At 42.7% G+C, this 101,552-nt stretch overlaps 2 protein-coding genes across 2 annotated transcripts; one reads left to right on the top strand and one right to left on the bottom strand.

Annotated features, from left to right (window-relative positions):
- Nucleotides 1–4,203: 4,203 nt before the first annotated feature.
- GNS (glucosamine (N-acetyl)-6-sulfatase) lies at nucleotides 4,204–25,362 on the bottom strand. The gene is made up of 14 exons (XM_056847205.1): nucleotides 25,222–25,362; nucleotides 22,862–22,921; nucleotides 18,012–18,218; nucleotides 17,166–17,231; nucleotides 16,526–16,624; nucleotides 14,581–14,748; nucleotides 12,827–12,909; nucleotides 11,684–11,802; nucleotides 11,020–11,123; nucleotides 9,325–9,426; nucleotides 7,932–8,039; nucleotides 7,579–7,689; nucleotides 5,069–5,229; nucleotides 4,204–4,343 (listed from the first exon to the last, which is right to left on the bottom strand). The coding sequence occupies exons 1-14, from the start codon at nucleotides 25,360–25,362 to the stop codon at nucleotides 4,268–4,270; spliced, it is 1,605 nt and encodes a 534-aa protein (XP_056703183.1). The 3' UTR covers nucleotides 4,204–4,267.
- Nucleotides 25,363–30,871: 5,509 nt separating this feature from the next.
- TBC1D30 (TBC1 domain family member 30) lies at nucleotides 30,872–74,512 on the top strand. The gene is made up of 14 exons (XM_056847210.1): nucleotides 30,872–31,235; nucleotides 36,663–36,827; nucleotides 48,744–48,805; nucleotides 49,633–49,698; nucleotides 50,796–50,921; nucleotides 54,339–54,524; nucleotides 54,838–55,006; nucleotides 57,565–57,733; nucleotides 61,082–61,187; nucleotides 70,709–70,815; nucleotides 70,979–71,118; nucleotides 71,762–71,956; nucleotides 72,135–72,191; nucleotides 73,618–74,512. The coding sequence occupies exons 1-14, from the start codon at nucleotides 30,872–30,874 to the stop codon at nucleotides 74,397–74,399; spliced, it is 2,694 nt and encodes an 897-aa protein (XP_056703188.1). The 3' UTR covers nucleotides 74,400–74,512.
- The last annotated feature ends 27,040 nt before the right edge of the window (nucleotides 74,513–101,552 follow it).

The raw sequence follows: 101,552 nt of genomic DNA on the forward strand, positions 1-101,552 counted from the left end.
TTGAAAACCTTTTCTTTTTATGGGGAAGATATGATTCCCTTCAAAGATGTTATTAAAACAGTAAGTTGTGATTCCATCATTAAAGCAGAAGTTGATGTTTCTTGGCGTGCTGAATTATTGAATAAATTTATCTAATCATGATTATAGTATCAATACAGAAATTGTTTCACACGGAAGCAGGCTGTGTGTATACACTCTGTATGATCAGTATTTTCATCTCCAGCAGCACATAACAGGGTTCCTGGATTCATCTCACCATTATGTTGCAGATTAGTTCTTAGTAAATGCATGCGGCAAGGGTTTGGCCTTGGAAGACCCAGAGCGCTGAATATGCACTCCTCCACTTCTTTGCAGGTATAAGTCCTGATCCAGAAGTGTAAATGGCACCTGGAAGTTCATTTTAGCATAAGGATTGGGCAGTTTGCTTTCATTGTTCAAGCAAGGTTTTACTCACACCATTGTTTTCCTCCTCCCAAAGACTAATTTTGAAGCACACTACAAACAAGCACAACACAACTTTCATCTTCATGTACCCCATAAACTTTTTCAAGTGAGGGATGTAGTGTAAACTATTTGTCTCCTAATTCCATGTATGTGAAAAGAGTTACATAGACAGAAGCCAGAATACTCCCCCCCCCCACCTCTGCAGTCATTCACCAGCTGGAAGTTTTGAAACAGATGAACAATCTACATTTTCAAAGAATATTTACAAGGTTAATTAAAGAAAATGAATAAAATCGGTGTATATGAAATGTTTTCAAGCTTGTACACCACCTTAAACTACATAGAGATCCCATAAAACTGATTATAGGTACATAAAATTACTTTAAAGAAATTCACCACCTCTGCAATGTAATACATAGTTTTCACAGTGGTTATAGAATGAGTTTGAGCATGATGCCACTTTACAGTGCTAGCAGGTACTCAACATGCTGTAATAGTATATTACTACTCTTTCCTAAAACAGTATATTTCATGCATGAAAGAACTGCATTAGCCAGAATAAATGCCCACTCGGTAACGGACATAAATTGCTAAACAATTTAATTTTAATTCACATTGTTGTATAGACACTTAATTACTGAAAAGTGCAGCAAGATACAGGGTCCATCAAAGGGCACTTTCTAAACAATTCTAAGGTTCATGAATGAGAGTTGTTTACAGTGTTGTTCTTTAAGAGAACACTTGAGGAAGAGAGGCCTTGAAACAGAACATCGATTTCATGACTTCAAGCAGCATTAAAAACTTGCACTACCCTTTTGTCCTGAAGGGGGAACGTGCTAAAAGAGGATGCTGCAAGCACAGGAAGATCAGAAATCAAAGATGTACAGAGGTTGTTTCTTCTATGGTACATGAATTTAAAGCAGATTTCCAAAATAATTTCTTTTGACAGTTTGGTTGCTGTGTGTGGAAAAACATTACTCGGGCAGTTAAGTCAAGAACATACTTTCTAGTTAATGCTTATTTGCTATCTAAGATGATTTGCTTCTGCTCTATAAGTTTTGTGTAAGATATACAGCATAAATTAGAACTGAGTTACTGCTCATGATATAGCACAACTATTTCTCATGGGTAAAGTAGTATCTGTTTCTGTCTGTCACACCAGTTTACTACTTGAGTGACAAAAAGCAACATTTTATGTAAGACAAATGTTAAATCTAGAGAATGTTATCACCATCCCAGAGAAGTTTAGAACAGTGGGTGGTACATGCACAACAGAAAAAGTAGCTTCCAGTTGTTATAGACCTTTTAGAATATACTCAATGGAGCCAGATTAAGTATGGAAACAAATGTGTACACCACATTTTGGGAGTTTTATATTGACTTTTTGCAGTTAGCACCCCTTACAGATGTAAAGTCTTGACTTGGCATTTCATTACATCGTATGTGTAATGTATGTGTCACTTACCGACAAGGCTGCTGAAATGCACTGCAGTTACTTTGGGCTACTGTATAACTAAACACAGGAGAACTGTTAGTGGCAATATATGCTTGATTTCTTGTTTCGAGAACAAGATCACTAAACTGTAGGAAGGAAAAGGAACACATGGAAAATCAAGGATATAGATCTTTTTCTGGTACAACCAAGAGTGAAGAAACATCAGCATGCACAAGTTTATAATGCCAGTTTAAAGCTGTAGTTCAAAGTGTCCAGTAGTGTGTCTTGAGGCTATCCACTATCAGTTGCCTTTTTCAAAGATGGTTATTAAGGATATCTAGTGTGCTCTGATAAGCTAGATCGAAGTTGTGGCTTGGAACAGTATTACATGCTTCCTTCCAAAAATTAGAGCAGAGACTACCAAACTTTAAACATTTAATAAGTTAATCTTTATTAGCAACTGTTTCATATGAGAAACATGCCATTTGCTGTTACTCATCTTGATTAGCTTCCATGTTACCTACGAGTAAATTCCAAAATCTTCATTTCTACCAGATGAACTCCATAGAATCAATGGTGAGACTATTTCGATGCTGAAGGATAATTTCTGAATGCAGACTAAGATCTGCTGCAAGTGGCATACAAGGGTTCCAAAGAAGGCATTTTACTTTCAATATTTACCAGCCATTTCTTCCAAATCTTTTTTTCCCAAAAGGCAGTTTCTTGACACATTAACACTCTCTGCACCTGATGCAATGCACACACAGCTTGCATTTAGCTACTTTTACCTAATTGTAAGATACAATTCAAAGGTTCAGAGAGAGACATAGCTCATGGGGTTCAACTACCATAGACAGCAAGAAAGAAATGACCAGTTGATCTCATTGACAAGCTTTCATCCTAAAAGCAAGGCTGGAAAAATACATTCCAAGCAGAAATGCGCCATGTGTATTCTGAGACAGGAGTGTATTATATGCCTCAGCGTGAACTGGCTTTAAGCTACAGCTTAAATCTTTCATATAACTCCCCTCTTTCAAAACTAAAGCTTATTCTTCGTTCTCAGTGCATTGACCCACTCCACAACTGATTCAGCCTGCCTTATACATGATCAGGCACAGCATATACAAAAGAGGCCACTTCTATAAGGAATCAGTTCAGCATTACTGTCCTGGCTAATGAGCACAATTGATAATACATGTCCCAGGTTAAAGGCATTCCACTGTTTCCTACTAATTAAGGGAATAGCATTTGGCCCTAAACCTCTCTGCAGTCAATTTAGCAAAAATTTACCACATCAAAAGGAGTTTCTACCGCTACGTTGCTTCATTCAGGATGGTATACAAATTCTTCATTGTAGAAGTTGTACCCAGTAGCTACACATACGCTTCACCATTAATCCATTACTGTATGAAGTTTTAGGATAATTAAAGGCTAGTGCATTAAAATATTAGTAGCTTCTAAATTCTGAAAAAGTGGTGAAACTATTTCACATCAATAGAGATGAACTAATCAAGAATGACAAGCAAATACTGCTTTCCCAAGCATCAAGCTTGGCCACTAAAACAATACATCTTGCAATCCTTTAGCATGAAGGGCTCTTGGTGCAGACGTGACATAATTAACTTTTGATCCCAAAACAACTTTCTGGAAAGAGAGGAGTCAAGCCTCATCTTCTGTGTTACGTTGCTAAATTAAGAAGTATTTGCAACTCTTGAGAATGACATTTTCTAATTAGTTTTGCATTCATATCATCCTTTTTTGTTACTGTACAAAACAGAAAATGCTGGCTGTTGAGGTGCCTTTGGGAACAGTGTTCGTCCATTCACTAGTTTACGAAGTTCAGAATTGAACACTCAACTGATGATAATATGAAGACAGTGCAAGGCAAACAAGTTCTTATCAGCATCTCCAGCTCAGACTGGACAGCCGAAGAGACAATGGATGGCAACCTTCTTGGTAAATGTGATTATATTGGACTCAAAAGCCCAAACACCACCAAGAACCACACTAACTTAAAAAGCTTATTAGGTAGTGGTTCTTAAATTGTTTGTTACCTCTGGCTGTGGAACAGATGCAGCATAACTTTTCTATCCCTGCCCCAATCCAGCTCCCTCATGACTGCCTGCCCACACAGTAAGTTTTTAAGCAGTTAACAACCTCATTTACACGAAACAATAAATCAGATTCATGTCAAGTTAACACTGTACTTCAGTAACAGCCCAAATTAACCATGTCTGTAATATACACATTGCACATGGTGACCAGCTGGAAGTTGATTTCTGCAAACAAAGGCAGCTGATCGAGTCTTTTAAAGTGTGGGGCAGATTGAGTTAGGCAGGTCTACTGCAGTGGCTTTGAAGAAACAAACAAACAGGCTAGTGGATGCAGCTACAAGGAACGTGTGAAAAGTCTGCGAGGAGGAGCTCCATGATTGCTGAACATCAGATGTGGATTGAACCTGTACCTGGGGAGGTGGAGAGTGGAAAAGAACAGTGAGCGTAGGTATAAGAGCTGTTACAGCAGGCTGTTCAAACACCAGCTCTCATCATACATCACAAAATCTGCTTTCTCTCTATAAAGCCAGAGTCTGCCACTACATTCAAACAAAAATAGCATGGTAGTAATTTTATTTACCAAATTTGAATCCCACCCTTCTGCCCCATCAGTATCACCAAGGCAGCGCTAAAGCAAGCATTATAAAAAACATCACAAAATCAATACACATTTAAAAGCAGACATTTACATTTGTATATGTACATAGGGTAATTTATAGGTGTAAATAATGTACATTTGTTTTAGCAAGTCCTCACTAAAATGGAGGAGATATGAACAGTTTCTATAGTAATGGTCCCAGCTCAGTGTTAAAAGTAGTTGGTCACTATCTGATCTATCTGTTGCGAGGGTTTAAACTGTATGACACTTGTAAAGCCTTCCAGTGATGTTTAGCTGCCAAAGAAGACCTAAAGAGGGATGTTCATGGCTTTTAAAAATGCATATTTATAATGTTTTCTCCTAAGGAAATACTTTCTGGTTTCTCCCCCACTTAGAGGGATTTTAATTTAAAACATTCACAGCTATATTTGACTTTAAGAGGAAAAGGTTTTGAGGGACATACAGAATAAGATAAATATTCTTGCCTGATTATTTAATAAGCGGTTACAAAATTAATAATCGAAGAGTGAAGTTTACCCTGGGTCAAAGACTCCTGGTGTGCGGCAAGTTGATCCAGAACAGGACTGCAACATCATTAGTCGATAGTTCATTTTTTCTAAGATTTCTTGATCTATTGTTTTTGCAATATTGTTTAGCTGATGTGGATCAGCAGTCAAGTTGTAAACTTCAACAAATACCTGCAGTTAAGCAAAGCAGGGCTGTAAGACATATTACGGGCTTAAAGTATTTTTCATTGAGCATCATTTTCCAGCACCAGAACTAATTTAAAACAAAGCATGAAGCTCTATCAATACAGTTAACTTTTTACCTGGAACAAGCCTAATGAAATCTGGTCACTAACAACAGCTATAGCCAGGCCTGGTTTTACACTTTACCCAAGTGTGGAAACATTGGGACTGATCTTCGATCAAGTTTTCACCAATTTAACAATATTCAGCTCAGATTAGGACAAATTCAGACCCATGTGAGGTCTATCGCTGGCCTGGTTTCAACTACATGGTGAAGCATTATCTTTAATTCTACAGAAATACTAATCTGAATATCCTTGTTATATAGGACAAGGAACAGTTAATTCATGTAGACACAAGATTGGTCAAGGAGCAGGCCCAGAACAAGAACTACTAGGCTTTTTTAGCTTTGATGTCACCATACTGATAGCAGATTGGTCTTTTAAGAGCTAGAAGTGTTCATGAAGCCAGGAGCCTATTTGGAGTTAAACTTTGCTTCTAAAAGGGAGAAGAGCAAGTCAGTAAAAACCTCTTAAAGCCAACTGTCTTGGATCTTTCTGGAAACCCATCTCCTCTGACACTCAGGTAGTTGCACAGATCCAATGTACAATGCCACCAACCCATCAGTTAGTCTTTACTACTATTTCAGCTGTACCCGCTAGATCAGGAACCACATTCTGTATCCTAGCTTTGTATTTAGCATTCATCGAGTGGCCTGGAAAAACAGTGATGCTTCCTCAGTTGACCACTGCTTGATGTAATATCCATTAGCTGCAACAGAGCACTGGCAGTACAGCCTGCTGCTGGTTATGGAAACTGAACATGGTCCTTATTCTCCCTTCTAGCCTTAAAGCTACTGGCTCTAAGCTGGGGCAGCCATGAACAATTCAATAACCAACACCCACTACTAGACAAAATACAGTTACCTGGCTCATGTTTACTCCACCGTTCTTTTTTAAAATTGTACCCTTATTATGTTAAGGCTATCTATGCTGAAACCATCTAAAATGCAGTTTTCAGAATGCATGCATTATGGATTTTAGTAGAGAGCACCAGTATGGTCACAAAAGATTCATTAAATGAGAGTAGGTAGGTCTGGCAGAGTGATGAGAGAATACTATGTTTTTTTACCTGCATTAGGTAACTACATGAATTTACATGATTAATTATCATGATGTACATGATTAATCTAATTCCAAAAGTGATTTATGCAAATCCAGGAACAAATATTTCCTCTTACAGAAACTCTCATACCCGTTATATTTTCTATGTATGTTGTACTGTGAGCAATGAAGGAATTAGGGGGCAACAGGAGGAGGAGGAGAGAAAGGTCTCTCAACAAATGGAGGCGCAACCAACACAGGAGGAGGGTGCATGGAAGAATGTGACCCACAGGAGCTGGAAAATCAGGAGCCATTCTGATCCGCTGTTGCTCAGAAATTGGTTCCAGGACCTCCCCATAGATTCTGATTCTGGAGCAGTGGAACAAGAGCTACCTTCCCAACGCTTGAAAGAAATTTCTCAGGCTCCTGTGCATGAGAGGACTTGAGTTTCCGCTCCCCAATTTAGGAAGAGGCGTGTTCTGGTAATTGGGGATTCCCTGCTAAGACGGGAAGAGTCTAAAGTGTGCCAACCGAACTTGTCCTCTCAAGAGGTCTTCTGTCTACCAGGTGCATGCATCCAGCATGTGACAGAAAGGGTAGGAAGACTCATCAAACCCATAGATTATTACCCCTTCTTGCTCATTCATGTGGGAACAACTTATATTGCCCAACACAGCCCAGAACGTATTAAAAGCTGGATATTTTTAGCCTGAGGAGAAGACAGAAGTGATATGATAACCATCTTCAAGTACTTGAAGGGCTGTCATAAAGAAGATGGTGCAGAGTTGCTTTCTGTTGCCCCAGAAGGTCGGACCAGGACCAACAGGTTGAAATTAAATCAAAAGAGTTTCCATCTATACATTAGAAAGAATTTTCTAACAGAGCAGTTCCTCAGTGGAACAGGCTTCCTCGGGAGGTGGTAAGCTCTCCTTCCCTGGAGGTTTTTAAGCAGAGGCTAGATGGCCATCTGTCAACAATGCTGATTCTATGACCTTAGGCAGATCATGACAGGGAGGGCATCTAGGCATCTTTTGGGCATGGAGTATGGGTCATTGGGAGTGTGGAAGGAAGGTAGTTGTGAATTTCCTGCATTGTGCAGGGGGTTGGACTAGATGACCATGGTGGTCTCTTCCAGCTCTATGATTCTAATTAGCATTAACACTATGTAGCAAAGAAGACACAGGAGAAGAATTACCTCCCGATCATCAAATTCACAGTACTGCAGATCCCACAAAGTTGAGAGTGTCCTTACACATGCATAAGTGTTGTTGTAAGCATCTTCACAAACACAATCTGGAAAACAATGCTGTAAAAACAAGTTGTTAGACTGAGCAGCACTTCACATAAACGAAAAGGGTATAGGGTGTGCATCTCTAACCCCACCAACTGACTCCTGAAATTATTTTCAAATTTACCTTAAACACAATGTGAGATATAAGAAGTATTAAGTCCTATGTCTAAGATAAAGCTCCTAATATTTCCAAACCCTCACAAGTTACATTCACTCTTATACTAAAAATGTAAAAAACAGTTTTCAGAAATACATACAGTGACACCAGGCCCAAGGGCCGGACAGGTAGGATCACTGCTGTTATGCCCTTCTCCTTGGTATTCAACCAAAACATCTGATCTCCAGGTCACATTTGCATCTCCTCTCTACAAGAAAGCAAACATTAATAGGCAGGTGATTTCCCCCCGCCCCCGTGAGCTCATGGAATGAATAGAATGTAAGCTTCTTATATAAAAGTGCTTCTAGCCATCATAATTGTAGAGATTAAGTTTTAACATGTGATAGCAGCAGAAAAAAGTAAATGTAAAGAAACCCAGAGCCATTACATCTTATAGTTTTGTGATGGAACATTGACACAACTTTAAACAACTCAAGTTAACCCAAGCCATACCTACTGAGGAACATTTTTATTACCTGAATCTCTTTGCTCTGGTTAGAACTCACCTAGAGTACTGTGTTCAGTTTTGGGCACCACAATTTAAGAAAGATGTAGACAAGCTGGAACGTGTCCAGAGGAGGGCAACAAAGATGGTGAGGGGTCTGGAGACCAAGTCCTATGAGGAAAGGTTGAAGGAGCTGGGTATGTTTAGCCTGAAGAGGAGAAGACTGAGAGGGGATATAACCATCCTCAAGTACTTGAAGGGCTGTCATATAGAGGATGGTGCCGAATTGTTTTCTGTTGCCCCAGAAAGGTCGGACCAGAACCAACGCGTTATAATTAAATCAGAAGAGTTTCCGTCTAGACATTAGGAAGAATTTTCTAACAGTTAGAGCGGTTCCTCAGTGGAACAGGCTTCCTCGGGAGGTGGTAAGTGCTCCTTCCCTGGAGGTTTTTAAGCAGAGGCTAGATGGCCATCTGTCAGCAATGCTGATTCTATGACCGTAGGCAGTTCGTGACAGGGAGGGCATCTTGGCCATCTTCTGGGCATGGAGTAGGGGTCGCTGGTGTGTGTGGGGGAGGTAGTTGTGAAATTCCTGCATTGTTTAGGGGGTTGGATTAGATGACCCTGGCGGTCCCTTTCAACTATGATTCTCCTAAAGGTGCTGTCTCTGCAAAAGTCACAAGTCAAATGTATACTCCATTGTGCATATGTTATGCCATTTTTGCACATCATAATATGAACTCTTCCTATGGTTTGACTTCTCTGAAATTTGTCCTGAACAGCATTTCTCTTCACTTCTCATTTTATGACAAGTTAGAGGGCCAAGCTGTATCAAGATTCCATCCCCTTTTAATTTAAAAGTAGTTTCTTGTAAAGAAATGTACCAATAATTCTTGTTAAAACAGAGTGAAAATATGAGCAAAGGAGAGGGGACACAGATGATAATCTACTTTATAAACTTACACTTAAAAAACCTCTGCATAAAAAACCCTGCAACATCAGAAGCAATTACAAGAATGCTCATTAATAGTCCAATATGTTTACTTACCAGTAGTGGTAACAGTGAGACCCCATCCATCTGTGTTTTATTTAGATCATAGCCTGCAATATCTAAAATAGTAGGTCCCAAGTCAATGTTTGCCACAAGCACCTAGAAGGCATGAGGAGAAAAAGTATTACAGATTTTCTAATTAAGACTCAAATGAAGAAGAGAACGGTACAAAAAACAAACAAACCAGCATTGGCTATCACATTAACTTCTGTCACTTGTACAACTTTCTACTGTATTCCAAAGAATTACAGGTATGTATTGCCAGAGGTCAGGAGAGCAGCTGAATGGCTAATTGTTCTTACCATTCCGTCTCCATAATAAATAATAATAATAATAATAATAATATATTTATTTGATTTTTTAAGCCACTCTATCCCAACAAGTCGGGCTCAGAGCAGCTTACAGCAACATTACACGATTAAAACCCAATATATAATTTAAACTAAAAAATCAGTTAAAATTGGCAGTGCCCTTTATTCATGACAGTAACATCAGTCCGCACACAGTATTTATAAATATTTTCAACAATAGAAGAAAAGGAGGCCAGCAGAATAGAAACGGTTGCTGTCCTCAACCATATGCCTGGTGGAACAGATCCGTTTTACACTTTCACTAACTATAGCTACCTCAGCGGGTATCTCTCTAAAAGTTAAGCTTTTATGGACTACTTTGCGCGCAAGAAACAACAGCTGTTCAGCAGATTTGGCAAGACGTGCTAGTAATTCCATGTTATATTACTGCAGGCTCTTACAGTGAAATTAAAATATAGTAAGAATTGAGTAACATTTTAGTCCCTTTTTGAAACCTCTGGTATGTAACACCTGTAATGGCACCTCTCTATAATGACCTGAAATGACTTGTATTATGTTGCCTCCTGAACTTCCTTAGTGTTCCCTAATGATTCTCACTGCCACCAAAGGCTCTCACCTTAGACTTCTTAGTTTAACCTGAAAAACAGGATGGCTTAGAATGACAGAACAGGCAGCGAGTGGGGGTGGCTGTGAGGCAAAAGGGGATCCTTTATTCTAAATAAAACTGCTGTTTTTAGTTAAACAGAAATAGTTTATTTAGAAGTACAACTTTGTAATGGTTTCAGTGTGTTTCAAAAGCATAATGGTTTCCTTGAGAATACAAGTTTCCTGGTTTCATCAGAGGTGTAGGTAATCTCTTTCCCCCCCCCTTAAATTTCCCTAACTTTGTAACCTAGTTACAAAGACTTATGTTCACCATTTGCCACTTAGGCTAATGCCTTCCACACAAGGAACACAGACTTCTCTCAATCCACAGCACCTCAATCTCTCTAACCCTGTGAAACAAACCCTGTGAACAAATCCAGTCAACCCCGCTCCCTAGGGTACAGCTACCATCCAAACATAACACACTTCACTCACTCATCCACCCCCCTTTTCTTACCTTAGAGGCCTACATTTTAAATCCCAGCAAACTCACATATAAAGCCCCAAATTAAAGCACAGAAATAAAACAGGCACAAAATATTTACACAGCAAAACATTACATGCACATTATCAACTCCACTAACAAATTCCTGAACATCTATTCTATGTTATGACTAGCACTTTTATGAAACCATACCCTAAAATGCATTGCACTGCTCACAAGAGCAGATTTATTTATTTATTTCTCCCCTGTGGGAACTCTACAGCAGCTTACAAAATACAAACAGCCATGTACCTTATTCGTCTGGTTGGGTTTGATTCCTGGTCCTCGAACCAACAATGGAACTTTAATGTCAAACTCATAGAGCTGACGTTTGTCAATAGGCAAAGAAAACTGGCCTAAGGAACGAAAGAGAGCAGAAATTTGGCATACATAATTTATAATAAAATCCTACGGTTAGCATGTTTTCATTCTTAAGGGAGAAATGGAGAATGACCTCTAGAGAAAAACATTTGAGTCATATCAGCCTGCCAGTGATTTTCAAGACCACAATCCATCCCACTTTCTTGATCAGATGGCTGTAATCCTTTCTGAAGGGATTCCAAATGCAAATGTGGAAGTACTTCGCAAAATGTAGTGTGTATATTATCATGACTAAAAAAGCTAAAAAAAAAAACCATCCCAAGATCATGATCACTTTGACTTCCAATATTAGGACAGGAGGAATATTAGAACCAGGAAGAAACATCCAGATTTACAGATAAATGAACAACACAGGACACTAATTTGGAGAAAAACTGATTAATTTCTCTAACTCCTCTTGCTTTTACATCTCTCCTGATAATTTCATTGTCAGTTTCCAGACACCTTAGCTTCCAGGGCTTCATGAAGGAAGTGGAAGCCAAAGCATTTAACTGAAGACATTTAAACCACTCAGTTTTGCCAACGACTTCTTTACCTGTATGAAAACCATTGTCAGATGTGAAAAAGATGTATGTATTATCCAGTTCTCCGCGGAATTGCAGCATCTTCACAAGTTTTTCTATCATATCATCCACTGATAGTAGAGTCTGCCACCTATATATGAACAGGATTATTCCTGTTGAAGCTTTATACAATTAATGGCAGGTACAGTCACTGAGACCCATTTCAGTTTGAAACAAAACACTGTTTTCAGAACTGAACTATTTTCCATCTCTGAAATGCAGAACACTGAAGAAATCATTGTGCTCTCATTCATCTGACCTAAGGTTAAACAAAGTCTACATTCTCACCTATAGGTCAGGCTAAGAACCCTTAAACTAGCTCAAAGTGTAACAGAGTGAAATCTTAACCAAACACCAAAAGGGATTATAGACACTACCTAGCTGTAAGGATATCTGCAGATTGTGCTAATCTGTCCACCACTAGGACTGTGAATATATCTTATGCCTTCTAAGTAACATACAGAGCAATCCAGAGTGGGGGAGGGCGGTGACATGCCAGCGGCCATAGACAATGCAGCCACCCCTGTGATGTTTTCCAGCTGGAAAAAAGGGAGGAAAATCCATTTAAAACTAAAAATCTGGAAAAAAAAACCATTCACTTTAGCGAGGCTACGCTAGCAAAATAGCTGAAGTACAAAACTGCAGTGTGAGGGGGCGTTCTCAGGCCGAAAGGAAGCTGCCCAAAGGCAGCTCCGCCCCAAGGAACACTGTGGGAATGCCTCCCAAGATGCCAGCGTGGGGAGAGACGGCAGGACAACACTGGCAGGGAGGCTGCGTCACTCTATGGGGCCGGTGTAAAAGTGCCCCTTATCATGGTGCAAAGGGGCACGCTGAAGTGGAGTTACGCCAGCTCCTAAGTGCATTCCCCCTCTTTAGGATAGATAGAATCTGTATTACTCAACAAACTTGGCCATTTGGATGACACTTTGGTAAGGACAAAGGAAGGGAGCGAGTTATACATCATGTTATACATATACATCATGACTGTACAAACTAAAAATCTGTTACCCAAAGGAGCCACCAAAAACATTTTTCAAAGCTTGTGTTTGACAGTGTTTGACATTACTTGGTCTCAGCTTTGCAAGAAAACCCAAACACATAGTAAACTTTCCTACCTTTTCCTAAAAGCGTCATCTAGGAATTGTATTGATGAATTAGTCATTGGAGTTTTTGCTTGCCTGATGAGCCAATGCTTATCCTGTGAGACACACATTAATTTTATTTTAGATTTGTACCCTGCCCTATGCTCAAGACTCCAAGTCAATAATTAATAATCATTACATATTAAATAATTAATAATTAGTACATATTAAACCACCAAAAAATCCTATGCAAACTCTTTTTATTTCTAGCCTTTAGATAGAATAGTATAAGAAGGGTTGTAGCCTCTGCACTTGTGGATTTTCCTCAATACTGAGCCCTTGGGAGAGGATCAGATATAAATCAAATGTTACCAAGTTGTAAGAAATGCAGAACTCTTCCAGTTAATAGCTACAGGCAAAAACACACACACAAAGCACAAATGCATCCAGGAGATTCAAGTTTCCTGTAATACAATAATCTAAATGGCATCTCTTTTTACGTTAAGTAATTGCTACTGCCTAGTTTATCAGTTTATTACTTGCTCCTTCCTCCTGATGTTGTATTCCTCTGAAGCAGTTTACTGCAAGAAGTCAAAATATGAGTTTTTATATTACGTAAACTAGTTTCGTCTACAAAAGGAATTTGGTCTAAAGAAACGTAATGGAAGCCCTAAAAGCTATGCTTTATTTTCCTTTAAATGAAAGCATATTGTCTCCACATGAGTTTATCACTGACTCAGACAAGGATTTCTTGGGTGGGTGGGGAAGGAGCCACCAGAGCCTGAGGAAGACCTTTAACACTACAAAACCAGCACAACAGCAGAAGCCGAAAAACAGAATACACTGGGCACTTGAGACAGATCTTATTCATCTCATCATATGAGCGGGAGTGTTACGTGGCCTTCATTTTCATCTAGAGATTGCATGAGCTGTACCAATCTAATCTGGAGTTAAGAACATTCATGTGTGTCTGTTTTTCAGAGAGAACTGTGTGCAACTCCTTGTCTCATAGTAGACTATCCATCAGTAACGGAAGGACAAATAACTTTCAAGACACTTCAGTTAGCAACACAAGAAGAAGGTGGAATGCCATTTTAGTGCAACACTGGCTACGTGATGATCACTATGAAGAAGATACTCGGGAGCATTGTTTTCTTGTAACCAAACATGATAAGGAATCTTCAAACTAATACCTTTACAGTGAAACACTATGCAGAGTTACTTGAGTCTGATATTGGAATGTGGAAGCTCCTTGATGCTATAGAATAACATGCTATATGGGGCATACATTAAGCCCCCCCTCACTCATGTAAGGCTTTCTTGTCCTTTGCCAGGATGCTGACCACTTCTACTTTTAGCTTCAGATTACTCAGATCCACTTCAAACTGTTATCTCCTATATTCTACATACCCAATTGCATTATAAAATCAAACATACATTTGGAACCTAAGAGCTCAAAATACAGAATAAAAACCACCATGCTTATCCCATTTACAAATCACATTTCTAAGTCATTACTGAAACATGGAAAACTCCACAGGCTCACCAATGAAGGACTTGCATTTTACACCCAGTATTGTATTTATTTATTTAATATCTCACCTTTCACCCTGCTGGGGACCCAAAGCAGCTTACATCATTCTCCTCTCCTGTTTTAACCTCACAACAACCCTGTGAGGGAGGCTAGGGTGAGAGTATGTGACTGACCCACGGTCATAACTTTTTCTCAACTCCATTACTTGCTTCCAACAATGTCAATTTATTTGAGAGGGATTAAAAATCCATACCTTTCCATGAATATTGAAATTACTGTTTCTTGGAGCACTGACATTCTGGAAGCTCTTCTTATACTGAGGAGCAGCTACCCAAGGTGAATGTGGTGCTGGAGTTGCTATCATCATGAAGAAAGGCTCAAAGTTGGATTTATATTCCAGAAAATCCAAGGACATGTTGGCCTGAACACAAAGATCAAAGTTCTAAATTCAAGTAGTATTATTAAAATTGTGGTCCAAACAGTCCAATGATTCTACTGTCTTTATACTTATCTCACAATATAAGTAAACACTTTCTTAAAGCATGGCATGCTAGTATCCACCTGTGGGAGAAAGGAGTCTTCACTCCTTCAAACATTTATGCTTACTGCACTCTACTTTAAGCAGCCACTATTTGTCCAAAAATAAACTGCCCTTTATGTTTGAAGCAAGTTAAATGTAAAAATGCTTCTGAGTATTATAGCACTATGAAAACTGAATTTCTTGTTTAGATTTTACCTTTTGGCACCTTACTGTTTTCAATAACAATTTAAAAGAGATTTAGTTATAATTCTAAAATTTAAAAAACCTTTTAGTTTATGAGAATCATGCTGCAAAGAACAATAAATCCAAAATATTGTCGAAGGCTTTCACGGTCAGAGTTCATTGGTTCTTGTAGGTTATCCGGGCTGTGTGACCGTGACAGAGACACTGTCCTTCAGTGTTACTCCTCTGAAGATGCCCACCACAGCTGCTGGCGAAACATCAGGAAAGAAAATACCAAGTCCACGGTCACACAGCCCGGATAACCTACAAGAACCAATAAATCCAAAGTTTATTGTGCAAAAGTCCAAATGGTCCTTTACATTATAGAGAACTCTGAAAATTCGATTTCATTACAGCAAATTCAAACAAGAACAGCGGTCTTACAGAATCCCCCAAAGCAAGATAGACTATAGATTTTGGCTGATATTCCAGGTACAGCAACTCTCAAATCTAATTTGTTACCATATATTCAGTTTAGACTTCATAGATATTCTTGTGATGGTTAACACTGTGTTAATTTTTCACAAATATTTTGGTATAACATAGTTAAAATATTAATGTATTTTACATGCATTCTGACATGGTATCTGGTGTATACTCAGGAAGCATAAGTTGCTCCTGTTATGAATATGCTGCTGATCATTATCTGAAATAAAGGCAGTGTCTATGGATGAAAGATGACTTTACAACTACAGCAGTTAGTTTACATGACATTTGCTTCTGTAGAAAAAGTAAACGTAGCATATAAGCAAGTCCCAGTGTCTAAAACTTCAAAAGTATCAAGAACTTATTTGTTATGGATTGGTACCAAGTACTTGTCTAATGGTTTATAACTATTACTTCAAAACATCCTCTTGAATTCTAAACCAGCCTCCCCCATATCTTTTATAAGGGGCAACCACTGCAACTGTAAATTTGCAAATGTATGAAACTTCATTTTCAAGCCCTTCTGCTTGCCCCCAACATTTCAGTTTTAACAAGAACTAGGAGCCCTCACATAGGCTCAATTCATACATCGCAGCAACCATGATTTGTACATATCATAGTTTAGAACCCAAGGCATGAGCTTCCAAACATACATACAGATCAGGATTTAGAGCTGCTTATCTGCAATGGCCCTAACTGTGGTCTAGCAATTCAAACATCCTTTACTAAGGTTTGGAGTCATCTGAATAGAGCCTCAACATGAAGAACTGAGAGAAAGGAAGAAAACAGGGTAAGGCTTGTGTTAACACTATACAAATGAATCTGAATAAAGCAGAGTAAGCCAGGATTGCACCACAAGGCTGGCTCACAAAGTTTGTTTACACTCAAGAACTTGATTCACTGGATTTCCTGTTAAATAGGTTGAACTACTTGCATAATGCTAAAGCTAAGACAGTCAGGGAACCAAGCAGAAATGTGCTTTACAGAGCAACAACTGAAAAATTCTCACCAGTACATCTGTCAGGTAATCGACACTGTAGTTCTCACCATGCTTCCGTGCTTTCCCGTTTACTGAAAGTGTGTAATTGTAGTACTTTGAATTTTTTTCCTGAGGAAGACAACCAAAGCTACTTTACATGCATTAAAAATAGCCAATAGGATCACTGCAGTCCTCTACAAATTGTACTGCACTGCATATTCAGTTATAAATAAGGTGGCGTGATTGTAATGTATCAAAGTCTGATGAAAACATTTAAGTTTCCAGAAATAAATATTAAAGTATTATATTAAATTTTAAATCTCATTTCTCCATGTTTGTTACCATCATTCTAGAAGTATGTTGTGTGTGTGTGTGTGTAAACTGCCGTCAAGTCGCAGCCGACTTATGGCGACCCCTTTTTTGGGGTTTTCATGGCAAGAGACTAACAGAGGTGGTTTGCCAGTGCCTTCCTCTGCACAGCAACCCTGGACTTCCTTGGTGGTCTCCCATCCAAATACTAACCAGGGCTGACCCTGCTTAAATTCTGAGATCTGACGAGATCAGGCTAGCCTGGGCCATCCAGGTCAGGGCAGAAGTATGTTAACATTCCATAAAATTAAGATTTTTAAAATACATGTAAGTAAGCAAGCCAGAACTATTTGACACTTACTAATGCATACCAGAAACTCCATCCAGGAGGAACATGGCCAATTCCCCCAGCATCTTCTGCTCCATACTGAAAGAATCAAACATTAAATGAGCCACTAGCATGATTCTTCCAACTAAGTGTAACTCACGGATGGCAAGTTTAGTGCCTCACACGTTAATTTATCATTTAAAACAGAAGGAAATAGAAGGATTGTGTTCTTTATTGTGGGGTTTTTATAACCATCTGTGTTAAAGAACAGAACTGCACAGTTTGCAGACATATTAAACCAGATCCATACGCAAACACATTTGCTTTTGAGTTTTCAGCAAGCTAAAATGCTGCCGCTATGCTGCTTGCCAGACTATAACCAGCTACATCCCATACATATGGGCTTACAAAGCTATCAAAATGATGTGTGGTGATTTCTGTTTGGCTGCTAGCTCTCACACACATGTAGAACGACTGTAGCCTTCAATATATAAGACAGATGTAGATAAGGCAATAATTGGTTCCTGCCCTCCCCTTCCCTCAGTAGCTACTTCTGACCCCCCAGATACTCAAAGCCTCCAGAATTTTGTAGATCTAAAAAGCTACAGAGCCTAGGAATCTGCAGCCAGGAGGAGAATCTCAGGTTTCTGTGCTGGTACTTTGTTATTAATCTATTTTAGCCATTCTGGACAATTGTAATAAATCATACCATCCTTTTCATGAAAACTGAATTCTTATTCTATGTGTTTTGTAAGGAATCCCTTAAAATACACAGAAGCAATCTTAAAATGAATTAAATTTCTCTACGAGCTATACACAAGTAAAACTTTTTTTAAAAGATCACTCAGGTAACATCTTGCATAGTACATAAAACGATACCTCATTCAAGTATTTCCCAGCAAAGAAGGTCTGATAGCCACACATAGACTTGAGAATAGCTGGGAAGGTATTCGGTTCCTGCATCTTCTGCCAAGATTTGCTGCTGCAATTTCCCTCCAAAGTGTTATTGACAACATGGTGATTATGTGGATATTTTCCTGTTAAAATGCTGGCTCTGCTGGGACAGCACAATGCACTGGGTACATACTAGAAAACAAAATTAAAGAACATGGGAATAAGCTAAGTGATAGTCAGAAATGCCACTAACAACAACAGAGGGCCAAATAACCCATCAGTAAGGCAGAAAAGGGGGGCACCCCTCAAATAAGGGAGATTCTGCATAATTAGAAGCCTCCCCAGATAAGTAGGAAAATATTCATTTGTAAATTTAAAAAGAAAAAATCCAACACATAGCCTGATGCTAAAGGTGGCACAGAATGCTAGGAGCAGGTGAGTATTAAAGGTAGAAGAACAAGTACTACAGCAATGAATCAATAAACCAGCCTGCTCAACCTTCTAATAATTTATAGAAACTTGAGTCAGGGAGAAATTTCCTAATGCTTTATTCCTACCTGATTCCTTGTTGGCCTCCAACTTGTCTTCCATATAATAGTCTAGCCTTTTCTGATACTAGATTATGTGCAAAGGAACATACAATCCATACTGTATTCAGTGTACAACCCCCCAGGACTCGCAAGCAGGTCCAGCAATTCTTGGGGTTCGTGAATTTTTATAGAGGTTTTATCCAGGATTTTGCCAAAATAGCCTTGCCAATCACCCATCTGCTTAAAACCAAGGGGAAGGGGCAGGAGGCTACCTTTGCACAATACCAAGTACCTTGGACTGATCGGTGTCAGGCGGCATTTGAAACTCTGAAGGAGAGCTTTACTTCCGAGCCCAGATTGTTCTAAGCCTTTCACCCTTCAAGTAGAAGCCTCGGAGAAGGCAATGGGAGGTGCGCTCCTTCAGAGGGATGACCAGGGGGTGCTTAAACCCTGTGCCTATTTTTCTAGGAAATTCTCCGGCCCTGAGCTAAACTGGCCGACTGGGGTAAAGGAAGCCATGGCTATTAAGCATGCCCTTACGGTCTGGCGGCAGTTCCTGGAGGGGGCGGCTGAACCTTTTGAGGTCTGGACGGATCACCGGAATCTTGAGGCTATATTAGGTCAGCGAAAGCAATCGGCTAAACAGCTGCAATGGGCAGATTTTTTCTCCAAGTTCCGTTTCACCATTAAACACATGCCCAGGAAGGAAAACTGCCTGGCCGATGGGCTGTCCCGGATGCCGCAATATGAATGTAGAGACGAATGGCCAGTGGGGTGCCTCTTTACACGAGAACAACTGGGTTTAACTCCGGAGGGGAGTAGCGCAGGAGTTCTAACCAGAGCCCAAACCCGCACAGCGGCAACAGAGTCAGTTCCGGATTCCTCTCGGTGAGGGCTGTCCCTGCTCCCCCATTCCTGACGGTCCCAGGGGATCCTCCGGACACAGGGGAGGGGAGGGGGTCCTCTCAGCGAGAGCAGGGAGACAGGGCGGAGGAGCCAGTCCCAATCTCCCCTCAGGAGTCGGCTGCCTCTACCTTCCGCTCCGTGGCAGTCCCGGAGGACCTTCCAGAAGACGTCACACGACGGTGGGGGGAGGCTCTTCAGCGGGAGCGGGGAGATAAGTCTCTTCCATCCCAAGTTCTGGACGGGAATGGTGCCCACAAGGATAAACACTATGTCCCACTGGAGCTGCGGCGAGAGGTGTTGGAATGGAGCCACAGTTCCAAAATGGGGGGACATTTCGGGTTCGTGAAGACCTTGCACCAAGCAAGAAGGCAGTTCTGGTGGCCGGGAATGCGCCAGGACATCGATGTGTTCATTAAATCCTGTCCCGTGTGTGCAACGAGCAAGCGCTTAATGGGAAGTCTCCTGGATTGTTAAAACCTCTAGAGACCCCTGAAGCACCCTGACGGGTATTCGGGATGGATTTCATAACTGACCTCCCATCTAGCCAGGGGAAGACGGTTCTGTGGGTGATCATGGATCTCTTCTCGAAACAAGTTCATCTCGTTCCGTGCGATGGAATGCCCTCTGCACACAAACTGGCTCGCTTGTTTGTGCACCAGGTCTTCAGATTACATGGCTTCCCACGGAAGGTCGTGAGTGACAGGAGGTCCGTTTTCATGTCTAAGTTTTGGAAAGCGTTTTTGGGACTTGTGGGTGTGCAGCAGGGCTTGTCTTCGGCCTATCACCCGCAGACAGATGGGCAGACCGAAAGGGTTAACGCTGTAGTCGAATGCTACATGCGCTGTTTTGTGAATTACCACCAGGACAATTGGGTTGACCTGCTGCCTTTGGCAGAATACGCCTATAATAACCCGGTACACTCTGCTACTGGTATAAGCCCGTTCAAAGCGGTCTACGGGTTGGAATTCGGGCCTTTGGGGGCTGTACCTTCCCCCGCCGGGCGGCGACCCCCCCAAGGTGTCAGTGTGGGCCAATACAGTGAGGAACACTTGGCCCTGGCTTGTAAAGAATTTGGAGCAGGCAAAGGAGAGATACAAGGCGCAGGCAGACAAACACAGGGCACCCCAAAGGGAATTAAAGGTCGGAGGGAAGGTTTACCTCTCCACCAAAAATCTCAGGTCTTTATGTCGGTGCAAGAAACTGAGTCAAAAATTTGTGGGGCCGTTCTCCATCTCCCGGGTTATCAATGAGGTTACTGTGGAGTTGGAACTGCCAAAAACCTTACAGGGGGTGCACCCAGTATTCCATGTGAGTCTGTTAAAACCTTTTATATCAGCACCGGAATGGCACCCTGAACCCGTAGCTGCGACCCCAATTATGGTGCAAGGGGAACAGCACTTTGAGATCTCCAAGGTGTTAGATTCTCGGGTGCGAAGGGGCCAGCTGGAGTATCTCGTGCATTGGAAATACCTGAACTCCAGCCATGATGAATGGGTGTCCGCTATGCACGTAAAGGCCCCCACCCTGGTGGTGGAATTTCATCTGCACTACCCCGCCAAACTGAGAAAATCTGGGGAGGGGTCTTTGGGGAGGCGGAGTGTCAGCGAGGGCACCCAGTCGGACCCGGGATGAGCAAGCTCCGTGCTCTTCCCACCTCCTCCCGGTCTTGTTAGAAAGTTCCCTTCAGTTTGGGAGGAGGGGACGAAAGCCGGAGACAGTAACACTTCCACTTCAAAGCCTTCCTATTGTAAATCAACTATCTGTTCTCAAGGTGTCAATTCTGCCAGAACCCTGGCACCTCTAGAAGCTTGAAAGAAACCTGATGTTTTGCATTTCAAAGATTACGTGTAATCAATTCTACTGTGTGTTCTCTATATAGTTAGCCTGTATCCTTCCCATTGGCATTCTAACCTTAAGTTTGTATAGAGCTACTGACCCGTTTGCTTTCTTAATAAAACTTTTTAAAACTCTCTGCAACGTGGAGTTTACTATTGCTGTAATGCAACGTGGTACTAAACTCTGACAACATAGCTCTATTGCCTGGGGAACTGGTGCAAAGCAACTGCTGTCCATAAAAAGCAACTATAAGATTATGGCCGAGCAAGGATTTGAGACCCAGTGTCCACAGCTTAAGATCACAATGCCCATTGTACATGGAGGAATATCCTCTAGCAAATATAATGACCATCAATTCAAAACAAGATTATCAGCTGACAAATTATGTAAATACACGACACAGTGAAGAGTTTCAAAAAAATTGGAAATTACATAGTGCATATATTCCCTAAAAAATGAAATGAAAAAAAGTTTAGTTACAAGGCTATATCAAATAAATTAAGTAAAAAGTATATATTGAAATTCAGTTATTAATTAATAAGAGATTATAAATGAGATAGTAAACTTAAGTTTAATTATTATGTCAGTATACGGTATATAATCATCTCAATGATCTTATATCAAGTAGTACATATCTAATGTGACTAAGCAAGTAGTCAAATATAGGGAAGATTATAATATGGGAACAAAATTGGTTATGTCCACCGAGGAAAAGCTTATATTATTAATTTGTTGTAGATTTCAAGTCTATAGAGTTTATGTATTGTGAAATTTGAAAATAAAAACACTTTAAAAAAACCAAGATTATCAAGTAAACAAATGTGTAAGGAAATCAGAGAGCCAGGTATAAAGATGGGACACAGCAGGACCCAATCCCAGCTCCTAGAATATTTTATGGCACTTCTCAACTATGAACCAGAACAGAATGCCGAGTGCCTTTTCTGCTTCTCTGTCCCATTGGATGAGACACAGAGAACATGGAGATTAGCAACACAGCACTAAGGTGCCGGCACCAGCATCTCTCTATGCCTTGCGGCACAACTGAATTTCCACCATGACACATTTGAGAAGTAGCATTTTTTTAAAAGGGTTTTTTCTCCCTCCCATAAAAAAAGGTGATCTAATCCCTGACTGGTTCAAAAAGTTCATACTATCATACCTAGGAAAGAACATAATTTCCACCTGATGTTGTGTGATGTGTGTGTAAAGTGCCTTCAAGTCGCAGCCGACTTATGGCGACCCCTTTTGGGGTTTTCATGGCAAGAGATTAACAGGTGGTTTGCCAGTGCCTTCCTCTGCACAGCAACCCTGGCCTTCCTTGGTGGTCTCCCATCCAAATACTAACCAGGGCTGACCCTGCTTAGCTTCTGAGATCTGACGAGATCAGGCTAGCCTGGGTTATCCAGGTCAGGGCATGTTGTATGATAGCTCTGTCCATACTTTCATAAATTATGCTCAGATCACCTCCTTTCCTAATCCTTTAGGTTTTCTTATTGGATCTATTTAAAAAAATTACATTTGCTTGTATTGTTCACAAATGCATGTCTTGATTTCAGTACTTACAGCATTGGAGAAGCTTATCCCCATCTCTGCAATAAGGGTATTGGTCTTTTTCAGTGGTGTCTGCAATACAGAATGTATGTATAAATAACTACAGATGTGGAAGACTTTGGAAGACTAATGCAGTTCAGATTTCTTCCCCCTGTGCCTGCATTGAATACCACAACTATTCTAGTTAGTTACATTTGTTGTTCTTTAATTAAACATCAAAACATTTTATATACTGAGTTAAAGGTTTAGTCATTTAGAACATTTGTACTCCACTTATGCAACTTATGCAACACTAACAGTGTAACCCTATGTAGAGTTAATTCAGTCCAAGCCCATTTATTGAACTTGGTTCGGAGTAACTCTGCACAGGGTTGCTCTGAAAATTGCTTTGGGTTTGCTTTATGCCAGCTAGAAAAGGCTCCTTCAAGGACTGGTACTCCTTACCCTAAAAACAGATTTTCCAAGTCTGCCTTCCATTTTAATTCAGAAAAAAAAGAACAGCTCTACATAAGTTAAAAAGCAACATTTCAGTCACTGAAATTCTTCTTGCATGAATTGGTAATCTAATCTCTGTAATTTGAGCTCACCTTGTGTAACCACTAAACAGCTAGCATTAATAGTTTGCTACAGTTCCCAAGTGTTACGGTTGCTATGCTTTTAATAAAAGTAACCAATAAAGAGCAACCTTTCCTCCTACTCAAGTCACCTAAAACCAAATACAAAAACCTCTTATAAAACTAAGTATACAGTATATCATAACATTTAGTAAACTTTGAAAAAAATTTTAAGTGCCATCTTCCATTGCTAAAGTGAGACCAGTCAAAAGAGTAAATGATCCAGAGTGTACTGATCACTCCCAACTCATGAATAAGAGATAAGAACTGTACGTAAACATATAAAGGAGGACAATTTAAACTAGTTCTTATTAAATCCCAATTTAACAGTTTAACAATTTAACCCTATGTACCAGACTAGCAGTTAAAGTTTTTGTGAAATGAGGCAACTTTCAAATCTATAGTTCAACTTCCAAAATGCTGGAAATGCTCCCCCCACTAGTCCATTCTGGGTTCTGTCAAGCAGACATGCATTGGGAGGTCTTGGTTAAAATACAGATTCTCAGACATGGCAGAGGGGGCTTAAATCAGTACTACAGTGTGTGCACTATACCTTTGCTGTTTTCCTGACTTGAAATGTCCCCAGGTATACAAGTGGCCCATCAGTACAGGGCAAAATAGCAGTTTCTCAGGGTAAGGAGAAAAGTGTTTGAACAGACCTAGGAAATGCTTACTGTATAGTTAGGTCCTAAACGTTTCTCTTTCATGTTCAAGTCATACTCTCACGCTATGACAATCCAGCATGACCAGTGTAGGCAATGGAAGGGCATTTCCAGCACATCATTAAAGATAGGTGATGTTAAGTATGTCACCATGCATTACCCAAAAACTTTCATTAACAAGGGAAACAGAAGCAAGAACAGTCAGGACTTTCAAAATATCACTGGTGATGTAACTTATTGTGTTACATTTATCGGGCTAGCACCGGGGCACCAGGAAGTTGTGGATAAAACCTGTGTGTACGCTCCCATATGCAGCATTCAGCTTCCAGCATTCCACTGCGTGCAAACACACCCCTCTTTTTGAGCGTTTGTGGCAACATACCAGAAGCTAAACCCTGTCATCAACCAATTCACACAATCCCATCTAAACACACACCCAGTTCCCTGAAGGCTAGAAGCCAACATTGGCAAGTGTTCCAAGTCCTTTCCCTAGAACTACCAGGCGCTTGAGCACGGACCTCAAGCACCTGCACAACAAATCCCTTTCTACACATTGGCCATTTATTCATGGAAGGTTTTGCCTCGGAGTTGCCACTCTTTAGATGCACTTTTTCCCCATCCGAATTCTCAAAACTCTGCACTGGGGGCTTATTGTTGAGTTTTGAGAATATGGATGGGGAAAAAGTGCATCTAAAGAGTGGCAACTCCGAGGCAAAACCTTCCATGAATAAATGACCTTAGTCTCGCAAAGGTTGGCTAAGAAAAGGAGAGGCCCTGTACCCCACGCATCCCGGTGCACCATCGCCGCCGGTTCCAATGTAATTCCAAAAAGCGTGATTACTCCGGAGGAGGACTGAAAGCTCAGAGAGGCCGGGACCTCTGACTACGCAGCCCAAAGGGCAGAGAAAGGATCCCCCCCCCCCAGCAAAGCGTTCATACCCCCGACCCGGGCCTCAGCCATGACGGGGCTACTTGACCTCCCACCTCGCCGAGTTTGCGAAAGCCTCCTCCGCCCCTCGCGGCGCTTCCCCGCCCCCCTCTCCCCACGGGCCCCTTCACGCGGACACCCAAACAAAACCCAAACAGGCGCAGTTACCATTCCGCCGAGGCAGGCGTCCTGGTCGTCTGTCACGATCAACACCACGTTGGGCTTTCGCGCCCTGTGGGCGCCGGCGCTGAAACCGAGCAGGGCCAAGAGCAGCGAGAGGGGCCCGGCGAAGGCTGCGGAGGGAGCCATCCTGCCCCCGGGGCTGGCGGCGGCGGCGGCGGGCGAGACAGTCACGAGAAAGGGAGAGAAATGCGCACGTCCAGCCCCCCCCCCTCCTTCTTAGGCTGTGTTAGGAGGGAGGGAACGCCGAAGGAGGCGGTGTCACGTGACCGGCACCCTTACCCCAGCAGCTCTATGTCCCGCCCACTGGCTCTTATTGCTCTCAATTTCCGCCGTCGCTCCAATGCCTGCCTCGAGTCACCTCCCACAGGCGAAGCTTCGTGCGCTGGGGGCGGCCCCTGGGCGATTCCGTAGTTTAGTAGCTGTGCTTAATTATCCCTAGCTTTTTTTTTGAGGGGGGGGGAACGGGGGGATTCAGCTCTGGAACACTGAAGTATTAAATCCTTGTCATAAGGTTTCGACAAGGGAACTCTAGTGTGTGTGTAAAGTGCCGTCAAGTCGCAGCCGACTTATGGCGACCCCTTTTGGGGGTTTTCATGGCAAGAGACTAACCAAGAAGGTTTGCCAGTGCCTTCCTCTGCACAGCAACCCTGGACTTCCTTGGTGGTCTCCCATCCAAATACTAACCAGGGCTGACCCTGCTTAGCTTCTGAGATCTGACAAGATCAGGCCAACCTGGGCCATCCAGGTCAGGGTGGAACTCTAGTAAGCAGAACAAAACCCGAGTCTAGGAGTACACCTTAAAGACCAACATTTCCCAAGGTATATGCTTTTGTGACTCAAAACTGGTATATCGAATGAAATGAGCTTTGATTTATGAAGGCTGACATCTCAGGGTTGTTGCTTATGGAAGTCGTAGGGTTGCCAACCTCCAGATACTAGCTGGAGATCTCCTGCTATTACAACTGATCTCCAGCAGATAGAGATCAGTTCACTGGGAGAAAATGGCTGCTTTGGCAATTTGGACTCTATGGCATTGAAGTCCCTCCCCTCTCCAAACCCTGCCCTCAGGCTCCACCCCGAAAACCTCCCGCTGGTGGCAAAGAGGGATCTTGCAACCCTAGGCAGTCACTCTTCCGTGTTAGAGGGGAAAGAAGGCAGTCTACAAGCACATGCCGTTGTAAAAGGGCACTTGAGCAAGAGAAAATAAGGGCTACTTTGCATAGAATTTGCAGTGCAATCCTATGCAGAGTTATTCCAGTCTGACTCCATTGATTATAATGGGCTCAGACCGGACTACACTGCATAGAACTGCATTGCAAGTTTTTGAGTTCTATAGTAAATTATTGACCTGTGTGAACAGACTCCATTAGAAATGCTAGGTGAAGTGACTTGAGCGCTGTATTTTTCATCTGTGATGGCTCATGTAACCATCAAAATAACTATGGGACTCTGCAGTCATCAAGAAATGACTATGCATGTTTGAAATAGTCTTGTCTCATTTGCTTCTGACCTAGTGTTGTAGTTTCATAATTTTCCAGAGCTCCAAAGGGAACCAGCCTGGGGGACCTCTTGCCACTCAGGGAGATTGGGTATGTTTTGCAATATTTAGGATCAGGCTGTAAGAAAAAGTTACGATCCATTGTTGAAAACTGCCCTTTCTGCTTGTAATTTTCTGCTGGGTAGAACATCAGTTTTGGCAAACCGAAGTGGCACAATCCGATAACCAGTGAGCCAGGATGTAATTTCCCATGCTCAAACCTGTCTAGAAATTCCAGATTCTGTTCCTGAAACCTTTCCCAGTCGTTATTTGACACATATGATGGCTGATTGCAGGTCCTCAAAGGTGCACTCTGCTGTTTGAGCACCTGGCACTGTGAAAGATGTATCTTAATGCTGGCTCTAAACATTCTAATCATGAAAGAGCTGATGCCCTCCACACACATTTTAAGCTCTACTTCCTCAAGCGCTGCATTGCGCGGTATAGTGGTTAAGAGCAGTGGTTTGGAGCAGTGGACTCTGATCTGGAGAACCAGGCTTGATTCCCCACTCCTCCACATGAGCAGTGGAGCCTAATCTGGTGAACTGGATTGGTTTCCCCACTCCTACACATGAAGCCAACCGGGGGACCTTGGGCTAGTCACAGCTCACTCAGCCCCACCTACCTCACAAGGTGTCTGTTGTGGGGAGGGGAAGGTGATTGTAAGCCAGTTTGATTCTTCCTTAAGTGGTCAAGGAAGTCGGCATATAAAAACCAACTCTTCTTCTATCCTTCCAATAAGAAAATAAAACAAGGAAATGAGATCTCAACAAGTATGTGCCTTTCAGCCAGAAAGAGGGAACAATCTTCTCATCATGGGGTAGAGTTCCAATGATGTGATATATAGGGTTACCAACTGCAAGGGGGGAAAAAGTCCTGTCACTTTAACAGAGGCTTAATGGGATGTTATTTAACTCCAAGCCATGAATAGCTTCAGCTGCTAATTTCCACAAATTTTGCCTCTAATAAAGGAAAATACATTTTTCTATAGGTCAGTTGGTAACCCTGTCTATAGCACAATTGTGTGCTTGTTTACTCTCAGGTATTTGGGGACGCATAGCAGTTAAAATTTCAGTTCTTTGTATTTCATAAAGGAATGGATTGGAGACATAGTGGTGAAGCAGACAGTACAGCACAAAAGTTGTCTAGCTGTATTACTCCAGATGAATGATGTCTATAGTCCAGCTACCAGATTCTAAAAGGTAGAAAGTTGATACCATACTTTGAGACAGACTTTGCTAACTTTGGTGAAAGAAGCAGACAGCAAAGAGGTTCTCACAAGTAGAATTTTCACTCCAATGCAGAGATGCCTGCGAATTTGAGAATGACTGTCCTAAGGTACCAAGTATTTACCAAGGCCTTTCTAGTGTTCTACCAGACAACTGCTAGTGTGCTGCATTAAACAAATTAACCAAGCAATGAAAGGCATTGAGTTTCTACATTATCCACATGATTCTCTGGCCCTGCTCAGCTTTTACGCTTCATCTCTAGCTTGAAAGTAATTCAATTATCCCCTGCAGAGATACAGCAGAATTACCAGCTCACAATTGAAGTTGTCCATTATATCTCTGCATGAATAACTTCTCTTTCCAATTAAGAATGCCCTGCTGACTTGAGTTCTGTTCCACTTCAGGAGACTGAAACATCCAACAGCTGTTTTGTGTCTCCACCCAGCAGTGCTACTCATCCAACCCCTCTGGGGCACCACACCTCTCTGGTATTTATACTGCCACCAGCTGGTCAATTAGAGTATTTCCCATTAAGAGGATCAGCACTCCTAGCAGTCAGTGTTGACGTTTACATGTTCTGACTAGTACCCACATCTGCTTTCTTTCTCACTTGCCTTCACAAGGACAGCCTCCTGCACTTGCACACTCCTGAGGATCCAGTGATCTATTAACCAACCACCTCCCTTCCCCTGGCACCCTTTTGTTAATATTTTCAAGTGAGGCTTATTGTGATTATAGAGAACAAACTTTTAGCATTCAAAATAATGAGAAATTTATTAAACAAAAAATGTCCACACACATAATCTGCATGCAACAGAACAAGCAAGCTTACAAAGTAAAGGTTCATACATGCAATCCTCTGTTCCTGGCTAAACATATCCTGACTGTTATTCTAGGGTGGGCTCTTTACTGGCTATAGCATTCTTTCAGATCCATTACCTTGATTCTTATAGGCTTCCAAAACAAAAGAAATAAATTGCCCTCCAGATTGATAAAAGAATCTCATAACTGCATATAAATGTACTTTAGTAGACTCAAGAAGACAAAAATAATGAAATTCCCACTCAATTGGAATAGGCAAAATGAAAGCCTAAGTAGTTGAAATTCACCTTGCTCAATCCTATGCCCATCCAGAATTTCTTCATGATGGATATTTCTGAAAACACATTATTTTGGACTTAGCATAATTAATAGCAAGCAAATTATCATGCCAGTACAAAACAAAAGCTTTGAGAAGATGTGTTAATCCTACCCTCGAGCAAGAAAGAAGGGCAGCATCATCTGCATAAATTAGAATTGGTATTGGGTAAGCAGTCAAACTAGGAAAGTGGGAACGGTTGGCTTGCAGTTTATTTGGTAAATCATGTAAGCAGAGATTAAATAGATGTGGGGCCAACAAAACCAACCCTGTCTAACTCCTTTTGTAACTGGGACCGGGTTTGAGAAACAACCAGTATTGTTTTTTATAGGCTAGATATTGCAGTAGAAATTCCTGAGCATTTGATCTTCACAACTTAGATGAATTCAATACTTTAGTATGCTTTAAGTTGTGGCAAACAACATTAAACCAAGGAGGGCCACATTTAGATTTTTTGATTTGTTATTGTGCAAAAAGGAACCAAAAGAGACACGAGTTGTTCATAGAACTGAATCACCTTTTCAGGAGGACTCTTTATAATAGTTTTCTCTTAAGTTTCTTTATAATAGTTTCTCTTAAGTCTCCATGGATTGGGGACTTCAAAGTGAAGTAAATATTCTGGGCCATCACTAAGGACCATTTCCTGGCTCTGTGGGTGATGTTGTTAGAATTCAGATTAGTATTTCTCATAGAGTTATCCACAGAGACTGAAATGAATTTTCTTAACATTAATTCTAAAAGCAAGGGAGCATGACTGCTGTCATAAAGGTAACCAAGAGGAAATGTAGAAATCAGGTCTGTAATATTGAAAGGTCCACTGAAAGAAGACTGTAGTCAAAAAGGGCAAGAGTCCAGTAGCACCTTAAAGACTAACAAAAATATTTTCTGGTAGGGTATGAGCTTTCGTGAGCCACAGCTCACTTCTTCAGATACTGAATATCTGAAGAAGTGAGCTGTGGCTCACAAAAGCTCATACCCTACCAGAAAATATTTTTGTTAGTCTTTAAGGTGCTACTGGACTCTTGCCCTTTTGGACTACTGCAAACAGACTAACACGGCTACCCACTGTGAAAGAAGACTGGTTAGAGAAAATAGGCCTAAAGAATTCAGATTTTCTACATCAATCAGTTGTTCTTCCCTTTGAGGGGACTTATTAATAGGAACATGAGGGGGTTTGTTGCTATCAATTAACTGATTTTTTTTAAAAAATCATTAGAAGTGGTTGATTTTTGTCTCTTTGGGAGCTCTGACACAGCAACATTTGGCCAGTGTAATTTTTAATCCCTGCAGTTTTTTGATTAAGAAGCTGTGCCTGCAGAGTTCGCCCCTCAAAGTACTTCAAGGGACTTTTGTAATACGTTCTTTCTATTCCTGCACTATGGATAGTTATCACCTATTCATGTTGTTCCCTCCCTTTTTCTCCTTCGTAGGCATTGTATGTTTAAGAGCTGCTTGGGCCGAGCTGATTGGCTGACCGCGACGGCAGGTGCCTCGCGCGGGCTTCCTTAGAAGCCACCCTTGGCGGCGGCGGAGCGGCGTGTCCGACTTGCAGGGGAAACGCGGGGGGAGCCGGGATACTTTGGCCGGCGCAGGGAGCAGAGTCTCTTCCTCCCCCCCCCTCTGTCGCGAGGACAATGGGCCAGACCCGGAACTCTGGCCCCGCGGCCGCTCTCGTGGGCATGGCCCGGGCGGCGAGCGGGCGCTGAGGCTGCGGAGGGGAAGGCGGCGGGGATGGAGCTCACCGAGGTGGACCTGGGCGGCGAGGGCCCCGCGGCTGGCGGCAGCGGCCGCTCTGAGCCCGCGCCTGCCCGGGGCAGGGGGAGCAGCAGCGCCGACAGCCCGGCCGAGGAGGACGAGGCTGATGCGGCGGCGAGCGGGCGGGCCAGCCGCGCTTCGTCCCTGGTGAGCGGCCTCCTGGTCGAGCTGTACAGAGCGGGGGGTCCCCGCCACCGCGACAGCGTGGACAGCTCGACCGAGGCGTCCGCCGGCTCCGACGCCTTCCCCGGGGGCAGAGGCAGCGCCGAGTCGCGCTTCCTGCAGGAGCTGCAGCGGAGGCCGAGCCAGCGGCACCAGAGGACTTACCTGGCCCAGAAAGGTAAAGGCGGGCGGGTGGGTGGCGCTCCCCACCCCCCTCGTCTGCTTTCGGCGCCTTTAACGCTTCTGGGGCAGGTAGGGAGCCCCCTTTCCCCACCCCGTGGCTCTCCCCTGGCGGGTTTCCTGCTTGCTCGTCCTGGAGCTGTTGAGGGTGCCGCGGCTCGGCCAAGAAAATAGAAGAGGCCCAGGCAGGAGAGTGCTGCTGCTGCAGGCGTCCTGTTTGGGGGCTTCCTGGAGGCACCTGGTTGGCCGCTGTGTGAACAGGCTGCTGGACTTGATGGGCCTTGGTCTGATCCAGCAGGGCTCTTCTGATGTTCTTAGGGTAAGGGAAACGGGCCAAAGCGGACGCCGGCATTCCGACGACGGCCAAGCGCTGTGCTTCGGCTGAAAGTTAAGAGGCGCCTCCTGCTCGTCTGCGGTGTCTCTGGGCGAAAACGCACGGCCGCTTGAGCCTCCTTTCTTCCCTGTTCCAGCCAGGATTCAGCCAGGATCGAACGCACGACCGTGCGTTCGATCCTGGCTGAATCCTGGCTGGAACAGGGAAGAACGTTCGTGCGTTCGATCCTGGCTGGAACAGGGAAGAATGGAGGCTCAAGCGGCCGTGCGTTCTGACTTTGGAGCCTGTGGACTGCTCAGCCCTGGTTGAAAGGCGAGACTGCGCCTGATGGGGGCGCTCGATGGAACACATCCCCGAGGTCAAGGCTCGGAGTGCTGGCACTGCGCCCCCCCGCTTTCTTCCACCCTTCCTTCCTGCCGGAGTCAGGAGTTTGCAGGAGTTAGCTCTGAGGAAGAGGGAGATCTCTTTCCCGCTCTCTCCCTTCCCTTCATTCTCGCTTGTTTTTCTGGCTTTGACAATGGCCTTGCTATTGAAGCCCTGTTGATCCAGCTTTTCCTGTGTTGCCCGTTGGTGATATTAGCTCTTCTCTAAACAAGCTGTTATGAAGAATGACCTGCCTAAAAGTCAAGGTGGTTCCCTGTGCAAGCACCGGATCGTTACTGACCCCCGGGGTGATGCACAAGCCCAGACGTTTACTAGGCAGACTGTGCTTATGGGGTGGTTTGCCATTGCCTTCCCCAGCTATCTACACAAGTTGGGTACTCATTTTACCGACCTTGGAAGGATGGAAGGCTGAGTCATCCTTGAGCTGGCTGCCTGAGGCCAACTTCGCGGGGGGGGGGGGGTCGAACTCAGTTCCTGAGCAGAGATTTGACTGCAGCTTACCACTCTGCACTACTGGGCTCCCTGCTTAACTCAACTCAAATATTTTATGCTGTCTTGTTATTACTCCTCTCGTTAAGTCCTCTGTCTAGAGTAATGCTGTTGTGACACATTCGACTGGCATTTGGATTTGGGTAGGAGTACTCAAGTGACTGTTTCAGCTAATTTGCATTTTAGTCAAGCTGACCACCTGTAGTAAAATGGACAGTAGAGTTAACTGGAACTCACCTGAGCAAAGAGCTTTACTTCATTACCACAGTGAGATCACAAAACCACCATTGATAGCAAATAAAGTGAGAGAATCATTATGTGAAGTCAAGCCAGGACTTCACTAATTTGGATTGTTTTCGTCAGTTCCTGCAACTTGCATTGCAAAACTTTTGATTTTCACCTTCTCTCTCGCTATCAAGTCACATTTGATTTATGATGATCCCCGGTGGGGTTTTCAAGGCAAGAGATGTTCCCAGGTGCGTTGCCATTGCCTGCCTCTGCATTATGACCCATTATGGAGGTCTCCGGTCCAAATACTTGCCAGGGTTGATCCTGCTTAGCTTCTGAGGTCTGATGAGATCAGGCTAGCTTGGGCTATCCAGGTCATGGCAATCTTTACCTACTGGTGCAAAAGAAGTATAATTATCTTGACTCATGGTCTGAGGGTCTACTCAGAAGTAAGTCCCATTTTAGTCAATTGGGGTACTCCAGGAAAGTGTTAGGATTACAGCCTAGACTATTTTTGTAAAGCTGTTACCATTCAGATTATTTATTTAAAATCTTTTCATGCCACCTTTCCACCTGACCAGGGTTTTCATTAGCCATTAAAACAATTAAAAATGTTAGAATTGTTGGGTTCATCCCAAATCATTCTCCATCACTGCACTAGCTGTCTCCCCTGTCCTTTCATCATCCATAGCCCCTCAGTAAACCAAAGGGCTGCCCAGGCTTGTAGACCTGAAAGAGGGTGCCTAGGTGCAATTGTGTCAATTGTCCAGGTCATTTCCCCATACCAGACGTCAACCAGAATATTGACAGGAGCACTGACAATATCAGCAGGAAAATCTAATGCTATTTGAAAACCAATCAGATCCATCATGCTACGCGGGTGGATCATCTTAATTGATCTCCCATTCCTTGTAGAGTCTTAATACCCTTGTAAGTCTAAACCCCAGTGAGTAGTGATCTGTCCGTGACAGATCTTCAATCCCCCCCTTCAGATCACCTTCTTCTGGCCCAGAGCAAAATACCAGATCAAGAGTGTGACCTGCACAGTGCATGGGTTTTCAATGAGTTTCTTATTTTTAATCTCTGACCCATATAAATGCATTGCTTCTGATTGATCCAGCTTATCATTGGTCAGTTAGCAGATGATTTGACTACTTTTATTGACTTCTAGCGTATAACCTATTTAGGTATTTACAAGTGGGGAACTGTGAGAAACTCACTGGGAAATTCCCTCATTGGACCCTGCTTTGTTCTCTGGCTTCTGATACCTCCACCTTTCTCTACCCTTTCCTCCCACTGCTACCCCCCACGTTCTTTCTTCTACATCCTGCTGCTTCTTCCCCCCTTCCTCTGTTCCCTATCTTCTCAGTCTGACTTCCCCATCACTTCCTCCCCTTCCTTGCTGCTCTGCCCGTTCACCCATCCTCACCCATCTTTTGGCAGGCCACTTGCCTTCCAGCCTGCTTGGTTGAAATGCTGCTGCCGCCTTCCTGCTGCTGCAGTTCCCCTCCCCCTGCCCACCTGAAGCAATGGGTGGAAGGAGTGGCTCCTCTCCCACCAGTCTGGCTCACACATTGTAGAGATGGCAGTGGTTCTTCCTCCTGCCCCTATACCTCCTCTCTGCCCTCTCATGCACCTGTCCCCCACCAATCTACCTTCCCACCCCCTTTCTCCTACTCATCTGTTGTACTGCTGCCTCTGTTATCAGGCAGCAGTTGCAATAGAAGTGCATTCACTGAGCATGTGCAGAGAACACTTCTCTGTTCTGGGCAATGTGACCCCTCACTGGCTGCTTGAAGCCCGGTTCGCATGTTGCAGTGAACACATGTATATCTGTTTGTAAGAAAGAGCCGACATGTGTTCACCTTATAAATGATACCAAGAATCAGGGCATTGATGTGCTGCTTGTATCACATGTTCAAGGGAACATGTTGAGAATTACTCAGTGTGTATATAAAGAAAAATCAGGTGTACACTGTACATTGATTGTACATGCATTCACTGTAACGTGTGAACAGGGTTTGAGTAACTCAGGGAAGGAAGAGAATGAATCCACTTGCACCCATATTATCATATCTCCCTGTACCTACATTGTAAGGGAGAATTTTAATTGCTTCTAAAACAAGAAAACTTTCTTTTTCTGTCTCTGCAATTGTGCTCAGAAGATCCCTTGGAAAATGGGCACAGTCCCTGAGAGTTTTATCCCAGTTGTGTAATAGAAGAAAATACTATATCTAGAAATGTTTCTCTTTTAAACCGGTGGAAAGAACTTTCAGATTTGTTATCCAATAGCTTTAATTCTCCTGACAAAACTGACTAAAGATCATAAAACTGCAAAGCATCATTCTCTGACTTGCCCTAGTGCAATAGAAAGTCACATGTCCTATTTTCATGAGGGGGGGGGGTCTAATGTTTTGTGCTATCTTCATGTACATGAGATCCACAAATAATTACTACTGTTGCCGTGTACAGTTAACGTGTGTGTGACGAACCATCAAGTCGCAGCTGACTTCTGGCGACCCTGGCCTCCATGTCATGCCCCTGGTTTCCCTTTGAGGTTTCCTATTCAAATACTTGCCAGGATCAAGGCTGAGTGTGTGTGACTGGCTCAAGGTCATCTAGCAAGTTTCCATGGCAGAGTGGGGATTTGAACCTGCATTTCCGAGATCCTACTCAGACAACTTAACCACTACACCATGCTGACTCTCCCTGTTGATTGTTGTTCCCATACACTTATTTTGCTTCATCTCCAGTAGAAGGGTCAAGGTTTTTGTCATAGCTGCTAGGGCTTGAATAATGTGCAGTAATCATTGTCAGTTGCGGAAGACAAATACAATGTTTTCTTTATTTGTTTTAGCTAATTTCATAAACAGTGGTCAGCTGTTAACATGAGCAGAGAGATCATGTTAGTCTCTGTTCTTGTCCACTAGAGGGGGCTTTTGGATACATGTTATGTAAAGAAAATAAATTCAGTTAACTTTTCTAGGGTATCTACTGCATCAATCTACTAGTAAGGCCTAATTCTGATAATCTCTTTTGTTAAACATAGTCTCTGGGTAGACGTTTAGTAACTTCTACAGCTTCTTATGAACTGAGATTTGCCTCAGACAATTCTGATTGCATTACTGCTTTAAGGCACACGTTTGCATGTCAATGGTTTTTGAAAATTTCAGTGCCACCTATATTAAAAATATAGTGAACTAAGTTACCAAGTACAGTGAACATTTAATAATATCTGTTTTCAATGGATGCAAAGCATGTGAAGTGTCATTATCCTTTTATCATGCCAATGCCAACTGACCTTGCAATAGGCAAGTAGTATGGGATTTTTACAGTTACTTTAGTTAACTCATGCAAGCATACCAGTTTTTCTACACTTGGCCTTTAAAGAGGGTATTTTCCACGTCTGAAAATCCATTATAGAATGTTTCAAACTGATGGATATGTCCAAAGCTACATAAAATATTCTGATGCATAATGATTCCTGGTTTCTCTTCAAACAAACAACACCCCCCTTTTCTGGCTTGGGTTTAATGCTTGAGAATCAAACTATTTTTCCAATGGATTATATTCTTTTAATGCTGTAGATTGCTGTTGTGGATACCGTTAGACACAAAAGCAACTTATAAATAACAATGCTGTTCTGCAGAACACTTAAGGTGTGACTTGCAATAAGCTCTTATATGAAAGTACTTCATAATTTCCTCAAAAGCATAATTTCATGTAATGTAATGACTATGATTACAAAATCAGAAAATGTGATCTTGGATACTATGATTCAGGTACTCAACAGTGGTTAGATAGTGAACTAGGAATGAAGAGACTCAGGTTCAAACCCCCATTCTTCCAAGAGGTTCGCTAGGTGTTCTTAGGCTAGTCATGGGCTTCTCAACCAAATCCATCTCCTAGGGTTGATGTAAGGACAAAATCTCCTCAGATGAAGTGCAGGACAACAGTGCAATAAATAAAAATTTTCTGTTTTATTTACAGATACTAGTGAGCTGATGACCATAATACGAGAGCTGAATTACAGAATATGTGTTCAGTCATCCAAACTGCTCCGTCTTCTGAAACAAAAGGACAGGCTTTTACATAAAGTGCAGAAGAACTGTGATGTTGTAACAGCCAGTTTGCAAGCAGTTTCCCAGAAACGACGTAAGTACTGTTGTGTCTCTATGTACAGCTAATTATAAAATGCCGTATTGCTCTTGTGACGTTTTCAAAGTGCTTTCTATCTGAAGATGGATAATTGATCTTTTACAAATATCTGGAGAGGAGGAAGAAAAGGTTGAGTGCCATTCTGAAATGGAGCTTTCCTCATTTAAAATGTGTGTTATATGCACACATTTTATTTTTCTAGGGTCTATAGTATATTTTTCAAGGATTATTTGTGCTAGTAGTTTCCTTACGATTAAATCGCTGGTTCTGGAATGTGCAGAATAGTCTTTGGTATGTTTTTTTTAAAATTGGCACCTGTACAGTCAAGGTTGCAGTATGGCTACATATAATGCTAGGCAGTAAATGCTGCTGACATCGGAATATAATGTTATGTACTGCTTTCAAGCACTGTCCAGCCACTTTTTACTCTAGCAACGTCCGGGGAGAAGAGTCAGCTATATAATTTGAAATCAAGTTTGGCTTAACTTTAGCCGGATTGTCCCCACATGTCAATCTTGCAGTGGCAGACGAATGTAACTTGTAATGTTTAAGAATATTACTCATCAAAAACTAGGATATCATTGAAGATAAGTATTCTTAGGTGTTTACACATACTAAGACCAATATTGGGAATAAAATGTAAAACAGGTTATTTCATACTCTTGAAAAAGCTAATATTTGTCTTGTATCTCTTTTGTTAACATGCAGCATGGCAGTGTTTTATACTCAGGTACTGTAAACAGAAAAAGCATGATCACAACAGTAAAATGACCTTTCAAGTGCATGCTCATTTTTAAATGCTTTCATAGTATATGCTACAGGGGGCTTGTTCAGTTTTGCTGTACAGGTATGAAGTCTTTTTCTGCAAGTGAACGAGAGTGCTACATCAGAGTTAAATGGCTGTTTAAAACTCTTAACTTCAGATTTCAGAAATATGTACCCCATTTTTTCTACAACAGAGTTATGTGTACATGCTCTTAAACATAGGTGTTCTCAATTTTTATCATGCTAGGGTTTCCCAAGCTGGAATATAGCTACTATTGAAGTATAACTGATGCTGACAGAGACAAACAGTTGCCTTATTTGTGTTCACCGAATGGTGGAGCTGGTTGACTGTTTGCACTAAGGGAAGAAGGCTGGGGAGAAAGGAATGGAAGGAGTCTCCTTCCATATGTCAGTGGTAGCAAGCATAATTAAATTAACCCTATTAGGGCTCAGAACCAATGCCAGCAATATTTTAATTGTTTTCCAAATCCACTTCAAAGTAACAGGGTATTTTAAAAAGTGGGAGTCTTCAGATTTGAGGGAAAGAGTCTGATGTTGCAGAACATGCACACCATGTGCTTTAGTTTATGCTGTGTTCGCTAATGATTAGCAAATGGCCTTCTGACTGATTTTCAGTGTCACTTCATGCTGAATAGGCCTGATGACCATGTTGTGCAAGATATTTCTGTGTTGGGAGGCTTTTACAGGAAAAGTACAGCCATGAGGCTTAAACCTTTGAAGCTGTAGTAAAGTCTGGTCTGAATCCAAAAACCCACTTAAGTCACACCCGCGGGCTTAGGCACATGTGGTACAGTGGGATTTTTTACATTTAAACATCAGGCTGTGCTGAGCAACTTGGGCTGAAAATAGTAGCTGCCTTGCTGCAAAATTCTATTATTTACTTATAAAAATGTATACCTCTTTTCTGCCCTTGTCTGGGCCACTAAGGCAGCTAACAAATTAAAAACATACATAATAAAAATGCATTGTAAAAACCATTAAAATCAAACTAAAATACAAATGTGCATCTGTAAAGTGCCATCAAGTCTCTGCTGACTTATGGCGACCCCAGCAAAGGGCTTTCAAGGCAAGGGAGAAGCAGAAGTGGTTTGGCGCTGCCTTCCTTTGCAGAGTCTTCTTTGGAGGTCTCCCTTCCAAGTACTGACCCTGCTTAGCTTCCAAGATCTGATGAGAGTCGGCTATACCATGCTGCTTCCCTCTCAAAATACACTTAAAAATCATTTTTAAAAAAAAAACCAGGGAAGGAAGAATCACTGTGGGTGTGCCAGACAAAGTGTTCACTTACTGATGAAAGAGGGTGACAGAAGGGGACAGAGTTCCACAGTTTTGGGGAGAGTTCCAGAGTATTGGTGCGTTACTCTTGAGGAGGGCTTCTTTCCACCCTTCCCTCCTTGCCAGCAGGCTCTGTTGGGGAATGGCGTCTTGCTGGTCCCCTCCCCAGCCAGGCAGCCCGTGTTCCTGCTGGGCTGCCTGCTGAGAGGGGGTGGGGTCAGCACCCATCCTTAGCAGTACGGCCAGGAGTGGAGGAGGTGGAGGGGCCTGTTTGTCTCCCTTGCCTGCTCATCCTGCAGGTAAGTGGCGCCCCAGTGGTCTTGTTTGCATTACCCCGTCTCGCCCCTCACCTTCCTGGGCCCTGGTCTCATTGGTAAGGGAGTCCCACCAGGCCGGGGCCAGGGCAGAAAAAGCCCTGGCCTTAGTTGAGGACAGCCGGACACTCTTTGGGCTAGGGACCACCAGTAGATTATTATTTGTGGAGCATAAAGCCCCCTAGGGGGTGTACCAGGAGAGATAGCCCACACCGTGTAAGGCTTTAAAGGTTAAAACCAGTACCTTGAGCCTGATCTGGTGTTCCACTTGGAAGTACAGCTGACATAGCATTGGCTGAACATGGGCCCTCAGCGGAAGACCCCAGTAAGGACCTTTGCTGCACGGCATTTTGTACCAGTTGGAGCTTCTGGATCAGTCTCGAGGGCAGCCCTACGTAGAGCACGTTACAGTAATCTAGTCTGGAGGTGACCGTCACTGGATCACTGTGGCTAGGTCAGGGCGGGAGAGGTAGGGCACCAACTGCCTGGCCCAGCAGAAATGGAAAAGGCCACTTTGGGCCACGGCTGTGACCTGAGCCTCCATTGTTAGGGAGGCATCAAGAATCACACCCAGGCTCCTGACGGTGGGCACAGATGTTAGCTGCATGACGTCAAGAGCCGGGAGTTGGCACCCCACCCCAAAGCTGCAGCGGCAGAGCCACAGGACCTCCTTTGATGGATTTAATTTCAGCCGGTTCTGTCTCAGCCATCCAGTCACAGCCTCCAAGCACCTGGCCAGTATGTCCGGGGCAAAGTCCAGATGGCCGTCCATCAACAGATAAAGCTGGGTGTCATCACGTTACTTTTAAAATGATAGTATGTTAAACGAGATCCGTACAAGAGCCATGAAAAATCCACATGCCTCACATATTTTTTCTGCACCATATTACTTTATTTGATTATTCTTCTTTACTGTGTACGATTGCTTGCTTAAAGAAGTTTTTGAATAGTAGGAAATATTTTCCTTTCATTATTGATTTAAGCAGAGATTCTGCATTATCCCTTTTTCCTGATTGCTGGAGAGTCAATACCCCAGCATGTAAACCTGGTAAGTCTTGAAAAGCTCCAAAAGCTGTTATTTATGGCCAAGTAGTTTCAAGGCTAGCTTCTACACTGTGTGTGTAAAGTGCTTTCAAGTCGCAGCCGACTTATGGTGACCCCTTTTTGGGGTTTTCATGGCAAGAGACTAACAGAGGTGGTTTGCCAGTGCCTTCCTCTGCACAGCAACCCTGGTATTCCCTGGTGGTCTCCCATCCAAATACTAACCAGGGCTGACCCTGCTTAGCTTCTGAGATCTGACGAGATCAGGCTAGCCTGGGCCATCCAGGTCAGGGCTCTACACTGTAGTGGTTATCTTTTAAAAGGTTTACATTTTGTTTTATGCATAGTGACCTGCTCATAGGTGGTAGCTTGTAGTATGATTTTTTCCCATTGTACCACCTCCAGGTTTTGCATGTTCATACTGCTGTGGCAATTACTGGTTCAGGTGGGTTTTGGCTGACCTACAGAGCAATGTATACATAAAAGCTAATTGGTTTGCTATTTGAACAGCTGAGCTCACTGCCATAATGGTGTGTTAGAGCCATTACCTGTCTCCTAAAATAACCTAGCATAATAAACATCCTACGCCAGGAAGCTTCCTTACCTGTTTATTTTACAAGCTGACTGAAAGTCTCGGATAAGTGCTATAGCTGTCATGGTATATCCCATTATCATATACAGTTACTTTTTATATTACATAAACAGTATTTGTCATCAAAGACTACCGTTAATAAAGATAATGACTCACCTTGTCAGTCTTACTAGACAGCTATTGTATTTTACTTTGTGTGACTGATTTTGAATGGTCTGTCTTGAAGGTTGCAGTGAATTGTGCGACTCTTTCCAGAACTTTAGCTTGATAAAGGCACCATCCTGTATTTTATAGCTATGATGTGCCTTGCCCTGCTTTTTCTTTCTGTACATCATTAACTGATTGCATAGCATGGAGGCTGCAGTCGATCTAAACGGTCAGCTGCGGTGATTAAAGGTTCCTTTAGATGTCTGCTCTTTTGAGTACCTTTGAAAGCCACACTATGTACATGGAAACACTGGCTTACATATCCTAGAAGTGTAAGAATAAAATGGAAGAGTGGGGAACACTGTAACCTGCTTTGGGTCCCCATTAGAGAGAAACATGGGATATAAGTGAAGTAAAATAAATAATGTTAGATACTGGATTTTGTGACTGCTAAAAAGTAAACAAATGTCAGGCTATGACATCAACCCATGGGTCAGTAATGACCTGGTACTTGCACAGGGGACTACCTTTACCTTTTAAAAAGTACATTGATGTGTATATGCATTCATTTTAAACCCCACATACTGTATAAAAAGATGCTGTAACAGTCATGATTAATTATATGAGGTGTAAACAAGAACGTGCATGCATATCAAATGTTACCCTTTTAGTGAGTAAGATTCTTAATACCATCCTGTTATGACTGGATATTATAAAAAGGGGCCTAAAGTGACTCCTTAAGCTTGTTTAAAGTTTGGAATACAAATTGGCCTCAAAAATCAATCTCTGGAACGCTTCTGGGTTTTCTTCCATATTCAGGTTTAGGGTATAACAAGTGGGAATCCTCAAGGACTTGCAGGAGGCATCTCATTTCCCCCTTCCTCACTATTTTCTTTCCCCCCCCTTTCCTGAAACCCCCATTCATATCTCCAGTCACTGGATTTAAGTATCCAAAGATTTGCCTGACTTTGCTAGTAGAATATAAGATGATGTGTGTGTAAGTGCCATCAAGTCGCTTCCAACTCATGGCGACCCTATGAATGAAAGTCCTCCAAAATGTCCTATCTTTGACAGCCTTGTTCAGATCTTGCAAATTGAAGGCTGTGGCTTCCTTTATTGAGTCAATCCATCTCTTGTTGGGTCTTCCTCTTTCCTATCATGATTGTCTTCTCCAGTGACTCTTGTCGTCTCATGACGTGACCCAAATACGACAGCCTCAGTTTAGTCATTTTAGCTTCTAGAGCAGTGATGGCGAACCTTTTAGAGACCGAGTGCCCAAACTTCAACCCAAAACCCACTTATTTATCGCCAAGTGCCAATATGGAAATTTAACCTGAATACTGAGGCTTTAGTTTAGAAAAAACAACTCATACATTCACATATTTTGCGTTAAAAGAAAAACACAATAACAGAGCTTTCAATGATGCAAACTTTATCCTTTCAATAAAAAGTTGTTTGTATTTGGAATGCATCTCTCTAGGACTCGTCCTCTGCTCAGCCACTGGACATTATTGCTAGGGTTGCCAGATCTCCAGCCACCACCTGGAGATTGGCAGCCCTAGTAGAGGAAGGGAAGGGGGAGGGAGAAAGGAAGGAACTGGGAAAGGAAAGAGAATGAAGGAACTGGGGAAGGAAGGAAGAAAGAAAGGGGGAGGGACAAAGAAAGAAAGAAAGGAAGGAAGGAAGGGACTGGGAAAGGAAAGAGAAGGAAGGAACTGGGGAAGAAAGGATGAAAGGGAGGAAGGGTGGAAGGAAGGAAGGGTCCTGGGTTGGGCCTCAAGACCCACCCAGGACTTGCTCCAGGGCACACACCCAAAGTTCTCCCCCCCTTACTGGCAGCTCTGGGGAGGCGGCGAGGCGTCGGCGCGGGACGGCGGAGATGTTGGGCCCCGGCGCGGCGGCATCGGGTGCCTCCCAGCTGGCCATCAGGCGCAGCAGCCCTGGCGCAGCGGCATCGGGCACCTCCCAGCTGGCTGTCGGGGGCAGGGGAGGAGGGGGCGGCGAGAGCGAGGGTGAGCGCGCCAACACTCGTGACCCCGCCAGCCTGCGGGCGACCTTAGGGGGCGGGGAGGGAGAAGGCAGAGGCCACGCAGCCATGCCCGAGCCGGAGGACTCAAGGGTGGCTCCGGCTACCCCACAAGCTTACCGCAGGAATCAGGGACGAACGCGAGCGGGGGAGAGGGGGAGGACAGCGGGAGACGGCAGGCCTTTCTCTGGCGGACGCACGGCTGTTGAGGGGCCGCCTGGCCCTCCGCGAGTGCCCTTAGAAGGAGGAGGAGGCGGGCGAAAACGGCAGGGGGAGATGCACCTGAGGAGGAGGACGATGGCGGCGGCAGCCTGGAGCTGGACTTTTGGGAGCCGCCTGAGGGGGACGAGGAGGAGGAAGGCGGCGAGGAGGAGCTGCTGCTGGAGCCTGGAGGAGGAGGCCCAGCCTCATTGCTGCTGGCCTCCCCGCCGCCTGTCAGCTGTTGCGGGGCAAGAGAGGGGAAGAGGAAGAAGCCAGCCGCGTGTGTGCGAGGCAGGAAACTGACGCGCCAACGCACGCATGGTGGGGGGGAGCTCAGCTGAAAGAGGGAGGGGCACAGATGACCCGGGAGGCCTTTTGGAGCTCACCCCCGCGTGCCGGCAAAGAGGGCTACGCGTGCCATAGGTTCGCCAACACGGTTCTAGAGTCAGTTCAGGCTTATTTGATCTATAACCCACTGATTTGTTTTTTTGGCAGTCCACGGAGTCCGTAACACTCTCCTCCAACACCACATTTCAAAGGAATCTATTTTCTTCTTATCAGCTTTCTTCAATGTCCAGCTTTCACACCCATACATAGTAACAGGGAATACGATGGCATGAATTACTCTAGTCTTGGTGGCCAGCGACACATCCTTACACTTCAAAATATTTTTTAGCTCCTTCATGGCTGCCCTTCCCAGTTTCAATCTCCTTCTGATGATGCTCTACCTTAATTATGGTTGAATGCTACCAATAGATGTTGGGAAATGCAAGCCTTTATGTTGTCTGTGAAGTAGCCTAGAGAGAGGCTCCTTGGAGCTTTTATTGTTTTTCTAGGTACTACCAGCGAAGCTTTGGATTGCAGCCTCTTCCTGTGGCATGCACAGCGGCCTGTGTGCAAAGAGCCTTGCTTTGTTACTCCGACGTTGCCGCCGAACAGGGAAAACACGCGACCCGCTTCGTGAGGCGTGTTGTTATGCTGCAAGGGCTTTTTGCCCCCCACCCCCGTCGCGCTGCCGTGGGCACGTGTGAATGCCCCTGGGCTTGGGGATGCCGGGGGCGGGGGTGTGGCGTCTCAAGATGGGAGCTCGACGCTGCGGCGGAGGAGGCGGACTGATTTGTCACGCGAGCTGCTGCTCGTGGCCGGGGGTGCCGGGGGAGGAAGCGCCGCTTGGCTTTGCTGCCGGTGATGCTGTTCTTGGGGGCGGGAGCAGCCGCCTTCCCTGCCGCTGAGCTCATCGGCGCCTGGGCTCTCGCCGGCTCTGCACTGCAGAGGAGCTCCCCCGCCGCCCCTCCCCCGCCGGCCGAGGCGGCGGCTTCCCCTGGCGGGCCAGGCGAGCGGCGGGGCCGGGCCTGCGGCGGCGGGGGGAGAGCTGGGGCGGCGCCCCTGCCGGCGCTGGCTGCGGAGAGGCGAGCGGCTGGCCGGGCCCAGGGCCGCCGTCGCCCATGAGGCAAGACAGGCTGACGGGCCCGCTCCGGCGCGGGGGCGGCGGCGGCGGCAGGGCCTTGAAGAGGCCCAGCTCTGGCGGCGGCGGGGGCGGCGGGGGCGTGGGCACCCTCCTGAGCAACGTCTTGAAGAAGAGGAGCTCCATCGCCCGCACCGCGCCTCGCCTCCTCTGCACGCTGGAGCCCGGTAAGGGGCTGCTGCTGCCGCCGCCGCCTAGGCCGCAGGCGCCCGGCGCTCCGCCGCTTTCCCGCCTTCCTTTGAAAGTGGCGCGGCCGGCCGGCCGGCCTGCCTGCCTACCGGTCGTGGCGCCTTGGCCTTCAACGCCCTCGGCCGGCCGCGACCCGGGCGGCTTAAGGGCTTAAGGCGAGGAGGGAGGGGAGCCTGTGGGCTCGCCGGGCATGGAGGAGCGAGGGAGATGGGGGCCCCCCGGTAGGAGATGGGGCCTGGGGGGGGGAGGAGGCTTATGGGCGCTTCCGAGGGGGGCGGGCGGCGGCGGCCCTCGCCTGGGCTTGGCTAGGGAGGAGCGAGGTGGTCGCGGCTCGGGCAGGGAGCCCCCCACCCCCCCCCCCTGTGCCAATGGCTGCTGCCTGGGGAGAGGCTGTGCAAGGCGGTGTCAGGATGCGAGCGAGCGAGCGAGCCGGGCCCTGGGCCGTCGCGGAAGAACCCCCTGTGCAAGCGGGACGGGGAGGCTTCCATTGACGCTCGGACATAGCGGAGGTGACCTTGTGTGTGGGAGGGGGGTGCGTGTTCCAAAGTACGAGAGGGGCAACCGTGCAAGGATGGTTAATCATCCCGGAAATAGACGTTTGGCCCAGGTACTTTCCTCTTTGATGTGCCAGGTAATTTGCAGGACTAGTAAGGTGGGAAATGGTGCAGGGATAAGTGGAAGGATCTCAATTAAATCCATTTTTTTTGTCCACACATGGCGTCTGTCTTGCCTCAGTATGGTGTCAGGAGGCAATTCTCGTGTTTACACACAGTTTCTCTAACGGGTGCCTAAAATTCAGTTTGAACTCTGAAAGCTCTTAAGGATAATGCACCATAATGACTGAATGGAAAGGAAAGTGAGATATGGTCTTCTGTTTTTAGATTATTTTAGATTAATTGGTTGTATTTATTGAAGTAGTAATGTCCTTTCTCCAAATCTAGAGTCATAAAAGTGCAATATGAAATTGATATTAAAAGGTAGAGTTGTTTTGTGATTATTCTAGCAAGCTACCTTTGTTTACCCTTCTGTTTGCTATAAAGACAACTTTAAAATGCCAAAAATTTCAATGTTTGGGGTTCTTTATCCATTTTTAGTCTTGGTGTTGGGATGTCTTTAGCAGAACTGCTAATTTTGTATCTTTTGCATTAATTTGTTTTGTTATTGGCATATGCAGCATTGGAAAGTATTTGATCTGAGGACATCAGCATTTTAATGAAAAGATTCCATGGATATGAATTTATAGCAAGGATCTCAAATGACTGCTGCAGTTTCCCCTGAAATAGACTGTATCAATTTATTGATCTTTTATACATCTAATGTAATATTTAATCTGCTTCAGTCTGTACAATGGGTTCATAAATGGATGATTTTCTAAAATTCTTGGTTGAGAACTTTGCATGCTACACAGGGTATTTCCAGCCCTAGAGAAAGTGTGCTGTCACACTAATGGGACTGGCACCTACGTAATCCTATCTTCAGAACATTCTAGAGCCAAAAGGGGGCAGTCCTATACATGTATTTAGAAGCAGAGGAAGCATAATTTCTTTTGTTAATATCAACTAATAGAACTGTTTTTATGCTGGACTTTTCCCTCCACAACTTTAGCATTACTTTTTTTTCTTTTAGTAGCATTTGCTTTGACTTAGTTCATTCTGTGTTTACAACAAATGTTTTTCAAACCAGGTTAGCACTAAGGGGTGTAAGTTTTTTATGACAGCAGAATCTAACCCTGTAAAACATGAGTCTATTCTGAAAGTTTGTTGGAGCACTGATGAGTTTCGAAAAGCTACTAAACTTGTAATACAGGACCACATTTTGTGAAGTAGTAACCAGTAAATACTGGCAGTGCTAATATTGGTTATTATCCAAGACACATAACAAAATAGCTCTTAAGTGTGGTCTATATATCATTGTGCCTAGAATGTCAGAGGATGACATTTCAGCACCTGTGGCTTGGACAGCGGCATTTTATTATTCTTTAAGAAATGTCCTTTACAATGCACTTAACATGGACTATAAGGTAACATTTTTCATCCAAAAATTCTGAAGACACTTCTCTTATTTAATTAAGCCTGTTATCCTAAATACAGTTTGTTGCCTGATACCTGGTTTCCCAATGTATTTACTAGTATTCCTTAGAAAAGGAGTTATTAAGCTATCTAGCTTCTTTTGTATACAGCATTATAAAAGGAAGACTAGATTTAGAAAAGTCAGAAGCTGTTTACATGACAATTTTATTTTTTAATTTATTACACATAATCATACATTAAGAGTCCACAACAGAGAAAAACCAAAAGCTCAAATGCAGAACAATAAAACTAAGAAAAAGGAAAGAGAAGAAAACAAAATGTTTACAGTTATTGCCATATGTCTGGCTTTACAACTTCAACAAGTAGAGCAACACCATATACCCATGTCATTTGTCAAATTACATCTTTCCACAGATTTCTAATATGAGTGTAGGATGAAGAGCTGAGTGTTGATTAGCAAAAGATATAAATTGATTTAGAAGGCACAAAAAACTTCCACTCTCACTTGATTGTTTTTGCTTATCAAGTGATGAGTTAAGTTTTCCAACACAGCTATATTCCACAGATGCTTGTACTACATACATGTCATAATTTTAAATGTAGAAATCTGGAGGCTCTTGTTATAGTAGAATGATGGGATCCTCCCCATGAACTATAAATGTTGATTAGGATGAAAATGACTATTTAAGTGACTGCTCTGATATGTGTGTTCAAACCTTTACTAAATTTAAAACTGTTTTCCAATTTGGAACTCAATAGTCTAGAGAAATAATATGAATTATGTGTGGTTCTAGTGAATCTTGCATTCTACAAGCATAGAACTTCCTGGCTGCCATTAGAAAGGTTCTCTTCCTGAATTACTTTGTAAATGGGTTATTATCACACCTCTCCACTCTGTTGTATATGTTTTGCCCTGTTTTCATCTTTCATATCATGAGGAATATTTACTATAATTAGTAAAATTATTGGTAGGGGTATGCATCAGAGAAGGGGCTGAGTATAACTGAGTAGAAGTTCTGGCTATTTATCTCATATTGAAAAAGCAACTGTACTTTTATCCCATATTTTCTTCTTTTTGTGGTTTATCTTTTAAAACTGCCACATTGAAAGCACTGTATCTATGAACAGCTTTTCAAAAGCTTTAATTTTTCACAAGTTTTATAACTTCATGTACTGTCCTACTGTGCATGAGAGTGAGGACAGGACTAATGATGTTCCTCTATATGAAAGTACTGTGCCTGCATGGGAATGTTGGAATATGCAAGGCTGTCATATTAGCTGTGGCAGGCAGAGTTAGATGTAGGGGATCTAACTGGCAACCTGGGCTGATGTCATGGCCTGGAAAGCCCCTAGGAGGCCTGATTACACTAGCCAGAACCAGTTGAGGCCAGAGGCTGAGGTGATGTGTTGCACCTGTAGGGTGACTCAGCCTCAACTACTAATTGATGCCTGGTGGTGGCATTATGTATATGAGTGTTAGACTCCATGAGTCTGTGTCGGGAGATATGGTGGATAGAGTGTGTATTTAGCACTGTAAATAAACAACTGCATTTCTATATGCTCTAGTGGTTCTGGTGGTCATTCCTGGACGTTGGCACAATCCACCAGCTCTCGCGTCAGGGAAATGATCATTCTTTGAATGTTTTGTTTGTAAGTCGTAAAAACTTATTATTTCTCCTCTAGAACCGTAAAACACAAAAGCCTCTAAAGAATTGTCTTTTTGAATGAGCTTCCCTTGCACATTAATTTTACTATTTTTAGAGCACTCGTGTTAATATTCAGTTCTTGTGATGTTGTTTTCATCTCCTAAATTAGAATTTTAGTAACGTATATTTATTTTTACTGCATAGGTGTGGATACAAAGCTGAAGTTTACTCTTGAGCCATCTTTAGGCCAGAATGGTTTTCAGCAGGTAATCAGTTACTACTTGTGAATTCTGAATGCATAAATTTTTCTGAATGCAACGATAATACTTATATTCTGGACTGATTTAGGATTGTATGCTGTTATCTTAGGACTATATTAATTGTCACTGCAAATGGCTTATTTCTAGTGGCATTTTGAAACATTAAAGTGTTTAATTCTGATCATTCTATATGGCAGAAACCTTAAAAGCATTACCTAATCTTTTTGCAATTTCTATTATACACACAGATGATTAACCGAGCAATCCTGAAGGGTGGGGGGAGCTGCTCAGGAGCCAACTTGACTCCTCCGCTGGTCTAAGTGCCAATTGCACTGGATATATGGGCATGGACGTCGGCACAGGGGCACTTACGCAGGCTCTGGGGTGATAGCATAGCAGTGTGAGCCTTGAGTGCCAGTGCTGCCTCACCAGGAGTGTTTTTCTGGCATAAGACCTCGTGCTAACACTGATGGGGCTGTTCCTGGGGCATTTCCAGGGGCAGAGCTGACAGTCGGCTACCTAAGCCCTTTTGGCCCAGGAACTCCCCTTTTGGCATGCTCTGAGTTATGCCTGCAAAAAGACAGGCTTAACAGGCTCATGGAACTTTATGGAGAGTTCCACAGTTTTTTCACCCTAAATTCTATTTTCGGCTTGCTGTGCTCGGTAGCAAGCCACTCTGGAGCCAACATGGCTGCACCTTCCCCAGGCGGAGCTTAACCACAAATAGCTTATAATACATCCAGTAAACCAATACTATATGTTGATAAAATTACATATCTACATTATGTTTTTGAACTGGCATAATCTAACCTTGTTTGCATGCTTGCTTGTAGTGGCATGATGCTCTCAAAGCAGTGGCTAGGCTGCCAACAGGGATACCAAAGGAGTGGAGGAGAAAGGTATGTAGAGTTGTACATTTCCCTAAGTGTATTATGCTACAATATGTCCTATGAACATAAACGAGAAGCTCATGCTGTCAGACTAATTTTGAAACATTTGGGTATAGAATGGTTCCTGCTGATTTTAAGGGTGAACATGAAAATGTTTGTGTGGTAGTAACTAGTTTTTCATTTGAAATACATAAAGATGAAAACTGATCTCATGCTGTGATAACTGAAAGATGGAGTGAAGCTATCCAAATCATTGGTGATTGATAGTTCTGAATTAAGCCCAGCACTCATGTGGAGAGTAGGCCCTCAACATATGTATATGGCAAAGGCTGGAAAAGAAACAGTGCTTGAAAAAGACAGAGTAGTTCCTAATGAAGGTCATTCAGTAGCATATTAGAGGAAATGGCCATTTATGTGTACTTAAAACAGAGCTAATGATGTAGAAAGAATTTGTTCTGGAAAATTATATGTTTTTAAACATAGTTCTCTGCTTTGATGTTTCTTTTAAAGAGTTATCCATTAGCTCTCTGTATATAATTATCCCATTCTTAGCCATACTGCTCAAAGATTTCTTTTTTTTGGCTTGGAAATACACGTGGTTTCATTTAATTGGGCAGATCAGTTTTTCCTACTGTATTTTCCCCTTGCAAGGTAGTATTTTTCCATATCGAAAGAAGGGAGAAGCAGATAAAGGGCAAAATGTGTGTGTGTGTGTCTTGAACAAAATGTCCAAGAGCCACTTAAATTGTGCAGAAAGCACTTCTGTGTAAGAAAAGTGTGGAAAGCTTCCTAGTGAATGTATGTGCTGCAAAATTGAAGTGGGAAGGCAAGAGCCAGTGAAGGCCTGCTTATATAATATATAGGTAAGATATAGGATAGCTTCTTTTTATTGTCTTGGTGAAAGCTTTACGAAGGGGGTCTATATATTTAAAATGCATGCTTTTATCATTAGATGTTGATCCATTAATTGTGTAATCAATTTATATAAACATAGGCAGAATGAATGTGAATGCTAAGCTTGTCAGTAATACATTCATATGTGCACAGATAACTTTCCGTTTAAAGGAAAGATCGGATAAAGAGTTGTATTTGACATCTCTTCTAAGGTTTGGCTCACCTTGGCAGATCACTACTTAAGGAGCATAGCGATTGACTGGGATAAAACAATGCGCTTCACTTTCAATGACAGAAGCAATCCTGATGATGACTCCATGGGTGTTCAGATTGTAAAGGTATGGGTATTTTGGTCCACCTGCTTATTAATTCTGTAATTTGGTATAGCCATGGATGATAAAATATTGATTTTAATTAGCTTAAAACTCACTATTATGATTTTTTACTAATCTGAAATGAAACACTTTGTTCATTGTAGCAGTTGAAGACTGACCTTAAAATATGTATTTAAGGTTTACTTTCCAACCAGTTTTTTTGAAAACTCATGATTCTGCTTTCCTAGACATGTATTCATCTTAATCTGCAATGTTAAGTATTCTTATTGGAAAATCCTAAATAGATTTATGCCTTCTAAGTCCACTGACTCAGGGCACCACTAGCATGCACAACAAGTCCTTGCAGGAATGATGTTCAAGAAGAAGGAGACAAGTTGTTTTTTATACCCTGATTTTCTCTACCTTTAATGACTTTCAAACTGGTGTACAATCACCTTCCTTTCCTCTCCCCACAACAGACACCTTGTGAGGTAGGTGGGGCTGAGACAGCTCTGCGAGAACTGTGACTGGGCCAAGGTCATCCAGCAGGCTTCATGTGTAGGAGTAGGGAATCAAACCCAGTTTACCAGATTAGAGTCCACCGCTCTTAATCAGGACACCATGCTGACTCAAAGATCTACATGATGAAATGTCAGTGACTGAAGTCTGTCTAAAGTTTTTAATTTGAGTATGCAAAATATTTTTATCTTGCTTATATCACTAATGGTGACCCAAAGCAGCTTACAAAATACACTTTTAAACACATGTAAATAAAACACATTATAAAAAACCAAATGCATCCTAGGCTGGTGTTCACCATATTAATCCCCCTGGCAAGGGCCAAGAACCCTTTTAGGTGCTTGTCCTTTAACTCACAGCCCTGGCCTGCACCCAGGTGTTAAGTACCTGTAGCAGGAGAGATCCTCCTGATGTTTCTTTTGATAAACTAAGTATAAGCTTTGCACACTTCCAGTTGATTTACAGAAGTGAAGGATCTATGTTCTCAAGGGTTAGGTGTTGGAGCCAAACTATGTATAATGTTGGGGATTCATGACTGTATGTCCCAGTGAGTAATTTAAAATTAAAGCATAGCCAACGAGAGTGGAGAGTAATTTGAATTGGGTCTGCGGTGGCCATAGGGAAGAAGGGTTTATCTAAAATGGATTCACGGGCCATGGAACTGTTCTTAAACCCAGTAGAGGAAAAATGATGGGTACCATAGGTATGCCTGTCGGAGCCTCTTTTTAGCAGCTCAGGGCTGGAGATTGCCTCTGAGGGAAATGGTTGCAGAGGATAGAATTAACACCCTACCACCACCTTGGTGCTGTGTCCATTCCAAATTGCGTCCCCAGCAGTTGCTTTTTTTTAAGTTTAAAGTATACATCAAGAGATGTGATTTCAGAAGTCCAACATCACAGATAGTTGGTACTTCAAGGAGGTCAACGTGTGTCTGGGTAGTATTGTGGGCCAAGCTCCAAAATAACTCCCACTAGGCTGTTCCAGCTTGGGATAACAGCATGGGGAGAATGCAAGAGCTCCTCCCATTTTTGGTATGAATCGGGACAGCTGTGTGGCTGTGGGAAATGTTAAAAAAAACTGATCTGTAGTTGAATCTTATTTCAAGCTGCAATTTGGTGCTTTTGTTCCCATTTTTTGGCTGCCCTTCCTCCAAGAAGCTGTGGGCAGCATTCATTACTCTTCTCAGTCTCAACCTCACAACAACCCTATGAGGTATGTTGTTAGGAGAGAGTGATAGACCCAAGGTCACTCAAGGAGCTTTCTGGCAGAATAAAGATTTGAACTTGGGTGTCCCAGATCCTAGTCCAGCACTCTGAACACTACATCATGCTGGAATGCTGATTGATTTTTTAAAAATCCATCCTCATAAAAACTAGTATGCCAGTGAATCTAAGTTTCTTTCCCAACATGTTTTTTTTTTAATGTGGAGGAAACTTTAATGTGTGGAGGAGCATTTCAACATGTTGAGATGCCACTTGCAGTTTCAAATGGTGTAGGCCAGGCATAGGTTTGCCCATCCAAAGAGAACTAGGTTTTAGTTTTGTAGAAGAAACAGTAAAACTGGGTTTCTTCCTGAATATCTGCCCAAAAAAATGGTCGTAATTGATACCTTTTGAATTATACATCCTATTTGTACAGTAATACCATGTTAAAAATTAATGAGGCATCTGTTTGCCTCTTGCACGCTAATGGTTCATAACTTCCAAAACAGCGTTACTCTTGGAAATGAAATAGAAATTGAACTGGAGCTTTTTGTTTTATACTCTCATGCAAATTTAGACACGCATATATGGCCTACATTTAATGCAGACAGGTTACCTGCTAACAATTCTGTAATACCAAATTACATTAATACCCAAACTAGGTAGAGCGACATAAGTAGAGAAAATCTAGTGTAAAAGCAAATTAAATATGGTAGGTAGAGGCATATAACAATGACTGCCTGGTTGGTTTAGTGTGGCTTTCCTTATTTTATGGCAATTACATCTGTGCTCTGAAACAGCAGGAGTGTGTAGCTTTGTTCACTGAAAACATCCTCTCAGAGCCTTGCCTTCCGGCTCCACAATGGTTCCAACGTTTGAATTTGTGATAAGTTAACAGTATTCACTGCCTTGTGTGGTTATCTAGAGATGTTCCTTGGGCATTGTGGAAAGGCAGGATATAAATATTTTAAATACATAAATAATGCAGGGTATAAATACCTGAAATAATTATTTCTTATTGTTCCACTAGTGAACTTTGAAAACTGCAGCGAACATTTTACAGTCACTCACTCAGTATTTCTTTCTCCTTTTTACAGATGGCTGGTTTGATATAAAGCTGTATTTTAAAGAGCCAGAATTAACTAGATGGTCATCTAAATTGCAAGCTTGAATATGTATACTTGATTTGTTCTCTTGGATTTTGTAATTTAGCCAGAACCATGTTACAAAATCTTATGTTTGCTGTAATTTACATATTGTTTGGTGCAAATGCTTTATGTAATGGTTATTCAGTTACAATAGTACTGTTGAACATACAGTAGTAAAATGGAACATAAATTTAATAAATACCTCATTAAAATCTGACATGTCAATGCCAGCGTGGTGTAGTGGTTAAGAGCAACGGATTCTAATCTGGAGGACCTGGTTTGATTCCCCACTCCTCCACATGAAGCCTGCTGGGTGACCTTGGGCTAGTCACAATTCTCTCAGAACTTTCTCAGCCTCACCTACCTCACAGGGTGTCTGTTGTGGGGGGGGGGAGGGATTGTAAACTGCTTTGAGACTCCTTAAAGATAGAGAAAAGCAGGGTATAAAAACCAAATCTTCTTCCTACAATTTTTTTTTTGTTTTTCAGTAAATAACAACCTGGCTTCAGTAATGCTGTGTGGAATGTAGAAGATGTTAAAGAAGCATGTGTTGGTGTCTTCCCTTTTCTTAGGATCTCCATCGAACTGGCTGCAGTTCTTACTGTGGTCAAGAAGCAGAGCAAGACAGAGTAGTATTAAAGCGAGTTTTACTGGCATATGCAAGGTGGAACAAATCAGTAGGATATTGCCAAGGTTTTAACATCCTAGCAGCCCTCATCTTGGAAGTAATGGAAGGCAATGAGGGAGATGCTTTAAAAGTAAGTAAAGCTACTTATCGTTTGTTAATCCACATCATGTTTTGCTCTCTGTCAGTTGAAAAGTGGTCCTCTGAAAACTGCATATCATAATTGTCAATAAGAATGCCAGCCTTTGTATTACAAAACATCTTTGTTTTGTCAGTGAGCAAAGAATCAGCCTGGCTGTGTTCCTAACTTACTGTTAAATACATATTTTTAAATGCATATGTTTAGAAAAATAAACAACTAACTGGTATACTTGCAAATTCTTTTGTCCTTGGCCCCATGAGGTTTGTGTGATGCTTATTGCTACCTTTTTCTGCTTTGTTTTCAGATAATGATTTACTTAATTGATAAAGTGCTGCCTGACAGCTATTTTGTCAATAACCTCCGAGCGTTGTCTGTTGACATGGCTGTATTCCGAGACTTATTAAGAATGAAACTACCTGAGCTTTCCCAGCATTTGGATACTCTTCAAAGAGCTGCCAACAGGGAGAGTGGAGGTAGATTTCCACAAAAACCCATACAGTTCGTTTCCCCGTTAGTTTCCTGTTTCTCCATGCCTATGATGCTTAAAAAAAAATTCTTTTTTTGCCTTGATGCCTGCCTTGGGAGCAATAACATTTTAAATGAATTATTCATGAGGCTAAAACTTCCTGTGCGATTTAAAACTAGCTCATGGTTGATGGGAAATGAACAAGCAGGAATCTGTCAACCAAACTGCTTATGACGTTTTAATGTCATAACTGTTCTTTTAATGGCTGTGCCTTGTGCTTATATTTATGTGTGTTACATATGTGTGTTATTTCCTGAGTAGACTGTGCCATTTTCCTTAATTTTTATCTCCCTCTCTTGTTTAAAGAAATGCAATCGTTTCTTTTTTATTTTTCCCTTTCCCTTACGTATTTAGCATATCTGGTCTTGGTGGCAAAGATTTGTTGTTTCTACGCCTGGGGATGACTCAAGGCAATTTTAATGTCAGAATACGAATGTCTTCTTGTTCTGTTTCTCTGAAGACTTCCTATGTTATGTGACAGTTTAACAGATTTTTGCTTTGTCTTCCTGTCAGTAAGATTAACATGCTAGCAGATAGACAAGCTTTAGTGTAGTTGGGCAGAAATGTTTTATGCAATATGGTTTTGTCCCTTCTAAAGTAAACTCTTTGTTTAAAAAAGTCTTACATTTTGATTTCCATAGCTGACAATGTTAATTTCATGATTTTTACTGTTGTGTGCTTTGAGGATTTTAACTATGTTAAACAGTGAGGAGATAACAGAGAGGGAAATAAGGAAGCATGAATGGATGAAAGTAGGTTCTGGGTCAGTTGAAGATGTCTGGTCTGCTGTACTGTTGCTCAGTTTATGCCATCTGTGCAAAAAAAGCAAGAAAATCCCTTCCAAGTTAGATGTTAGTAGACACTGAATAGTGCTGTTCTGTAGAGATAGGATGGGTAGACAGCAGATCGTAATCTGCTATTTTACCACTTGTCAATTTCTGGTGTATCATCAAGTGCCTTTTGATGAGATTACTGCATGCATGCTGGACTAGAAGAAGAATGTGCCATTAAGTTGCAACCAATTCATGGTGACCCTGCCCATGGGGTGTTCCAGGCAAGAGACAAGCAGAGGTGGTTTGCCATTGCCTTCCTCTGCATAGCAACCCCAGTCTTCCTTGCAGGTCTCCCATCCAAGTACTAACTGTGGCCATCCCTGCTTACCTTCCAAGCTCCAACAAGCTTGGACAAAGCTGGGTTATCCAGGTTGCTATGCTAATCTAAATGGACCTTTTAAAAAAATGGAAAATATCTAGGATTACTTGACAGATTAGGTATGCATTAATCGTTGTTCTTTAACTGTGAGTACCATGCTGAATGACATTATACTCACTGTGAAGATCCAGATGTATAGTACGTGGGTTCTGTTATATCTAGAAAGCTGTCGAATATCTAGGTGACAGCAGAATCCAGGAGTGCCTTTCATCAGTTTAATTTGTGAAACTTTGTCAGTTACTCCCTTTCAGCATCAGTGATAACTCTATTACATTGGTGTGTCATGCTCTGTGTTGAGCTGCTTTTGAAAAGTGTTCAGGAACTATAGCTTGTTTTTAAAAAGACCGCTAGTTGGACTGGATTAGGCCTCAGAGAACAGTTCCAGTTTTTGAACGTCTTCATTGGCTTCCTGTTGGTTTTCAGAAACAATTGAAAGTGCTGGTGTTAACCTTGAAAGTCCTAAGTGGTTTGAGCTAAGATCACATCTCTAGTACCCCGTTTTCCCGTATGAGCCTACTTTTCCTTTAAAAACGCTCTTAACAGCCCTGCTGCTGTCTCCCCCGTTTGAGGATACGGTAGATTTTAATGTGAGCTTTTTCAGCAGTGGCGAAAAGTTACAGAACTTCCCTTTTAGAGATATTTGGCATCTCCATTTTTTGTTGACTTTCAGGTGCTAGGCAAAGTCCCTTTTGTTTCAGAAAGTGCTTGGTGTGTGATCTGATGGTGTTTGCATGTTTAATGTTAATTTGGTTATGGTGTCAATTTAGTTGATTTATTCTGCTACTGTGCATTTTGTTTTTTATGCTGATTTTAATTCCTGTGTGTGTGTGTGTGTGTGTGTAAGAATTAAAATGTATATGTATAATTGTGAGCTGCCTTGGAGAAGCATTTTTTTTAATTCCAAGGGCTGGCTGACCACAAACACATAGATTAATGGTCCAGAAATGAATGGACCACACAACACTAAAATAAATGCATTCCTGCTGTACAGTGGTGTTATTTTTTATAATGTTGGGAAATGATAGCCTTGTTTGTGTGTGTATGTATATATTCGTGGTTAGGAATATTATTCTGGATTATTTCCTATTTGTTACATTAATAAAAACATCTTCGGTGAATAACTCTATATGACTGGCTTTTTATTTTTCTTAAGTGATTTAAGACTCGGACTGTAAACCTTTGTTGGTAAGACCATTTTAGTCCATGTATCTTGTTTTATCTGGCCAAGGGCCGCAAATAAACTATCTATTTATATGACTGGTGATGTGATGGTTCTGTGTTTCTCTGTTTCAGGTGGTTATGAACCTCCACTTACCAATGTCTTCACAATGCAGTGGTTCCTGACTCTGTTTGCTACGTGTCTTCCTAACCATACAGTTCTAAAAATTTGGGATTCTATATTCTTTGAAGGTTCAGAGATTATATTGAGAGTATCTCTGGCTATTTGGGCAAAACTAGGAGAGTGAGTATTTTATTTTATTTTATTTTTGTCTGTGCCTCAAGTTTAACATGTGCTTAAGGAAGCGCTTTGAACATTGCTACTTAAATTGCTTTAAATTATAACCATTCACTTTCTCAGGGTCAGCTCTATAATTATATAAGCTGTTGGTGGATTTTTTTTTGGGGGGGGGAGAAAATTTCCATCTTGTCCACTACAAGCTTCACATTGCCTGCTTGCCTCCCTGCTGCCTGATCAGGAGCCAGAGAAAGGTGAATTATTTTCTTGCTCTCACAGGCAATTTAAAATTAGGACAATAAACTGCACGTTGCAGTTCTGAAATGTATTCAAGATACCGTCTCCTTTCAAGGGTTCAACCACCATTTCTGGTTGCCTGTTACCAGGGCAACCAAAATGATAGCTGAACACTTATGAGAGGAAGTAATTCCACAAGAGTTCAGGGAGCCCTGTAAAATTTGCATAGCTTGCTGTGTTGTTTCTAAAGAGGGATGGGGCGGTGTACAGGTAAGGATGATGAGCTGTTTTGGGGACCAGGGCTAGCGGTGAGGCAGGGAGGTGAACAGGTGGCTATTGCTACCATTGCCTCAGGCAGTAAAAGATCTTGAGGTGCAACTTCCTTTATAGTACTCTGCCCCCAGAAGTACGAGGTCATTTCTTCTTCCTCATCCCATCAGACCAGTGCAATGGTCCTCCTTTGCTGCAGCTGTTTTAAGGGGAAGGAGAGAAGCTTGGGCTGTGTGCAAAATTAGTGCCAGAAGTAGAATTGGTATCTTTAGTGGCTCAAAGGACTAGATAACTGGAAGACCATTTATTACATACAAGGATACCATGGGCACTTATATGTTGTTAACAGTCTTTGCAAATGAAATCTTTCAGCACACCTTCTGACTGATAGAAAACCATAGTTTTTGCACCCTACAATGTGAACAAATCTTCATTGAAAACTTAACAATTTGCTAATTGAAAAAACCCTTTACATACAAAGGAAATAGAAATGAGTGTCATTTTGGTGCTAGCACTAACAAATATTGAGGTGGCTGTCAAACATTTGATTTTTAAAAGTTTGTAGCAGACTTACAGGTAATTTCCTTCTGTGAAGAACGTGAAAAAGCAACGCCACTGCACTGACCTTTATGTTTTTTAAAGAAGATACTTTGAACAATTTTATTTCTGTTGCCAGTTACTTATGTTCAAAACAAGGAACCCTGCTCTCACAGAATTAGCAATTGTTGTCATTGACTTCAAGGGTAATTGTAAGCAGAAGCCTGTTGCTTCACTTGGAAACACTTTGCTAGATTCTGTGACAGCTTCAGATCTTTTCTTCACACACCCACATTCTGTTGCCTTGCTGGAAAGAGAGGTTGATGCAACAATTGTCCCCAAATTAAAGGGACAGAGAGCTATTGAAGTCACTACTTTAGCATGCAAACAGAAGGTTCAGATTTGTATTTTGAACATTAAAAAGAGTTCTCAGCCATATCCCCAAATCTGGTCTTTGAAGTAGTTTAGGCCGATAGTGTTCCAGGCCTGCTCCCCATGAGCTTACCAGGCAGTGCATATCCAGAGGAATTGCCCAGAAATTTCAGTCAAAATATTTTTCTTTAATTTACAACTAATTACACAAGTCCATCCCCCCCCTTAAAGTACTTTTGAAATAAACAGGAGTCTGTTCCCACTGTAGCTTAGGCAAGTAATGTTTCTAGTGAACTGTATTAGTCTTCTATTTCTTTCCATTACACTAGGGAATAAGTTATTCCATTGTAATAACTTATTTTTGGATAAATCTCTGTGTGTTTTGATTACTTGCTTGCTGCCTAAGGATATATAAAATGTGAAGTTTTTAAAATATAATGCCTTGCATTTTTAATTCATTTTGTACCCTTCTCTGTCCCAAAGGTTCTGGTAAGCAGTGATGTACTTGCAGTGTAAAAATATTCTAAACCCATTGGCTTACTAGACTGAGAAGGGTGTAATTTGGTTTAGGATTGAACTGTAAGAGCATTAAATCAACAGTTGATGTTTGCATGGTTTCCTCTGTTCTTACTCCTGCATCATTTGGATACTGAAAGCGAGTTGAAAAGAGTCAGGCATTGTTTCTAGAAATTGTTCAGAGATAGGCTTCAGTCTCTAGGGGAAGAATATCTGGTTCAGGACCTCCATAAACCATTGAGATGTGCTAATTGCATATTATCTGTGTTACCAAAGTCAACTTGCCTGTTTATTTCACTTGCCACTGTCAGAGCAGTCAAGGATGTTTACCTTGAGGAATTTGTGGCAAAATGATAATTTGTAGAGTGCAGTGGCCAGCTGAAATAGATGATGCAGATTGAATGCTAAGTAATGTTTCATTTTTATTACTTTTAAGTATTATTGCTTTGAATTCCTGTTGTTGCTGCCCTTTTTTTTTGACCTCTTAAGAGCACTCTGAGGAGTTCAGCTGTCTGAAGATCAATCAAATGCTATCTAACAAAAGCAAGGTTGGAGAGGGAAAAAATAATAGTTCTTCTGCTGTGGAAGTCAATAGAGGAAGGCATTAAGGCTTCCAGACTGCTCTTCCATTGCATTGGATCTATGTTTATATTAAGCAGCATAGTCTCAAAATCATGCCATCCAAATTTAATCAATGTTTAGAGTATACAAATGTGAAGAAAGTGGCTCAGCTTTTCTTCTAAGATGTTAACAGGTCTCATCTTGAGACTTTTGGGGGGAGATTTGTGGGCCTGGTTCACTCACACGGTACTTAACAACAAGTGGAAAGATGAAACCAGATTTCATGCAGATCTGGTAGGTAACACAGGCACTGCAATTGGAAAACTACTGAGCAGGCACAAGACATGTCTTTTCCTTCATATAAGTTTTAAATGCTAGAAAATGTTTGATAAGAGATCCCTGCTCCCATTGCCTTTGTTCCATATGCTCAAGCACTTCCTTTTTTGCCAGCATAGATGGTTGGTTTGATCAGTTAATCACAGTTAACCATCTATTTGTTATATGTATATGCTTATGACTTCGTTAATAAGCAGTAAACGACCACAATCACAGTTAATAATCGCTGTGGTTAATACTGGCAGAGGTAAGAGTGGAAGATCCTAATAAGCTTTGTTTGACCTGTTCTCTTGAAAAACTGGCTTCTTTCAAGTTAGACATGTTCCTTTTTATATAGGGAGTAGTGCTGAAACACACAAATACAGATTGCTTTCTTGATCTTTGAAAACAGCTGTTTATGAATATCTGCCCCTTCCTAATGTTTAGCTGCTTTCTGTAGAACAGCTGTTCCATAACATAAGAGGCAATGCTATACATATACTGTGATTATAACATGATGCTGGAAATATTTGTGTTGTGATGCAGGCAGATAGATTGTTGTGAAACTGCAGATGAATTCTATAGCACCATGGGAAGGTTAACCCAGGAGATGCTGGAAGACAACCTCATTGACAGCAACGAACTCATGCAGGTTAGTAAGCACTGCCTAACAGTGTAATCAAAAACAGATTTACGTCCTTCTAAAACCAATTACTTCAATGGACTTGGAAGATGTGACTCTACTGAGGATTAGACTGTAAAGCTGAAACGGAATAATCTCATTCCAGTCGGTAGTGGTTAAAGTGTTCAACTAGGATCTGGGAGACCAAGTCTTGAAACCTTGGAAGTTCTCTGGGTGAGCTTGAAAACTCACTGGGTGGCCTCAGCCAGTTACTCTCTGTTAGCCTAACCTATGTCACGGGTTGGTTGCTGTTAAGAGTATAAAATAGAGGTGGGGAAAAGGATGTTGTAATATAGGCCACTTTGGGTCCTCACTGGTGTAAAAAGTGGGATCTAAATAATTTTTTAAAATTAAAACAAAAGCTTTCATTCATTCTTAAGCATTTTCCTAAATATTACTGAACCAGAGTGTTATATTATTAACATAATTCAGGTATGTACAGTTAACTTTCCACCCAACTTTGGTAAGAATGCTTAAGAGAAAGAAAGAAGCTTGCGAATGACGCAAGACTGCGGTGCTGTTAAAATGGGGGGACTACCCACATAGATATTGAAATAGTATCTTGCAATTCTTCATTTGTATACTGAGAAGGGTATGATTCAACCTTGCTGCATATTCTGTTTTGTATTTCATGCAACTAGATGGTTTGATGTGGGAAATCAAGATCTGTTTCAGTAAAGTTGAGACCAATTTAAGGTTTATAAAGATGTATTTTCATATGTAACAGAAGGCAAACTTTGGATAATAATTCAAGTTGTGCACCATGTCTATAATAATACAAGCCTGCACATCAAGTAAAACACAGCCCACTGGCCATGTGGGGTAGCCCAGTGGGAGCTTGAAGAATCTTCACAGAGAATTAAATTTTGTGTGGTTTATGTTCTTTGTCGTTTCATCTTGTTAGTTTCTTCATGTGAAAGGTCACTTGATGATGAGCTATTTTAAAATCAAATGCTAATCCTTTCATTATATTATATCGAGTATTTTGAAGGAGTTATGAAAAAGGTGGCTATGCTAGTCTGCTGGAACAACAACAGTTTTTTGTTCATAACCTGAGTCTTTGGAAATTGGCAACATGTGAAAGTAATGGTATTTTGATCTAGAGACTTCATATGGAACAGATTGCTGTTCGTGTAGAGGGTATAAATTATTTCCAGGGCTGTTATTGAGTCCTCGTCCCTGAAGAAAGCATTACAGAACATAGTAGTGAACATAGTAGTGAAAATAATCAAAATTAATTAAGGGGAGTAGGTGTTGGATTGGCTGTGGTATTGTCTTTATTTCTTAACACCCCAGTATCATTATTTATTCTCATAGTTGCAGGTGTTGAGCAGATATGTGAGACACAACATATACATTACAAGGGAGAACCCGCAAGAAGCTGCAGGAGGCATCTCATTTCCACCACTTCCACTATTTTGTCTTTCTTTCCTGAAAGCCCCCATAGCCACTCCCCTTTTCCTGCTTCCTTCTCCCCTTCCAACCCAACAGCCAAACTACATTGATCTGTCGGTTCTTGTAGGCTATCTGGGCTGTGTGACCGTGGTCTTGGTATTTTCTTTTCTGACGTTTCGCCAGCAGCTTTGGCAGTCATCTTCAGAGGAGTAACACTGAAGGAGAGACACTGTCCTTCAGTGTTACTCCTCTGAAGATGCCTACTACAAGAACCGATGAACTCTGACTGTGAAAGCCTTCGACAATACATGATCTCTCCTTCTGTCTTACGTTTTCCCTCTCCCCCAGCAACATCTACCTCGGAAAACTATGGCCCAGTTGTGTGGTACCAGCCACTGGACCAGGCCCACTTGAATGGCAGGAAACCCTCAAGGACTTGTACGGGGGCACCCCACTTTCATTGTCAGTCTTCAGTGCAGCCCCACATATGGGACTGTGCAGGCCAGCCTTTCGGTGGAACATTTTTCTAGCCTCCTAGAAACAGAGGGGGTGCCCCTCCCCTCCTGGGAGAGCGCGGCGGTTCCTTCCCACCCAAACCACCACGTGACCCAATGGGAGGGGCGTCCCTCCTCCCTCAGTTCCTTTTTTGCCGCCATTTGGTGTAGAAGTGTTCGAATTGACCTCCAGTTTGTGAGTCTCAGAGGGTCTCAGGCAGAGGTCTTTCACATCACCTACTTGCCTACTCCTTTTAACTGGAGATGCTGGGGATTGAACCTGGGACCTTCTGCATGCCAAGCAAATACTCTACCACTGAGCCACAGCCCCTCCCCCTCCTGAAGATGGGGAGCGGCTGCCTAAATATGTGTGTGTTAAGCTCTGTCAAGTCGCTTCCAACTCATGGCGACCCTATGAATCAGTGTCCTCCAAAATGTCCTACATATAAATATAATGCCTAAATATAAATAAATAGGTTGTATCCAGCCTAAATATTGTCCCAGTAACCCTTCCAACAACCCTGTAAGGTAGACCAGCATTGTTATAACCATGTTTCAGGGACAGAAAGCCGGCTTGCCTCAGGAAATCTGGTGAGCTGGGGACCCAGGCAGCACATCAGAACTTGGGGTTCCGAGGTCAAGCCTAGGCGTTTCAGGACCAGCTCTAACCATTGGATAAACTGCTTCTTGTCGCACAGAGCAACCTTGCATTTTCGGGGGGGGGGAGAAAACGGGGGGCAGGGGCAGCCACACCCCCTCCTGTTCCTGCCAAATCAGATGCCGTTCATTCTGTCTGCCTGCAGCGGCCGGTGAGAAAAACAAAATATGGGGGGGGGAGAGGGGACCAGGAGGCCAAGCGAGGCTGCAGAAGCGCTGCAGAGGGGAGCCCAGGGAGGAACCCCTGATCTCGAGAACTGCCCCAGCCACCCATCTCCCCCCCCCCCGCGCCCCAGACCGAAAGGTGGGCGGGGGGGGCCAGCTTTCATGCTGGCTTCAGCAAGACCGGGGAGGGCGGCAGGCTCGGGACAACAATAGGCGGAATCCTGCCTCTGCTGAGCCTGGGAAAAGTGGGAGACGCTCCCAGGCAGGGCGCCGCCCACACCGAACCAGGAGGGGGGACAGCCGGATCCAAAGACACCCCCCCCAGGCACGCACTGTTTTGGGCCAGACCGCACCGAGGCACTGTTCCCCAGCCCAGAACTCAAAGCCGGAGCTAGAAGAGTGAGTGGCACGGGGAGTCAGGTCCCCAGCAAGTCCCGGCTAAACGTGCACGGAGCCCAGAGTCGTCCCCGCTCCGGGTCGGCGCGGACAGCAAAGGTCAGGCGGGTTGGGCCAGGCATCCTTTCCCGCCCCCTCACTCACTCTTCTTCTTGAAGAGCGCCAGCAGGAAAGGCAGGTTCTTCCCGAGGAAGATCACCATCCCGCCCCCAGCAAGGTCCCAGCGAGCCCGCCCCACGGCCCGGCCCACCCCCCACCTCAGGACGCCACGCGCCTTCAGCGGCCCCTCGACAGCCAGCCGCGGCACTGCGACGTCCCTTTCTCCATTAGCATCCTGGCCTGCTGGGCGCTGCACGGATCAGTTCAAAGCCCCCGCCGCCCAGCTGGGCGGCGGGCACCTGTATTTTCCTGGACGTGTGTGTCTGAATATATTGTTGTTTCCTTTCTTTCACTGGAAATGAAATGTTCTCTGTGAATAAAAGCCAATCTGTTCTGCCATTCTTTCCCCCCGACCATCACAAGGAGGTGTTGCAGACCCTTGTCTGTTAGAGGTATTAATTGAACAAACAGGAGGCCTGACAATTTGTTTTAGTTTTCACATTTGCAAAATATGTACAGATCTTTCTTTCTCAGTTCTGTATTCACACTGTTCCATCTTTGGAAAAGCGATAACTTTGAATAAATGGACAGTTGCCCAGAAATCTCTGAACAAGTTGATCTAATAGTTCACAGTTGAGATACATATATTTCTATGCAAAATTTCTTCTAAGCTCAGAGAAGTGCTTACCTCATATGATCAGAAGTGACAAATTGGAAGGTTTTGGTATGATCATGTGGGTTTTATGTAATTTGGCCTATGTAAGATAGCCATACCCAAAACAATCTCTTAGATGCTGGCTGCATGATGCTAATATTTCTGAAAGCACTTTGGTGAGAAGCTCAGAAATTGTATTTTATCGTTTAAACTTAAAATAGATAGGGTAAGTACATAATATATTTTGTATCGTTGTGATTCTATCATTTATTTCAATAGTGATTAGATTGGTTTTAAATAAAAATCTTAAAAGATAATCATGAGTGATCTTTGGTTGGGATATAACTTTTTCACTTGACACCTGGAATAAATAAACTTCTGACCTCTTCAGTCAGTGGGCTATTAACCTATAGAGACTGAGTATCAAAGGGAATAACTGTCTCAGAATAGCCCTGTGATTTAGTGGTTAATACGTTGCTTGGAACAGTCAGAGTTCCTCCATTTCCACTTGTCTTTTTAATAAGGAATGCTTTCCTAACGAGAAGCCTGTTACAGGGGCTGCTAATTGGTAACAAAATTACAGGAGAGTCTCACTTCTAATTTGGCCCAAAGTGATGGTGATTCAGAAAAGAGGTTCTTTAACAATCTTTGTGTTAACCAAAGTTTTCTATTGGTATAGGATTATTCTTTAAAAGAAAGATCAGATTGTTCAGGAATTCTTAGACCCCCAAGAGTATTGATAAAGCATACATTCTTAGTATGGTCAAGGTGGTTTGAATACATCCTCTGCTCTGAAAACAAATTCTTTGGAATGCAGCAAATGATGTTCTCGCTCTGAGAGACAAGGCCATCTTCAGCTCGGGTTCTTGTGCTTGCTTATCTGGGAGGCAGGAAACAAAACTGCGGACCTTCCTGTGTCCGGGAGGAAGTTGCCCCTCCCTTCTCCTATTACTCCAGTTTTGTTTCCTGCCTTTGACGGGAGAGCAGAGTTTGTTTGCCGCTCTACTAAAAGATAAGAATTTAGACCTAAAAATTAGACCGATAAGTGTGAATTTGTCTAGTCCCTTGTGTGTCGGTGTCCTTATTGTCCCCATCTGTTTTCTGCCTTGTGCAGAACACTTTTGCCGCAAACTTCGGCTAGGCGTTAAGTTTCCCGCCTAAACAAAATGGCGGAGGCCTGAGGAGACGACTATATCTCGTCCCAACATCTAGTGCCGGGCTTACTCATGGCAGCCTGGACGAACCATCCTGCAGTCACGCTTCAGATTCCCCCTCAGGGACAAAGCGCAAGCCCTCAAGTAATGTAAACAAGGGCTCTAAAAAACATAAGGGCACCGCAAGTGCAGGTTCTACCTCAGCGCTGAAGAGAAAGAAGAAAAATCAAGGTGAGGCTGCTAGCCTGACGCACAAGAAGAGAAGTGGCGCGGCTTCTAGCCTTACTGTTACAGCGCTCCGGGCTACTCCCCGCCCCACTCCACCCAGAGTCTACCCGGAACACCACAACTTCGGCGGATGCAGATCTGCGCCACGGTGCATCTGCGGCGCACGGGACGCCTCAGGCAGCCACAACAGCCCATGGGAGTAAGCTCATGGCGGCCGCTCTCCCAGTGCAGCAAACGCCGGCTGCGTATGTGGCAGTTTGCGTGGGAGAAGCATCGACGGCCGGAGAGGCGGTGGCGGCGCTTGGTAATGTTCACAACTGCGCGATGGGTGGGGGAGAAGGGGGACTTCTAGCTTTTAAAGCAGAGCTCGTTCAGCTGGTACACAGTGTGTTTGTGGAAGGGCTGCAGGCTCTGCAAGTATCCCCGGCGCCGTCCTTACAAGGGGACGGGCTTACTCGAGAGGAAGGCGCCTCTGGCAACCTCCAACCCAACCTTCCAAAAGGGGGGGAGGGAACTCCCTGGCCAACCAAGGCGGCCAGAAAAGCTCCTCCGCCTTCCAAAACTAATGTGTCTATGTCTGCAGAATCTTCTGAAGATGAAATAGAGGAGGGCAAGTTCTCTTCAGGTGAAGAGACTCCCCCAATGGAGGAGAAACAGCTTAGGCTTTTCCCCCAAGATGAATTTCCATCTCTTCTCTCTAAATCCCTAGCAGCCCTTGATCTGGCAGAGGTCTCAGAGCCTCAGGATCCAGACAAACTTAGAGGGGCGAAAGAGTTTTTTCACAGACACAATGTTCCTTCTAAAACCATACCAGTTCTAGATTACTTCTCTACGCTTATTAAAGCTGAGTGGGATAAGCCTCTGGCTTCAAAGCAAGTCGCTGCGGTTTCAAAAAAGTTTTATACTCTATCAAAACCATCTGCGCAGATGTTCCAGATTCCCCTGGTGGAGGCTCCTGTCGTGGCGCTTCACTCATATGACGTGGTAGCCAGAGACAGCATGGGCCCCATAAAAGACTCCTTAGACAGGAAAGCAGAACTTGCAATTAAAAGAGCCAATGAGGCCTCTACACTGGCAGTTAGTGCATCAATTACCTCTGCCCTTATCTCAAGAGCTGCCATAGTCTGGACAAGAAAACTTAACCAGCTGATTCCTGAGGACAACAGGAAGGTGCTGGAAGGGGTGTCCCATGTCCTCAAGGCGGTCACATTCCTTGCTGACTCTACCTTGGACACCCTGTCCTTTTTGGCTAGGGCTATAGTCGCTAGGCAGAGCTCTTTGGCTCCGCCCTTGGCAGGCGGACACCCACTCCAAAGCAGAACTAATGGGTTTTCCCTACCAGGGAGACAAACTATTCGGAGACCAGCTTGATTCCATCCTCGTAGAAATGAGGGACAAAAAGAAGGCCCTGCCCAAGAGTTTCCGCAGGGATAACGGGCTCCTCTGGGTCATTTAGATCATCTCATACACTCCAGTGTTTTCGCAATGACCAGAGAAGGGGCCGGTGGTCGCAGCCCAGGAGCTCCTTTCGGAGGGGGGGCCGTTTCTCACGGCCCAGATTTTCACAGCCCAACTCCGACAGACAAAATTTTAACTCCTACCAGGGAGCCAAACAGTGACGCCAACTCTCTCCCAGTGGGAGGGCATCTCACGCACTTCGCTACCCTTTGGTCAGACGTCCAGTCGGACGCTTGGGTGACACAAGTCATCTTCCAGGGGTATCAAATAGAGTTTGCACGTCCTCCCCCAGACCGCATGATATCCTTTAATCGACCCCTATCCAAAACAAAGCGCCTACGCACTGTGGAGGTGGTAAACCACCTCTTAAACATTCGGGCCATCGAAACCGTAAAGCTGTTAGAATGCTCTTACGGAATTTACTCGATCTTCTTCACAATCCCCAAGAGGAATGGGGACTGGAGGGCCATCCTGGACCTCAAGTTCCTCAACAGGTATGTCATCAAGAGGCGGTTCAGGATGGAGACCTTGAAATCCATCAAAGAGGCTCTACGTCCCCACGCTTACCTTACCTCGATAGACCTCACCGAGGCCTATCTGCACATCCTTGTGCATCCCACGCATCGCAAATTCTTGAGGTTCTCCTTCCAGGACCTTCATTACCAATTTCGGGCCATGCCCTTCAGGCTTTCCTCAGCCCCGAGGATCTTTACCAAGGTCCTGGTGGCCTTGATAGCCCTAGTGCGAGCCCAGTGGGTCCAGGTACATGCTTACCTGGACGACATCCTTATATGTGCTCCATCCAAAGAACTTAGCATAGCACATACTACCCTGGCCCTGAAGACTCTGACAAACCACAGCTTTCTGATCAATCAGAAAAAGAGTCATCTGGAGCCTACTCAGACACTATTACACCTGGGGGTGTTGATAGACACCACTCAGAACGCTCTCTTTCTACCCTTGGACAAGGTGTTCAAGATTGCAGCCTTGACCAAGAAGGTCATCAGGTCGTCCTCGTCCAAACTGATGACCCTTGCCAAGCTGCAGGGGCACATGATCTCCTGCATCCCTGCAGTACCCTGGGCGCGCTTCCACGCCAAGCCGCTTCAGTGGTTCCTCTTGCAGTTCCAACAAGACATCATGAAGAAAAGAGACAGAAGCCTCATTCTTCCCAAGACAACACGCCTGACTCTGTCATGGTGGACGATCACAAACAACCTGTGCAAGGGTCTTCCATACATCCACGAACTTCCCGATTTCCGACTTGGAAGATACACACAGTCCTTACTGCCCTTACTAAGCCTCCGTTCGAGCCCCTCAGGACAGTAGACCTGAAGTGGCTCAGATTAAAAGTTCTCTTCTTAACAGCCATAACCTCGGCCAGACGGGTTTCCGAATTGGGGGCATTGTCTGTAGCTCCACATCTTTGCATATTCCATAAAAATATAGTGCTACGACCAGATCCTTCTTTCATACCGAAGGTGAACACGAGATTTCATAGAGAACAGGACATTGTCCTTCCAACATTTCACCCAGATCCGTCGTCTCCAGGAGAGAAATCTTGGCATTCCCTAGATCTCAGAAGAGCATTAAAAATTTACACAAAGCATACTCAACACATTAGGCTTTCTGACTCACTGTTCGTCACATTGATGGCTCCAAACAAAGGTATGGCGATGTCCAGAGCTGCCATCAGCTACAACATCAAAAGCTGTATCGTTCAGGCATATAAAGCCTCCGGCCTGCCAGTACCCACAAATATCACAGCAAATTCCGTCAGAAGTGCGGCTACCTCGGCTGCCTTCGCCTGACGGGTTTCAGTAGAGGAAATTTGCAGGGCGGCCACGTGGTCGTTGTCTTCTACATTTATTCGACACTACAAGCTAGACCTGCTGTCCTCTGCAGATGCTACCTTTGGGAAAAAGGTACTGCAGTGTGTGAAGGAGGTTTAATCGCCCCCCCCCCCAGATTCATAAGCTCTTGTACGTCCCGAGCTGAAGATGGCCTTGTCTCTCAAAGTGAGAACAAGCCTTGGTTACTTACCAGTGAAGGCTTCTTCTGCTCTGGGAGACGAAGGCCATCTTCCCCTCCCAATCAAGAGCATTAGTACCTCCTACACCTAAATTTGCATTACGCTATTACAGTACCTTCCTCAACAAATAGACACAACACAGAATTAATAGCTTTTGTTGTTTATTATGTTGTCAAGTTGGCATCTTGCCATTGTTTATTCGTGTTTCCTTTATCCGTTATTCCTTGTTTATAGTCCGGTCTTCCTGTACAAAAAAAAAAAAAAGAAATATTGCAGGGTTTAAAGTCAAAGCTCTAGAAATACTGGAGTAATAGGAGAGGGGAGGGGCTACTTCCTCCCGGACACAGGAAGGTCCGCAGTTTTGTTTCCTGCCTCCCAGATAAGCAAGCACAAGAACCCGAGCTGAAGATGGCCTTCGTCTCCCAGAGCAGAAGGAGCCTTCACTGGTAAGTAACCAAGGCTCGATCAAGCCACGTCCATCATACTTGAAATGTTTGCCGGTCTTCATCAGAATGCTCTTGTTACCTCTTCTGTCTGTTTTGGCAGTTGACTAGATATTTCTCATGGCTGGTTCTTTGTCTTTCCTGCAGGAAATACCTGTTGCGTCATTAAAACGATCAAACATGACCTGTCAACACGTGTGAAAATACACTGTCTAATCTTGCAAGCATGTGAAAACCATCTTCAGTTTGGGAAAGCTCTTTTAAAGGCACTGTTCTTAAGAGCCATAATAATCAGTCTTTCCTTTCCCCCCCTAGATTGTTTATTCTATGGCCCAGTTTCCTTTCCCACAACTAGCAGAATTAAGGGAGAAATATACCTACAACATCACTCCTTTCCCAGCTTCAGTTAAATCAACTGCAGGGTAAGTTTCTCTCCCCCTGTCTCCTTCTATGGTACAAACCCGGCATGTATAGGTAAAAGGGATGACAGATTCAACTACTTACCTGGGAATGATGAATAGTTTAGCTAATTATGGTGTGTTCATATATTCAAGGGATCATCATGTCTGTTTTCTCTTCTTTTAGTCGTCTGGGCAAAACTAGAGACAGTGATGAGGAGAATGACCTTGATGATGAAGATTCTATTGCCAATGCCATTGGTTGCCTTGGACCATTCAGTGGCTTTCTGAGTCCAGAACTACAGAAGTATCAAAAGCAGTTCAAAGGTAACTATTGCTCTCTTTGTAAGCACGGTGGTAGTGTTGAGAGAGCCAGTTTTCTTTGGATTCATCTCACAGCCTTGCTGTAGTGGTTAAAATTTTGCAGCCATGGGTGGGGCCAATCAGTCTGGTCCCCAAGGCAAAATTGTTGCCCCCTATCCCAGCAGAGCTAATGCAGTTCAGGCTTACCGTAATTAAATACCAGAAGGAAGAGTTCTAGTGGCCACGAGAGACTCTTGGCACTGATCACAGTAGTACTTTTATTCACAGATCAGGAAAATGCACACAAAACTGAGTATTGTGTGCAGGGAAGGTAGGAAGGTAGACATTAGCAGTTCATTATTTTGGCAGTTGTTTGTCTTTCTTCACACTTCCAAACCCCTTTCGCCCTGGGAATGCCCCTTGAGCTGCAGTGTGGCTGCGCTTTCTTTTTCGGTGGCACAGCCTCACTTTTTGCAATGGGGCATTTCCCCCCATTTTCCATTTTTGTTAAATTCTTTTATTTTCTCCATAGTGGCCAGGAAGCCTCCAAGGAGGCGGCGCGGCTGCACCGCTCCTGGCTGCCACGGATCTACCCCCTCTCCCGGAATGGGCTGTTAGTGTATTATCTCATAATAATTTTTCCTACTATGTATAGAGCACAATGAAGAACAAAGTCTGGGCTCTAGTAACATTGCAGAGTTAAGCCCTGGAGCGATAGATTCTTGTCGAAGCGAGTACCATGCTGCTTTTAACAGCATGATGATGGAACGAATGACCACAGACATTAATGCATTGAAGAAACAATACTCCCGGATAAAGAAGAAGCAGCAGCAACAGGTTCATCAGGTTTACATCAGAGCAGGTAAGGACTTAGGTCTAAGTTGGTGCAAGTTGGCTTCAATTCTGTGAAAGGTGAAGCCAATCATGTTTGTGCAGTCTCATACATGGAAGAAGTGGACGAAGAGAATAAATGAAGCCATATTTGGAAGAATATAATTGACGTAAAACATGATGATAGATTTTTGTTTTTCTTTTATCAGGGTCTGAAGATGACGACCCTGGGCTCATGTTAGATCCCAGGGACCAGCTGAATAATGGTATTTAAAGATATCTATGCTAACTTGGGTATACAGCATTGGTTTCACTTATTTCACTAACAGCTTACGGCATCCTTGGATTTGGAATACAAGCACCTAAATTTCCCAGTTAGATGATTGCTTCATTGTCCGATCTACAAATGCATTTCTGTATTGTGCTAATCCATTGTTTAAAGACCTTTAGTTAAATCCAACAGATACGTGTATGTGAAAGCAGGTGTGGATACAGTCAATGCTAATTTGGTATCCTTTAGGGCAGTATTATCTGTGGGCAGAAAAACAGACTGTCATTCTGCTTTGCTCTTTCCCCTTTGCTGGTGTGTGGCAAGGTCTGAAATCTTGTTCACATCCGTCTGTACTACTCCAAAAGAAAAGTTAGGGCAAGCCTGGACAGTCAGGGCACGGCATTTTTCCAATCAAATGCAATTTTTAATCTGGCAAATATAGAGCAATTGGTTTCCAGAACATTGAAAAAAGCATTCATTTCCCAGGATTGCCAGAACCCCTTTTCACTAATTACAACCTTTTATCCAGTTACATATCTTTTCCAATCTGTTGCTTTTTTCTCAGTCTGTCACTGGAAAATCAGATGGGAAATAGTCTGTCTTGGATACTGTGCTAGTTTGCTGAATGATAGCTTTATAAGATTGCATCCTTGCTTGCTGTCTACTTAGGAAAGGCTTTGTGTTGTTGGCACGAGGTAAAGACTAAACTGCAGAGCCTAGCATGATATGACCATTCAGTGCTTGGTGGTTGTAAACTAAATCTCACTGATAAAGCAGAAATATTAAGTTGCCATTAGAACACTGATTCTTTCTTCTGCAGATGTTCTCTGAAAAGAAACTAACTTAAAACTATGATTTGGTTATCTAATCCACTAATTTATTTATTGGTGTATATGATTTCACACACTTCCCTTTCTACATTGGTCACCCTCACCCTGAAAAGAAGCTGTGGATTTCTTTAGGTTGTTCATTGGTTTTATGTAACAGAGTTCTCGGGATAGGTGGTACAATCAATTTTGTTAAAGGATTACCCAGATATTTGTGCTACAATAAGAGGGAGGTTTTCTTAGTTCTGGCTCAAAACAAAGTATAACGTGTTTGCACTGATTTCCTACAACTTTCTGAACTCTCCATTTTTTGTACACTTTATATTTTCAATTAACGGAAATTTTGCAGCTGGTCTTTAAATGTCTTTGTTGTAGCTATTAAGAGTGAAGATTTTATGGGAAGAAATCTGTATCCTAATATTTGGCTTCTGAACTTTATGTATGTTGTATAGCATAAGTGGACTTTCCTCTATAAGAAGTCCTACAGTTAAAAAAGAACCTGATCAGAAATGGCATCAAACTGGGTTTTAAAGATTTGTAATCATTACCCTCTTTTGGCATCTTAACAAAATACTTTTATTTTTTTCCCTTTAGATAAGGGTCCAATTACCAGTCTTCTGCCCTCTCAGGTAAACCATTCTCCAGTGATCAATCATCTTCTGCTGGGTAAGAAGATGAAGCCAACTAACCTGTCTGCCAAGAATGCTATTATTCACATCCCAAATCATGCAGGAGGCAAGATTTTGCCTGGATCTCACGAAGATATTAAAGCAAAGCTTAACTCCCCATGGCGCACTCACATGAGGGTACACCGAAAGAACATAGCCAGAGCCAAAGGCCAGCTGGGTTATGGGGATACTATTGGGCTAATAGAGGAACAGAGTGATGGTGGCAAAACCATTAGTCCCAATGCAAATGAAGAAACTCCAAGCACACCTGACTCTATGGCAAGGGATAAGAGCAACTTAGACGCTAGGGCAACCAGAAAAGCTGATGGACAGTCTCCTGAACCAAGTTACAGAGATGCTAATGGCAACATCTCAGCGGTTCAGCTGAAGCTGGAAGCACTGGAACTTACCCAAAGTAATAATGATGACACCGAATCTGTATTGAGTCTATCATGTCCAACACAAATATCCGAGTTTCTGCATTTGCCTACTGAGAATGGAACACCGGCAAACTCTCCCCAAGCTAGCAATTCTAAGCCGCAAGTCTTTAGCCCTTTCCCTAGCGTCAAGCCTCTCAGAAAATCAGCTGCAGCCAGAAATCTAGGACTCTATGGTCCAACTGAACGAACCCCAACTGTACATTTCCCACAGATGAGTCGAAGCTTTAACAAGCCCACAAGTGGTAACAGTGGGTCCAAGAATCGATGATGTATTTACTGTTGATGTTTGATTATTGCTGTTATTATAGGTTGTATTATGTATGCATATGGATACAAAGCAATTTCTGAGTTAGTTTAATTCTTCACCTGAAGTTGAATTGTTAACAACCCTCTGTGTTTCTAGAATGTAGGACAGTGGAGGCATGTGGTAACACACATGGTTTTCATGTTAGAAGAATAAACATTGACTTGCAGCATGGGAAACGTTTCCACTCCTTACATATTACCTGTGGCAAGCTTCTTTTCTCTCTCTCCTGGTTTTTGCCAGGGGCTGGCTAAGTACTGGCAGGAACATTTTCTTGTTTTCTTTCAACATCCAATCATTTTATGACTGTCACCTTTTATGACCTTTTGGCTTATTTGGCAGATCCTTTTGAATGCCTAGAGGAACTGCTCTGAAACTCAGGCAGATTATAATATTAAAAAGAAATTGCTTGCCGTCTGAAATTGCTTGCCTAATATATTTGAGCAGCTAACACACTAGGAGTGTTTAATGTTTCCAGTCTAGCATTGCAGCTGTTTCTTTTAACTACTTTTTTGATATAATGATCAGTTTAGATCAGGCGTCCCTAACCTTTTTGAGCTTGAGGGCACCTTTAGAGTTCTGACACAGTGTGGTAAGCACAGTCACAAAGTAGCTGCCAAAAATGGCTGCCACAGGAGGTGAAACTAGCCATAAAGCGGCTGGTGCACCTTAAGCACGAGGTGGAACTAGCCACAAAATGGCCGGCGCACCTTACCTTAAGTCACAAAGTGAAGATTATTGTGCTGTGGTGGCAGCTGCTTCCATAGCAAAGTTTTTAGAAATCTGAACAGCCAATCAGAAGTCTTGCTGGGCAAAAGCCCCACCTACTTTCTAAAGACACTTGGCGGGCACTAGAAAAGGTCTCAGCAGGTGCCATGGAGTCCACGGGCACCATGTTGGGCACCCCTGGCTTTGATCACGGCATGAAAAGGTGTTAATGTTGGTTGACTAAACAGTGACCTTTAGTGAGCCATGGAACTATAGAAGTAGATATTTTAAACCTGGTAGTGAATTTTCTGTTAAAGTTCTTGGCAACATTTTTTTTAGTCGACATCATGTAAGCCTTTTTATAAGATGTCACTTTTTAATGTCATGTTCATGGCTCTGATGCTTCCCTGACTTTTGGTGTTCCTATTTTGTGAGATTCCCAGTTAAGGAAAAACTCATGTCTGTATCCTAAAGATTTACTTTTAGCCTATTTCAGTAATGAGGAATTTTAAACAACTTCTTCCAAGCCAGGTTGCCTGCCTCCGTGAATTAAGTTGAGATTTTCTTAGAAAGAGAGAATGCTGATTTTTTTTCTTTGATGTATTATTGTGTAAAATGCCCAAATTCAACAAGCACCATGGCATGTGAGATTTTTTATTTCCATGTTAGCCAAACAAGTACATATGAAAGTAGAATTAAGAATAAGATCTCTTTACCCACCTAGCAGTACATTCTACAAAAGGATTTATGGTCCTTCTAAAGAACTACAGGACTATCAATACAGCCTTGTTAAACATTAATAGACAGTGGGATCCAGTGAACAGAATGACAAGGCAGGCTTGGGGGAAGCTATATTTGCATGTTTATTTTGCATCTGAAACGAACATAATAGGAGCCTACCTCACAGGGTGGCTGTGAACACAAATGTGAAGACTCGCAAAGTACTACATACATTATGTGCAATAAGAGAAGTATGGCCCTGAAAAGAGGACTGTTTTGTGATAATGGATGGCAGTGAAACAGAATCTCCTTATCCTGCTTAGAACAGTTGTGTGCCTAAAACCAGACACATAATAGGAGCAGGGAAATTGAGAGAGTATTTCATCCAGCAAGCCTCAGCTGGTTCAGGTTGTGTTGCAGCCTTATAGAAAATAAGATAACTCTCTATGCCGCTGCTGTAAGTAGTTTACTATGTAGTAGTTACAAATATGTATGCCTTTTTGTCTTTACATTTTAGGATATCAACTGAGTACATACAAACTAGTCAAATATGAGCAGATAAACTGGCCAGGGTCCAAAGAACTGTGTAGATAGTACCCCTGTCCAAGGTAGCTTTTGCTTCGTGATTTGAATAATGGCCTACATGTGGCATGGCAGGCCATTTCTGAAAGTGAGGAAGCCACAAAAGCAGTCGGTGGCATGCCAGGGATGGATGTGTGTGTGTGTGCTTTTCAAAGGACAAAGTAAAAAAAAAATCCAGTTGTGGAAATCCTAAATAGCTCTTTGCAACCCAGCCCCATTGCAATAATGAGCTGAGTATATTTGAAAAGTTACATTCCATGTAATGTAAACATTATAAGGTTTGTACCTGAAGTGCTAACCCAAACTCAGTTTTGTATTCCTTTTTTTAATCTTAAATTAGTGTTCTCCTTGCCCATAATCCCACACAGGGTATTTAAATTTTCCATCTTTCTGATTTGTTTTCAAAGCTTATAGTTTTGTCAATTTTCTATAGGGATTATGTTCTCCCTATAATGAATGAAGCTAATTATAAGGGGAGGGAATTAAAATCCAAGACTGATGATGAACCATGCTTGCAAGAGTTCTGAATTTCTTTTACCCTTGTCATTGCGATGGGAAATTTTGTAAGGTGATCCCATTCACTTTAGTGCATGGGTGCAGAGATCCACCTTGAACATGAAAATCAATATCCACATAAAATTTCTGCATGGCAATTTTGAGCTGCTGCCCTCCACCTTCCCAGTCTGCACGGGCACTGAAGCTGCTGCAGTGAGAAGAATCTTCTCATTTTACCCTACTATGTTAGGTGACTCTGTGTCCATCACTGTTACCATTGGCTGGTATGTGACTAAAATAACTTTACCATTCTCCCTCCCCCCACCTTCTTTCTTCCTTCCCTCATGTGCTGTGTTTACCATACTTTGATGTTAAACTTTATCTCTCTCATTAGTTTGGTCATTGTATTCTCCTTAATGTATACAGTGTACAATAGATATTATTGTATATTACAAATATATTCAGGATGTACGAAGTGATGTCTTGTGGTAGCTTGTTTGTCTGTTTTTGTGAATCTCATTGGTATCCTTATTACTGCATCCAATTTGTGCAGGTTCAGTAGGACATTATCCATAATAGTATTTTTAGGAATTCGTTATTGAGTGTCTTCTGGTCCCTTGCAATTAGATAAGATCCCCTATATGCAAACACTTCTGAAAGAGCAGCCACTGTAATAAAATGCATAGCCCATAATTATCCCTCCATTATGGTGAAGGATATAAGCACATGAGTTCCACTGAAGTTTTCCAAATGTGTACATGAAAACTTGTGATGGCGTGCTTCCTTAGTATAGGGGATATGTCAGATATTGTGCTTATTACATAAGAAATCTCATTATTATGCCTACAATAAAATAGTAACTAGTTCCCACATACTCTACCACTTTTGACACCAGGTGATGACTTTGGAAACCATTCTTAGTGGTGTATAGCATGAGTAAACTGGAATACTTAATAATCTGTATAACTTTCTCAAAGAGAGTATTCTGCGACTTGAAGCTAGATAGCAAAATGAAGCTTGTATATCCTTGAGGATAACATAATAAGGAAGGTAGCACCAAAAATTGCTTAGAGGAAAGGTGATTTGGTTGTTGTTGTTTTTTAATTCAGTTAAACTACTTAATGAATTTCAACAAGTATTGTCATCAGGGGCAGCAAGTTCTCCTGCATTACAAGGTGCTTTGACAGACATGGGAGTTTTACCTGAGGTTCGTTGCTGGTGGACCCACACTTTCCAGTTGGGAATCTCTGCACCAAGCTCTCTCCAAGCTCAAATCAAGTCCCACCCCTTTAAATGCTGCTTTGTAATTGGCTTACTTTTAGTGCTTACTGTGAGAGAAAATTCCCCCCAAAAAACCCAACATCCACATAAAAAAACATTTTAAGAACAAAAACCAAAAAATGGAGCAATCTGAAAGAAAGGGGAGGGGAGAAATCCAAGCCTCGGTTTTAAAAAGCTTTTCTTTTGCTCAGAAAGAGCTCGCAGGAAGCATTTGAATCCCCGCCAGTTTACACACTGCTTTGTGATTGGCTGTGAGAGAAAGCAGACTCCCTCTGGCCTGTGCTTTGCCTTCTGCATAGAGATTTAACCCGGGCTGAGCTCAGGGGAGAGGGAAGAGTCAGGTTAACAGAGGAATGGGAAGACCTAGACATTGCGAAGGCTGGCAGCGAGGTCATTTCTAATGGACGGAAAACTCGTGCAGAACTCCAAGGAACAATAGAGTCCCCCCCCCACAAACGTGAGTCCAAGTACCCATGCATAAATGACCGTTGCCACAAACATGTGACTAACAGGCTATGCAATTTCTATCATCAAGATTGAAATGTACCTGCAATTCTGTCCTCCAAGGAACAGAACAGAAAATTCAGTTAAATAGTTCAAAGGTTATAATGGGCTTCAAATTGATGTGAACTGCTATAATTATGATGCTTCATGTACTCCCTCTAAGAAGGGTCATGACATAGCCATTAAAATATCTTTCTTATTAGGTATTTACACCCTGCTTTTATCCCTTTTGGGAACCCAAAACAGCTTACAACATCCTTTATTTTATCCTTCCCACAACAGCCTCGTGAAGTAGGGTCACGCTGAGACAATGACATGCTGAGTTTAATTAAAATGCCTGTAAGCCACCTACTGCTTCTTGTTGACTGGTTCAAGCATATACAGCACAGTCAATAACCAGAAAGCCTTCTAAGTCAATAGACTTTAGAAGGGTATAACTGCTTGGGATTGCACTGATAGCTCTGGCAGTACAGGCTGTACCACAGGATTTTTTTAAAAAAATATTTTGTTTCCATTTCATTGTTTGCTTATATTGGGATAGATCTGACATCCTGCAAGTAGCCTTCTTTCAGCCTAAGTGTGCTTCTTCAACTTAACTTGAAGGAAGGCTTTAAACTAGAGCTAAAAGGAAAGGCTCAATATATATTTTAATAGACTTTGCTCAGTGAAGTGGTAGGTAGGGTTGCCAGGTCCCTCATTGCCACTGGCGGGAGGTTTTTGGGGCAGAGCCTGGGGTGGGGAGGGACTTCTTTGCCATAGAGTCCAATGGCCAAAGCTGCCATTTTCTCCAAGTGATCTGATCTCTATCGGCTGGAGATCAGTTGTAGTAGCAGGAGATCTCCAGCTATTACCTGGAGGTTAGCAACCCTGATGGTAGGGTAGGGGTAGGCTCCACACCAATGTGTATGGTGTTTAGCTTACTTCTGATAGGCCATTCTTCTTGACCTATTTTTAAAAAACATTTCTCACTCTTGTAGGTTATCCGGGCTGTGTAACCGGTTACACAGCCCGGATAACCTACAAGAACCAATGAACTCTGACCGTGAAAGCCTTCGACAATATTTCTCACTCTGCTTGTATTACTACTATGCACTTGTGTGATGCAGGAAAGTATAATTGCATTCACACAAAAATGCTGCTGAAGGAAGGGGGTGATTCCACTCATAGGCGAATTCATAATTGTTCAAATCCAACATGGGTGTTTTTCTGAGAAATTGATCTAGATTCAAATTTGTAGATGTACAGTTTTGCCCATAGGTGTCATGGTGACCATTCATGTATACCAGCTCCTGAGTGTCTTCAGTGAGTGCAGACAGATAATCTGCTGCGCATGAACAGAGCGGAGTCAAGGCAGCGCTGATGTGCAGTGAACAGCTCTGGTTAGATATTAATGGCTACTGTAAAACAAAGGCCTCCTCTTGCAAACTAGTGCAAATGCCTGGCATGATGAGTAGTCCTAGGTGAAGAATGGACATGTATATTGCTAGGACTCTTGAATTGTACGATGAAGCAATCTTTACCTCATGGTTTAGGAACCTCTGCTGAATAATGAGCCCCTGTAGAGTCACATTTTTTCAGTTATTATTGGAACTTCTTATTTTTAGTATGCACACACAGACAACAGAGATGCCACACTCCCTGCCACTCTTTGCTGAGAAGCACAGCAAGGTGAGATCACTAAGAAGTGGGAAAGATTCCTCTTTGCAAAAGCTCTCCCTTGTAAAGTCTGGCTTCACCTACAAGTGCTCATGTGCTTGTAGAATGGAGTTGCCTTTCCCACTGGAAGCTTCCTTTTGCCAGTCAGGCATCCAGTGCATTGTGCACAATGTGGAGCTGCCTCTCCTTTAGAAAGATGACCATTCTCTGGTAGAAGGGAGGGTCCACAGCATAAGCATTGGATGGTGGGGAGAGAAGTTACGGGAGAGTTTTTGTAAATCCCACCCAATCGCTCAGGCGGACCACTAAGCTTTGATTGCTAAAGCAGCAAAGCCCATCATGCTTGTTCAACAATAAGCTTATTTCAGTTCCATGGAGCTTCTGAGTAAGAATGTGCAAGGCTGAATGCAAGCTGTGTGACTACTTGGTCACATTTCTTCCTTGCTGTGTTTCCTTTTGCTTTCTCCGTCATGCATTTTCTATGATACATTCAAGAATTGAAAACCATAACCTCTTTGGAGCATTGCCACATTCCATTTGGCTTGTGTTCATGTACGAAAAAGTGATTGTTATATGAATTTAATCATTAATGGATTGTTATATGAATTTAATCATTAATGGATTGGGCCAGCCATTGGTCAGCAGAAGGATCATGGATATTTTCAGCATTCCAGTCTTCATAGCAGCCCATTCCAATCCCTGGAAAGTTTTCCTGGGGTTGTTGGACCTGCATGCACCAAGAGCTCCATGAATTTGCAGGGGCTCCAATAAGAATGGAGTTAAAAAGCTGCATTCCTCCCTCTTCTGTCAGTGGAGCTTTGCTTGTGGAAGAGTGAGGAGGGGCGATTTCACCCTTTCCCCTCTCCTGATGATGTTCCCCTGACATTGGTTGTTTGTCCATGTGAACGCCTCAACCCTAGAGGGTGGGAAAAGACTGCTTGTTGGGTGGAAAGAAACAATAACCAATAAAAATCCTCCTTCTGCTTGTATATTGCTGATACCGTATGATTTCAGTCTCATGTTTTCAGTGCAGTGGTTCCCTTGTTGCCTGGGCGGGTTGTTAAAGGTGGGACCTGGATCTGGGAATGTTGAAGTCCTTCGATGTAGGGTATATGTTGTGTTCTATACAGAGATGCTTTATGCTCCTTGCAGAAGCCCTTGCGCTGGGCCAAAGGCTGCTACAGATGGGAGTGTCGAGGGTCTTTTATACATCGCTATTCCCCTCGCTGTCACCCCTTCAACAATTTTGGGTCTTTGTTTTGATTATGCATGCTGTTTTATCTCGAATTTGAAAACACAGACAAATCGCAAGAAAATGCAGGGGGGAGTGAGGTGATCTCTGATGGTCGGAAACATCATGCATAATCAAAACAAAGATCCAAAGTCATCGGAGGGGTGACTGCAAGGGTAACAGCCATGCATAAAATGCCGAGGTTTTATATTTTCTCCTCATGTGATATGTATTTCTTCTTTCTCTATGGGGAATGAGTGGAGTGGTAATATGTATGTCAGCTGAAAGGATACTCTTGTAACCTAAAATAGTGCTGTGTGAAGTTTTGGAAATAGTATGCTAGTACACAATGGCCCATCTCAATGGTTTACTTATTATTATATGCTACTCTCAGCCATGCTTTCTAAATTCATCTTCCAATGCTAGGGTAGTCAGCAATAATTCAGAACTTGGTTGCCTTCTCTCCAATATGAGAAGTATACTATTCTACTGCCCTATTCCTGAAGCAAACAATCCTTCACACCTTGGTTTGCTCAGACACTTTCACATATAGATCTTTTCATTTCAAAGATAATAGGGGCAAAGAAAGTGTATCTGTGGAGGGTGACAGGTGGGGAGAAATAAGGCAGCTTATAGCTGGGGGGGAAATGACAGTTTTTCTTTTTGATCACTAGATGCCACTATTGATCCACATACAAGCCACTATGCAGCCAACAAAATAGTGATGTTTCTGAAGGTATATACTGATGTAATGAAAGTTTTCCCAAACCTTTTCTATGCTAAAGACACAGGGAAGTGGCCATAGTAACATACCTTCCTGGCTGATATTTCTGAAAGCCTATGATTATGCTGCTGTGAAAGAGTGCTGGATTTCATGGAAATAACTGCGAAGTTTAAATTGTAAAGTCCTCTTTAAAAGCAAAGTAGTATTAAGATTAAAGCATAATCTTCACTAAACTCTTGCCACAAATACCAAAAGGTAAATGAACTCTCAAGTACAGAGCCTAGAAGTAGCCGTTTTGCCCACTGAAAACATTGTGGTGATACAGACAGCTGTTGTATTACATCCTAAACATATAAGGAGTGTGTGTCTGTGTGTCAACACAACAGATTTAAACCACTTTCGAATCTGTTTAGCTACCATGGATTCTAGTCAAAGACCACTGGGAACTATGGGAACTATGGGAATTATGAAGTTAATCAGGCTCCAAAGGTAGACGCCCTTCCCAAATGTAGTTGGTAGCTCATGAGACTGGGCCATAAAGCCTCAAAAGAAATCTGCTTCAAAGTGACATTTTTCTGGCAAGTCCTCTGTGCCAAGCTGTGTGACAAGCATTACTTAAGCAGCCAAAGCCTTCTCACCATGAAACAGAGGGAGGGGAAAAACTTCATCAGCTGAACCTGCTAGGAAAAAGGCTGGCCAGGAAACCCTTTTGGTGACTATAGAGGACCTGATGCTTTTGCTATGAAATCTGCAGAAATCTGCTCATGAGTCGTCCTGCTCAGTCATTCTGAAGAATTGACATGTAGCTCCTGACAGGAGCTGAATTCTGTCCAGTGGCCCCAGATATTCATATGTCTGCAGCAAGTTTTACATGTGTTCAGGTGGAACATGAGTAGTCTTTGTACATGTGATTTGAATGCTTCTTTTTGCAATTTCCCCATATTTTTAAAGCTGATATATTGTCATTTTACTACATACCCTTTCTACTGACAATAAGCAGGCTTGCAATATTTAAGAACAATTAGTTGCTCCAGCACATTAAAAATATAAGAGTCCCAAATGATTTTTTTTAATAAAACAGATTGCTCTAAATTATGTTAAGCTTAAATCTGACACATGCTTTTTTAATATAAGTGAGATTTCCAAGTAAACACGCACAGGGCTGTGAAAATAAAACTGGTTTGCAGCTCTTTCAGTAAATGTTTCCAGAGTGTATCTGATCTATCTCATTAGGTAGATATTCGATATCTGCTTGCTGACTACCAGCCCTGACAACAGGTGGACTATGAAGTGGTAGAATGCAAACTACTTACAGAAAAGACCTGGAAGGCTCATCTGGGGTGAGGTGCTCCCTAAGATATGTGAGACCCAAACCATTGCCGTACAACCTATGCTAAACTTCCACTACATAGAAGCATTGTGCCTACCAGACCATGCTGATGGTGGTTTTGAAGAAAGTTATTATAGAACCTCGTCTCCACATTTCATTTGTGGACGCAATAGCTGTCAGGCTCAGACTTTGGTGTAGAAGTCCAAGGCTGCCATCTCATAGGCTTAGCTAGGGCCTGTCAAAAACAGGTTGTAGTTTAGCATGTGCAGGGGAAACCCTTATACAGCCAAACTCTATAATTACTTTTTAAAAATCACTGTCTGGTCATTTCTAAAATATCTTACAAAGGCCAAATGCAGACCACCTGTTATTTTTTAAAAAATTATTATTTTGCTCCTTCATTTTCTTGCAGCAGTAATCCACTACACTAGCTTTATTGGAAAAGGTGTGCAATTTCTTAATTCTCATCTGTTTTAGCGGTTTGCACACCATAATGCAGTTAAGTGGTTGTAGATTACTACTGCAGAAAAGCCAGTCCAAAGAGGTGGGGGGGAAAGAAGGAGCAAAAACAGGTTGTCTGCATTTGGCCTTTGTGAGGGGAGATATTTTAGAAACTACCAGATAGTGATTTTTTTTAAAGCTGAATTATTTCCACATGTGATCATTCTTAGATTTCCTCCCCCCCCCATGAGTCAGTGCTTCCCCCCTCCCCCCCAGTTCCTTGGTGGAACATGGCATTTGTCCAAGATACTAGTTCAGATCACTAAACCCTTACCCACTAGATGGGAATGGCTCAGTCGCTGATGCGATCCTTTCTATAATAGACGTTGAGTGGACATACTTGCAGAAACCACACTGAGATGAGAAGTGACTTCTCGTCTACTCCACCCTGCACAAAAATGCCCGACCTATTACACTCTTATATTTTTACCATATGTATGTGTGCTTGTGTCTTTCTCTGCTGTCTGTGTTCTTGCCATCTGGGAATCAGGCTCAGAGGAATAGTAGACTCTTTTATGTTGGAGTTGGTGAAACTGGGAGAAAAATTAACATGTGAGCAGTTGCTGTACCGATAGAAACAGGACTTGTGGTATACTTTATTTCTTTGCTCCAGACCTAAATCTATGCCTCCCTCTACATAAAGTAATCTAGTTTGCCTTAATCTTAGTTCACTGTGACAACCTACAAAAACAAACACTATTTTCCTTTTACCTTTCCTATTATTTTCTGCCTTCTCACATATTTTCTTAACAAATACTACTGCAATAATAATATTTTACAGTTCCATGAATCAGTGTTCAAGAGTTGTTGTTTTATGCATGCATATACCGAATCTCTACCCCTGAAGTTTCCATTGCAGTGGCTGTAAAAGTAGCCAAAATGTAGCAGTCATAATGTATAAACAAGCCCTTAGGTATGTTCCCATGACACTGCTGTCATCCGTTTGACAAGACTCTGGAGTTATTGATTGACTGATTTATTTACTTCATTTGCCAGCCTTTCATCCCAATGGGGACCCAGTGTGGCTTACATTGTTTGCCTGTCCTCTATTTTATCTTTACAACAGCCCTGCTAGGTAGGTTAAGCTGGGTATGCATGGCTGGTCCAGTCATCCAACAACCTTTCATGGCACTGTGGGGATTCTCACCAGGGTCTCCCAGTCCAAAACTCTAATCATCACACCACACTGGCTCTGAGTTATTAATGTTACAGGAATTGGTTGGCGTAACAAAATGCATTGAACTTAAGCATGTGTCATCCCACTGTTCTGATTTTCAAAGAGTTAGGGTAGTTCTGCTTACATTTGCTTAGAGAAATAATAATGCGATTGGCAGGAGTATTATGCAGCATTGAGTTAGAAATGGTTCCATCTTCAACTTGCCAGAGTCTATTTTCTTCATACAACTGTCATATTGGGAGAAACTTTATAAGGTCCTTTTCCAGTGGAAGACGGTACCATCTGCACTGACATTAGGTACTCTATCAGCCCCTAGGTGTTTGCAGGTATTTTCTTTCACAGCAAAACCAACATTAGTGAGGCGACTGTGGCATCCTAGGGCAAATGCAGTACTTGAGGAAAGACTCAAGAAAGCAAGCAGAGGATCTCTTGTAACCTTGTGTTATAAAGCCTTGTAGGGAAGCTCTGGTGGGATGGGAGTGGGGGAGAAAGGAAGTTATGAGATTGAGATAAGAGTGAAGGGACTGAAACTGTAGTGCTTGAAGGCTGTGACATCATCATTCCTGCCAGATTCAATCAGGACTGTGGTAATTCAGCGAGGGGAAAGCACCATGCAAATGCTACTCAATTCCCTCCCCTCCAACGGGCAAGGGCAGGGTAGCGTGATTTGCTTGGTAGCCCATGAAAGGAAACTGGTAGGCATGGGCATGCCCATGTGGGCACATGCACAGCAAGGGGAGCAGCATAGGAGGAGTGTCTATACGGCACTGTCGTGCCATTCCCCACCTCTTTGGGCTGGCTCCAGACAAGGCACCCACCCTCGCAACTTTTCAGAGAAGGGTGCAGGCTGGAAATTTCTTGGGGACCAAGTAGGGCTTTTTTTTTTTGCCTTTCCAGCTTGGTCACAAGCCTACCCTTCTCTGATAATCATGCAGGGACTTCTCCAGCCTCTAATGGGTCAACTGGTTGCAATTTTAATGTGAGCAAAGTGTGTTAAGTTCTATGTATAAAGCTTTATTTCATCTGAAGGATGAAGAGGAAATTTGTCAGGGTTAGTGTGCCTCTCATAGAACTGGGACAGGAACTTCTTGTGGTTTGCATTATTCTTGACCCAAAGACCTTGCAGCTAGGGAGAAAGGACATAGCACACCTTCTCCAAGTATCAGTAAATGCTTAGCAAGAAGGGGCATGGGCAGGACACAACTTGACCAGTCAGGGCTTGGAGCCAGGGTAGCTTTGCCCAGAATTCAGGGATGTGTATATGGAGGAGGAGGCCTGACTCTTCTGCATCATATCAGTTGCCAACTCTTGTGATTTAGTATGGGGTTAATTTTGCCCTTGGCTGCTGCAGTTACCTTACTGTGTTGATAAAATAAAGCTGGCCCTTAATTATACCACCTAATGGTGTTGGCTTCTCTTATACCATGTCCTTTTGCAATGTCTTCTTAGACACTAGGAAGTGCATGAAAGAACCAGCCCACAGCTAGTATATTAAAAAAATAGCGACCCATAAGATCCAGACGTGATCTAGGGGTGGAGAGTACTACCCCATAATGGCTGCCACATGAGGTGGAGCCAAATGGAATACTTTTCATAGCTCCTGGGAAGAAGGAAAATGTGAGGGGTAACATGGAACCACACACTGACTTAAGGATGCTGACTATGGACAGCCCAGGTGTTTACCAGTTATCCAGCTCCTCCAATTGAAAACCCTTTAATGTTAATGTGGGCAGCCAATAACTAGCCTTGCCGTACAATGGTTCCACTCACTTTCTGAAAATCTTGTAGGGAAAAGTGGAACCCTGATCTGGATTATAGGGTGTGTTTTGAATCACTTCAGACTGTGGCTGAGGGCGAAACTGCATGATGTGTTTTTTAACTAGCCAGGCCTGGGTTCCCCCACCCAAGTGGCTTCACCTGTAGGAATTACTACAAGAGCTAATTTGAATCAGGACACCAGCATGGGGGGCGGGTGGGTGAGGGGACTTCCCTTCCAATGCCTTTTCCATGAGCCAAAATGCCCCAGTGGGGAGTTATTTTAATGACTTTGGAGTTGCTTGTGCTTGGAATACTCCATGCCCAAGTTTAGGCTCAGAAGAAAACCATGGTGGGGACAGGAGCCCCCTCCTCCCCGACACTTCTGTCCTGAGTCAAATGGGCTCCTGTGAGCTTTAAAAATGGCATTTCCTGCAGCTGCTGTTTGACTGAGATGAAAGCAGGCTGGGTTGGGGGAACCCAAACACAACTTGTTAAAAACGGTATTATGTAGTTTGGATCAGAAGTGACTGTAATTATGTTTCATAAAGTAGTGAGGAGAGAAGCTTCATTTGCTACCACGTAAGAGCCATAAAGATTTAATGAGGTGAATTGGGATTTGGCTGAGAAATGCAAGCAGAGATTTGCCAGCAAGGTGTGTAATTCTCAGGTCCTGAACAAAGTTTTCCCTTAGAGAGCAGCAGCCATCAAAATGGTAAAATCTTGTGAGTAATTCAAAGTTGATGATAAACTGCCAACTTGCAAAAAAAGGAAAAAAAGGCCCTTTCATCTTTTCCTTTAATAGAATATTAGAACTTATTCTAAATTGGATTGTAAAACATTGTGATTTTTGACCATTATTTCCTGCTTGGTATGCATTACCATGAAGAGAAAATTTTTGATACAACGAAAAGCACACTTTGTAAGGTTATTAAGATTCAGGTAAAACAAACCAGACAGTAGAGCAAGAGTAAAAGATGCTCTAATTTTTCTGTGCAAAAGGGGGAAGTTTTCCTGTGTAAAAGGGCTGTGGTTTGAGGGGGAAGACCGTCATGGAGGGGAAGGGTTAACTCTTTGTTCTTACACTGTGTTCCTGTGAAAAATGTCCCATTCCATGTTGCTTTAAGCCCAGTGGTAGACTGAGGGGGGGGGGGATTACAGGTATGAAGTAGGAGTAAAAACAGCTTGAGAATGGAGGGGGGGTTACATAAACCTTCTCTCATATGCTGATATTTCTATTTAAATTGCAGCCCTTACAGTTGCAATATATTTAAAACAATAATTGCACCACTATATGTCCCAAATAGTAGTTAATAAAAACAACACACAGCATGTATATAGCATTCAAGTGTTAAAAGCACTTCTAATTATCTTTCTATATCCCTACAACAATCCTTGTCATAGGTAATTCTCCTGTTGCAAATGGAGCAAGGCTAAGGGGAAGTTCCTTGAGGACATCTATTGAGTATATTCCAAAGGTGAGTTTCCTATTGGGAGTTCCTCAGTGATAGCTCAGCTATAGTCACTATGGTAGCCAGCTCTGTTCTGACCTTAGTATACAAGCTTGGACCAGGGAGCCTGTATTGTTGGGAAAAATAAAAATCCAAATTCTGTACTGAAATAACCTAAATTCTGTGAGTAGAAAAACCAGTCATAACTGAGAGAAAACTGTTTTTTGTATAGATTCTGAGATATGTTTTACCATGTCAAAACCAATACCACTGTGGTTGACTTTTCTTTAAACCTGAAGTTATTTCAGAACCAGTAAGGAAAGCACATCAGCTTATTAACTGGTGCATGTCCTAGTCACATGTTTTCAGTTACATTAAGCTGTACGGGTAGCAGCGGCTCCCAGTTTTCCTACATCAAAAGGGATCCTGTTTCATGTTATGCAGAAGAACCTGATATGGAGTGATCTAAGAGTGGACTTTTTTTTAAGATAGTGAAAATGAATTCCTAATATGTTTCACATTGTTGAAGTGCCACTGTTGGGCACACAGCTCAGGAAATGGTGGCAGGTGCAGTGACATTCTAGGTGCAGGGGAATCTCAGTCACAGTGATTAGGCCTTACGCAGTTCCCAAACTATGCACCCATCTTTCTATGATAGTTCTTTCAGAAAGTGCTCTTTTAACCTTTCCCTGGATAGTGTTACTACTGTATCAGTATTGGTCACTTTCCCAGTGGGGAAGTCCTTCAGGTATCTTCAAGGTCCGCCTCACATACAGCATTACAATAGTCATGTATTAATTCAAATGTATATACTCGCAAAGGAAAATAGATCCTTGTATGACTTTCTGTTGGTATGCTTATTTGCTCAAGTAACCATCAGATGCTTCTGGAATTATGATTGGTTTCTACACCACAGAAGGTAACAATAATGGCAAGCCAAATGAATTAAAAGTATTTGCTTGCCTGTAACAATCTTCTTCCTGTGCATCCCCCTTGACAGGTGGGTAAGTACCAAAGATGGGGCCATTTCTGTTACTGCACAGAAACTTTGGAAATCCACCAAGACTGCCTGGCATTAAATTGTTAAATATATGTTAGATGCGAGTCTTACTTTCTGTTAAAACATCACAATCATTTATGCATCTGTTCTTCTCTGGTTATGCTGATTCACACTGGCACTGGCCACAGTTACCAAATCCTTGCTCATCCGCAAATTAATTTTAGTGGCATTTCAATTTCAATAGCAACATTTGCTGCGCCACCAAACAACTTTTGTTCAATGTAGGGAGTTTTAAAAGCAGGTTGCACGAAACTTTTCCAGTCCCTTGCAGTGTGGGGAATTAATGAACACATATAAACCAATCCACTTAGTGAATAGTGGTTGATGTTCTTCAATTTATCCAAATTTTCTTTGGAAATCTTCACTGGAATCACATCCAATGTTGGCACATGCTATATGGAAATAAATCAATTTATTTATTGAAGGTTAAGTGTATATAGACACGTTTTACGTTATCTGTTTGTTTTTGTTAACATAATGATGACTAAATTAGCATCTATTCACATTCCCCATAATTATCTCCATCTGTAAGATGACTTTGGCATAATGCCAATGAATGCATGCTTCATACATGGGGAAATGTTTTGTCAGAATGGATCATTAACCTAACTTCTAAATGATTCAGTGATCCACGATGGTTTCTGGTCACAGGATTGTTCTAAAAAGGCTGTGTAGTGACAACTTCAGGAGGAATGTTGACCATTACTTTCTAGCTGTAAAACCTTTTCAGTCTTCAGTTTTGCAATATATCCTGTCCCAATAACATTAACCTCTTCAGACCTCTGAAAACTTCCAGAAATAAGATCTCATCATTTTTCTGACTCTGAGTATTCTGACTGGTTCTAAATTATTCTCGTTCTGAGAACTGAGTTAACAGGTTGTTTTCTTTTAAACAGTACTACAAATATGAGGTTTATAAAGTTACTGGGATTTCAGAAAAGGTCATATGCATGCTTCACTGAAGTTTGCTAGCCACAGTAAAAGGCTCTTAAGTTTTTGGCAAAGGAGGCAGTGTTTTTTGCCAGTTTCTCCCCCTCCTACTACAGAGCCCTTTCCTGGAACAAAATTAACAGCAAGCTTAGTAGCATGCAGCAAGAAGGGGGGGTGAGGAATCAGTAAAAATCATTGCCTCCTTTGGAAAATGTAAGCTTCCTTAATTTTTTGGAATTGCAACATTGGATACAAGCCGATTTATGTTTCCCTAAGATTAGGCATGAATATGAGAACCAGTGTGCTGTAGTGATTAGAGTGTTGGGCTAGGATCTGGGAGACCCAGGTTTGAATCCCCACTCAGCCATGGAAGCTTGCAGGGTGACCATGGGCCAGTGTAGTCAAGGGGACAGCCTCTTGCAGCCCTTAGAAAGGGGAAGGGGCAGAGTGAGCATGCATAGCAGGCTGAGAAGGGGTCGGCCCTCCATGGCTGCAAGTACAACTCCCAGCTTCAAGGTAAGCTTCCTACAACCTTGATTCTGAGTTTCAGCAAGGCCAGCATTCTCCCACAGGGGCCATTGTGTCACACACTGTCCAGCTGCCTGACTCTGACCCACATGGTTCGCCACTCGCCTGTTCCTAGCTTCTCTCTATGACTGGCTTTAAGTCTTCCCCTAGCAGGTGTCGTCATCGTCTGGAGAACCAGGGAAGTGGGTCCTTCTCCCCTCCTCCAACACTCCCCTCACCAACCTAAGGGCACACTTCTCCAGTCAGGGCTGCAGCTGATCCCAACACTAAACTGCACCTCATGTTGTATCCTTCAGACTAGGGCTGTCGATTCGGTTCGTCTCCATCAAACCAGCACCAGTGAGCTTCCACTCTCTGTAGCTTGGATTTTGTTCATATCAGCTCTAACTGTTCAGAGCTGCAAGTTGGCTTCTGTCAGCCCACCATGATCCCCTGGAGATCTATAACGGTGTTTGTCTTGAATCAAGATCCATTCAGTATGCGTATGAAGGCTTTTAAAAGTCTCCAAAGCTGACCTCTTCACCTCAGCATCCTGCTGTATACGAAACAAAACTCCATGTCCAATTGTATCAAACAAAGGTATGAGGTGCCCTGCAAACGTTTAACACATTTGATTTTTAGATTAAAGATTCATTGGTAAGAAGACAAACGTGCTGTCAAGTCACAACTGACTCGTGGTGATCCCCCTTCCACACGGCGTTCTATGCATGAGATGAGCAGAGATGGTTTTCCATTGCCTTCCTCCACACAGCAACCCCAGCCATCCTCAACAGTGATTCATTGGTACTTGGAAGATTATTAAAGGGGACAGAGTGGAGTGAGTGAGCTGCTTGAAGATGTGGTGATGGCCGCTGGCTTGGATGGCTCTGAGGGAATGAGCCACATTCATACCTCTATCAATAGAGATGAGCTACAATAGCTGGAAGGAGCCTCCATGTTCAGACATTGCTGGATGGGCTATTACTTTCATGTCCTCCTTGTGGGCTTCCTAGAGGCAGCTGGTAGCTACTTTGGGAAAACTCCACGAACCATTTTTCTGATCCAGCAGGCCTGTTCTTGAGATGCAAGCCCGAGGCTTGTTTCCAATTGTTCCCTGGTTAGACTTCTAAGAACAAAATGGAATTTAGCGTTGCTTTTGAAAACCCTTTTAAATTGTCATCTCTCCCAGGGATTAAAAACCACCCAATGTTAATTTGCAAACACTAATTAAATGCACATAATTTAGTTGCATAACAACTCTGAGGTTTAGTTAAAAGGACTTCAGGTGGGAAAAGTAAAAATAGGAAGAAAACCTATCACAGTGATATTTGGTGCCTTTTACCAGCTTGGACTGGTTTTTCCAGTGACTGACCTAATTTCAATGCTTTGACAATGATCAGTTTAGATTCCTGTAACATCCTCTGTGTGGGGCTGCCTTTGAAGAGTGTTGAGAAACATCAGTTGGTTCAAAATGTGGAAGCCAGACTGCTATGTGGAGTTGCCTGGACCAAGCATATAACTCTGTTTCTGTTTTATCTATAATGGTTGCCTATTTGTTTCTAGGCACTGGGGGCTAACCTTTACAGTTTGAAACACTCTGACCCAATTAAGGACCTCTCCCTAGCACATGCACCTGACTTCTGAGGTCAACATCTGGTGCCCTTGTTACACATTAATTCACCATTTGGTCAGGGCAGGTTGAGGCGCATGATAAGACCATTCTCCCTGGACAGATTTGTTCTTCCTCACCAGTGCTTGTATTTTAATGGACAGTAAAGATCTGGCTGCTTAGGAATGGGTTTGAGGCATTTTGGGGTATGATGGTTTAGTCCTTCCTGGTCCTTGTTTCTGTTTTTAACATCAGTTTTTACTTTTTTTAGCTGCTGCAGATTTCATATTTGTTGATACTGGTCTATTGCTCTGACAATGCATTTTATCTGTATCAGAATGCTGTTGAAGTATTTTATAAGAATAATTAACTATAGTAGGCCCTATGATTAATTAACACGAGTGCAGATCTTGTGGAAGTGCTGCACAAAAACAAAACAAACAAATACAGAATAATGTTGGTATCTGCTCCAGCCATTGGTTAGGATCTGCCTCGTCTTAAAGGGCATGCCAACTGTTAGCCTTGGGTTGGCTTGAACTTCCTGCAACTTGAAAAGAAAGGGAAACTAGAAATTCCACTTAAAATTCCAGTCTGACTTGTATGTGTGATTGACAGCTCTGAGGAATTCCAGATGGCTTAGCCCATTCTTTTGAACTTATTGTTTGATCTCACTTGAATTTCCTACTTGTTTCACCTGTTCCGTGTTTATTGAATGGAGATGGAGCAGGTGGACATAGCAACCTTGCCATAGGGTGAAAATGATTAACAGGAAATTGATGTATACAGCTGGAATACTATAAATGGAATACTTAAATTAATGGGGAAGTTAAGTAATGGAGATTTTAATTATATGAATTACAATGCAAAAACACATTACTGGTTGTAACAAACCAATTCACCAAAAATCCTAGATCAGTAATGTGTTTGAAGTCAGCATTCCAGGCCGTAAAGTTTTAAAAACATTAGTCCTTTGATTTAAAACTTGTCTATCAATTCATAAAGGAGCCCTGTGGCTCAGAGTGGTAAGCCCCCTTTTCTAGAACACCACACCACTTGATCAGTTCAAAATATCAGCCACATGAACGGCACAGTCCTTGCTGGCCTCTGTTGTTGATGTGGCCCACTAAGGAGAAGCATGAAAACAGAGTTTGGACTGCAGGGAACTGGAGGAAAAGAAGCGCTGAAACAGTTGGAACCATCTATGGTTGCCAGCCTCCAGGTGGGGCCTGGACTTCTTCTGGAATCACAACTACAGAGATCATTATCCCTGGAGGAAGTGGTAGATTTGGAGGGGTGGCATCACATTCCCCTGATGTCCCCAAACTCCGCCCTTCCCAGGCACTGTCCGCAAATCTCTAGGAATGTTCCAAGCCACAGCTGGCAATTGTAGAATCATCTCATAACGTCCAAAAAGAAGTGTCTCTTGTTGACACCCCGCACACCCTTTTCACTTGAAATAACAGGAAGTTGATTAAGAGCAAAGCTGTTTTGCTGGATGGAATATGCCTTAATTAATCTGTAGAAATGTGACTAATGGCAGGGTTGTAATGAGAATAAAAAAGGATAACAAGTATATTGGATTTTGGACTGTGAATGTGTTTTGTAGATGCCCAGTTATGTCACTTTATAGCTGGAGGAAAATTTGCATTGCCTATAGCAATTTTAAAAATCGTAGTTAATTATATTAGAAAGTTATCCAACTAATGGACAAGAGCTTAGAAGCTGAGTTTCTACAGAATGTCTTTTTATCACAGTAGACTATACTATGTACATTGTGTGCTACTTTTGCAATGAGATGATGAGAATTTTTGTTGTTATGGGTGGCCTGAGGTCAATTATTAGTGGCAGTAAAAACCCATATGAACTTTTCTGTGTAGCTTCTTTGAGATTAGGTTTTCCAGGCCACACCAGCAATCTAAGAGAATTTAAGGGGTAGGGACTGATGTGCCAGCACCGTGTGCTGACATCACCTCTGATGAATACCAGGAGTGATATCCAGGGACACTAGGATTTGTAAAAACTGTATGGAAATGACACTGGAAGTGATGTCAACGTGCCGGTGCATGCCCTGATTTCCTCATGCAGGTGCTTCAGGTGCTAGCAGAAAAATTACCAGAGCCACAGGAAGTCTCTTGGCAACCCTGTTTGAGATGTATGTACATAATTTTATATAAAATCATACATATAGAACCCACACATGCACAGGCAGGAATCTTCATCTTTTTTCATGTATTCATCAAGGCCCCAGGTGGTAATTTATTATTATTATTTACTTAATATTGAGAAGAATATGGCACAGAACAAGAGTCAGAGGTTGGGTTTAGGGCAAGTGACAGCCAAACGTATATTGCATGAGTAAAGTGCTGTCAAGTCATAGCTGACTTATGGCAACCTAGTAAGGTTTTGAAGACAAAAGACTCTTTTAAACATGGTCTGTTTCTGCTGGATCTGCTGTTCTCTAACTGCATAGTATTTGCAGTCAAATGCTCAAAACACTATGCACAGGAGCTTTTTGCCCTGAAGAAATTCCAGGAGTACCTTGTGATCAATTATGCATTCCCAGAAAAAATGTGGAGCTTCTGCACCACGTGTGAGTCCCGCATCCTGAAAATGCTGCTTTGTAATTGGCTGTAGTGTATATTTTTGAAATACTTCAGCAGCCCAGCAGTAGGATTCTTTCATTTGATATGAACTGAGTGCCCATTTTACAACCAAAGCTGAGATGAGACTGGACATCCCCCACACCCCCAATTTGTTTCTGTGTAACTCAATGCAGGGGTCATAAGAACATAACACTTGCATGGTCATTTGTGATATGTGGCCATATGCGCTGCCTGACTTGATCGTTCCATCAGTAGTCTGCACTCACAAACAAACAAAAAAGGCTTTCAAACCTATAAGAGGACACGTTTGGGGGGGGGAGCAAATCAGCCAGGCTCTGTTCCATCCTGCCGAGAACTGAAACTGGATAGTTTCTTCACTGGAGGAAGGGGCAAGGGGAAATCTTACCCAGTAACACACATGCCCAAAAGACAAAAACAAAAAAATTTAAAATGCAAAATGGCCAAAGTGGCTTCTTGGTCTGGCATGGCTCTTTGAGACCCCTCCGATCCAAGCCAAGCCCTCCCCAGATCTTTGCAGCTCCTACCTCCTCCTCCACCCCACACCCCGGCAAAACTCCCCCCCACACACACACACACATGACGTCCGGGCATCTGTTGCCAGCTGCAGCAGCAAGCAGAATCCGGCTGCATATAGGAGAGTTTGGGGGACAGCAGCTCCCCCTGGCTGCCTGCCAGGGACTTCGTGAGTGGCCGCTGTGCTGCTGCCCCCTTCTAAAGGCCCTCTTGTTGTCCTCTATGTCAGTCTCTTTTCCATTAAAAAATAATAAAAATTGGGGGAGGGGTTGCAAGCACAGGAATTCGGGTTTACTTGTGAGTTTGAGCCAGAATCCAGCAGACGAGCGTAGGTCATTTGTGATTATTTCAGCGTTTTCTCAACTGTGTGATCTGAAACTGACCCACGCTCACTGTGAAACTAAGCATATAAGCAGGCTCGTGGTATCCCAGCATTATTCTCTGCTAGTGCACTCAATAATGGCTTCCAAGAAGGGTTGGATGGGAACAGACACATAGGAGGGAGAAGTGAGAATGGGCATAGGGAGAAAAACCCGAAGTGACAAGTATTCACTGCTTTTGATTTGGGATCAAGGCAGACTTTAAACTTGGGGTAAAACAGCATCCTGAAAATGTGGGGGAAATGCAAGGAGAGAGCGATGCATCATTAAAATGAAGCCCCAATGTAGTTGGGGAGTGACTGCGACAGGAACAACCCATGCATAAAAGGCCTCACAGAGGTGGTTTGTCATTGCCTTCCTCTGCATATCAATCCTGGTATTCCTTGGTGGTTTCCCATCCAAGTACTAGCCAGGACCGACCCTGCTTAACTTCTGAGATCTGATGAATTCAGGCTAGCCTGGGACATCCAGGTAAAGGTAAAATGTATATTACTTTTAATTTTTTTAAAAAAAGAACAATCTAAATGTGACTAGTGTTCTTTTGATAATTTATTGTGAAGTATTTTAACTCAAAACAACCCTGACACGTTTTCTTGAATAACCCTAAAGTCATTCCATGCTCACCCATATCAACAAGGTTATGTGTAGATTGTGCAGCTTCTTATTTACCAGTAAACACCGACATGGGATATTTTACAATTCATACCGTGTTGGAAGAGTCTTCATTCTTCAGAACCTATTTTTAGCTCCTGTCTTTTTGCCTTCACATTAATTTCTGTACAAATCCATGAAAAATTAGTTTACAACAATGGTGGAGGCTTTAACCTTTATCACCATTTTTATGTCTCTTCCTAAAATATAATTGAAAAAAATGGAGATATCTCCCCCACAAGCAAGAATGCCAAAGTCAATTTGCTGAAATACTGACATTACTTAACCCTAGAAAAATAACAATAATAAGGGAGCTTGAAATATGAGCAAACCACATGGCTGCGTTTTGCTGAATCAATGAATCGCTGCCAAAATGGAAGATTAGCATGTCGGGCTGTCAATTGCAGCTTTACATAAATGCAGACTTTCATTATCCAGCCCTCTGTTCCCTCTGTGAACTGTTCAGCCCATTCAAAGCTATTTATTTATTTAGGGCACGATTCAGCCACATTGTAGCACTTAAAAAAAAAATCTCAATATGAAAAACTGAAGCAAATGTTTAACTGTCCTTCAGTGTTACTCCTCTGAAGATGCCAGCCACAGCTGCTGGCGAAACGTCAGGAAAGAAAATACCAAGACCACGGTCACACAGCCTGGATAACCTACAAGAACAAATGTTTAACTGTCCCATTAAAATTAATGGGACAAAAAATTATTATCTTGGCTTGGACTGATGATTAACAAAGTGGTTAGGGTGTGGAGCAATTGCAAGGTTGTACAAGGAAGTTGTGTTAACAGACAGGTGAGGGGCTAAAAACAGAGACATTGATGGAGGAGAAACCAAGAATGCAAGTTGGTACCTTAATCCTCTCCCCATAAAACACATTGACCAGGCTAAAAGGTAGCCAATATAACATTCACCTATGTTCTGAGACCATTCTCAAAACTCGTATATTAAAAAATCTTTTACTTTTACCACCCTGAAAATATCCCAAGATTCCCAAGCAAACTCAGAGCTGTTGAAAATCACGTAGGCTTCCAAACAACAATTCTCTCTGGTCTGGCCCATCATTCATTATTTGTTTAAATTTATTTTTTTTACTTCATTTATACCCTGCATTTCTCCCTAACGGAGATCCAAAGCAGCTTACATCATTCTTCTCTCTTCCGCTTTATTCTCATAACAACCCTGTGAAGCAGGTTAGGCTGAAAGTGTGGGACCGACCTAAAGTCATCCAGCAAGCTTCCATGGCAGAATGGGAGTTTGAACCTGGGTGTCCCAGATTCTGGTCTGACAGTCTAACCACAGCACCACACTTGCTTCACGTTACCAAGACCCAACCCTAACAGCTAAAAGGGATCACATGACTTCCAGCTTCACAGCCCCTAGTGATCAGGGCTCCCAGAACGTTGAGCCCTAAACTCCTTCTTTTTGGCACCCCTGAGCCAAGCAGTCTTTCCATCTTTGCTTGTTAAACTGCAACAGAGTATTTATGAATGTGCAGTTTGGGCTTCAAGTATCCAAAGTGTATGAATGCAAGCTGCTCTGTATTTTTCTAATAGGCAGCGCAACTTCTTTCAATAGTCTGCATTTTCTGAATGTGTTTATGTTAATATCATAAAACAGAAGAAATTTGGGGTCTGCCTATTAAGCAATAAGTTTAGCCTATGCTTGGCCAAAGTAGACCTGAAGCTGATTGCAGCTGACCTGCCTTGAAAACATCTGGGAATCAGTACAAACATCCCTGGAAACTGTGTTTGTACTGTCCCAGGTCTCCTACTTTGAAGTGGGGTAAATGTTCTTGCTAACATCTAACAAAGTACAAAAATATTTAGAGATGAACATTCTAAGTTAATCCTGTCCTTGGCACTGGGTACTGTCATGGGTGGGCTGATCTGATTTGCCCGTACTGCTTCTCCCTCACTGCTGCCTGGCACCAAAATGCAACTGTATTTTGAAAATTTTTACTAATTTGCAAGGTTTCTTGTATACATTTATCTCTGAGATTTCTCTGTAAGCTTTCTATCATTGTGTCATTCTCAATTACATTTTTTTAAAAAATAACTCAAGACCAATTCATGAACACAGCAAACAAGCACAACATTTGCCTGCTTAGGTAGCAGGGCGATTCATCTCCCCATTGGAACCTGGCCACATGCCTGGAGGTTTGCTCACATAAACAGGAAGCATGATGGGTTTCCCTACAAAGTCCAGGAGCTGCTTCATGCTAGTTGGCTGCACTGAGACTGCAGTGAGACTGGAATGTTTGCAACTGCTCCCTTACTTTGCTCTATATAAGTGGATGGGTGGAAGGAAAGGGGTTCCCTGCAGGAAAACTGTGTGTGGGTGGTCAGACTAAATTCTTGAATTCTGCTGCCCTAGCCTGAACCACCTATATATTTGGGCTTGCTCTAGGGAGAGGCAGAAGGAGCTAATTTGGAACCAGGGAGGGAAGAACAGCACAGCAAGAGGCTGGGTTCTAAAATTTTTGATGTTGGAATGGAAATGGCATTTGTGCATATTCTTCCCTCCCACTATAGACCTCCAGCTCCCCATTCCTCCTATTGTTCTGGGGTTCCCCCATCACCCTCCCCTGAAGCAGCATGTGGGGGTCATTTTGGGCTGCAGTGGGAAAGGGAGAGGGAAAAATTGCACTTTGCTGTTGGAAATCTTTCTGTCAGGAGTAATTTTTGTCAGGTTCCAAGCCCATCAATGTTGCCTTGCTATCCCACAAAATTCTCAATGCCTGCCAACAGGACAATGGGAAAAGATCGTTGACAGAGCTTAAGGATGGCTTTCTAGCACAGATAGCTGGGCATCAACTTGTCGGTCTTGGCCTAATATGGAGTTATTTCTATTCCTAAGGTGGGATCCAAAAACAACACTACCACCATTTGCTGTGGGGGAGAGGGACAGGAGTGCCATCCTCCATGGTCAGTTCCCCTGTAAAAGATGGCAGCTTCAGAGGGCAGCTCTATGGAATTATACTGCTGCCAAGCTCCCTCCTCTCTCCAAACTCTGCATTCTCCCCAGGTTTCTCTCCCAAATCTCCAGAATTTCCCCCAAACTAGAGCTGGCAACCCTAGGAAGGAAGAAATACAGAAACATATATATTACTAATTAAAAGTGGGGCCAACATTGCAGATTGGGGCTAAAGATGGGTCTTAGCCTGAAAAAAAATGAAGATAGTTTGGATAGTTTGAACAAATGAAGCTGCCTTATGCTGAATCAGACCCTTGGTCCATCGAAGTCAGTATTGTCTACTCAGACCACAAGCAGCTCTCTAGGGTCTCAGGCACAGGTGACCAGGAGTGTAACTGATATACATAACAGCAAATGCAAACACAGGATTCCTGCTGTTTTAATAGCTGTGCAGAGAACAGCATCAGCTTGCTGCACCATGAACCGAGTTCTCATAGATAGCAGACGAGAAGTTAAAGCATTTTCTGTATATTTTACAGTGCAGTCACACAATTCAGTGCTGGTCCATACCAACTCCCCCCCCCCCCAAGTCCTTGCAGATAGAAAGTAACTTATCAGGAAGACTTGTCTTCTTTTTTAAAACCTGAAGAGCCCTGTATTGTGCAAGTGCTACTTGAACTCTCATGATAACAGGTTTGTCTCATTTTTTTGTGAGAAGTAGAACCTATTGCTGCAGAACCGTGGTTTCCGACATTCCCTACTCTACACAGTTTTTAAAGGTGAAAAGTTCCCAACTTTACTTTAAGGCAAACAGGAGTAACATTTGGAGTGTTCTCTTTATAGTGAAAGAATTTCTAAGAGATGCCAAACACTGCGAGCAAGAATGATGAGAGAGGGCAAGGCTGTTTAATTAAAGGAAATCTCGATGGCTCCAAAATGATAATTTGAATTGACGTCTGCTAAAAAAGACTATCATCTTAAACATTCCAAACATTTTTGGGGTTCTCGTTCTGGGAAGGGTAGATTGGTTTGTGTGGAAGAGAGCAATTACATGCCCCCATTGACAACACCAACCAACACTGTCATTAAAAACATAGGACAAAATTTTGTTTACCATTTGAGACCACACTCAGATCTTTACAATGTATATTGTAGGAGGTATATATTTTTGTACCAAAAATATATATATATTTTTGTACCAAAATATAGCAGTCACCGCAAACCATTTCTTGACATCTTGTATACAGCTCCGTGATGGCTTCCTGGTCTTTTCTATTTCTTTGTCCTGTCCAACCCAAAACTATGATACTTTTAAAATACAAGGCAAGAAGACTAGAAGCTTGAAAAGTGAATTTATATGACCATGACTGCCACTAGTTCACAACTTGTAGACCCATTTGTATGGCTAGTTTTACACGGAACCCGCTATGCAACTCTACAAAGGGGAGGAGGGGTCACCACAGGAAGCACACTGATTATCCCTTAAGACTATATTGTGTAACAAAATAACGAATACTGTTTTGGCTGCCTGACTTCTTTTTACCTCATGCTCTGAGCACTATGAAGTTAGTTTGTATTTCAGTTTGCACATCCCAGACTTTAATATATATTTTTTAAAATCTATCTCAAAACTATTCACCAGAAGAAATGGTCACAGAAATTCACAGCATAGGTAGCTCTTTGTGGCAAGATGGCTCTCGCACAGAGTTGCCAACCTCCAGGTACTAGCTGGAGATCTCCTGCTATTACAACTGCTTGGCATACAGAAGGTCCCAGGTTCAAACCCTGGCATCTCCAGTTATCTT

Source organism: Euleptes europaea, chromosome 3 (assembly GCF_029931775.1).
Source record: "Euleptes europaea isolate rEulEur1 chromosome 3, rEulEur1.hap1, whole genome shotgun sequence".
Taxonomy (NCBI): domain Eukaryota; kingdom Metazoa; phylum Chordata; class Lepidosauria; order Squamata; family Sphaerodactylidae; genus Euleptes; species Euleptes europaea.

What these genes read in the sequence shown, in the direction of transcription:
- GNS (XM_056847205.1), bottom strand. Translation starts at nt 25,362, where the DNA reads ATGGCTCCCTCCGCAGCCTTCGCCGGGCCCCTCTCGCTGCTCTTGGCC. An exon ending in ATTTCAATATTCATGGAAAG is followed by an intron (nt 12,910 to 14,580) that starts GTATGGATTTTT and finishes TGTGTCTCACAG; the next exon opens with GATAAGCATTGGCTCATCAG. An exon ending in CCCTTGGGCCTGGTGTCACT is followed by an intron (nt 7,690 to 7,931) that starts GTATGTATTTCT and finishes TTGTTTTTACAG; the next exon opens with CATTGTTTTCCAGATTGTGT.
- TBC1D30 (XM_056847210.1), top strand. Translation starts at nt 30,872, where the DNA reads ATGGAGCTCACCGAGGTGGACCTGGGCGGCGAGGGCCCCGCGGCTGGC. An exon ending in TGGGTGTTCAGATTGTAAAG is followed by an intron (nt 50,922 to 54,338) that starts GTATGGGTATTT and finishes CCCTTTTCTTAG; the next exon opens with GATCTCCATCGAACTGGCTG. An exon ending in GTATCAAAAGCAGTTCAAAG is followed by an intron (nt 71,119 to 71,761) that starts GTAACTATTGCT and finishes AGCACAATGAAG; the next exon opens with AACAAAGTCTGGGCTCTAGT.